Consider the following 141,218-nt stretch of genomic DNA (forward strand, 5'->3'; position numbering starts at 1 on the left):
ATCAAATTCAAATAATCAAGAGTGCATGGCTGAGATATGGAAAAAAATAATTATGCCTTATATTTTGAGATGGAATAAGTAACGCACAGTTATCCTTCATTTGCGCTTTTCAAATATAAGAGAAAGAGAGGTTTTTTCAGTTGTTTTTAAAGATGGATGGAGTATTCTGATACGGATGCAATGCAGTTTATTTCTGATTTTAAAAATCATTTGAAATTAAAGAAAACCTGGTATAGAAACAAACAAAACTTGTTGGTTCTTCAAATTCGGAATTAATAAATATCACGTTGTATTTGGTTTGGGCTATAGTATTTTATGATTGACAAATTTTGATGTAGGACATTGCTCACTTGACTTTGTGATTTTAGTTCTAGGATAAAAAAAATCAATCTTTGGGAAAAGACATAGTCAAAATGTGTGGTTATTTGCTGCTGGACACAACACGAAAGGTCAAAAATGCCCCTACTTGCCTTATTCTTTCTCTTTCTCTTTCTCCTTATTTTCCCTCTTATGCTGACAACCCCATCCTCGCATGGTCTCTGGTGCACCATCTTGTTGATGTCGTCGGCTTCCTACCCGCACCAACCACTCCACACCGGCAAACTCCACTGAAGCCCCGTCACCCGTGCAGATCTGGAGCTGCCGCCAGGGCACCATCTCCATAGACTACTTTCCGTTGTCGCTGTTGTTCGCCTCTCGTATAGCCGCCACCCCGTTTCTCTCGTGGATTTGGAGGGAGGGTGACAGCTTTTGCTTCCCTCTATGCTCTGCCCGAGGGTGGCCTACCTCAATAATGGCCGCCGAGTCCCCTCATCCACTGCCGATGACTCTGACCACCTTTATGACAATGACCGGTTACATCTCACCAAGCTCTTGCCACCATTGACTCCGCCTTCTTATCTCGGATGAAGGCCATCGAGTGCTTGGCATCTAGCCCTTGTTCCCTCAAGTGTCCACATTGCCAGAAGCCTTCATCTGCACCAAGCCCACTATGAGGCTTCGTCCGTGGTGGGCTGTAAGTAGAAAGGGGAAATAAGAAGGAAGTGCAAGAATATGATACGTGGGTCTATGGGCATTTTTAACCTTTTACACTATTTATCTCTCTTATTCAATTAGAAATTAATATTTTAATATGTGTGATGTTTAACAGCAAATAAACATATTTTCAGAGTGTCTTCCATAAAGATCGACTTTTTATCATGTCCTTGAGCTAAAATCATGAAGCCACAGAGTTCTACGTTAAAAGTTGTCTTTATGATTAATATAATAATTCAATATTTTGAAATAATAAAAATTGTGATGTACTCGATCTAGAGTCTTAACTATAGCATGTTTATAATTTATTAACTCCAAGTTTCAAAAATATTAAATAGTGAGGTATACCTGTGTAACTTATCTAAAGTCTCATACTACGAAAAAACCCTAATATGGGATGCCTTAAAGATATTTTAAAGTTAATTTTAAGATACTTTTAACATAGTTTTCAATATTAACTTTTAAATCACTAAGACATACTCCCTCCATCCATAATATAAAGCGCGCAAGCATTACAAGATTTATCCTTTAAAACATTTAATCAACACTTAGTATATGAAATAAATTTTATTTGTTAAACATTATATTATTGGAATAACATTTAAATTTATTTTCATATGGTTATAATTTTATTGCTACAAACCTTATAGCATATGAGAAATTATAAACTAAAAATTAGTTTTTGAGACCGTACCAACTTTGATCGTACCTTATATAATGGGATATAGTGAGTATATACAAAAGTTTTATTTAAAATTTAATTTTTATTTTCTTATAAACTGTTACGACATATTACTCCCTCCGTCCCAAAATATAAGAGATCTTGGATTGATGAGATATTTTCTAGGATTACGAATCTAGATATTCTGTCCAGATTCATAATATTATAAAGTGTCTCATCTATGTAAAATACTCCATCCATTTCAGGTTATAAGACGTTTTGACTTTGGTCAAAGTAAAACTACTTTAAGTTTAACAAAGTTTATAGACAAATATAGCAATGTCTATAGTACCAAATTAGTTTCATTAAATCAATAATTGAATACATTTTCATAATAAATTTGTCTTGGGTTGAAAATGTTATTATTTTTTCTTCAAACTTAGTTAAATTTAAAGCAGTTTGACTTTGATCAAAGTCAAAACATCTTGTAACCTGAAAGGGAGGGAGTATCGTATACTTACTCCGTTTCTAAATATTTGACACCGTTGACTTTTTAGCACATGTTTGCACATTCGTCTTATTCAAAAACTTTTGTGAAATATATAAAACTATATGTATATATAAGTATATTTAACAATGAATCAAATGATAGGAATATAATTAATAATTACTTAAATTTTTTTAATAAGATGAATGGTCAAACATATTTAAAAAAGTCAACGGCGTCAAATATTTACAAACCGAGAGAGTAATATTTTGGGACCTGAAACCCTCGATTCTCCCGAAAACGCTTTGTGTCAGGCGTCCGATCTGGAGAGAAAAATCGGACGCCCGCACACGGCACACCCACACCACTCTTCTCTCAACCTTCTCTCTTCCCCACCCCCTCTCTCTCTCTCACATGTCACACTCCCCATGTACTTGAGCGAGGCGGAGACGAGGTGGAGCGCGGCGGGCGGGTCGCCGGAGTCGAGGGAGGCAGCCGCGGCGTGGAGGCGGTGGAGGGGAGAGCGGCGCAGGGCCACGCATAGGGAGCCCGGCACCGGGTGCACCGCGATGGCTGCGCGGAGGGGCGAGGCTGAGTTCGCCGACGCGCGGGGTCCTCCCGGCGGCGTGGCGGGGAGGAGGATGAGCAGAGCGAGCACCGCCGCCGCGGAGGCTACGGGGAGGAGGCGGTGCCGGCGGAGTTCCTAGCCGTCGTGGTTACCGTGGCCGTGGCCGAGGGAGGCGGAGTTCCTAGTCGTCGTGGTGGCCGTGGCCGTGGCCATGGCCGCCGCCGCCCTTCCTCCCCCGCCTCCTCCATGTTAGGAAACGATAAGCGAACAAACGATAAAGAAACAATAGATCAATCACAGAAGATACGAGATTTAACGTGGAAAACCCTCTCAAAGTAGGAGAGAAAAAACCACGGGCGCCAGCCAGCAAAATATCTTCACTATATCTGGGGTGAGGTTACAACGCCGCACGGCGGCTTACAAGAGGTATATATATAGTGGGACCCTACGCTCCGGCCCAAGCCTCCCGGCGACGGGCCTCCGCTCCACTACGGCAGAAGCTGGCCTTTATTAAGTGCAAATGAATTTGGATCACAACTCAACAAACTCCACCTTGAGACAAATTCCTTCTTGTAGCATGAAACAATCCTTCACCCTGAACACAACAAAGACAAAAACACTTTCGGCGCCAAATAGCCTCTTGGGCTAAACCACTATACCAACTAAGCTTGAGCAAAGCTCAAACTTAGCAACAGGAACAGGCTTTGTCATCATATCAGCAGGATTATCATGAGTACTTATCTTGCATACCTTTAGCTTACCTTGTGCGACTACATCACGAACATAATGGTACTTGATATCAATATGCTTTGTCCTCTCATGAAACATCTGATCTTTAGTGAGACATATAGCACTTTGACTGTCACAAAACAAGTTAATGCAAGAATCAACTCCACAAAGCTCAGCAAACAATCCTTTCAACCAAACTGATTCTTTACATGCTTCAGCAATAGCCATGTATTCTGCTTCAGTGGTAGACTGGGCAACAACAGGCTGCAACGTTGCCTTCCAACTCACAGCACAACTACCAATGGTAAACACATAACCTGTGAGTGACTTTCTCTTATCCAAATCTGCAGCAAAATCTAAATCCACATATCCAACAAGCCCCTTATCAGTCCTGCCAAACTTCAAGCAAGCATCAGCTGTGCCTCTGAGGTACCTAAAAATCCACTGAACAGCTTTCCAGTGTTCTTTACCAGGATTAGCCATGTATCTACTAACCAAACTCATAGCATGAGATAAATCTGGACGGGAGCAAACCATGGCATACATCAAAGAACCAACAGCACTAGAATATGGAACTCTAGACATGTATTCTACATCCTCATCAGTACTAGCACATTGTAAAGCTGATAATTTAAAATGAGGTGCAATAGGAGTACTAACAGGCTTTGCATCATGCATGTTAAAACGCTGAAGAACCTTCTTAATGTAGCTTTGCTGACTAAGAAATAGCAAACCAGCATTTCTGTCTCTAGTGATTTCCATACCTAGAATTTTCTTAGCAGCACCAAGATCCTTCATATCAAACTCACTACTCAACTGTTTCTTCAATGTAGTGATTTGTTCCTTGCTCTTGGCAGCAATCAGCATATCATCAACATACAACAGCAAGTATATAGGTGATCCATTAACAAATTTAATATACACACAGCTATCAAATTCAGACCTCTTAAAGCCATGTGACAACATAAATGAATCAAACCTTTTATACCATTGACGAGGAGACTGTTTAAACCCATACAAAGATCTTTTCGACTTGCAAACATAATCCTCCTTACCAGGTACTATGAACCCTTCTGGCTGGTCCATGTATATCTCCTCCTCAAGCTCTCCATGTAAAAATGTTGTCTTCACATCTAATTGCTCAAGCTCAAGATCATGCATAGCAACAATACTGAAGAATGTGCGAATTGAACTATGCTTTACAACTAGAGAGAACACATCATTATAATCAACACCAGCAATTTGACTGAAACCTTTTGCTACTAACCTTGCCTTAAACCTCGGAGGCTCGCTAGGAGATAAACCCTCCTTTCTCTTGAAGATCCATTTACAACAAACAGGCTTCTTCTGTTTTGGCAAGTGCATAAGCTCCCATGTGCCATTCTTCTTAAGAGACTGCATCTCCTCCTGCATAGCTGAGATCCACTTCTCACGGTCTCCAGAAACAGCAGCTTCAGTGTATGTGGCTGGCTCAAGAGTATTCTACACCTGTTCAGCACAACTAAAAGCATAATAAACCATATCACATTCCTCAATAAGGCAGACTGGAGCTCCACAACTCCTCTTTTTTCTGCGATGTGCAATAGGTTCATCTTGTGGCTGCAAAACAGGAGGTGAGTGCTGAACAGTATCATTAACATCATTACCAACAATTTCAGTTTCCTGATCATCCACATGCTCCACCTGCACGCTAACATATTGCTGCTCCTTATCAGAACCACCTGGTATGATATCTGTGGGCAAGCTGTCATTAAACATAACAGATTTATTAAAAACAACACTCCTGCTCATGAATGTCTTATTAGTTTCAGGATTCCATAACTTATAACCTTTTACTCCTGAACCATAACCAAGAAACAGACATTTAATAGATCTAGGCTCTAATTTTCCATTATCAACATGAGCATAAGCAGTGCATCCAAAAACTCTCAACTGTGAATAATCAGTAAACATACCAGACCATACCTCAATGGGAGTTTTCTTATTAAGTGGGATAGAAGGCGACCTGTTGATCAAGTAGCAGGCGGTGTTAGCAGCCTCTATCCAAAAACGCTTGTTCATGCGAGCGTTGGACAGCATACAACGAGCCTTGGAGATGATGGTTCTGTTCATGCGCTCAGCCACACCATTCTGCTGTGGAGTGTACGGGATGGTGTGATGCCTAACGATGCCTTCCTTCCTGCAGTAATCATCAAAAGCATCCGAACAAAATTCACCACCATTGTCAGTGCGAAGTACTTTTACCTCCTTTTCAGTTTGCCTTTCTATCATGACTTTCCACTCTTTAAAAGTAGCAAATGTATCATCTTTATGTTTCAGGAAATAAGGCCACACTTTTCTAGAGTAATCATCAATAATGGTAAGCATATAACGAGCACCACCAAGAGAGGGCTTACGAGAAGGCCCCCACAAATCAGCATGTACATAATCAAGTATACCTTTGGTGCGATGAACTGAGGTATTGAACTTCACCCTCTTGTGCTTACCAAAAACACAGTGCTCACAAAACTTCATGTTACCCTGAGTGCAGCCATCCAGCAGGTTCCTCTTCATCAATTCTGCCATACCAAGTTCACTCATATGTCCAAGACGCATATGCCACAGGTTAGTCTTACTAGGTTCATCTTTAGAAACAGCAGCAGCGGTAACAGAACCATGTAATGTACTTCCTCTAAGGACATATAAGTTTGTAGAATTCATATCATCAATCACATAAACGAGAGAACCTTTAGATACCTTTACAACTCCACCTGAACCGGAGTATTTGTATCCTTCCGCATCAAGTGTGCTGAGAGAGATGAGATTTCTCGCCATCCCTGGTATGTGTCTCACATCTTTCAGCATGCGTGTCATGCCATCATGTGTCTTGATCTGTACGGAGCCAATGCCCACAATCTCACGTGGATTATCATCTCCCATGCGCACAACATCTCCATTCTGCACAGACTTGTAAGAACTAAACCAATCTCTGTTAATGCAGATATGAAACGAACATGCAGTATCAAGGATCCATTCATCATGACTAGCAACACAACCAGCAAAAACGACAAGACAATCTCCTGAATCAGAGTTTTCAGCACTGGTAACAACAGAGGCCTTACCATCAAATTTCCTTTTCTCCTTATTCTGCAGCTTCCAGCATTCTTCAATGAAATGATTTTTCTTTTTGCAATACTTACAGAACCTTTTACCTCTGGACTTGGAACGGCCTCTACTCTGGCTCTTGTCACGATCATTGCTATCGTTGTAGGTTCTCTGCTCAGATCTGCCTCTGACCTGCAATGCTTCGCCCTTACAGGACGACACATCAGACTGAACCATACCTTTCATCTTCTCCCTGTTTTGGAGCGCCTCATAAACTTCCGCTAGGGTTAGTTCATTACGGCTTAAAAGTATGGTGTCACGAAAATTTGCATATGAACTAGGCAGTGAGCATAACAGTAAAAGACCTAAATCTTCATCATCAAACTGTACCTCCATCGACGCTAGGTCGGCAACGATCTCTTTAAAGACCGATGTGTGGTTCAGCACAGAACCACTCTCCTGCAACTTGTGCGAGAACAACTTCATCTTGATATGCATCTTACTAGTTAGATCTTTAGACATGCAGATCGATTCCAGTTTGAGCCAAAGTTCTGCAGCAGTCTTTTCCTGCAACACTTCTTGCAAAATATCATTAGATAGATGAAGTTGGATCAGCGACAGAGCCTTACGATCTTTCCGCTTCTCCTCAGCGGTCCATTCAGTCGATTTCTTCTTCCCGAAACTTTCCAGCGCCTCATCAAGATCCGAAGTTTGCGCCAGAACAGCCCGCATCTTGACTTGCCACAGCGAGAATCTCGTCTTGTAGTCTAGTAGTGGTAGATCATACTTCATCGATACCATCGTGAAACCCTAATGTGGGAACAAGCTCTGATACCACTTGTTAGGAAACGATAAGCGAAGAAACGATAAAGAAACAATAGATCAATCATAGAAGACACGAGATTTAACGTGGAAAACCCTCCCAAAGTAGGAGAGAAAAAACCACGAGCGCCAGCCAGCAAAATATCTTCACTATATCTGGGGTGAGGTTATAACGCCGCACGGCGGCTTACAAGAGGTATATATATAGTGGAACCCTAAAAGGGATGACGAGCTGGCCTTTATTAAGTACAAATGAATTTGGATCACAACTCAACACTCTAAGCCCTGCTCCCGTTCTTCCTCTCCTCTACACGCTACTCTCCTCCGTTCGCGCCCGCCCCGACGCCTCCTACCCGGAGTGGCCCTGCTCACAGCCGCGTCGAACCGCGGGCCGGCGACCGCCTCGATCTCCCGAATTGAAGGTACGCGCGAAGGTCGCCGGCGACAGCCTCCCCACGACGACAACACGACGAGGCGGCGCGTGTGCATGAACGCATCCAGGTCGGCGTCCCTCTCCGCTCGTCGAGCTGTCCTGTGTGAAGTGATTCGGCCTCTTGCCCGTGAACGACAGCATCAGCACCGGCGCCGCCGCGCTCGACGCTCGTCGAAACATCGACTTCAAGGCGAGTTTAGCTACTAGCACATGTTTTATTGCAGTCTATTATCTATCTTTGTTTCAAATTATTATATTGAAGTGTTTCACTCTTTTTTAGTCGGATGTTGCACACAATGCATACTGTATTTTCTTCGTTGTCGTACACAATAGGATTTTAGTGTTGCAATAAGTTGTTTTTCATGTTGCATCTTTGGTAAAATAAATTTTGTAAAGTGATGAAACATTTTTCATCAAATAATGGAACATCTGAAATATTTTCTTTAAAATATTGTTTACTGATTGATGAAACATCTTAAATATTTTTTTTTTTTTTTGCATGTGGTGAAACACTGTCCGGTATTTGGACTGGGATCGGACGTCCGATCCCTAGTCCTCTCCGATTCTCCCAATCTCCCCCTCTCGTCTGCCTCAACCTCAAGCCAATCGCGCTCACGCTGGGAGCAGACCGGTCGCCGGTGGCGGTATCAGGGAGTAACGTGTTCCGACGAGGGGCGGCTAGCCGGCTATACTGGTAAGCCCCAATCTATAGCCTTAGGGCAGCCACTGAGCCACCCGGGCGGCGGTGAATTTCCCTTTGCTTTTTATGTATTTCTGCAATTGACGGTGCGCTGCTACAGTTTCCTCTCGAAATCTCGATCCATCCGTATGAAGCAGGGAGCATAACGAGCCCTGCCGGCGGGGGGCGAACGACATCGAGGGACGCTTAGCCGCTCGGAGGGCGGTGGATTTTGTTCTCTGGTAGGTATCGTCAGTTCGTCACTATCTCTGAAGCGGTGATACTGTGTACGAATAGATTGTGTTCGATCAGCATGTCAACGTGGTCGGGTGCTGCATCAATGCCTCTCCGTTCAGCAGCGGGAGTGTTCAGTGCTGCCGACAACAGATTGAAGGAGATTGATACCTTGGTAGGGGAGATCCAGATGGATTTTCGGAGCTTACATACGCCTAACTGTGTGTTCAATGGGGAAGAAATAGAGGATGACGACGATGTCGTTGATCCAGAATACCTCGAGATTATGACACTCGCCGGGCAGATCAGATGTGGAGTTCGGGAACTTCAGACTGCTCTAGACCGTAAGCGTATCTACGATAGCAGCTACGGTGATGAGGACAGATCAATGGAGGAAACTCAGGGGCAAGCATGTTGGTTCCCTTCTGCCTCGCAGCTGGAGCTTGTCATTCACTCACTAGATGCTCAGTTGAGGCACTGCCTCCTCTGCCTTGCAATGTTCCCGGCTGATGAGCTCATCAAGAAGAAGATGCTCATCCACTACTGGATTGGCGAGGGGATCGTCCAGTCCGTTACTGCTGGGAAGGACTGCTTTACGGATCTCCTCTCCAGAGGCCTGATACAGCCTGCTTGCCAGCGACAACACTGCAGCAAGGTGCACTACTGCAAGATTCCCCCCATTGTTAGCAACTTTCTTGTTAAGACGGCACATCGCATGGGGTTCTATCAGTTTGATGGTGAAGGCAAACCTATGGAGGATTTTGACAGCGAGAGGTCCCGCCGTGCATGTCTCTGGGAAAGGCAGATCGGTGGAAGAGGCGATGATGTCAATGAACTCTATGGGCCGTCTAGCTGCAAGGATCTGCTCACACTTTACAACTTCAACCGGCAGTATGTCAACATGGATAAGACTTGGTTGTCTAAACAAGCAGAGATGAGCACTCTCCAGCTCGGGCAGTGGAAGCCGTCATGGAGACACCGCATTGAAATTGTGAGCCCCGAGACCCTGGAGGCGGCAACCATGTGCGAGAGCCTAAAGTACCTCAGCCTCCGAGGCATCTCTCTCATTGAGTATATCCCAGACTCTATCGGCAATCTCCAGAATCTCGTGGTGATGGACCTCAGTGCGTGCCACAACTTGGAGAAGTTGTCAGATTCTATCGGCTCACTTCGCAAGCTGCAGTTTTTGGATGTTTCGGAGTGCTATCTCCTGGATGAAATGCCTGAAGGGATAGGAAGCCTGGAGGAACTCCAGGTTCTGAAGGGTTTTCTTGTGGGTGGCGCCACCAGCAAAAGTAACCCATGTCGTCTAGCAGATCTAGCTAGCTTGCCCAAGCTGAGGAAGCTGAGCATTAGCACTGGGCGGCGAGCATTAGTGGTACAGGAAGATGAGCTGAACAAATTGCAAGGGTGCACAGCCCTTGAGTCCTTGACTATAACATGGGGAGCAGCAGCAGCTGCACAAGGGCCGAAGCGTCAACTGATATCTGGTGTTGAAGGAAGCATCAAAGGAACCTCCATGGGATCAGAGCTGTTGCTTCCTCCAAGACTTGAGAAGCTGGACCTGCGGCGCACCCCCATGGAGAACTTGATGCATTTGCTTCATCCAGGAAATGCTGAGAACTTGAAGAGACTGTATATTCGAGGAGGGAAGCTGAAGAGCTTTGGTGATGTGGAAGGTTGGAATGTCGAGACGCTTCGTGTGAGGTTCCTGAAAGTCTTGGAGTGTGATTGGGAGCGACTCAGAGCTTCATTTGGCAAGCTACGTTTTCTGGAGATGCGTGAATGTCCCAATCTAACTTCATGGGAATGCGACGGCGAAGGTGTTTGGAGGGAGGACGATGACAATGGTACCACGCATGTAGGTTGCTTCGACAAATAGCTAGCTAGATTATAGGCAGATAATGGAGGACGAAGCAATTCGGTGCTGTTCGACATGTGCCGGCGCTCGGCTGGCAGAGCAGCTGCAGTAGCTTGAATGGCGGAAGCGGTGGCGGCTGGTCGGGGTGTGGGGTGTTGATGCTGTGCTACGCCGCCGGCAAGTGCAGGGGCAACTTCCACGCCAAGCAGCTGAGCCAGCGCGGCGAGCTGCTCACCGTGGTGTGGCTGCTCGTGGCGCACTTCGGCATGGGTAACCAGTACAGAGTTGAGGCCGGCCACGCCCGCGCCAAGCTCATCACCGAGAACTAGCCTCCTATTGCCGCCGGCACATAACAGCTGAGCATTTCAGAATTCAGATCAGTTCAGACTAAGTTTTTAAAAAATCTCTTTTGTTACTGAAGTTAAAAAGCTTTAGGTTTTGACTTGACTATTGAAGATTTATAACTGTTTAACACTCTTGCGGAGATAAATCCGCGTCAATATGTAAAGATAGCTTTCTTAGTGCCTTTCATAATAGTGATCAAGCTACTTTCTGTAATACAGTTTTCAGTATGTGCAAGCTGTTTTCTGTGGTGCAATTTCCTCTGTTACTGTTAGTCCAAGTCCATATCAGCAAAATGAATAACAAAGAAGCAGATGTTAGCATCATCTCCCATTGACTTTGACTTGTCTGAAGTTTTCGTCTTCTTTAATAAATCTCATACTAATAAGTCATTGTTCATACAGAGTACTACACAAGTACCAAATTTCTTGTGACGACTGAAGACTGTCTCCCAGCTTCTTCAGGAACTGAAGTGTACGACCGGCAGAAATGTTGGACTTGTACATTGGCATTTCGAAGCTATTTGCAATGAAAGTTCATGGCAGTCCATTGTAATCAGGAGAACTGATCGTGGTGTTAGTCGCGTTGAAGTCGATGTAGAAACAGCAACCACTAACTTCTGTTTTGTTCTTTGGCATTTTGCTTCGTACATGGCATTGAATTGCTGAGATATAACTACAGAAGAGAGAGAGCTTAGTACTAATCATCAATGGCTTGCTTCCTTCTGAAACAAAAATTATTGGAGTCTGATGTAAGCCTTTCAAACAGGTTCTTTGTTTTTTGGTCTGTTTGCTGAGGGGACCAAGTTTATTGTTTGCAATCAATTAAAAGACCTCCTCCTTATAATTGTGAATCGAATTTGTTTCAAATGAAATGAGTGTTTCTCTAGTACAGAATTCTGCTGCTACACTAATTCTCCTTCTAATCCCTTTAAACATACTCATCTTTGTAGCTGATTTTGTTTCCATTTGAACGAAATGGCAAGAGATTTCAAGTTTCACCATAGAACACACTAAAAAAAAATAGGAGTATTAAGGAAGTTAACAAGAAATCTTGCCTGATACCAAAACACAACTCCATTCCATCTGTTACTCTCTCTCGGAAATAGATTTAGTTTACACTTTTGATGAACGAATTAAGTTAACAATTAACAAGCAAAACCTAATTCTCAAACTGCACACTGAATTTTGTGCCAAAGATTTAAACTCATTTACCTTTTGCAATTGCAAGAAGAGATCATCTTAATTTGTTTCTCTCTGCAATTTTTTTTTGTTTGCTTTTTGTTCAGAAGAAAGCTCTGCTTCCGTAGAACACCCTTGCACCATCCTTCTTGGGCTGCAGCTTCACCTCTGCCTCCGGCTTCTCCTCCTTCTGGACGACGACGCCATTGTCGCCGTCGAGCTCCATCGGCAGCTTCATCTTGGACAGCGATTCGGTGAACTGCTGCATGCTCTTCATGTACATCTCCATGATCTGCCGCTGCATCGCGCTCTGCTCCGCCTCCATGTCGATATCGCGCAGGGGCGGCGAGTCGAACACGTCTTCCGCGGCGCCCTTCTCCTTGTCCGACGACGACGGCTTGCCGCCGTTGGACGTCGGCGTGTCCGGCGAGCGGCACGACATCGGCGCGGTGGCGGCGTCGTCGGCGTCGGGCCGCGCCTTGCGCGTCACCGCCCTGTTGTCGTCGCTGACGGCGGTGGTCGTCGACGTCGAGGCGTTCTTGCTCCCGTCGTCCGAGGACGCCGGCTTCTCCTCGCGCGGGCTCGTGGCCATCTCGCAGTCGTCGTCGTCCATGGCCTGCGCGTCGGCGAGGTGCAAGAACGGCAGGTACTGCACGGCCATGTCGTCGTTTTCTTTCACCGCGTTAAGGTCAGGGAACTCGATCCTCGCGTAGTCCACCGGTGGCGCTGGCTCGAGGATCACCACCTCCGACGTGATCGACGGCTCGGCGGCGGCGCGCTCCGGCGGCGGGCACGCGTCGCCGGGTGGTCCGGAGTGGAGGGCGAGCGAGAGCCGTATGGTCCCCGCCGGCGAGTGGAAGAGGTCGGTGGACGACAGCGAGAAGTCCTGCGCGAGCCGCGCGCCGTCGGCGGCCGCGACGGCGGCGAGCGGCACGAGCGCGAAGCCGAGGAGCTGGTCGTCGAGCAGCCGCCTGGCGCAGCTCCGCATCCATATCTCGCACTTGAGCACGTCGGTGCCGAGGCGCGCCCGCCTGACGCGCAGCGGCGGGAGGCGCTCGTCGAAGCGCGGGTTGGCGCCGCCGCCCGCCGCGACGCGCGTGTCGAGCGCCGGCGCGTCGTCCGGGCTGGACGTGAGCGCGAGCCTGGCGTACACGTCCTGCGCCGCGTAGATGCAGATGTTGTGGATGCCGCGCGCGCCGTGCACGTAGATGTCCAAGAAGCAGGCGTCCTCCTCTTCCTCCTCCTCGCCTTCTCCCCCATGATCCAGCTCGTACACAAACCTCGCCGACTCCATCATCGATCACCACTACCTTCCAACAAAATCCAACAGTTTCAGACTCTTCACGTACAAATCCTGACAAATTCAGACAAAAACAAACTTGATATATGGAACTTTGACAGGATGTCAAGCAAGAAGAGAGGAGGAAACCATGGCTTCAAGCACTTACAGTTAGTTACAACATGAGAACATGAACAGCAGCAGTAACCTCGAGAAGACGCGAGATGGAGACATTTGTAGCTACGCACGCGAGAAGGGCATGGTTGGTTACACTTGCAAGAGGGAAAGTTAAGCTATGCGTCCGGTTTTTCCCAAACGACACCTGATTGCCTTGCTTCCACACATGGTGTATGTACATGTACTACACGCCTAATTGCCATTGTCTCTCAGCTGTCCACCGGCCGCAGACAAGCAAAATCCAACCGTAACCGTAACCGCTACTTGTCTAACTACTGTCTGCTGCTGCTAGTGTATTGCTGAATCTTGCATCAGCTGCAGACTTCCAAAAGTCAGGCTATGTCAATTGTCAAGTGAGATAATCCTCTGTATGTGTGTGTGTGATAGTGAGGACTGAGGAGGATTGCTTGGCTTTGGCTGCAGTGACACTGTGAAAAAGGATGGCCAACTACCCCCTCCCTTGCAAAGCTAGTAGTGCACAACCATCATATATTTTTCAGATATCTATCTAGCATTCTAGTAGCTCACCACAGCACCATCCACCACTACGTGTTCTTTTTTCTTCATCTTGCTTCTTGTCCACACTCTTGCATCGCAATTCCTTCCTCTCCCGGATCGATTACGATTAGATTATTTGTTGTGCGTCGGTCTCGCTGTCATGTAGTTGTTGTGGTTGCTTGTCTTGGACAAATACGTGATTGGAGCAGAGCGGAAAAGAATAGTTGTGTCCCTTTTCTGATGCGAGCTAGGTTTGACAATAACGTTTTCTCTCTGAAGGATTCGGAGCAATCGGCGCTGTGCAGTTTGGCAGCTGGATGAACCTGACGCTGCTGGATGATCTGGTCCCGTTTTGGTGGACACTGTTCTTGACTGAAGATGCATGTCTGATTTGGTCTTGCGTTTAAAAAAATTAACAATGTCTGTTTTGGTGTTGCGTTTATAGTATTAACTATTACTGGTTTGTGGTGTTAGGGTAGGTCTGGTTCTCTACCCTAATCTTTGTAGTGCCAAATTCTTGGCAGGTTTTAGTATCATCAATTCGTTGGTAGGGTGAAGTTATATTACACATGTTTGGATTTCTACCAATATAAAACTAAATTCAGAAGATATGAAAATGAAAGTTGTAGATTACTGTCAAATTGATCATAGGCATTATCTATGATTAAAATTTAATCCAAACATTTACTATTGCTATTCAAGCTACCAATAATTTAGTAGGCATATTTTAGTTCCATTTGTTCTGTTAACTGCAACGACTAGTCAGAGCACCTTTCTGAAGATGACAATCCCAATGGTAATTTCCATAGGCCGAATCATTCGGAAAATCTTGTTGCCATATATATTCACGATCTTGTAAATATCGTCACATAAGACGAAATGGTTGAAGGGAAGAGGAATATTGCTGCTGCGCGAAGTAACAAGGTGGACGCCAGCCAGCCGAGAGAAAGCAGAGCATAGCACAAAAGCAACTTTCTTTGAAATGATGACTAATTACCTCAGAATTCTCAACTCCGAATTGTGTGTGTATAAATCTTCACTGGTTTACCAACATTTTGCCTTCTAGAAGCGAAGCTCCATCAACCTGTGGTTTGCCAGTTGCCATGTCATTGTTGATTTCAGGTGTCAGAGTGTCCATAACTAGATCCACTCAAAATGCAGAAGAGTCCAGAGCCTGAAGGAACTCCTGCGACGTATGTGTGCTGCAGTACCATACAGAGCTCGTCTACGCGCCGTATATATCATGCATAATCTTGACTCTGAGAACACAAAACAATGGTTGAGTTGTAGAATACTGCTCCTTTGTCTGAACTCGGTTTCAGAGTCTGGCCGGCAGAAGAGAGAAATTGCACTTGGCAAAACAAGTGGCTCAGTTTTTCAGCAAGCAAGTGGATTGAGCCAGGTGCCGGAGAAATGGGGCCTTTTGTCAACTGAATTGGTTGGAAAACACTGACTCTAGACAGTGAAAGGCACCAATTCGAACTTAATTGATCGATGAGCACCAACCACCGACGATCGAGCGGGTCTTGCAAAACAAAAGATAATACATATCTTCAGAACATCATCGTCAGTTTCTTTTTCCTTTCAGAAAGGTAAGAGAGGTTGTCTAATATATTAATTGAGAAGAAATAATCATCAGCAATAATGTCTTGTATTTTGGTCATCTTCTCTGCCTGAAAATCTGATCTCAGAACCCTTCCTAGAATTTGCCGTTTCAGAGGCCAAAATTTTGATATATTGTATTCATACAGTACCAGGAGTTGCTCTACTGCTTACTGTATTAGACCATAACTCATGCTATTTAGGAGAATTTGGAAACTATAGCATTTGGAGTATTTACTGAGGTGAATAATTTGGTGACGTTTTAGTGCTTTTTACTCCACTCCTTTTCCAGAAAGTGATTGCAATGAAAGGCCTTTCTTTTCTTGAACGACTACCAATAGCTCCTGCTGCCATCGACCTTGTTTTTTATTAGACAGGTCAGTGGGAAAAAAAATGGTTTAAAGCGCTGATTAAACCAATTTTCCGTGAATCACAGGAGTGAAATAACGAGGATCTACACGTCACAAGCCAAAAACAACGGCTTGCAGCCAAGAAGTATTATATCATATGGTACTTGTTAGACGAATAGAGTATCAGAGGAATATATTTTTGGTGAAATTATATAGACCAGGAAGTATATTTTGTCCTTAGATCCTACCATGACTATTGCAGTGGTTGGGGTGGTTCAAATGTATGTTTTTCTTTTCTTTAGATGGAACAAACGTAGTACTAACGAGCAAAATAAATATCAATTGGATAGCCTATCAGCACGTGTTATTTATGATAATTCATAAGCATAATTAGTACCAAATATTGACAGTCGGGATAGGGAAGCAGGAAGCTGTACCTGTAGGCCCAAATGTCCAATAGATGAGTCAGCCATTTTCCATGGTGTGTGTGGTCTCCCATTTTGTGATTTTTGTGAAGTGGAGATAGTGGCAGGGATCATGATACGTCGACGCAAAGTTGCAAACACCTTTTGCTGTCCATGCAACAAAAAACAAGTGGCACTACCTCCGGACATCATGCGGCAAAGTTGGCTGGTAATCTGTAGTACGTGCCTGCCACGCTTGTCCACACCACGGCGTGTTTCTGCAAGTCCAAGAGAGGTTGACAAAGCAAACTGAAGGGTCACACAGCAAGCATATATTCACATATACCAGGTACAGAGTTTGGTTGGATTAGGTCTGGATCAACTTTTGTCCACCTCCTTAAACGGGAGCTCAGGGGATCCTTTTTATAGCTCAATAGTCCTTCCAGAAACCCAACAAATTTAGTACTCTCAAAATTTGTATTTTTCCTTTTGACAAAGGTCTCCAGCTTATATTGAAAACTTGGCCTTTGCTTTGCTTGATGCTAAAATTTTGGCAAGATTCATTTCACATTGAGTTAGTTCATCTCGTTCACGCTTCACACTGACTTATGCAATGTGCTAGAGGCCTAGGGCAAAAGGTATAGAATCCCAACCTAACTATTATCACCTAAAAGATTAAGAGTACATTATATACACTAATTTTTTCTCAACCAGTATTAGCAAATGCATAGAAGCCGTGCAGATGACCCGATATGTTAATGCCAGTGTACGCCAAAACGCAATAATATCCACATTAGCACAGAACCACGGAGGCGTCCGACTGTAACATCGCACCTCTTGCACCTATATGTCTCATCTTAACAGTTATTTTTGGAAGAAATGCTTCTTTCTCACCTGATGCATTATTTGGATGCATGCACGCGCGCTGCTTAGTGCAAAAGCTTCTTCTCCTCGGTTCAGAATATGGACACCCATTTATCAACAATAAAACATCAGTGTGAGGCATATGCCTGTCAATCTGTCATCCATTCCTGATCAACCTAACAAGCAACACAAACAAGTCATACAAAACCAAAATAGTTCTGATAAGTCCATATGAAAAAGATTGGATATCTTACGCTTGATGCAAAACCATATGAAGATATGCCATCAAAGAATGTGAAGAAAAACAACCAACGGATACAAACACATAAACAACAGAGAAGAGATGCAGTTAGAGAAAACTTTGAAATTCTGAATTAGCTCGTTGCATTCAGACATCCTTAATTAGATGTTAATTCATGGGAATTCCAATTTCACAAATTTGAGTGACAATACTAAACGAAGAGAACGAGATAACAGGGAAAATATTCACCTGGCTACAGTATGATATGATTGATACCAAGTGGTCTTGATGTATCATTGTGGTTACAGTACAGGGGAACGGGTAAAATATAAATCTTTATTAATATATTTTGTATAGATGTGACCAAAACATTAAACCTTCAAATGAACAGGGGAAACAATTCCACAAGCGTTTATTACAATTTTCGGTTTTTCCACGACACATTGCTTGATTGAAAGTAAAATACCATCAAATAGGCTGTAATATGTAATATCCAAGGAGCCATGCTTCAGAAATGCAGATTAACAAGATTATGTATCACTTCACTGGTTCAATCTTTCTTTTGGAGCCTGAGTGTGAAAGCCTGAAGGGATAAGAGAACTTGCTTGATCCGTTCTCTGATTTGCGCATCAATCAAATTACCATCACTGTCAAACTTTGGAGGCTGCTCAAATGCTTTTACGGCTAGTTCTGGCTTGTTGATGAAGTGAAGATCTAAAAATACCCCGACCTGACGAAGATGGTACTGTGATCTACCCCCTCCAAAGCCACCTCCTGCACTGACAATTGCAGCAGGTTTGTCTGCCCAGCAATTTTGCCCTCTAGAAGCCCAATCAAGTGCATTCTTCAGTGGGGCTACAATTGATACGTGAAGCATATGAGGCGCAAACACATAGATGAGCATCAGAAATACAATATAGCAGGCATGCAGTCCATCCTTTAGGGAATCACTGAATCTTTGGACAAGTTTCTGAGATTTCACTTAATCTGCAGGCTAGTTTCTACAAGTTGTCTAGTGTTGTCTAGTAACTGGAATTTCCAGGGTAGTTATCCATGCCTCTTGTTTTGCTTTAGATATCAACATATCTATTAATCATACAAGGGTGTTACACGATTTAATCATTTTTCTTAATGGTAAGAACACTGAGCATGGTATTGTAGTATATTATGTATATAATCTTATCTGTCAACCAGTAAGTGATAAAATTGTTGCGTATGATATCTTTCAAATTTAAATTGTATGTCCCAAACACAAGTTGAAGAGTGAATTGCTCAATTGGGTTACTCAGATTCAGAATTGCAAGATGGTGCACAGCATAGCATGTATTAAATTGCAGCCAAATGGTAAACTAAATAACTACTAAATGAAAAGAGGCGTGCAGTGAATTTACAGGCCAGCAAAAAAAAATTAAAACAAAGTATATGCTGAAATCAGTATGCCAATCAGAATGCAACCAGAAATGTGAGAGATGTAGGCTATAATCCAAACAAATTGGCTATTGAATTGCTAGAGTACATGAATTGGACTGTAAAGTGTAAACTAATTATACATTTTTGGGAATAGTTTGGCAGGATAGCAGCATAGGTCAAATGCTGAAGCTATGCTACTAGATGCCAGCCTTGACTGAGCTATAGGGTTGTGCGACCCCTAATAAAATACATATAGGTCTAAACAAGTATAGAAACCATGATTTCGTTGGAAGGTATATTTATTTTTACAAGGTAAAGAGCTGGATATTTGGTGGAATGAAAAGGGGCATCAGTTAGCTTGACTGGTACTCCCTCCGGTTTCATTTTAATTGACGTTTTGGACAATGACACGGTCTACAAGATACATCTTTGATCTTATTTTTCTATTATAATATATATAATAAATAAATGCATGTTTACTTTTATTATAATACTTTAAAAGACAAATCTATATATGTTGTTCTAGTTCCTTTAAACTAAATATTATTAAAGTTATTGATGGTCAGAGTTATAAAAGTTTGACCTCAACCTTGTCCAAAACGTCAATTAATATGAAACCGGAGGGAGTAGTTATTAGCACAATAATTCAGTCAAGCACAATAATTCAATTTGAGCTTAAAGAGTAAGTAAAGAATATTGAGGTATTCCTTTCTACTTTATACATAACATTTTGTAAGGAAGGAATAAAGGAAACTGACTTTCTACTTTTTCTAAATCAGTGTTGGAATTCCTTTATCACTTTCCCTACAATACACTTCAGGGCCCTGTAATGTTTCCAACAGAACTATGCGCAACTCTCAACAGGGAACCCACTCATGCATCATGACAACGAGATGGTAACCAGCTCCATTATCTGCGGATCACGAGAATGAAAAGGGACCCCCAAACAAATCGTGCACCATGACATTGATATCCAAATGGAAACGAACCTAATAGCTCAGGACAGTTATCACTTGATGAACTCTGATCTAAAATTGTAGTCTGAACGAACCGAACAGATCACTGAATTGGTACGCACTACAAGCATGCGGATTCCCCCAAATTTATCTGGTCGTATCACCCCTTTATCCATGGCAATTCGTGTGGAAAATAGGCCAGCAATCGCGAATTCGGGCGAGATATTTGGCAACAAATCACATATGGAGGCAGCAGTAGGCACGTACTTGCGATGGAGTAGTTGTACTCGGGGGATCCGAAGAGGAAGCAGTCGGCCTGGCGGACCTTGTCGCGGAAGGCCTCGACGGCGGGAGGGAATCCGCCATCGGCGGTCTCGAGGTCGGTGTTGAGCAGCGGCAGGCCGGAGATGTCGACGTGGTCGACGCGCAGGCCCGGGATGGACTCCTCGCACACCCCCGCGGCTGATCGATCAGCGCCGCCACCGGAGAAGAAGGCGTCAGGTTAACTGATTAAGCCCAAAACTCGCGGGGATGTGGGGGACCAGGGCGAGGGAGCGAAGGGAAGGGAATGGCGTGTGTGTACCGGCGCGGAGGAGGCCGCCGTTGTAGGAGGCCTTGCGGAGGGAGCCGCAGATGGCGGCGACGCGGATGACGGGCCTCGCCGCCGCGGCCTCCATGGTGGTGGTGGTGGTGGTCGTCGTCGTCTTCTCCCTCGGCGGCTCAGGCTGCTGAGTAGGTGACGCGCGCTTGCCAACTGCCAAGTGCCCCCAACTCAGCGGAGATGGAAAGCGAATAAATAGATTTGCCCAGAGTAGGAGGGAAAAGAGGAATAATTAATTCTGAGTTGGTCGCGTGTAGCGAGTGACAAATATAATTTTTAAGAGAAAAGAAAAGGTTTAAAATCGGAGCTCATGGAAAAAGAGGTCGTCGGAGTCGGACCCATCGGCGGCTAACGTTTTTCTTTATCTCTTTCTCTTTCTTTATTACTCCCTCCGTCTCTAAATGATTTTTTTTAAAACATGTTTAATCATTTATCTTATTAAAAAATTTTGTTAATATTATTCAAAAAATTTAGTAGTATTATATTTAACAATGAATCAAATGATAGTAACAGAATTAATAATTACTTAAATCTTTTAAATATGACGAATGGTCAAATATGTTTAAAAATATTAACGGCATCAAATATTTAACGACGGAGGGAGTATTATCGTACCGCTCCATCTTTTTCCACAGCGTCCGTCACCATTATTGGTTAGTGTGGACTAATCACCATTATTGGTTAGTGCAGGACTAATTTTCTCTGCTCTCCGTTTGTTATCATTTTCGTCTTCGCGTGACTATGAACAGAATTTGTCAGTTGAATGAAACAGCATCAAAACAAAATTCATTTTTAGCAAGATATGTGATGAAGTTCTACAGTAGTTCTGATTATTTGCATGTTTTGTACTGTACCTAGATGGCTTTTTTTTGGAACATGTACCTAGATGGCTAGATTGAAATTATTTCTGTATGCGCGAGCAGACAAAACCCGGCAAACTGAGATGTTGCATTGGGTTTGGACCGATTTTTTTATCATTTTAACTTTTTAGGAAATTATTTTTTAAATAAACCTTGCTAAAAACTTCAAACAGAAAAACCTTAACCTTATCAACATCAATGTTGATGCTAAGACCAAACATCTAAGCACCACGTACATTGGCATCGAAAAACTTATCGAGGTGATACAAATTCTAGGTCAGCAGGGGTCACCGCCAATCGTGAGAGAGGTCGGTACTCTTGGGCTAGAGATATCTCAGGCCCAGTCACCGAAGGAAGTTGGCCGGCCCAACAGGTAAAGGAATCGAAATGGTAACAAATCGCTCTTGGGCTTCGCCGACGAGTTCCCGGCGGCCGGCGCGGAGGATGATGCACAGAGCCAGCGTACAGTGGCCGAACTCGGGACTTGCAAGCCTGGAGAGAGACATTAATGCCCTTTTTAGTTTTCAAAACAAAACTTTTCATGCTATCACATCGAATCTTTAGACACATGCATATATTATTAAATATAGACAAAGAAAACCAATTACACAGATTGTCTAATTGCGTCATAATTTCACAATGTTATGCTACAGTAAATATTTGCTAATAACAGATTATTTAGGTTTAATAAATTCGTCTCGCAGTTTTCTAACGGAATCTGTAATTTATTTTGTTATTAGATTACGTTTAATACTTTTTCAGCTTTTTCAATGTGAAGGCCACGAGGAAGGCTAGCTCCTCAGCTTTTTCAGTCCTGCTCATCTGCTCTGATCTTCTCCACTCCTCCCCATCTGCACACTGCACACCATCTTGGCTCTTGCTATGCGGAGCACTACTCTCTCTTTCAAGCCATTTCACTGCCTTTTGACCATTGATCGAGTTTCGCTGGTGGCGCAGGCAGGAGGAGATACTAGTACTAGCATCCAATGAGGAGCGGCCACATGCATACCTGTATCTGCGACCACGCGTGGAAGCTGCCCTTCTGCTTTGCTGCTAGCTGCTGCCCCATTGAAGGAAAGTGAAGCACCAGTCTGTTGCATTCACGGCTTTAGATTCGTTTTGATTCTTTTTGGACGGGTGTGTTTGAATAGTCGACGCCTCTCAACGGGCTGCTGCCTTGTGGCCTGATGCATCACGGCTTTGGCTGTGTTTAGTTCTACTTTAAAATTAAAAATTTAAAAAAATTAGAACAATATGACATAAAAGTTGAAAATTATATATGTAGGAAAGTTCGATGTGACAGAAAAGTTGAAAGTTTAAAGAAAAAAGTTGAAATCTAAATAAACCCTTTATGCAAAGAGTATTGTATAACTCATATAAAATTAGATACATTCGGGGCTGGTTAGATCATCTAGCAAGTTTGTTTACTCTGTCATATCGAATGTTTGAACACATACGTAAAGTATTAAATATAGAAAAAACACTAATTACACAGATTGCGTGTAAATTGCAAGACAAATCTTTTAAGCCTAATTGCTGCATGATTTGACAATTGTTATTAGACTACGTTTAATACTTTAAATGTGTTTATGTATATCCGACGTAACAAACGGCAAAAAAATTTTACCCCTAGATCTAAACACAGCCATAACCATGGATCAATAAAACAACATGTTTATATGCATTTGTAGCCGTTTACAACCGTTAGTTAAATTGAGTGAGACGGTTGGATCTTATACATAGCAATTTACTTATACAAACGCGCGCGGTCAATCTGTATCCTGAAGCGCATGGCGGAACGGCTTGCCGGACCCCCGGAGGAAAGGCTTTGCGCTCGCGAGGCGATTTCTGGGGAGAAACCGCAGCGACCACCAGTTTTCGCCGTTGCAAATGATCCTACAACTACAAGGCTACAACCGCACGCCAAACTGGGAGTAACTGCATTTTTGACCACACCAAAACTGCAATCACCTCACTCATCCAGTCATCCCGCCTCTCACTTCCATGTCGGCCAAAGGTTTTCCCGGTACCACTAGTCAGCGTGTGACCGAGCAGCTTGACCAGCGCGAGTGATACAGTACCTGGCTTTGACGTGAGACGGGAGGCACGGGGCCCACAGGCCCAACCCAACGCATCCGATTGAACGTTTCTGAACGCCTCGGTCACCGCGGATGATCGATGCGCGGCCCCGGCCAAGCTGCCATGCAGCGCTGCGTCTATTTCAAGCTCACCGGCTACTGCTCGTAGAGCCAAGAACCGGAGCTATTTTAACTATTCATACCACTGTAGCAGCGGAAAGCCGGACTAGATATATAAACCTTGTGGCGATCCGATCGTGTTCGTCCATGGCCGACGAGGGGTCGTCGCGCGCCGAGCTGATCGAGGCTTCGCCGGCGCCGGCGCTGGACCTTCCGTCGCCGCCGCGGAAGCCGCGGGGCCGGCCGCTGGGGTCCAAGAACAAGCCCAAGCCGCCGGTGGTCGTGACGCGGGAGAGCGAGGCGGCGATGCGGCCCGTCGTGCTGGAGCTCGGCGCCGGCTGCGAGGTGGCCGCCGCGGTGGCCGCGTTCGCGCGGCGCCGACGCGTCGGCGTGTCCGTGCTCTGCGGCCGCGGCACCGTCGCCGCCGTCACGCTCCGGCTCCCGACCTCGCCGCCCGCCGCGGTGAAGCTGCACGGGCGGTTCGAGGTGCTGTCCCTGTCCGGGACGGTGCTGCCGTCCGCGGCCGGAGAGGGGGCCGCGCCGCCGCCGCCGTTCTCGGTGTCTCTAGCTGGGGCGGGCGGGCAGGTGATCGGCGGCACGCTCGCCGGGGAGATGACGACGGCGGACGGGTTGGTGGTGGTGGCCGCCACGTTCGGGAGCGCCGAGGTGCACCGGTTGCCCGCTGATGAGGACGACGAGGCCACCGGCAGCCGCGGCGGTGAGGAGCGGAGGCATCCACAGCAGCAGCCGCCGCAGACGGTGGCGGCCACGAGCGCCGTCGACGTGGGGCTGCTTGGGTACGGCGGCGGTGTGGGGGTTGCCGGCGGTGCGAGTGGCGGGCAGGTGGGCCGCCACCAGCAGCAGCAGCAGCAGGCCGAGATGGTCTTGTGGGCCCAGTCGCCAGGCTCAGTCGGCCCGGCCCATCCTGCCACGAGTCGTTACTAGCCACTAGCCAGCACGGTAGTTTAACGTTTCTTTCTCCCGGCATGGTGATGGCGTCATGATGCCACCCTACCATCGTACATTACGTACTGGGGTATTTCACGTCTACTACTTCTACATGGGATGGTTGTGCTTGGTATAAATTGGCTCCAAACTTCACGGCAGTTATTTTAGGATGTATTCTGTGGTTAATTATGTTGCTTTTTGAGTTTGAGAGATTGAGAGTTTACCATGCAGGAAACGACTAGCCAAGCAGAGAATGTGCTCCCTCGGTTCTTTCCAACTTCCCCACATCTGCTGTGCTGTGCATATTGTGGTAAGTAGGGGGTAGGCAAAGCCACAACTACTAGAGAGTAGAGGTATCACTCACCGAAACAGGCTTCTTTGTTATCGATGGCGAAAATAGAAGATTGATACTCCTACGTTGATGTTGTCGGGAAGGCGCGAGAAATTGTGGAGTTTCCGATGCAGTCCATGCAAGCCTAAAGTTGACCCCTCAAAAGGCAGGTTGTCTTTTCATTGCATATGCAGTGTGATTATGTAAACAGTAAACTCAACCGCTCCGTTTATTACTCCTCAGAGCATCTCCAACAGGCTCTCTAAATATCTATTTGGCTAACTCTCTATCTAATTTGACAAGTCAGACAAGTTGTTTACTCCATCAGCCTCTCCATTTATCCTCTCTATTCTGAGCGTATGACAGTGGGACCCACATGTCAGTCTCTGCAACCCTTTCTTCTTCCTCATTCTTCTCCCCCCTTTTCCCCAAGCCCCCCCCCCCCACCGGCGCCACCGCCCCATCTCCCCATCCGGCATCCGCCCATCCCTATCCGCCGCCGCCGCCGCCCCATCCCCATCTGTCGCCGTCGCTCGGGGCAAGCTTGGGTGGACGTGGGGCGGCCAACCGGGTGGACGTCGCCTTCTGCGGCGGCACGCGCGCGGGGGGTGGACACGAGGAGGAAGAGGTCGTGATGGGGTCGGCGGCAAGGGCGGTGATGGTGGCGGTGAACGCGGACCCCCGTCAGGGGCCCCAAGCTCGGGTGGGCGCGGGGCGGATCTGGCGACGGTGCCGACGACGGTGGCATCCGGCAACGACGACCTCGGAGACGACGGTAGCGGACGGCGACCTTGGCAGCTATAGCGGATCCGATGACGGTGGCGACGGTGGCTGGCGACGGAGCCGACGACGGCTGGCGACGACGGCGGCGCCCGGCAACGACGACCTCGGCAGCAGCGGTGTATGGCAATGGCGTCTCGATGACGACGGTAGCGGACAGAGAAAGGGGTGAGGGGTGCCTGTCGACATAGGGCCCACGATTGGCTAGACTATTTTGGCCGGCTAAATTTGGTCAGCGAGATGGCTTGGCCATCCAGATAGCCAGGCTGTTGGAGTGCGAAATTGAGTATTAACTTAGAGAGTGGGATAAGAATACTGTTGGAGATGCTCTTATAAGTGAGTATGACTACTTATATAAGTGAGTATGATATTTCCATTTTTAAGAACTAGTAGTTAACTATATTATTGTCTTCGCTCTTAGTGCAGAGATACAAGTCATAAAGTATCCAAGTATATCTATAACAAAGGCCGAGTTTAGTTCCAAAATTTTTCTTCAAACTTCCAACTTTTCCATCACATCAAAACTTTCCTACACATATAAATTTTCAACTTTTTCATCACATCGTTCCAATTTCAACTAAACTTCCAATTTTGGCGTGAACTAAACACATTTGGGTGTGTTTAGTTAACTTCAAACTTCCAAAAATTATATCACATCAGATATTTGGACACATGTATAGAGCATTAAATATGGACGGAAAAAAAACTAATTGCACAATTTGCATGTAAATTGTGAGACGAATCTTTTGAGCCTAATTACGCCATGATTTGACAATGTGATGCTACAGTAAACATTCGTCTCGCACTTTACAGGCGGAATCTGTAATTTGTTTTGTTATTAGTCTACGTTTAATACTTGAAATGTCTGTCCGTATACGTCAAAAAAACTTTGGAGGAGGAACTAAACACGACCAAAGATAAAAATTTCTTGTGTACCCTGAAACTTTATCCAACCCTTTCTATGTGTTTAAATTTTTCTCATTCTATTGTATACCCTCGAATTTTAGTTTGGAATTCTTTCACACTCTTCTTATTAGTTGGCCATTAAATTTCTATCATAAGGTATATTTTGCCCTTGGTATGAAGGTAAATTATGGAGGTATATTGTTGGATGGTAGAAATTTGTTATACAAGTCTATTATATCTATGAGTTTGTTATGCGATATATTGTTTACCATACAATTTATCTGTACATATGACATAAAAAATATATTAATTTTATAGTTATTAAATTTGTCGTATAAAACAAATATATTGTACTTCTATAAAAAAAATAAGCTACACATACAATTTTTAATAATTAAAAATATTATTTTTATGTCATGTCTAAAAATAAATTTTATAGTAAATAATATATCGCATTTCAAACTCATAAATATAAAAGTCTCATAAAACAAATTTCTATACTCCATAAATTTATATGTTTCATACTATACGGAAAATAGACTTTTTTTCATAAGAATCTTACGGTGAACTAATGGTCAACTAATAGAAGAAGGGATATAAAAGTGACCGAAACTAAAATTCGGGGATATACAAGTGAATGAGTAAAATTCAGTAGAATATAAGAGATTGGTCACAGTTTTAAGAGTACACAAAAAAATTTATCAATAACAAACCATGACTACTGCTCCCTCCCTCTTGAAATAAGTTCTTTTTTCACCCTTCTTAATGCAATTATTCATTTTTTTTCTATTTTGAACGTATATATTCTCTATTATCACAAAGTACTCCATATAGTAGTACAATGGTTACTAAAAACTAAATTTATTTTGGAACAAAGATTACTCTCGAATGGAGGGTGTAGTGTGCTAGCAAGTGTAGTGACCAGATCACTGGAAAGGCAGTTGAGTCTGAAGGAGCGAGAGGTCCAGGTTTACAGCGGCCGCACCACCCTCGTGCTACTCGTTCAGCTTTATTTCCTGCTGCTTGCCTGTGACTGCGTACAGGCACAGAGACTGCAGCGAAAAGGGTGAAGCAATATTGGATTGTTCCCCCGACCAGAAGGCCGCGCATGCTAAGCACTGTCGCCGCGGGCGTCGCACTGTCGCAGGCAATGTCGTACATACTTGTACGTGGTTGTGGAGGACGAAGCGGGGGTAATCGATCGATCTCGCCGGCTGGATTGCTTTGCTGCCCAAAGCGATCTCTGCAACTGCAATGCGCTGCGTGTCTGTCCTACATGGCTACATGCACCGATGCTGTGGCTACATTTCCCTTCCTTTTTGCGAGGTTATATGATCAGAGTCGTGACTCGTGAGTAGGGCCGGGACGATGTCATCCGTGGGCCGACATATCTAATGGGTTGGGCTGAGTGGTCGACAAGGCCGAAAGATCGGTGAGAAGCTGACACGATAGAAAGGCTTTCCACATGTTTCAGCCCATAAGATTGCTCGTATCACAAGGATAAGTAGCTTTTTGATGATTATACGAAAGATAAAGTACACCGAAAATCCCTCAACTTGTCATCTTGTCTTCGAGTTATAAAATCATCCTTAAACCATAAAAACGAATATAACGCATGTAAAATAGAATACAACGTATCCCTAAACTTAGAAAACCAATGCAAACTATGTCCCTCAACAGTTTTGATTTCTGTTATGTATGACGTGGCAGATGACTTAGTGTAGAACCCACGTGAGCCCCAGACGCGAGCCTTTTCTTCCCCTTCCTTCACCACCTCTCTTTCTCTATCTCCTCTCCACGAGCGGCGGGGAGCAGCTGGGCACGGGCGGCGGGAGGAGCGGCGCGCGGGCGGCGAGCTGTGCGGGAGTAGCTCACGCGCTCCTCCCGCGACGTCGTCGTCATCGACTACTCCATCGCGGCCGTCTCCCCGGGTGGCATGTTCATCCAGGTCGAGTACGATGACGACTCAACCGGCGCCGTGGACATGCGTCGCCTCGCCGGTGACAACGACGTACGAGCACCACGTGCACGCGGAGGCCTTCAAGCGGCTTATAAGATTGCTCATATCACAAGGATAAGTAGCTTTTTGATGATTATACGAAACACAAGAAGGAAAAAAACGACAAGTACAAAGGTCAGGTTAGCGTGGGCCTTGGATTATGACGCTCAATTATTCCGTGGCCACTAAGCTAAGCAACTCTGTCAGGTTGAAAAGAGCAGAGGCCAACAACAAAAAGCAAGGAAACGGTAGTGTACGTGTGTGGTGGCGCATGTCTTCCAACTGCAGCCGTGAACAATTCCAAAGTTCCAAACAAATTCAAAGTTCGCAACGACCAGTGGAATGGCTTGGGCCATACTTTTCCCGGTAAGCGTAGCATGTGGTTCCATGATTCTGTCCACTGGGGAAAAAGATAATTCCTTCGCCTCCATCGATTTGCCTACATAAGCACGAAGGCTCTGATTAAGCTACCAATCACGCACTAAACCGATCCCAAGAAAATGGAAGGCTCGACGTCACCGAAGGCGTTGAGAGTTGCGGCGATCTCCGGCTCGCTGCGGAGGGGCTCCGCCAACACCGGCCTCATCCGCGCCGGTACGTACGTACATCGATCGTCTCTCCTGCAGCTCAGGCTGATCGATCCGTTTCGTTTTTTCGTTTCGTCTCATGTGTGGCTGCTCTGATTCTGACTGAACTGCAGCCAAGGAGATATGCGAGGAGTCCATCCCGGGGATGGTTATTGACCACGTCGACATCCCCGACCTGCCGCTGCTCAACACCGACATGGAGGTTGACGACGGCTTCCCGCCGGCCGTCGAGGCGTTCCGGGCCAGTGTCCGCGCTGCCGACTGCTTCCTCTTCGCCTCTCCCGAGTACAACTACTCCATCTCAGGTACGTGCTCTGGTGCTCATGACCTCATGTCAACTCTCCTGTGACGGAAGAGGATCCTCTGATGTACTTCCCCCTGACGTAGCCACTAACAGGTGGGGCCGTGAGCTGTGAGGCCCACATGTCAGTCACCACTCTCTTTTGACTTCATGTCAGAGGATCCCAATCCTCCGGTGACATATGCCATTCAGGCACAAAGCAATTGGCTTGCCAGGTCGTTGATTGATTATGAAGTTCTTTACTGCTCGTGGAGAATGAGTGAATAGAGAACCAAAATTGAAAAACAAAGTAAATTTAGGTTCTTTTTTGTTTGGGCAATTTAGTTTTGTGATGGCTATGGGTCCAGTAAGGAGGCATGGGCCCACTAGTCAGCGAGAGAAATGTTACTTTTTTTCCAATTAGACCCGTCATGTTTTTATTCTGTCAGAAAAAAAAATGCGTGAGATATTTTTCAGGTGAGCCCTCTGTGTCTACAACTGTTTGATGTACGCATATCCTGTGCAGGTCCTCTGAAGAACGCGTTGGACTGGGGATCAAGGCCGCCCAACTGCTGGGCTGACAGAGCCGCCGCCATCGTGAGCGCGTCCGGAGGCTCCGGTGGCAGCCGATCAATGTACCACATCAGGCAAGTCGGGGTTTTCTTGGACATCCATTTCATCAACAAGCCTGAAGTGTTCATCAAAGCACATCAGCCTCCGAAAAAATTCGACAGCGATGGCAATTTGATTGATCCGGAGATTAAAGAAGAGCTCAAGGATATGCTCCTGTCACTGCAAGCTTTCGCCCTGAGGCTCCAGGGCAAACCTGCAAACTCTAAACATGCAGCTTAAGCGGGTTTTCAGAAAAAAAAACTGGATGAATAGAACTCATTGGATTCTAGGACAACTTATCTTAACGCCGAACAATTGTGTAGCCGTGATTTGAACGGTAGCTTAAATAAATCTTTTGGTTGTGTAACTTGTTCATCTTGATGGAATTACCAAACCACACTTTCCTTTTCTGTTCACAGAATGCATTCGATACCATGCTTTCTACTACTGCATATTTTTAGTTCAGATAGAAGCCTTGCAATTGTTGATTTCACTTGTCATGACTTTGTGCTATCTCTTCGCGGTTTCTGTCATAAGAGCAAGACTAGCTAGCTCTGAGACTCTGAAAGGATTGTTCAGATTAACTATATTCGAAACACAGCTACAAATTAACATACAGTACACGTATTTCGGATATCTGTACCAGCTGACTGCTGTGCATGCTCTGTTCTGTTCTGAGTTCTGATGATCATATATAAACTGGGTTTCACAAGGGACCACAGGTTAGATCTGGAACGATTTTCACATTGAGCTAAACGCCTAAATATATATCGGCGATGAGCTCCGGCCGGCAGCCTTGCGGTCCAGCAGCATGGGTACCAACATGCATGATGTTTCAACAATTCGGTTACCAAGAGGAGGAGGAGGACCTAGCTTGTGGTCCTTGGTCATGTCGATCCGTTCATGTGTAGTTCTTCGTTATCTCATGTTGTCCACTGATTGAATCTATCTAGTACGTACTGTTGTAGTACAGAATGTGATTCTGCCCAATCTTGTTTATTGGACCCTGCCATTCTGTACGAACTTCAACTTGTGTGCTGATTTTTTTTTTTTTACTGCATACTTCATTTCATCCCCAGAACACCAGTATGGCAGTATAGTAGCACTACAATGACGAGTTGACGACTACTCATAGTGGTATAGCACATAATGTGATTATATCCGACAAAAATATAATGCTGAATTTTACCTCATCCCTCCACGCCGGACAGTCATTCATTGTCTCCTTATGGATCTACCCCAATCAAGCACGAGTTCATTGGTACTGAATTAATTCTCATCAGTCATCAGTGCATCATTGTTCATGCCTGTCGACTAGAATCGTCTCAATTTGGCTTTCTCCATGCATGGCCTGTGCTATTGCTACACTATATGCACACCAACTTTCACTAATTCTTCTTCATGGTGCTATTTGTTTTCATTCAACACATTTGGGTCGGATTGATCACGGATGGTCCTCGAACACTGACGAGTCATAATCGAGATACCCCGCTGTATAAGAAGTTCAATCTTGATTATATTCTTGTGTCCTCATGGCGCACAAAAGCCTTACACGTCTACATATGTGAAATTCTTTTTACATAATGGATATTAAACCCGGACTTTGCTATAATTGAAGCTACAACCATTTATTACAAAATTAATGGCACGAAACCTAAACATAGATATACCAGCATACATATTATGGCCGTTAATCATGATGTCAACTTCTGACAAACACATCAATTTTTTTTTCTGGAAGAACTTTGTGATCGATCATTTTCACGAACACGCGACGATTAGGAACGGGATGAAAGCTAGCATATATAAAGTTTTTCTGGCCTTACATATAGCGTTTTAACGTTTACAGGGACATATATAAGTCGGTTGAGATGGGCAAAAAACAGGATACATGAGGACCAATATGGAGAGGACAAAAACAAAGCAAAGGCCTAGCTATAGCTAGTTACCCAGGCCGAACTACACCTGCATGCCGGCATGCAACACACACAGTACATGCATGGCTAACGACAAATCCACCGTCGTCGCACTACTTCTTCTTCCCTGTCTCCTCCGACGACGCCACGGGCCGGCCGCCGCCTGTAGTGGCGGACGACGGCGGCAGCTTCTTGCCATTGTTCCCAGCTTCCTGGGATTTGGCATCATCGGTAGTATTGCGGCGCCGGCCGGGCTGACCACCGCCGCCGTCGACGTGCGCCGCCGTGCCCTTGGCCGCCGCCGCTGGCTCGTCGTCCATGTCGACGTTGAAGTCGAGGGGGAGCGAGCGGGATGGCTGTCGCCGATGACGAGACATTGCCTCTCGCCTACCTAGCGCTGCCACTAACTTGGTTGCAAGCTAGACCGTCCAAGGCCAGATATGTGGAGTACCTGCAGGTAGTCGTGAGTGAAGAACTGAAGAAGGGGGGGTCTCGGCCTTTATAGACGGAAGAAGCTGGGGCGCAGTGCTCAAGGAGGTTGGAGCCTTGGAGGTGTACTTCTACAACAAAACCATGTGTGGTTTTGATGAATAAAACACGTCACTGTGCTGCTTGGGACCGTACCTGCGATGTGCCACGTATAATCAACGGTCCAGATTGTTACTTTAATTTGTATCTATGTATGGGTGTATCTTTGTCTGTATATATATTTATTTGTATCTATCAATGCAGCATGTGCCTATATTTGTCTGTCTATTATATATATCTCTATATGTATCATTTTTGTCTATCTATCTATCTATCTATCTATATCTATCTATATATTTATATCTGTAGCGATATCTTAATATCTACTATATATTTATCTCTATGTATCTATATCTGTATATGTATCATGCTATCAATAACTCTTTGATTTCAAATATAAGTCAAATTGAGAAATATCTCATACTATCATTCATTTATTATTACTATATATTGGAAAGAGATAATCTATTTATAAGGACTAGCATTTATTAGTGAAGGCGAATATAAAACATATAATTTAAATCCGAATTACTTCAAACCTACTCACAATTGGGAAAGGTTTTTTAAAAACTAAACGACATTCGGAGGGCACATTTCAAAAAAGATCAATCAAAGAGAAGTGTCTAGTTTTGATCATTCATTAAGAGCTCCTTTGAAATACAGGGTTGTCAAAACATATGAATACGAAAAAGCAAGAATATAATTGCCATGCTCATGGAACTCCCATGAAATTTTGAAAAATAAGGAAGTTTTAAAACCACCGTTTGATCGTCAAATATGAAAAACGCAGAAACTCAGACATAAAAGACGTAAGAATATCAACATGAGGTGTGATCTTATACTTATTTTCCTTCAAAATTCGTATAGAATAGCCCATTTAGTAGGTATTACCAAAGAGACTGAAGTGTTTCAAAGGGTTCCGCTTGATTGTTTCCCGAAGGATGTAAATCCTCTAGAATTTTATGTCTCTCTCTCTCTTCTTTTTTCAAATGGGGCCTAAAGTATGACCGAGTTATAATAATCCGTCATAACACAAATCCATGAGAAAACCCATTGGTCAAGAAAGTCAGCACCACAAATGGAAATGGTATACTAGAGCAGCATCAATCTGAAAAAAGAGAGAAGGTGAATCGAGTAGTGATGTGCAGTGTAGGACAGTTTGTTGTTTGTCCTAAACAGTGAACATCTTGCATTGTTCGCTTATGGGGTAGGGCCATCAGGTTATTAGCCGTACCGGCCCATATGTAATGATGCTCGTACACAAACATCAGGCTCAATCATTCACGCACATGCAGCGTGATGTTCTGAAAGCTATTGCAGCGTATATGGACAATGCCCAACTGAATTTCAAAATCCCGGAGGTAATTCCATCGTAGTAGTAGGACTACGGAGTACCACTTCCCACACGCACGAGCTGAGCAGCTTTGCAGCAGAACTGGTGCATCAATAATATACACAATTAATTGACTGAAAATCTCAGCAACACCGATTCAAACAACCCCTAAGTTAGTGAGACCACTGTCACCTGTGGCAGACGTAGCTTGGATGCACGCATGCAATTATTGGGGGCACCATCGAAGGGAGAAATAAGCTCGAGTTGAACGTTTTTGCCTTCCATTTCTTTACTAATTTCCCTAGATTCTCGTTCAGCAAGAAATGTACAAACAGAGTTGTGTTGATTCTCTTTCATGGCAACGCGAGACAAAAGCAGTCAGTCAGTCAGGCAGAGGCCGGTTTAATTAGTCTTATAAGATTGGTGAACATGGTGGATGCCCCAGCGCGAGACGCCAAAGAAGCAATAGCAACGTAAGCGTCCACTGCCTAGACAAGACGCATAGCGACGATCATGACAAGCATGTGCACGGTCTTGTGCTACTCCTTGCATCGTGTCATCGACCGTCGATCCGTCTCTGCCGCATCCCGCTGCACAAGTGTTTGCAAGGGAGGCTTCGATCTGATGTGCGCACGCGAGGGAGGGATATGCGACGCAATAATTTGGTGCGACATGCGGCGTGGAGGCTTCAGCGGATGCAGGGGCATTTTCCCCTCGGGCCTCGGGCGCCGGGCGGAACGGCAGCGCACGCAGCGGCAGGACGCACGCAGCGCAGCGAGCGCCGTGTCCAGTGTTTCGCGTGTAGTAGTAGACGGCCCCCCGTGCGTGCTGGGCTGGCTGGCGTTCGTGGGCGTGTGGGGGAAAGGGGGGCGGCTTCTGGTACGTTACGTACTTGGCGCACGAGCTGCTCTGCCTCTGCTGCCGCGCAGCGATAGATGGTCGCATGCATGGCGGGGTGCTGTGATTTTGTGAAGCTGCCGCATTGGGACGGCAGATGCACGTTGCCTTCCCAAACCAACCCATGGTGTACTGGTGTATGATTGATGCACGCGCGTGGCCCAACTACACGTACGTACGGTCGGGTCGGGTCGGGTCGGCCAATCAAGTGTATCGGACAATACGTACGCCGTCTTAAGGGCATGTTTAGTTCGCGAAACGAAAATTTTTGGGTATCACATCGGACGTTTGACCGAATATCGGAATGGGTTTTCAGACACAAATGAAAAAACTAATTTCATAACTCGCCTGGAAACCGCGAGAAATCTTTTGAGCCTAATTAATCCGCCATTAGCAAATGTAGATTACTGTAACACTTATGGCTAATCATAGACTAATTAGGCTCAAAAGATTCGTCTCGCGATTTCCTCCCTAACTATGCAATTAGTTTTTCTTTTAATCTTATATTTAATGCTCCATGCATGTGTCCAAAAATTCGATGTGATGTTTTTTAAAAAAAACTTTTTGGGAACTAAACGGGGTCTAAGTTGAGCCATGTTCTGTGTTTCTCTCTCTGTGTTCTTTCCCCTGTTTTCCTTTGACTCCAAGGAGTATAATCGAGAATGATACTCGTCGGGCGTCCGGCGCGGGGGAGCCGGATCAGGCGCTCCCCCTGCGTGCCCCTCCTCCCACGTGCATATCTACTAGGCCCACTCACTTCTTCCTCTTCTTTTTTCAAAAAAAATATTTCACCCAGTGTACTTACAATGTTTCACTATTTATATATCTAATGTTGCAGTGAATTAAAATACTCTTTTGCAACAAAAAAACCCACATATTTTGGAAACTCTCTATTAAGGGAATTTGGTTTATTATTTGTTCCATAAAAAATGTTTCACCTAGTGTACTCACAATGTTTCACTATGTATAGATTTAATGTTGCAGTGAACGAAACATTCCATTGCAACAAAAAAACCCACATTTTTTGGAAACCCCTATTAAGGGAATTTGGTTTATTTTTTGTTCCATCGAAAAATGTTTCACCTAGTGTACTAACAATGTTTCACTGTGTACAAATCTAATGTTGCAGTGAACTGAAACATTATTTCGCTATTTGCTGAAACCTTGTTTTTATATAAGGTGAAACAACACCCAATTTAAACGAGTGAAACATTTTCGCTCTACTTAGTGAAACAATTCCGATATACCTGGTGGAACATCGTGTAATATTTAAAAATAATTCAATAATAAGCTAAAATTTCTTTTCGTCGGAATATATCCATGTGTGGTCTTGTTTTGAAGATTTAATTGCAATGAATTTAATGGTGTAATCGGATCATGATTTAGATAAGTAATTTAAGAAAAAATTCGGTTTAAAATAGTTTTGCACATAAATCGGACGCTGACGTCAGCGCCCGATTTTCCCTCACCCACGATCGGACGCCCGATTTGTAGGGTGATCCGAGTATAATTGGAACGGTAGTCAATCGTTTTGAAGGGGATATGGTCTTAAACCGAGTCGGTTTGATTCGGAGCAGACGAGAGAAGTCGCAAATTTGAACAAACTTTTCACTCCGCACAATACACGACGTCGCTTCCGATCATGATGAAAATTCCACAATCTTTAATCTACTGTCGTCAGCCGACATGTCATCGGCTGGTAGACCAACACCCAATTGACTACACTATGGTCAAAAGCCTCAAAAGGAGGTCCAATTCAACACGATGGGCCAGGCCGCCTATACATACACATGGGCTTTCACTTCGACGGGCCGTCGTCCAGCAAAGAGATAATGGGCCGACGAGTAGGTCGGTGGGCGCCGCCGATGACGACGCGTCACGACCGAATAACCGGGCGGCATCTCTCGCGCAGATCCCCACGCTTTTTCTCCGGCCGCGAACCCCTCGCCTCCTTCGCGAAGGGCCCCCCTTCCTCCTCTCCTCTCACCACACACCACCCGAAAAACACCGGAGGAATATTCCCCACCTCGCCTCTCTCCAGCCACCGACATGGCCGCCGCCGCCGCCGCCGCCGCTTCCGCCTCCTCCTCGTCGTCGTCCTCCTCCTCGGCCGAATCCGTCCCCCTCCCCACCACGACTCTCCCCATCGACAAGGTGGGCGCAAGCTGGATCTCGATCTGTTTGTTGTTGGTGAAAGGGGGGGGGGGGGGTTAATCTTTGGTTGGTTCTTGTTGTTGTGTTGGTGTGTTGGTGTTAGGCGGCGGCTGTAGGCGGCGGTGGCGACCGGGCGGTGGATTGCGGGGTGTGCGCGATTTGCCTGGATAAGATCGCCCTGCAGGAGACGGCCCTCGTCAAGGGATGCGACCACGCCTACTGGTTCGTTCTCTACAATTTTCCCCTGCGATATGAATTGCTGCTAGGCTTCAGCACTGGATCCTCCGATTTCTTTGGTGGATTGTTGTTGCGATTTTTGCCTCTATAGAATATTATTGGATAGAACTGGTTAATAATTTGGATGAGACCCTTTTAGATTTGATGGTGTTTGCGATGCCTCAATTAGCCTGTATTTCTCATTCAACTGTATAATTTATACTAGCATATTAGCTGTAGCATATGCGAGCTACCCATGACACTGATATTAACATGACGCCTTAAAGCTTTGTTGGATTGATTCCAAATCAAATGCCAGACTTCCGTTGTTGGGAATGTAATTTAACATGTTATCTACCATACTAGCCATGTGCGGTCGGTTGGCTTCTCCTTGTCAAACTACTAGCTACATATTGAATGGTGGTTCCTAACAAATCCTATGTGCCTGGTCTGATGACTTGGTCTTGTATTACGCCCTAGATGAGTGTTTGACCTCATATGTGAATTGATAACTTGCTTATGTGTATGTGAGTCACAGCTAATGCTGAAGAACCTAACTTCTGTTAGCATTCTTTCTCACGGATCATTTTCTGTTCTCAGTTGTCAACTATTGTAATGTATTTTAAACTGATATTGGGCATATTTATCTATCATCTGCTGAAAATTGTTTTGCAATAGACCTGTTGCTAATTCTCTTCCAACTACACTTTGTGGAAACAGTGTGACGTGCATTCTGAGGTGGGCGTCCTACAAACAGACGCCTCAATGCCCACAGTGCAAACATCCGTTTGATTTCCTCAGCGTGCACCGCTCTCTCGATGGCTGGTAACCCCTTGTTTCTCCATTATGGGGGAGGGCATACTTGTTTCAGGTAGACTGTAAACTTGATGCTAGTTTCTTTTCTCCAGTATTCATGACTACATGTTCGAGGAAAGCGTTTGCCTTCTCCTGAGGGCCACTTGGTTTGAACCTCTGATCGTAGAGGCTCACGAAGAGGCTCTGGATGAAGAAGAGTTATACCACATCTATCAATATGATGATGGCGTTGAAGATGACCTTGACGAGGAAGCTTATTACATGAGCAGGTCTCCGAGCATTCGAATTGGCAACAGGAGGTGGGGTGACAATGGATATGTCAGAGGAGGCAGGAAAGAGGCAAGGCCAGTGAGTCGCCAGTCCTTGAATGACACTGATGCTGGTCCATCCAGGACTCCCAAGAAGAAAGATGTATCAGCATCGGGATCAGGTTCTGTGTCTAAGGAAGTTGCAGGAAGACGAGCAAAACGAGCTCTGAAGCGTGAAGCTGCTGATAAGGCAGCTGCAGAAAAGCACTTGAAGCACCTCCAGAGGTTGGGCCTCAGGAAGGCACCCGAAGCAACAGCTGAAGCAACTCCAGAGGTTGAACCTCAGCTGAACGAGTGATTTTCACCAACTTCTGTAGATAATGGTGCTGTGAAGAAAACTGCAGCCCTTGGGTCACCCGAATAATCTTCCATTGTGAAGGACTGGAGCGTGGCCTTGTATCGTTGGCAAACTTGCCGATTTGTACAGTACTTTAGTTTCACAAATTACTCGTAGCATTGAACTGCACATCAGTCTGCACCAGATGCGGCGATGCAATGCGGTTTACCTCAATCTGATAATACTTTCAGTTACCGGGATTCCTCTGCATGATGCAGAGGACCCTGAACTAGGAGAATGTCAGTTGCTAGCTCTGCTAGTATTCTGTGCTGCAATGTATCAGTTTAGATAGAATGTTGCATGTGACTATCCTCCGATAAATGAAATGAGGAAACTGGTCTTCTTGCATGTATTGTGTGACTATCAGTTCAATGAATCTTCTAACCAGCGTTATCTATCCATCAGATATTCAGATGGTTGAAAATGAAAGTTGTTGGCGAGCGGTATACGCAGTTGCAGTTGATGGCGTGATGCAACACAGAAAAAGTGTGCACAACTTATTTGGCCGCACGCGTTGATCGCCAATCCGCAGCGAACAGTCGCAGAGCGCCGGTGAACCACCGCCGCCGGTTCACTTTGACCCTTTGAGAGCAGGTACAACAGCAGACTGTATGTATGATAGGTGGGGCTATATATTAATAGTATAGTAAGGAACTATTGTATGAATTGACTATTAGATTAGTTATAGATAAATTGGAGCTAGTAGTGGGCTATACTATTAAATTTGCTCTGATACGCGTCTGCAAACTGTATAGGTGTGGAGTTTAGCGCAGCCCACGGGCCTGTTGAGGCCTTGACGGGCTTCACTCAGTAGCAGCTATCGGCCCAGCCCAGAGAATGCACTGCTTGTGGATGGACTTGGGCCCAGTTTGGTAGAGCCCTTGGGTCACCCGAATAATCTTTCTATAAAGGTCTAATTTCGCCAAAAAAAACTAAAATACTAATCAGCATTGTTTAGGTAATTTATTCAAACAATATTTGTTAATTTTATAATATTTAATTCATTCCATCCACAGCACTGCATCGTCGTACAGTAACACACCTTTAGCTATGCTCACCATTTTACATTACTGAAAAATGATTCAGGCATAAGCATCCGTCTCCCTGCTAATCTTAAAACATTAGTGACCATTTTCTGATTAATGTTTTCCCAGCGAAAAAAATCATTTTATTCCGGCGACTCCATATCTTTGAGTATGTGTCGGCGCATATTGGAAGGTGCACACGTTTCATATTCGTGCATGGTGTTGTGCTCGCTTGCGTCCACAAAAAAGACTTAATTTCTCTCATTTCACCTTTTTTTTTACGGAGTAGTTCAGGAAGTTTATTTTTACCACAAGCAGTAACGGATGTGCGAAACATACTGCTACCTACTCACTCCGTACCAATAAAAATGAATATAGGGCTTGTGTGGTTTGTAGCCAATTTTTACCTTACCATAATATTGGTAGTATCAAAACATTGGCAGCTTTTAGCACTAGCAAATTGGTTAGTGTTCAATCTAAGCTGTTATGGGTAAAATTTGATAGCAAACTAAACATACACTTGCTACCAAACCAAACAAACCTCTAGGACTGGATGTAACATATTCTATTACAACGAATCTGGACAGAGGTATGTCCAGATTCGTAGTACTAGGTTGTGTCACATTTAATACTATATTAGTTTTTCATGGGAAGAAGGGATTACCTACCAAGGCATCAAATGTCAAATTCCATCTGCTACTGTCATTGTTTCAATTCGAAATGACGAAATTGTGAGCCGTAGTAAACTATTCCAAATTTCCAATCGATCGACAGCCGAAGCTGTATATGACGCCGGGCACAGTCCCGGGATGAGGTGTTGGGTGCTTGACGCAAACGCAACAAGCCAACAAGCCGGGCCAGCCAGAGCCAGCCAGCCCCCTACCTCGGAGAGCACAATCCAATCCAGGCGAGGGGGGCGCGTCTCCGTGTCTCCAGGCCACCGCGCCGCGCGCTTGCTTACTTGTGCTCTATTTAATTCTCGCTAAAGATTTTACGCCCTATCATATCAAACGTTTACACCTATATAAAGTACTAAATATAGACTTAAAAAATAATTTATTATACAGAATGCAACTAATTTGCGAGACAAATATTTTATAAGCCTAATTGTTCCATGATTTGACAATATGGTGCTAAGTAAACATTTGCTAATGATGGATTAATTAGGCTTAATAAATTCGTCTCGCTGTTTACCGACGGATTCTGTAATTTGTAATTAGTTTTTTTAATAGTGCATAAACACCTCATATACGACACACTCTATATAATACCCTACGTGAACACGTTAAAACTTTAATCGTCATGGTCTTGGCCATGTCAACTCCATCAATTCAATGCCATCGTGCGACGCCACGGTCCCAAATTAATCCACCTCGATCTACTATCGTCGTGCATGCCAGCCAGCCACAGCCCACGGCCGCGAATTCTCCACCACTGTTCCGGATTTTTCGTAGGATCGGCACACACGTACGCACCCTATCGATCCTGTGCATTGATAGCAGTTTGCACACACAGACATCACACAGTGGTGGGGGTACTGCGACGAACATGGGGGTGGCATGCAAAAGGCGAGAGACGAGACCCATGTCCTGTGCCTCGAGCAATCACGCAACTTTGCCGTGCAAAAGCCTTTGTCCCCTACGGACTACTGAGCTTCCATGGCACATGCTATAGGCTCGTCCTAGCTTGCATCGTTGCATGACATCGGACGGGTTGATTCTAGTACCAAACTACCAATGACGATCTAGGCACTTCAAGACTGTTTCGCGAAGATTAGGCAGAAATATGAAACTAAATAAGAGATTGTCACGATTGATTTGAAATAGAAAATATGTACACAAATTAAATTACAGATGAATATGATGGGCTATGATAATAGTGTACTCCCTCCGTTAAAAAAAAAACAACCTAGATATGAACATTCCTATTACAACAAATCTAGACAACCATCTATCCAGAATAATCGTACTAGAATGAATCATATATCCTCCTGCATGCCATTTTTTTAAGATAGAGAGAGTAGGTAATAAAATAGCGATATTTTGAGATAGAATTAGAAGTAACTATTTTGAAACGGAGGAACTACACTCATACTCCCTTCGTCCCATCCTAGGACTAGAATATGGACATGCACTTTCAAGCGCAGCGTTTACCTGACAAGCCTTTTATTCGTTTGTTTTTTACACATTGATAGGGCTCCTACAGAATGCAAAATTTCAAAAAAGGGAAGATAAATAATGAATACTTCATGAAATGAGTCCACGTGATTTTGCAACAAAATATTATTTGCTAGCACCATAGAAAATGTATAAGAATTGTGAGTCACTACCTCATCCTTAGCAAGCAAATGTTAGGGCTCTTCTGGTTGGTGCAAGTGAAAAAGGAAGCTACATAATAATAGTAGTAGGTTAATTTCTAGGCCTATTTCTTATTCCGTTGACAGAAGCTAGCTGGGAGCTTTATGTCAAATTTGTACTTGACTGATAATGAAGAATCTTTTGCATAGCGCAATTTGTTGTTGACTTGTTTTGATTAGATTTTCTGGAGTTGATTTATTTTTTCTTGAGTTCTCTCTAGGTATGCATATGATTTCATTGGTATTGTGGCAATAGGTTTGGTACCCATAGGTATATTAGACTTGGTAACCCGGTGTTAGCTTAGGTACTAATTTGTTGATACATATTGGTACGAGACCTTGTACTAATCAATAGATATCAGACTTAGTATCCAGTACCAAATCAAGTATTAGACTTGATACATCGGTACCAGTTGTCGCCGCATAAAGTATCCTAGTGCTCGATCTAGATCAGACTTACTTGTATCATATACGATACCTGGGTTTCAGGTTTCGTGTAGACCTCATGATGTCGTCATCATATATAAGTATCACAATGATCTAACGGACCCCGTCCTCTAGTCCACCTCAATTCGAATGATTATATAGCAGTCATTCATTTGTTCCAAATGACCATGTAGAAATACATTTCCAATGGATTCTAATCCTTCATAATTCCTTTGTTCCAACGTGTCGACTATCTACTGCAAAACACATGACAAATACTTGTACGGTATAGAAAACGCACATTTTTTGTTCACTCGTCATATGAACTTTACAATGCAGTCACACTTTCAATTTCCTTGGATGCAGATATATTCTCAACTGTAATATGATTTCCTGTTTTGTAGGCATGTTCACATTGAAAAAAAAATAGTAAATTTCAAGTTAGAACATTGCTTGTCCATTTATAAGTCCTGACCATTAATTTATTATAAAAACAGTATTTCTAATACTCTTATAAAATCAATATTGTGATTATAAATATAGTTGTACAAGTTTATACACTAAAGAAATTTCTAAGTTAACTAATTATTCATCAGATATTATATGTTTTAACATTTTAAAATCAAAATACTCCTTATGAAAGTAAGAGGGTAGTATTCATCACTTGTTAGAAGTGAAAAAAAAGTTGAAATGAAATTGACGCAAAATAAACTTTCGAAAGTAATCTTGAACTGCTGACGGTAAAAATAACAAAAAATGGGAGAAGTGCCCAATTACTACTCAACCAATGCATCCAAGTTATCAGTACCATGATCAGATGCATTCCAACTGTATTTACGATTAGTACCCAGCTTTTCAAATACGCCCTCAAAATTTTAGGTTTAGCAAGACACTGAAAATTCTTAAAACCATAACCAATCCTAAGCCAATAATGACGATTCTAAGGTCGACAACGATGACAGCTAGTACACAGAGCCAAGAGCGGTTGCGATCCACGGAGCAGCATACCACACTTGATCCATAACTATGCATTGCGCCAACCTTTATGGCTACACTAGAAGAGAACATCAACAATCTCAAATCTTCCTTTTCGTAGAAGATCATAACATTAACAATCTCGATGTTCCATTTCAAACAAGATAATGTTCAAGTTAAGTTACATTGCGTTCATATTCAATACAATTTGATGTTAAGTTATGATTAGTCCCAGTTTAATTTTTCGAACAAAAACCAATCACTCCTCAAAATGGTAAGTACCAAAATAAACAACACAAATGCGCAGATATTGGGGGATATGTTAAAACAAACATAGAAATAGAAAAATACAGCACTTTAACAGAAAATGCAAGTATGTAATACATGATGGCCAAAGACACGAATAATCGTTTGAATACAAGGCAGGAAAAAAGGAAGAAATTAGAGGAGATAAAAAAGCAAAAAAAAAAGTTTCCATGAGATTCGGTATGCTGCCTTTCTCCAAAATGGTGTTGTCTTGTGCCACTCCATAATGATTTCATATTATTGTTGGAGTTCCAATCTCTTTTTTTCAGATGACCAAATAGGAAATTTTGTATAGAACTTGAATCCAACTTCCCTTATTTTTTTTCTACAAATCAAGTTCCAAAATGGAAGAAGGGAACCTTGCCATGATTCAAACTTTTTTCTTCAAACTTCCAACTTTTTTGTTTGGACACATGAATGAAGCATTAATTATAGATGAAAAAAACAATTGCACAGTTTGCATGTAAATCACAAGAAGAATCTTATAACAATGTAATGCTACAGTAACATTTGCTAATGATGGACGTCTCACAGTTTACAGGCGGAATCTATAATTTGTTTTGTTATTAATCTACATTTGATACTTCAAATGTGTGTTCATATATGTAAAAAATAATTAGCACAAAACTAAACACGGCCATAACACTTTTTTTTTGGTTCGCCAATTTATACCGTCACTTCGAACTCAGAAATCAGAACCCGATTGCAGGTTGCAGCACCAGGAGCAAAGTGACTGCAACACAGCATAAGAAGTCGCAAGAAAATAAAAGTGACGGTAAAATCAACAAGACAAGCAGCCCCGGCCACAAGCAAAGGTACTATTGTCATCCCAGCGTTTCCGAAAAATCCTTGGATGCAAACACAAAATCAGCTCGTGCGTACGATCACATCAGACAGTATCTCCGACATGCACTCATGCACGCACAGCTCTACCAGTAGTTGTACTAACTTTACATTTAAGAGCAAGAAAAATGGCGGCTCGTCATGATGCCAGCAAGGAAATGTAATGTAACTGGAGTACGGTATTAGAACACAAACAGTACCATTAAACATTAATGAGGAAAGAGTAGAATTAGAGCTCATTTGGCTTCAGCTAAGGAAGCGTAGAATTAGAGCTCGAAGAAAATTCCACTTTACTGGCCAGTATAGGAGTTAAGTTTCAGACCTCTAACACCACTTAGATAATACTATGTCCAAAATGCAAAAAAATACAAATCGTAGGAGGGTATGCACATGCCCGTCGAAATGATTTGGTACTAAATTGACATTGACATGACTAGCATCGGTCTTGGTACAGATAATTCATGACAAAAACTGATAGATATAGATTTGAGTGATCTGACGGAACAAAAGACTTAAAAAAAATCCCCCACAAGCTTCCGTGTACTCCTACGAAACAAACCAAATTTCCCATATCAAGCAAAACAAGCCTTCGCGTGCTGGCAAGCATTCCAATATTTATGAAGGTACTCCTACATGGAGTCACTATGTAAAAAAAAACAAATCCAATGTGTCACATCTAAATTAGGTTGAATGTGTCGAGGGTGTACATCTATCAAAACACAAAGCTTAAACTCCACACCATCTAAAGAACACCCATACCCATTTGAAAACAATATGTGCACCAAGTAATTCAGTGCCAGTACCGAACATTTGTGCACCAAGTAATAAAAGAAAAGTTCAACACACAATACCATCAGCAGATTGAGCAATGAATATTGTCGAATTTTGACCAAACAATACAAGTTAATAGCCAAGATATCCCGCAAGAAAAAAGTCTCCAAAGGTGTGGGTGATCTCACAATACCAGTTACAGGAAACACGGCATAGAAACTGCCAGATCCTCAACAAGAATAATCAGATCTAAAGTATCAGATTACCTTAAAAAAAGGACAAAAGCAAATTATCAAGTAAAGATAACATGCTTGAGCCATCTGTGGGCTGCTCAGAAAACAGAATCCGCATATTCAAGACCAAAAATACAAGATTAACAAAACTACTCATTCAAGAAAACCGATTACGCTACCAACGCAAAAGTGCAATGTGCAGCTAGCAATGTTATGGAAAGAATTGTGCTCTAACAAATCATGGGTACAATCAAAAGAAAATTACTACTATACATATCTACATTCCTTTCATTGGATTTCCATTTAATTGAAGATGCAATTATGCAAACCCTGCATCATCCACCACTCCGTAAAGAGGACCATAAACACTTGCAAACAAACATATGCAAAATTATAATTACAGAAGAAAATAACCGCTACAATACGCATAACACAAAATAAAACTGATAAAAACATAAACTCAAGCGCCTAGTTGTGACAACTATCACAAGAATCCACAAATTCATCACCATTTTCCCACTCGCAACAAATAGCATACCAATACAAAAATGCCAAGCATTCAGTCGAAGTCATTAACAGACCTTGGTTGACGAACAAAAGCCAAGTCACAGACAAGTGTTCATAACTTGCTTGTTTTCAAAGGGAAACAAAGGCCATCAACACGGCATTATAAAAATATTAATCAACAAGTCATATATAGTTCCAAAAGAAACTTCAGATTATAGTAATGAGCATTATAAAGACTGAAACAACCTTGCGTATATAAGGGATACAACTATTGTTACTGTGTGCCGCAAAACTACACTTTAATGATATATTTGGTCAAACTACACTTGGCATTATTGTTCCAAAAAGCCAAGCAAATTTTAGGTCTACATTAGACCATTACTCACCCTAAGTTGGTTCTTAAAAGTTTCTTGCTGTAGAACTGTGATAAGCAATGTTAACAAAACAATAGCAGTTATTCTGAAACCAATTGTTAAGACATTAGAATCCCTGAAAGTATAAATACCTTACTAGTTATAATTTCACTTCTGATAGTGTAAAAAATTGTAACTGATACAAGAATCACCTGACAGAAGAATTGTTCAAACGTAGCTACTGGAAAACAAATGTGCTGAAACGAAATCTTGAAGTCAAAGGGATAATAATCATCAGAAAAGACAAGAAGCAGATGTCCACATTACATGGTACACCGAATTTATTAACGAGAGAAGTAGAAGTTTGAGGGCTAAAATAAACCACGTGACGAGGTAGATGCATAACCACATCCCAAGAAAAACGGATGCACTAATTAACGGCGGCAACAAGGTTGCACAGCAAGTACTGTCATATGTAAATGGATAAACCAAAAGAAACTATGCATGCATGTCAGTAAGAATCTACTTCTTGTACAGTTCTCATCAATATGCATGAATCCTAACAGTCTGTCAGTATTTGCAACAGTTAAGAAACACCAATAGTGAAACGTCCTATATTGACAGATCAACTATGCCGCGTTAAAAAGACATATAGCCGTTATTTAATAGAGATAAGCCCACCAGCAACAGCAAACTTTTTGTTGATGAATTAAGGGATAACATAATAATTCCTAGAAACAATATGAAACTGATAGCAAAATTTGTCGAGCTAGAGCCTATGAATACATTCGGATGCATCAAATAAAGAAGCAATATGAACAGTAAACATGTCCCCAAATGTTTAGGGCAGTCGACAAGGCGAAATGGAGAAAACGCCTAGATTATATATATACATGAGATAACAACAATTTGATGATGACAAGATAGCGCCCAACCACATCAATGCAAAGAAAATTAAAAGTTATTCACAACTCATGACTGCCTAGACGAGCTATGTGCAGTTAACTTGTCACAGCGTAGTACTCCAACTAAGCAGGCCGACCAAAATTTTCACTAGGACAAAGCAAATGAAAATACAGTACAGCGTACAGCAATCCAAGACAAGGGAGTAAAGGAACCAAAAAAACACCCGTAAACAAAAAAGCATGTGTCTTTGAGCAACCAGTGCATGGCTATGCTTTTACCACACCTTTCTTTCTTCTCACATCTTGTCATCCTCGATGGGATCCGGCACAAGGAATAAATATGGGAACTCGCCCAAAAAAAATGAAGTGAAGGGAGCAGGAAACCACCATGATCCTGCCTCCCCTTCCCGTCTACATGTCAAAAGAAGAAGAGGCAGCAACAATCTCGTTAACATAGTTTAACAGCAATAAGATGCCTATAATATGGGCAGGAATGCTCTAATCACATGCATTGCACATTGTCGTCACGGATACAAGTTCCGATGCATGCAGAAGATGCTCTCTCTAGTGAGCACAAAGCCAAGCCAAGAACCCACGCCTCCCTCACCAACCCATAGAAAAAGAAGCGATAAGAGTAAAACAAAGACAACGAGGGTGCAGTGCGGACAAACAATTCATCGGAGGCCAAATTAAGCACGCAAAAGAGTGAAGGCCAAGCAAGAGTCAAACTTTTCAGCTCGAAATACTTCACCCACACAACAGTATTTCTATCACGAGCTCGAACAGTGCACGCCTCTACCTGCTGCTCCAGTATATCAGTATAATAGCTTGCACCCCTGAGCAAATCCCCATATAAGGAAAAACACCAGGCATCGGGAACAAGAACCGAAAGGCAATTATAATACTTTCTTATGCTTACTGATTTAATCTTGCATTATCTTCTTTGGAATTCTTCCTAACAATTATTAATCTCTACTCCAATGGAAAGAGAAAAAATGAAAAAAGAACAGCTACTGCTAAGGTAGTAGTACAAGCTAACAACAATTCTCCGATGTTATTATACTACAACAACGATAACACTAACACCACCGAAGATATGAGTAGTAGAACAAACAGCATGCGTTGATGCCCCTTCGTGGTGGTACGGGGCAAGAACGACGAGAGAAAAAGAATGGCAGTAATTGGTGTAATAACCTTACTCTTCTATAAGAAGCTCAGTTCATGGTGTTACCATAGCTCGATCCGCCGAGAATGTGCGGGCCTCCGCCGCTGCCGCCGCCGCCGCCGTACAAGTCCGAGTGCACCATGGAGGAGCCGCCTTCTCTCATGGCATTGCCGGAAATGGAGGCCCCGCCGAGGTGGAGCTCGGAGATGTTGGGCACGCCGCCGGCCGTCGAGTCGTCATTGCTCGTGGCGGCGAGGCCGCGGCCGTCGTCGACTCCCTGGTCGTACAGGAACCCCTTGAACACGTGCCCGTTGATGGTCACCGTCGCCTGGTACGCGTACTCGTCCTCGCCGTCGTCGATGGACGTCACGCGCACGCACCTGAACACCGCCGGCGCGCGCACCTGCCTTGGCAAGCTCTCCCTAAACGACGCGTCTGCAACAATGGCACAAGCTTACTGCTAATCAATTGAGCATGTCGAATTGCGCGTACTACGTGTGCTGGTATCAATGGCGGGTTTACCTTGATGGCTGGAGGTGGTGTCGAAGCTGCGGGGCGTGGTGGCGTTGGAGGTGGAGGTGTGCGACGTCGTGGTTTGGGAGGTGAGAAGGCGGGGCTTCTTGGAGGCGGCCGCGGCGGAGGCGGTTGCCGGGGAAGACGAGGCGGAGCCGGTGAGCTGCTGGCGCTCGCGGCGGCGAGCGGCGGGCACCCAGGTGCTCTTGACGTGGGTGGAGCAATCGAAGCCGCGGCTCTTGCAGCACGTGCGGCAGCGCTGGTGGCCGCAGTCCTTCTTCGCTTGGTTGCCGCAGTCCTGGCACGTCGCCGCGCCGCCGGAGCCGGACGATCCGCCGCCGGTGTCGAGCATCGGGAGGGGCTTCTTGAGGTAGGGGAAGGCGCTGGAGCTAGGGTTAGGGTTACCACCCGCCGCCGATGACGGCAGCTGCGGCGGCGGCTGCCAAAATTGGATCGCGCTGCCCGACGCCGCCGACTTATCCGGATCAAGCACGCAGGGGCCGGCGGAGAGCAGCGGGAAGATAGGATCGGCGGCCGCCGCCGCCGCGGCGGCGGCAGCGGCGGCGGCCTCGTGGTGGTGGTGGTGGTGATGTGTGTGGTGGAAGGAGGCGGCGGGGGTGACGACGACCATCCCGACGTCGGCCATGCCGTAGTTCAGCGCGGCCTGGCGCGAGGAGGAGGCCGGGCCCCATAGGCCGGCGGCCAGCGAGGCGCCGGAGGGGGCCGCGGCCGCGGCGGTGGCATTGAAGCCGAGGGAGAGGTCGTCGCCTCGGCCGGCGGCCGCCGCCGCCGCGGAGGAGGCGACCCAGTCCGCGAAGGCGCCGGTGTCGGATGGGAAGCGCCGTCCCGAAGCCACACTTATATCCGCGGATTTCGCAGCTGCAAATGATAAAAATACGGCTTAATTTCCGCACTTAGAGCCTAGATTTCTTTCCTTAAAGAGCTACTAGTAGCAGTAGGCTCTCTCTCTCTCTCTCTCCTCTTCACCTTCTTCCCTATCTCTCTCTCTCAAGCAGCAGCAGCCGCCATGAGAGACCCAGAGAGAAAAAACAAAACAAAAACAAACCAAAAACTAAAGGAAAGAAAGGAAGAAAAGAGAAGAAAAGGAGAGGAGAAGAGAAGAGAAGGAAGAATAAAAATCTCCACTAAATTAACAACAACAAATACTCACGCAGCTGAGGCCTCCTCAAGTAAAGGCTGAGAAGTCTCCTCGATCTCCCGTAAGTGCACTAGACTGGCCTGTCTCTATCTCCGTCTACGATAGCTGCTCGCTGCAGCTAGCTGCGGCTGCTACGACTCCAGCTCGTCCGCTATCTCCAAGAAGAGCCTATAGTACTACTACTACTACTACCACCAGCAATCAAGTGAAGGTGGGGAACTCTTCTCCTTTTTCCTTTTCTTTTTGTCACTTGGCTGCTGCTGCTGCTGCACATTTGAGAGGGATTTGTGTGCAGTGTAGTAGGGGAGGAGGAAGCTAGCTAGTGTAGTAGTAGTACATGGAAGAAGGGTCACTCTCACTCTCGCTCCAATAGAGGAGAGGAGAGGAGAGAAGAGAGGAGGCAATGAAAGAGGAGACGAGGGAGGAGGAGATGAGGAATTTAAGTGGGTGGCTTGGGGTGGAGGGCCACGACTCTGAAATTCCTCTGGGAGATCGTCTCGATCACTCCCTATCGATGATCTATCTACTTCTATCTTTGGCGGTGGGATGGCCTTTTTATTGCCTGCCTTTGGCGCCGCTGCTCTTCTTTTTTGCATTGCACTCCTCATATGCCTCACAAAACGCACACATATACTACGAGAGTGTAGCAATAGTACACATGCCGCGCACCGCACAAACCGAAAACACCGGCCCTCGCTTTCTCTGCAGCAGCGCAGCCTGCCTGATGACGAGCTTCTTCTGCAGCAGCACTTCTGCTCCTGCCGTTGCTGCTGCGGCTCTGCGTTAAAAGCTACCCCAGCGAGGCGTGGATCTAGATTCTACTCTGGTGGCTACCAACATCGGTATCAATGTAAAACTCGCGCATCCCCACGCGCACAAATGACAAAACCTCCCTATTCCCATTGGCTTTCCATAGCCCTTCTCTTCTCCTCTCAGATCAGAGATGCTCCGTTCCAACTTTACAGCTCTCTCCTCTCATCACAAACAAGTGTTTACGCAATTTATGTGATTTTCATATTTCACGTGCAAATCATAAATCAATCTTTTGAAACCTATTGTTTTATTCCATCTACTCCTCTGTCTCAAACCCATATGTTAAATTCATCGCATACATTAAATCTAACCCGTTCGAGATGAATCGCATATGGGTTAGACTTATTTTGGAACAGGTGGAGTATGTTGTAACATTATTTTTTTTAATGCTCCGATTAACTCGGCGCTGCAATTAAAGATCAGGAAGGACATTTCCAACGTCTTCTTTTTACTTTATGCCACTCTCCTGGATAGCGCACGCTCAAATACCACTCTCTCGACAAACTTTCATTATTTACCATCCAAGCTAGCCCACTAAATTGTTTTCATTGTGCTGTTTTTTTTTTGCTTGCCAACACAACCAACTGACGTGACAACAGGTTGAAATAACCTTGTTGCCCCTATTCTCTCTTCTCCCTCGAGAGCCCCATTGTAGCCACGCTAAAGGCGCGGTGACGAGAACCTCATCCGACTATGCTTCTAGTATTATTTTTTAAAAACATATTGTAAATCTAATATAATATGTATTATTACTATGCTTTTAGTATTGTCCATTCGCAAGGATTTATTTGATACCTCTAGTATTATGTCATGTTGTCACTAGACAATCACCGCCTTCGAACCACTCTCATCTTCTTCCTCCGCCACAGCAAACACCTCACTCTACTGGAGCCACCACTGCCACCAACCATCACCCCCTAACCACTTTTCCCTTGCTTCCCGCCCCACTGTTTTCTCCGAACGCACGACATTGGTCGTCTCCACTACCCCATCGCCGTCCACCACACATGCAAAGCGTTTGCACCCTTAGTCCCTCCCTCTAACCCCTATCCCACTCTCTAGTCGGGGATGGAAGGGATGACTAGGTGATACACTAATATTTGGTGGGAGATCTAAAGTTAGAAATTTCTATGTTCTTACCCAAGAAAATCATTCCAATGTTAGCTTTTACCAAACACCTGCAACCAGTGATGGACAAGTTGCAATCAAGGTTAGCGGGATGGAAAGGGAAGTTAATCCAGCAATCAGGGCGGAAGACGCTAGTCACGTATGTTCTCAGCTCCATACCAACCTACTTCCTTACCGCCTTAAAGCCGCCTAAACAGTTCCTCACAGACATGGACAAGATTAGGAAGAAATTCCTCTGGGCCGGCGATCAAGAGATTAGCGGGGGGAAGTGCAAAGTGAATTGGAAAAAAGTATGCTCCCCAATAAAGATGGGAGGACTAGGCGTGTTGGACCTTGATAAATTCGCGAGAGCTTTAAGACTCCGTTGGCTATGGTTTGAGTGGGAGTGCCCTGACAAACCTTGGGTTGGGACAACACCCCCCTGCGATGAGTTAGATGAGCAAATCTTCGCAGCCGCAACAAAGGTAACAATCGGTAATGGGCGGAAGGCAAAATTTTGGACATCCAACTGGATTGGACACCAGCCGCTGAAATACCTAGCGCCAGCGCTTTTCAACCACTCTAAAGGAAAGCAACGCTTGGTTCAGGATGCGTTAACCAATGACAAATGGATTGAGGATATTAGGCATGAGCTGTCCATGCCACTGATCCGAGAATTCTTCGCAGTGTTCCGCCTTATCTGGGATAATGAGACAAACCTGGAGGAAGTAGTTGAAGACACCATCACCTGGAGATGGACAAATACCGGTAAATACACAGCAAAATCGGCTTATTTAGCCCAATTCGCCGGTAGAGAAGACTCAAGGGCCGCCACCTTGATTTGGAAGACATGGGCGCCATCCAAATGCAAAAACTTTGCATGGCTTGTCCTACAAAACAGGATATGGACATCCGACCGCTTGCAACTCCGACAATGGCCCAATAACTACTTTTGCCAACTCTGCTACAGGAACTTGGAGACGGTGCAACATTTATTCAAGGATTGTCCATTCACGCAAGAAATTTGGGACAAAATAATGGCTAGGATGAACCACAACCAACCCTTCCCGATGCACAATCCGGACGAGAGCCTAGTTGACTGGTGGGAATCAAGAACAAAGCAACAAAGCAAATGTCAAAGTAAGGGGATGCAGTCACTGCACATGCTCTTGAGTTGGGAAATCTGGTGCGAGAGGAACAGGCGAGTTTTCAAAGATAAAGAACTTCAAATCCCTCAACTAACGGCAAGAATAATGGACGAAATACATACATGGTCGGCATGTGGGGCAAAAAAATCTTGCGAGAATAGTGCCTTAACCTCTCATCCTTTATTGTAATTTTCCTTTTTTTTCTGCTCTCCTCCCCCTGTCTTTCCCCTTGTCACCATTGGTGGCATTTGTACAGTGCTTATCTTCTGAAATATAAAACTAGCTAAGCTGGCTAAGGTTTCAAAAAAAAAAACTTTTACCAAGGGAACTCTTTGGATTATTACCAGAATGTTGACACGCCACCAGCAGTAACCATGATTAATGAGAACCATCTCTTCGAAACAAGTTTTAAGGTACTACTTTATCGATAGACCATAAATTGTTTGACTAAAAATCTAAAATAATAAAAAGAGGCATGTTGCATTTGAATATGTTTTGAGCTTATTCTAGGCGTCCAACGCTTATGCGGTTCATTTGAGAACAGACCATCTATAGTGTTATATTCTAATTTTAAGTGGCTGACATATGGACCGTATATTCAACAGGTCCACATGTCATACACCTGCGTCAAAGGACTCATCTTGTGCATTCTCCATCTGGAACATCCTCCTCGCCGTCTCCGGGCTCCGGCCATTGCTCCATTGGGTAGGACGGGAGGAGTAGCAGCAGTAACGCACTGTGTATCTCCCCTCTCTGCTCTTCAGCAGCAGCAGCATGATCTATGATTGGGGCAGGCACGAATGACTCTTTTCACTTCACTGCCTGCGCCGTGGGCTCTCCTTCGCCCTCGTTTTGTTTCATCCGATGGGATCTCCAGTTTCCTGTGTCAGCTCAGTAGTCAGGAAGGTGCTTCATTAGAGAAGGAATTAATTAATCATGTTGATTGCCAACATGAAATTGGTAGTGTAGAAAACATAAGTAGGATACGTGAAGGTTTGTATGCGTACTACTCCATCCTTAAAAAAAAACCTGCCTTGTACTGAGATTTAACATCCTAACACAGTGAATTAGAGTTTAGACGTAGCGTATGTTTAGATTCATTATTATATCCTAATACGATGTTTTTTTTTAAGATGGGGATGTATGTATGTGTGGAGAGAGGGGAATAGATACTTCCGGTTGTTGTCATGGCAATCATTGTAGAGATCTATGGACGTCAATGAATAATTGAAGTCCCTCACGGCTGGATGACCAAAGGTGCGTTCAAGCATGAAACATGCCTGCATCCATGCCAGTTATAAGTAGACGTGCAGTACAGCAACGTCCAAATCCAAGCAATCTTTCGATATCTAGTCATAGATTCAGCTTCGTACACGGCATCTCTAGCGGTCCCCCAGTGGAAGGCTAATCCGACACCTTAAACACAGAAACGTTCACATGAACAGCAGAGAAGAAACACGAGTCCAAAAGTCCAAACCGGCCAAGCCACCACTGGAGCGAAGCTGTAGCGTGCGCCGCAAATGGGAAAATTAGGCCGCAAAGCGATCGATCGATGGATCACATGACATGCGATGCGTTGCCCCCACACACACCACACGGGGGCCCGGCTTTGCTCGGCACAGGACGGACACATCACCGATCCGTCGATCAAAGCGCCGCACGGCGCGCAACACCGCCGCTCTTTTCCTAGCTCCCCTTTTGCTTTCCTCCCCAAAGTAAAAAAGAAAAAAAAACGTACGCCACAAATGGAAGTAGAAACAGTTGCACACAAAAAGGTTACGCTTAGCTGCTTGCGTAATCTCACACGCTAATCTATCTGGTTTAGTACTCGTAGCACGCCAAACCAAACTGTGCCTGCGACGAGCAAAAAGTAGGCAAAGCAAAGCCAACTCTGGGCCACGACCACGATGGATACGTGACGACAAACCGGCGATGATGGGGTCGGGTCGTCCGAGCTGGGGTCCCAAACGTACGTGAACGAGCGACGCAAAGAGAGCTTTTCGATCGATGCATCCATCGGTGAACTCCTCGATCGCTCGCTCTCGCATGACCTGCCCCCAGCTAGCGTCAGCTTTTGTTGCTTGCGATGCGAGCGATGGATCGAGCAAAACAAGGTAAACGTGCCGGTTTCCTCCTTCCCGTGATGATGGATGATGACCCCGATTATTGGTGAGAGCGTCGGCAGCTTTGCGGCCGGAGTCACCGGACGACATTTATTCCGTTCCGCTACACCAACACGTGAAACGGCTTCTATCGGGTAGTACGTCCGATCTAAACTGAATTGTCACAAACCACCTTTTTTTTTCTCCGTTCGGTTTATTTAATCCTTAGATAAGAAGTAGACACGCTGTCATGCACATTCGTGAATACAGAATGCCTACCATTTAACGTGAAGTCTCATGATACGGATGTTACAAAAAAATTTAACCGAAACTGTCGCATGTAAATTACCGGAAATATTTTTTTAATATTTATTATAATCAAGAATTAATGTCGTGTGTAGAAACTAATAATTGAATTTTGGTACCCTAAGAGGGTATCGATTGCCCGTCAATACACCAATTAGTTTATGTATTAATTCGATAGAATCAAGCGCATAGTGTAGTGTGTTGCATGTATTTGGCTTCAAATGCATGGTTACTGTATCATTTTTTTTTCAAGCATTAAGTTTGTACCGAAGTGTTGTCCGTGCATAGATAGTTATTTCTCATGGTGATAAAGCTAAATAAAGATCATTTTTACTGCTGACCTGTAAATGTCTTATAGGTGTATCTAATATATAAGCACATCTTAGGCTTTTATAGGAAAGTGACACGACAGTTAAAAGGAAAACACACACATCAAAGTGGTTTGTTCTCTAATCACCAAGACACACGAAAAGGTAAGAAGCAAGAGAGCAGAACCGGTGAGATAAGAGCAAGTTTAAGAGCAGGTACAATAGCGGGCTATAAGTCAGCTGCAAATATATTTTAAGAAGATAAATCAGAGAGAAGGGCAGCGGGCTACAGATATGTAGCCAGCTGTAGCACGGACTCCAAGACACAGTGTGTGTATGACATGTGGGACCAGATATTAATAGTGTGGTATGTAACTATTGTATGAATGAGCTATTAGATTGACTATAGATAAATTGGAGCTAGTAGTTGGCTATACTATTGAACTTGCTCTAATAGTATAGCCCACTACTAGCTCCAATTTATCTATAGTCAATCTAATAGCTAATTCATACAATAGTTGCTTACTATACTATTAATATATGGTCCCACCTGTCATACACACATCTTGTTTTGGAGTCCGCGCTGCAGCTAGCTACAGATTTGTAGCCCGCTGCTCTTCTCTCTCATCATTTATCTCATTAAAATATGTTTACAGCTGGCTAATAGCTTGCTATTGTACTTGCTCTAAGGCGGCTCAGCGAAGATGAGGTCCTGTGGCAACAATGGTGGGACAACCAGTGGCGGATCCAGAAAATCGATTCGTTGGTGTCATAACGTGTCTATCGGTGTCATAGTATGCTAATTATGTTTAGATCATAGTGTTATAACATATGGATAAACAGTTTTGCTATAGGTTTTGCCGAAAGTCGTCGGTGTCGCCTGACACCGGGTCTAGTCCTGTAGATCCACTGGTGGAGAAACCATCTTTGGTCAGTCAGCCGAAATCCACAATAGTCCTGGTTCCACTAAAAACCGGGACTAAAGATGGGCTGGTGGCTACAGCGAGCATATTTGATCTTTAGTCCCGGTTAGTAACATCTTTAGTCCCGGTTCTAAACCTGTCAGGCCTTGTCAGGCCCCCCGGGATCTTTACTCCCGGTTGGTGTTACCAACCGGGATTAAAGATCCTATCTTTACTCCCGGTTGATGTTATCAACCGGGACTAAAGAACTAAAAGATGTTTAGTCCGGGACTAAAATTCAACGCTTTAATATATAATCCTTCTTCCCTATCCTCTCCTCCACAACCGCCTCGCACTTATCCTCTCAGATCGATCTCCCTCTCCTCCCTCTCAGATCGATCTCCCTCTTCTCCTCTCCTCCTCCCCCTCCGCCTCTCCCCTTCCTCCTTCCATCCCCGGCCCTCTCCTCCCGTCCTCCCTTCCCATCCGCTCAGATCGATCTCCCTCTCCTTCTCTCCCTCAGATCGATCTCCCTCCTCCTCCCCCTCCGCCTCCTCCCCTTCCCCTCCCATCCCCGGCCCTCTCCTCCCCCTCCTCCCTTCACACGCAGCAGGCGGCCGGCTAGGCCGCGCACGGGCCCAGTGGCGAGCGGCGGCAGGCGGCGGCCGCTGCCGGCATCTTTTTTGTTTTTTACAATTTGTGATTCACTAAGATGTATAATTTTGTGATTTGTTGCATGATCTGAGATGTATAATCTGTGATGTATTTGGTTTGTGTGTAATTTTTTAAGATTTGTGATGTATTTGATTTGTGTGTATAAGTAACTTAAGATTTGTGATGTGAATGTTTCGGGATGTTACTTTGATTTGATGTTTGATTTGGATATGTATCCCACTTGATTTGGGGATATGTATCCCACTTAATTTGGGAGAAAATACAGGATTAAACTCTAGCTAAAAAATAATGAGAAAAAAAGAGACCTAATGGGACTGCCGCTACCCTCTCTTTAGTCCCGGTTATTTCAACCGGGACTAAAGATAGGCATCTTTAGTCCCGGATTCATAGTCCCGGTTGAAAAACCGGGACTAAGGGGGGTTACCAACCGGGACTATAAATGGTTTCTCCACCAGTGATCCGCCCATGGGGACAACAGCGGACTGGTTTGTTTTTGTGGGGTGATGGTTGTAGTGATATGTGGCGTTGTGCGTCATGATATGTGGTGATGACGGCATAACAACGATCACTTTTTAACAATATAAGGTAGTGTTTGGGAAGGAGGGACTAAACTACCTAAGTTACGGTAGCTCGATCGGTGTGATGCCCTGCAGTGATGACCGTATAATGCCAGTGTCCTCGTTCGTGCATTGAAGATGTAGGTTGTCTGGGCGCGCTTAATTGGTGCTTGGTGATGACAAGGTGGCTGATGGACTAGTCCAATTCCTTTCATATGCTCATCGCAGAATACAGGAGCTTTCTGTGGTGGCTGCAAGGGCAGCGAGGGAGCATGGCGGTGGTTCTTCGTTTTGTCTTGAAGTTTGGAGCAATGAGGAAAAGCTTGAAGCTTACTTTCTCCGTTTTATATTATAAGACTTTCTAGCATTGGCTATATTTATATATATGTTAATAAATTTAGATATATATGTGTGTCTACATTCATTAGCTTCTATGTGAATATGAGCAATGATAGAAAGTTTTATAACCTGAAACGGAGGTAGTAGCTTTTTAGTATTTTTCTTTAATTTGTTTTTTTTCTCAATTATGAGATGAGGAGTGTATACACTAGTATTACTATTGGCTGTATATATTACTTATATACGGATATATTGGCTTATCTGTTATTTGAAAAAAACAGAGGGGGAAGAAAGAATTTTCCTTATTAGTCTGTGCCTGAATCACCTACTGATCGATCTCAACCTCCATGGTGCACTACTGTGCTTGAGCTCGACTTCTGCTCACACCTCCATCGGATCGTGCTTGAGCTCCACCTCCCCCACGACTTGACCTATACCATCATGCTTCATCCTTGAGCTCAATATCCCTTGTGTTGCCCTGAGGCTTCAACTAGACCTCCATCCACGCTGCCCAAACATAGAGAGGAGAGGAGCACACCGGCATGGTACAAGATGAATTGTTGGTACCTTTCCACCATGTTTTCCCTTTTTTTTCTAATTGTACGACATCCTTGACAGGTGGGCCATTGATCCATATATAACATTTTGGTAATAAAATCTGATTTTAAGTGAAAATGTTGAACGAAGTTTGGTCCAATGTGTGCAACCATCAACTATGGTAAAAAGATGTAGCCCAATGTGCAACCTATTCATATTTTTATTTGGGTTCTAGAATATTTCTATATGCCCTCCACTTTAGTAGACGGAAAATAGTCAAAAGTAGAACCTAATAAAATTAGGCTGTGTTTAGTTTCACGCCAAAATTAAAAGTTTAAAGAAATTAAAACGATGTGACGGAGTTTTTTTTAGAAAAATTGTAAGTTTGTGTGTGTAGGAAAGTTCGATGTGACGAAAAAGTTAAAAGTTTGAAGAAAAAAGTTGAAATATAAATAGAGCCTTAATTAGCAATCAGTGTGTCCGTTTTTTGTGATCTAGTGCTACTAGTACTGTATACGTAAAGTAGTAAATATAGACATTAAAAATACTTTGTTTGCAGTACATGGAGGAAGCCCTGAGAAATGGTGTTCGTGTACGACGAGGAGGGAGCATCCCGCGGCGAGAGGTAAAAAGCCAAGTGAGATTCTCCGCCAGTTTGCTCCCGTAGCACGATCGGTTAAATAATTGCTAAACTAAACAACCATTTCGTCTTTTCGCTCCGACGTCGGCAATAAACTAAACCGATTGGGCAAATGATGGGCACGCTACTCGGATTAAACTATACGAGCAGCTCCGGGAGATTAGTGCAGCTGGAACCTTAGGTGGCTAGCTAATCATATATTCTCGCGCCATCGCCGTGATTAAACAAACTGTCCGTACCAAAAGGGGCAAGGTTAAGGAAAGCGTCCACGCTGCCATCCACTGCAAAGCTCCACAAAGCAGCTGCGATGCTTGTCCGATCCGTCGTTAAAAAATTGAGTACCAAGGTCTTGTGTTTGTATTCATATAGGAGTATTCAAATCAGTCACTACAGTTCCTTTCCGTAAACCCAAATAAGTATTAATAGTATTTGATTTTTTTTAAAAAAAAGGATTTGAAGGGAAAGACATACCTACAAACATTATTTAATTAAGAAAAAACTGTGAGTGTGTTTGTGATTGAATACAGGACTGGCACGGCAGTTGAAACCATCCACCTCTTGCATCTCATATTTGATTTGCATTTGCTACTACTCCATGTCAAATATATTGTTGAATAGAGGGGAATAACATCTTGGTAGTTTTTTCGGCAACATTTTAATTTGACTCGAGATGCTGAAAAGGAGCCATAAGTCCACTCGGGTGGTATATAAATTACCATGTAAATTGATTTTTTTTAGATAATACCATGTCAATTGATGAAAACGGTAAAAGATATGCACCGTTACATTATGGGTTCATATATGTTGTATGTAAAATACCAAATGTAATTTTGAAAAACTGAAGCAATGGTTGTACACAAAACAGGAAGTACTACACTACTACTTCAATCTCAAAAATACTTCATTTATAGCTATGTATGGATAAATACGACTTTATCTATGCGCATACTTAGAAATGAATTTTTGTTAGACAGAGGTGGTACCAGCCTACCAGGAAAAGAAATTAAGTAAGAACTATAGTGTATATAATTAAAATTATACTATTTTAAATTTGTAGCTCCGTGTAAAGTTGTGGAGAAAACAACAATTTTCTAATTTTGTTGTCCGCTTGCGGACGGGTAGTTTGAGAGGGAATTTATCGATTTATTGGCTGTTGGATGGTGCCAAGATTTGTGCTTGACGGAGGAGACAGGAAATCGTGAATGTGGGAGAATCAATCCTGTGATCTAGAGGATACGCGTGTACACACTCCCTTTGCAGTACAAGTTTTGTTTAGTTACATATGATTTACACTGAACTTATATTATAATTACATGTTAGTATTAACAAATTAAAGTGAATATACATTCGATAAATTTTGGGATAAAGTTTAATCTTTTTTAAAAACATAATCTAGTATTTCAGCAAGGAATAAATCGTTACAAACACCACCCCCCATTTTTTTTTTGGTCAAACTCGGGGCGAATGCGGTGGTAGCGGCATTACCATACAAAAGGAAATTATTGGAGCGGTACGGGTAAGCAAGGCAGTAGTAAGGCCTGGACAGGATGGGACCGCGTGTGTTTTGGATGTTAGTGGCGTGTGATTACTGCCTCGATCGGCCTGCGCGCTCTGCCAGCTGCATGCCCTCTCCCTGCCTAATAACGGCCTCATCGATCAGCTCCCAAAACAGTAGTCGATCCGGCCGGCCAGCCGGACCGGAGTTGGAGTCCCGGCGAATCGAACGCCGGCGCCGCGCCATGAACAGCAGCATGCATGCCATTGTAGGGCACACAGGTCACAGTGTAGGGCGAACACGTTGCCATATACTGTAGGACGAAACCAACTGTTTGACGCTGGATCAGTAAGCCTGGGTATAGCCTACTAGTATTAGCGTGGCTGTCTATACACAATGAGGAAAGCGGCGTTGGTGGCAGCAAACGTAGTACGCTGCAGCAGTAGATGCTTGCTACAGGAGCATAATATGATCGACGGGTCTGATCCATGTAGTAGGACACATGGCTAGAGCCCCCGTACTTGCAGTGAGCTCTTTCGATTTTACTGCCATTTACTAGTAGTAGGGGAGCGTGAAGGTTGCTCGATGCATTTATTCCGGACGACGGGATAACTCGATGGATCGCTGCACCGTGTACACAAGCAAATTAACGCGCCGATTATTGCGCGTCGCGTGCCTCGGCTGCGTTTGCGTCGATCGCGTTGCGGTAAAGCGGATGGCGCGCCAATTATTGGAGATCTTCGATCGGCTGCACTGCACACAGCACAGTCCGTACGTGCAGTGCAGTGCAGGGGCCCCCCACCACCAACCTCCGTGAATTTAGCCCGGCTTGTCGCGCTCCACCTTCATCTCAACGACTTCCTCTCCCTCCAATCTTCCATCGCTCGCTTTAACTCATCTGACGTCTCGTGACACGTACTGCTAATGCGCTGCTCACTCCATTGGGCATTGGGTGTTTTGGGTTCTTCTTCCAAACCCCGCGATTCCATCCGGGGTGCACTGCTAGCCGGGCGTCGCGAATTGCGATGGAATTCTAGAGCACCGTGCCGATCCATTGTGATGAGCCGCGTCTGACTCCGTGGTCCTTTGCCAGTTGCCAGCGACGCTGTCACAGTCAGACATGCACACACACACACTCTCTCTCTTTCATAATCCCGGTGCACAATTTATTGCATGCACCGTGGTTGACATACCAATACCAAGTTGGACTTTGGGGGGCTCAAGATCAGCGCCGTGTACTTGGTGGTAGTATTGTCCAGCACCACACTTCACATACTGGAGGAGAGAGTCTTCTTGCCATCGTATACCCTTCTTTTAACCAAAGTTAATTTCATTCTTTCTCACACACAGCTGGGTCCTAGTGCACGGCTTGTCCCGTCTCACTCCTCGCAAAAGCGGCTGCCTGCCTGCCTGCCTGCACACGCGGTGCGGCAATTTGTGTGCACAACCGGTGAGCTTGGGGCTAATTTTGACGGCGCGTGCGCAGGGAGAGAATTGCTTTGTCGAGAAGGCAAATGGACTATCGATCGTAACACAGGCTTTCCTTTCCGAACCGCCTCCCACTGACGACGCAGCCGGCATCATATCGGGGGCCTTTTACTGTATCGAGTTGACACTGTACGCGTTGCTCTTTTCCTTTTCTTTTTGTCTCTCTGCCAATGTGTGGTTCATGATGGCGAGCTAACTGCAACCTTTTCTTTGTGTGGTTCGAACCATGGAGTACATCGGTTAAAGGAGAAATTGCCCTTGCGTTATACTCCAGTACTCCAATGTTGTACTAGTAGAATTATATATGGTCGCAAAATTCCAAGAACACGCGCCATTAACATTTGCAAATGTATCATCATTAACAACTCGATTCTCAATCTTTGCCAAGTACTCATTTTTCAATAGATGACGTCGTTAACTTTTGAACATATGTTTGACCATTTATCTTATTCAAAAAAATTTAAATCATGCTTAAACTACTTTGTGTGATAAAACAACTCGCAACAAAATAAATTATAATTACGTAAATTTTTTGAATAAGAGGAATAGTCAGACGTGTGACAAAAATCAACGACATCATCTATTAAAAAGAGATGTTAATGGCGCCGTAGGTATGTACTAGTACAATTAAGGCTTCATCTGGAGTGGCTTCTTGTCAATTGGCATAGACTTTTAGCGGTACAAAAACCAGATGAGGCATTACTAAATGTACATAGTAATTAACTAAATATATTAAGTATCATAAACATAGAAAATAAATTTGTTTGTATTTTTTTAAAAAAACTCCTATATAGAAAATACAACCTCCATCCAAAAATAATTTTATTTTCACCCATCCCACACATGCCAATACAAAAGCAAAAAGACTAACCATTTCATAAATTAATCCCAATACTATTGGTCCCTCAATTTATCTAGTTTTGATGTATTTGTCTCCTATTTTCACAAATTCGATCCAATGGAATGATTACTTAAAAATAATCTTAATTTGGAATAAACAAGAGGGGGAGAGATGATCTTATTTTAGTACCGATGTTTTTTTAAAAAAACAAAACACACGGTTTAACCGTTTGAGAAAAAAAAGTGCATGCATGATAAACGAGAGAGTAGCCAATCCCGAATTGTGGGGCAACAAGATTAAGTTCTACTCCTATATCTCGAATTTTCTTGAAGATATTTCTAATTGACTAAGTAAGAAAATTATAAGGAGTAGCTTAATTATTTCTAGCAGTAGGTGTTTGCCTTTCGGACAGCATACTGAAATACTGTCGCGATGTGGCGATGCAATGACAACAGATTTATTTTTAAAAAATAACCCATGATTTAAGTATTTTTAACCTCCTTTTTTTTAAAAAGATTAAGATAAAAAGTCAAGGATATATATGACTACCTCTCCATAACTATTGCATGGAATATATTTTTTCAAGCCGATATATCCGTGCATTTGAATTGGATGCATCCTGTCAATATATAGTAAAAATCACTGTACTAAAGACTGTATAATCTTCTGACATTTGCATTACTGTAATAGCTTGTATATAAAAATTAACAGTCAATATAGGAGTAGAAAAAACAAGATTAACGGGTGGAAACACATAATTAAAAACCATTACTGTAGTACTCTGACTAGGTTACAGAATTTGTGAGGATTGTGGGTGAACTTCTGACTACTACTATTGTGCAGGTTAGAAACGACTGGTGAGAGGTTCTGTAGCACTGTATCCACCGGTACCTGTAGTAACTTCAATACAGTACTGTAGTAAAATTTCCAGCCTACTACCAGCCTGCAACGCAGATCACGAGCCCTTTCTGCCCGGTTAATCCCATCATTCCGCTGCTCATTGGTCCCAATTAAAGATCAGAGTCAGGAAAGACAGAGCCCCGATCGATCAGTGTCGGACCCATTAAAACTAGAGTAAAACCCCGTCACGTTCCGTGCTTGTCACGAGCCGCAGGGTAAAAAAAAAAGAACTGGGATCGCTGAGCTGGTTGCGCGCCGCTCGATCGGGCGGTAAACCGCGTACGGATCGGCATAATTAATCGGCAACTTGTTGAGCCATCGCCATTGTTAATGACGTGCTATAGCTAGCTAGCGATCGAGCTACTGTACTCACTGTCACTGAACAACTATTAACGGTGGCGCCTTTTGCACTTGCAGTCGATCACCAGCAATCGCAGGACTAGAACAAGTCTTTCTTCTTTTCCTTTCGTCTCATCGTTTTCGTTTTTGCTGTCCTAATCGAACGGATGCCAGAAATGAATCGCCAGAAATGAACGGATGCCAGAAATGTTTTGGGCGTAGTAAGAAGGATGTTGTACAAGTGTCACAGTCGGAGGAAAGTGGGTTCGAGATGTGTGCGAGCTGCATCGCGTCTCAAGGTCATCGCTGGATGGATGTGGCAGGGGCCTGCCAGCGCGTCGGTCACCTTCTACTTGGGCCGTTTCGGCAAACGACGCAACAGGCTTTAACATCGTACTGGAAATGCATCACAACTCTACCCTAATCATGTTTTAGAATCGGATGCTCTCGACTGAACACATAATACAGTAAGGAAATGGCTATACATACGACCAGTGTGTATAATCCTTATCCGACTAGTTCTCTAGTTGTTACTTGCCTGGTACCACATGGACAGAAATTAGCTTGCATAGAGAAAAATCCCTTGTCCGACTAGTTCTCTAGTTGTTACTTGCCTGGTCCCACATGGACAGAAACTAGCTTGCATGGAGAAAAATTGGACGCACGATTGGTAGATGAGCCATGGTCGGATGCGGGTCGGATGATAGTCGTACGTATAGCAGGACTCATACAGTAAATATGTACCGTATACGTACTTCGTATGCACTGGAATTAACCGTACCGTGGTGCATCAAGGAACCTGTACAATTGCAAATGAATGTTTTGACATTACTTCTACTGCCACGTTAATTGTTTTCTTGCATGGGTAAATATACGGCCAACATTTTGTGTTCAACGGAGGAACAACCTTTAATTATTGCATAAAATAACAAGCTAGCTGATATATCAGCAGCAAACTATCCTACTGTAGCACAGATCAATGCTATACGTTGACTTTTAAATATCATTTGCTTTTGAAAATATATTTTAAAATATATAACACTGCTAACTTTTGATATAATTTTTAATTATTTATTTTATTAAATATAAATATTATTTATTATGTTGCGACTTGTTTTATCATCAAATAAAATTTAGTAATTTTGAATATATACTTTTATATACTATAGTAATTTTTTTAATAAAACGAAGGATTAAACGTCCGTTTCATAACTTTTAAAAAGAATGTAGTATCATACACAGTTACGAAGTAGCGAACCACCAAGTGCGGCAGTTGGCGATCATAGTAGCGGCATCATCAAGGAAGTCGAAAACTGGGAGTAGCGGCGGTGGAAGGGAGCGCCCATCTAACGTGCACGTTATCGTATCTAACTACCGTATTTCGGCTAGGCACAGTAGTATGCATACATTGCACGCGGAGTCGCAGGCAGACGCGCGATGTGGTGGCCCTGCTGGGCACCACACACCCCACCACCGACCGCCACCGGGCACGGGGAAAGAAACTTTCGGCGCGGAACCGCGCGCACTGCTGGCGCTGGCGCGAGGAGGGAGGGAGACGCAGCGCAGGTGCAAGCGCGCAGGCGCAGGTGGAAGTTGGTCGAGCGGCGCGGCGACGACGAGGAGAGGAGGGCTTTGGCGCGGCGGTTCCCGAGGAGAGCGCGCGGCGTGGCGAGAGAGAGACTGTGCGGATGGGCGCCTCGAGCCCCGCGCGGGCAGGAGCTGGAGGGGACCGGGCCAGGCGCATCCGCAGCCGGCGCTGGCCGCCTTTCTTTTCTTTTGTTTTATCTACGCGTCCTGACAACGACCACAATAACTAAACCCTGCCAAAAGCCACCGGACGCGCAGGTCCAACACCACCCCGCCGTGCCCCTGCCTTACCTTATTAAAGCCTGCACTGCACTGCACCAGCCGGCCTCCGGTCCAACCGCAGCCGTCTTATCCGTCGCCTCCCTCAACGCCGACACGTCCCCGCGCCGTCCCCTACTCCACTTGCAAAAACACGCTCTCCTCTCCACTCCTGCTCCTGCCTGCATCGCGGTGCTCGACCCAACTTCACGTGATCATCCATCCCCGGTGTGTCTTTCTCACGCAGAAAAAGCAGCTCTCGACTTGCAAGGTGCGGTGTCTTCTCGAGTCAAACGATCGCTAAAGCGAAAGCCGCCCATGGTGGAAGAAAGCGACGACGATTTACGTGGCACCAGCCAGACAATCGATCCGATCCGATCCGACGCCTCCCCGGCCTTGGGCTTAGCACGCGTCAGCGTGAGGTGACAGAGAGATGCCGAGGCCGTACGCGACGATTTTAAAGCAGGTGCACGGAAAGGCGATCGAATCGAATCGGTGTGTGTGTGTGTGTGTCAGTGACTCAGTGGGGATGCACCGGCCTGGTTGACGGGCTGGGCCTGCAATCCATCACTATGCCGGCCTGCGTGCACCGTACGGTACGGCGAAGCTGGCCCATTGCCCTTCACCATCAAGACCCTGCCTCAGTCGCCTGTCTCCTCTCACGTGCTAAACGGCGCGGCGCGGCGCACCATGGACCAACCCTTCCCCAGTAGGAGTATCATGGGTGCGCTGCCTCATGCCAAGCCTTTGCAGGCACAACCTGTATCAACTGGAATGGATGCGATCGCCGTTTGCTGTACTCCGTGGAGTAGGAGCAAAATCAGTTTCGGTCGATTCAGCACAAAAGGTGGTGTCGGTCACGGACTATGGCGATAAGCCCATGGCGATGTGTATTTCTGGGCCATCAAATCGACCAAAACCCAGCCCAGCAATTTATGGGCCATACCATTCGACCAAACCCAGCCCAGCAATTTCTAGGCCATCCAATCGACCTAAACCAGTTTTGGGCGCATGCCACGGCATCGTTGGGCCCAATTTGTCCGAAGCTGCTATTCTTCTGCCTTTTCTCGCGATTTTAACCCTCGCAAAGCTATATGTCATGCCCCTCTCAAAAAAAAAAAAGCTACTATATCCATGTTTGGCTGTGTTTAGTTCCACGCCAAAATTGAAAGTTTAAAAAAAATTAAAACTATGTGATGGAAAAGTTGGAAGTTTGTGTATAGGAAAGTTCGATGTAACTGAAAAGTTGAAAGTTTGAAGAAAAAAGTTGGAATCTAAACATAGCCTTTATCGAAACAGAAATGCTACGCACCGTATTCTGTGCCCTGCACGTATGCTGGTAAAACCGTGAATAGACACACACACACACACACAGAGAGAGAGGGAGACATGAGGGACGATGCGGTTGGGCGGCTCACACACAAACAAGCGATGGATTCTCTCTCCCTTCTATTTGCCGAGAGGACGGAGGTAGCAGATGACAACCCAACGATAGCGATGCGAGTAGAATGCTAACGGCATAGGGGCAGAAGGCGGAGCAACAAGAAGCGGACAGTGGAGGCCAGTGCATGTAACGACGCGACGAGCACAGGGTGGCAACAAGATGCATATCCATCTAGCTTTCTTCCTCGTGCTGGTACCGACAGGTATCAATATATACCGAAGGTATAAACATAACATATAAAAAATATCACGTGGTACCTCACAGGTATCATCTTGTCCAAACGAGAACCCATGATAATAGCCCCTTATCGACAAAGTTTGGTTTGCCAGTTCCATTGATCTCTGTTGCCATTACCCTTATTCCCCCTTTCCTAAGTTGATCGAGCGATAACTCTTATTCTCTCTTTCCTAAGTGGATCGAGCGGTGATGCATGGCAGACGTTTATCACTCTCCATTCCCAATGAGCTCTATCCGTGCCTGCCCTGATACTGATAGAGCGGGTGACATAGGGAGTTACCGACACAATATTTTCATACCAAATCCCTATAAAGTTGACCTCTCCCTTGAACTTCTGTCATGTGGTGTCCCTGGAAGAAATATAAGTGGAGAATTGGGACCAGGCCGAAGGAGATTGGAGCCTAAAGATGAGAGACTTCAACGGATTCTATGAAATTCTCAGGAAATCCAAAAGAAACAGGAAGAGGAACTACTCTGAGTAGTTGATAAATTTGTAAGATCCTTCACAAGAGTTAGATGTGGAATCCAACAAACAACACGAGTACAGTGTTACCCCTCCAAGTGTTCCAAACCTGTATAATTCTCACTTGTTCATCTGTTTCACTTCGAAGAGGGGCCCAAGCTGTCCATCTGATGCGACTAGCCCCTCAGCTGAACTCAGAGGAGGGGGTCCCATCGGATCTCTGATATCAACGTACACACGCTAACATATACTCCCTCTGTTTTAAAATGTTTGACACCGTTGACTTTTTAGCACATGTTTGACCGTTCGTCTTATTAAAAAAATTTATGAAATATGTAAAACTATATATGTACATGAAAGTATATTTAACAATGAATCAAATGATATGAAAAGAATAAATAATTACTTATTCCCTCCGTTTCATAATGTAAGTCATTCTAGCATTTCCTATATTCATATAGAGGTTAGTGAATCTATATAGATATATATGTCTAGATTCACTAACCTCCATATGAATGTGGGAAATGCTAGAATGACTTACATTATGAAACGGAGGGAGTCTATTTTTTGAATAAGACGAACGGTCAAACACGTATTAAAAATCAACGGTGTCAAATATTTTGAAACGGATGGAGTATTTTTCTTGAAAGATACATAGTTTGCTTTATTTTATCGGTAGGCCCTAAATTTTGCTTCAACATTCGCCACTATGGTCAACAGCTGGTTGCTGGCTAGTTACCTCTCCGCCAAATCCAGTAAGTTGAAAAGACATTGCAAGTAATGTTGTGGCAGATTATATGGATCCATGTGGTCTGACCGAAGAACTGAGCTTTAAGCCTTTAACCAACACGATCGAGCCTTAACATTTCGTTTAGTGGGGTAGGCGATGTGTAGCATCTGCATCGTCTTGGGCGACCAGCTAGCTAGCTGGACTACAGGTCGTTCACTGAGCGGAACCGCGGACAGAAATCACGTAACCAGAAGTGGGAAGAATTTGTGCCTACTTTTACAGTTACTCGGTGTAGTTCAGTTTGTTGATTGTATGTTATTGCTGAAATAAAGTAGGTGCAGAACCGAGAGAAAGAATGCTTTGCCTACTGCTAGCACTGACCAAACCTAAGTTTTACTAAGGTATTTATTCAGTTCGTTGATATGTTATTGCTTAAATAAAGTCGCGTGTTTGTATGCCGAACTCTCTCCTTGGGAGGCTTGGGCTTGTGCTGGCAAAAAGAACACAAAAAAAAAAAAGGAGAACGCCCACCGTGGGGCTCAAACCCACGACCAGGTTAAGAGCCTTGCGCTCTGCCGACTGGGCTAGACGGGCAGCTTGAATTTAATCGGATCGTTTTCATTCTCTAACGAGACAAGGACCAAACAAGCCACATACAGTATCACATATGCTACATAATTGATTTAACCCACACGAAATCACCTATTACAATCCTTATTTACTAACTCAGCGTTTAAAAATAACATACTAGATGAACTGTGGCATGAGCTCATGAATGGTAAGCCAAAAGTCGAACGCCTGACGGCCAAGCTAGTACGTACGTACAATACAATTACGCAATTCGCACAGTGATCGATCAGGCCGTGCAAAGCTCACGGGAGAAGCCGACGCGGCCGTTGGCGACGTCGAACAGCACGCGTTGGTTCTGCTGCTGCATGCTGGCCAGCACATTGAGCGCCGCGTTCACGCCGTCCGAGGGCCCCGCGGCCATCGCCAGGCACGCGACGCCGCCCGACGAGCTGTGGATCATCACGTTCTCCTCCGGCAGCGTCACGGCGACCGCCCCGGCGAACATGAACGTGACGGTAGGCACCGAGACGGTCACGTTGTAGCACGTGTCGAACCCGCCCAGCGGCGGCGCCACCGGCGTGCGCACCCTGCCCCGGAACGCGTCGCGCACGGCGGCGTACACCGGGGCGGCAAGCCGCGTGAACATTGTCCCGGCGTCGATGATGGTGCCGCTGCCCGTGACCGGGTTGAACGCGAGCGCGGATTGCGGGACTTGCACGACCTTGCTGCCGACGCGGATCCCGATCATGTTGACGTAGTAGAGTGAAGGGCGATGAGGGTTGTAGAGCAACGGCGTCGTCTTGATCCTCTTGGGTTGCCCGATGGGGCCGAGCTTTAGTGTGCCGGAGAAGTTAGACGACCTGTAGTTCGGGAGGCAGTAGGAGAACACGGAGCCGTACGTGTCCTTGGTCTGCGACAAGAAGGAGAGCGGCCCGCGGCCGAAGCCGATGAGCCCCTGCGGCGGCACGGAGTTGCCGCTGACGACACGGAGGCACCCGAAGGTGTACGACACGACGACGTTGTTCTCGAGGGCCAGCGAGTCCTGCCCGAGCACGGCCTGGAACGTGGACGCCGCGTAGGTGAGGTTGAACCCGCAGGAGGAGCCGACGCCCGCGGGGCAGGACGGGCTGGGCACCTGCGCGCACTGCGGCGAGCCGCAGGGCACGGTGCGGTACGTGGACGACTGCGTCGGGGAGAAGGACGGCGACGAGGCGGCGCAGCCGGCGCAGGCGCTGCATGGCACCCACGCCGCGTCGTTGCTGGGGTCGATGGCCACGAGGAGCGTCTGCGCCGGCGTGCCGAGGCCCGCGCGGGCGATGTAGTTCGGGATGCTGAGGATCTGACGCCCCGGCGCGATCGGCACGGGTGGGTTTGCCCTGTTCTTGGGTTTGGGCTTGGCTCTGGTCGTCAGAGGCCCCGCCCCCGACGTGAGCATGCTGACGATGCGCGCCGTGTCCGCCGCCGACTGGGCGGCTACGGACGCGGCCCACGCGCTGAGCGGCGCCCCGGCATTGGGCGTCACCGAGTGAGAACGTGCCAGCTGCAGCGTTGAGCTGCTCACTGCCGTTGTAGGAGTCAAGAATATGGACAAGAAGGCTAGGAGTGGTAATGCAAGGAGTGACATGATTGCTTTGCTTCTGGTGTGAGAAATTGAGGGCGTGTCAAGCTAGTGTGATGCGAGGAGCTGGCTTGGAGATGGTGGTGTATATATAGCAGTTCATACGGGAGTTCGTTCCTATGAGACGTGGATGGAATGAGATGATCCGTTCCTACCTATCCAATTTGATCCTTTAACTGTCAATCACAGTTCGTAAAATACTTTGTCACTGGGTGGTTAGAAAGAGAAATATCCACATCAATGTAAAACAGGTATGTTTTGAATATGATGTGCCCTTTTGGTATGCTTCAAGTTACTCCCTTACCATCATACATACACTGGGCAAAGAAAATGAAGCGAGGAGGAAAATTATACATCTGTTGAGATGGATTCTAATCGAGGATATCCACCCGTTTATTACATGTTAACTAAATGAGTATAACAAATTTTAGAAAATGATAAGATAGATTGATATGTTATCCCTTCATAAATATATAAGTTTAAATTCGATTTCCATAAGTTGTAATAAAAACAATAAACTTAAAGTAATTAGAGTTCGATTTCTTATTTTTGTTACAACTTGTAGAAATTAAATTTAAAATTGCATGTCTGGGGTAACATATTGCATAAGTATCTATCTTATCAAAAAAAAATTAACCATTTAACTAGTTGACATGTAATAAATAGTTGGATATTCACCTAGGTGACTTGCTAAAAGTATTTCGCCATCCGTTTTCAATTGCATGTGCTCTAGAGATTAGGCGGAAGAGTTTGTCATGACAACCCGTGAACGATAATAGCTAGCCTAGAACAACAAAAATGGCCACGGCATGTCTGAATTTTAGAACTCATTTTTGAATTAATTTATTGTTTTCATTTGTTTCATTTAGGCTTAGCTTTTGTACAATAAAGGTAGAATTGTAAAAGTTTTATCCTAAAATTATTTTTCGTTTTATTGGGGTAAAACATATTGGCAAGTTGTACAGAGCTTAAAGAAAAGATAATTTTATCATTCTTATGAATATATCAGAAGATATCATATTTTCTAGTGTAATATTTTGTAGATATTAAAAATTTTAGTATAACATCATAGTACCTTCATGTACTTTCTCAAGATCGTAAAATTTCTTTTTTTTTTGGGACCGGTTGAAGGATTGGACCAATCAAATGTTATCAAGATTAAAGGAGGTAACATTTCTCTCAAAAAATAATTTCCAACTTCGCCTACCCAGACTCTGAAGGGAAATTGTTGCGATGCCTGTGGGTCCTTGGTGCATGTAGCCTTTGCATTGCATGCTATCTCGGTCAGCTCTCGAAGTCTCGATCCAGATCGCCTCTTCCAGATCATGTGGCTGCAGCGCAGTTGCCGCGTTTGCGGTGTACGAGTGTGACCTGCACAGACTGTACGTACTCCATGGTGTTGGTGGTTGGTATTGGGATAGTGGGATGATCGATGGGGGTTTGCGGGAGGCAGGAGCTAGTGCCCTAGTGCTGCATGCATGCGACGAGATGAGGAGCTCAAGGCATACTCACTCATCGATCGCGTTTGTGCTTGCTAGCTATGGATGCTGCTGTGTTCTGCTCAGGCAGAGCACATGGACGATCCATGCATTCATGCAATGGGATGTGCACTCCAACGATGACGGAATTATTCCACGCATCGAAGATACTTTGTCGGCGTATGAGTACCGGGCACCGATAGACGTGAGAAATCTATCGTCCGCGATCGACCAGAGTCTCTATGTACAATCGGCGTGTCCGGGTGTGTTCGGGAATCAGGTAAATAAAAAAAATGGTCACGTACGTATACAAGTTGGAACCTACCTAAGAATAACAAACCTACTCCTACTCTTGGCCACTGTACAAAAGGTTCACAAATTATGTGGTGTTCTCGAGCTAAAGAAAAATAGAGATTTGGAGGAAGAGATGTCCCTCCAAATATATTTTTAAGAAGAAATTATAAACATGTTAGAAATTGAATAAAAAATCTTGAAGTTAAAACCATATACCATTTGCCACTGTACTATCAAGTACATCTTAAGAGTTCTCAAGCTAGCTGACAAGTCTAGAGTTTTTGTTGATTCTACCGTCCAACCCTTTATATTGAGCTACAAAATAGGTTTTTACAACCTTTGGTTGCCCCATCTTTGAATATTGTGCACGATCATCAGTATATGAACTAATTAACTCGCCAATTTTACTGTAACAGCAAGACATCCTACGGGGCATCAAACGAGACCTGCTTGAAGTCTAGAACCAGGTAGCCAGACCACCAATAACGAAAGGTAGAGTCAAGAAGCAACCCAGCACAACATATGAATATTCGGTATGGTCGGTTAGGCCGAAGACTGAGTTCGAACTATCGGTTAAACTAACAGTCAATTCGAAAGCCGTTAAGATGGTGAATGATTAGCTTACAATAAATTGAAGAATTAACTGTTCTGAATAAAATACAGATTTATTTGATTTTAGATAAACTTATATAAAAAAAATTGCACGACACATATTATTTTGCATTTTAAAAATATTCCCATCATAAGCTACTAGTCAGTAGCTAAAAAGAACTTTCAGTTGCGAGGTAGGGGTGCAAGTGGATACTACCCGCATAAAAAACCATTTTATCCGTCCCGCTTGCATCCCTACTGCAGGGGAGTACCCACCTTACCCAATACTCTGGTTTTGCTCCTCGTGTAGAGCAGAGTAGTTTTTATTCTGTCAGAAAGAGAATTTATATTGCTAAAATGCCAAGTGCACTGCAATCGATCGATCTGTATACTAAGCCAATAATTAACGTTTCATCAATTTGTACAGTACAGCCCGGCCATGTATATAGATCGATCCATGAGAGATCTCAACTAATTCTAGAACAAAGCACTCCTTGCTGGCTCTGCTACATATATGCAAGCACCATGATTTTTTTTCTTTTTCAGCATATAAAATAAACCTGTATCCTTATTTGCTTCTATTGCTCTTGTTTCTATTTCTATGGTTGCTCGATCGCAGGGGATGTCCTGGTGGTGAGCGATGGCCTCATCTTGACGATCTGCTCGTCGTCGACGCCCATCCTCTTGGCTGACATGCCGGTCTCGAAGAAGCGCTTTACAGCGCCCCGCATGTACGCGATGCCTTCCCTGACGTTCATCCTGTCCCTGATCGTGTCCTGCAGGCTGCTCAGCTGGTGGTCCCCGTTGAGCACCGACGCCAGCTGAACCAGCTCCTGCTGGAACTCACTCAGCTTCGCCTCCTCGTTCGCCTCCGTCAGCCGTATCCTCATCGGCATTGGGAGTTGCTCTGCATTTTGCATCAAGGATAAAAAGGCAGTGCCAAGTGAACAACTTCTGAAGACTATTACTACATTACATACATTCGCAGTACGCAACTGAACATGGCCGTCTTACCTGGGCAATCCGTCCTTGGCTCAGTTCTGCCTTGCACGACACTCTCAAACGTTCCAGCCCAGGCGTCCCTTTTAGTCAGGAAATCCTGTGGCAGATCGAAGAGTTTCTTCACGGTCGCGGGGATGGACGAGTGCTCGTACTCCGACGTCGCGGTTGGGCTCCCGTTTGGCCCATGAACAACTGAAAAATATCAACACAACAATTGTCAGTTCAAAACACACTAATTAAGCAGGCACGCAGTCAAAGCTTAGTTAGGCACAGTAACAGCAAAAATAGTCGTTACTACTCATCACTGACCTGTACCCTTGTTGATCCAGGGGGAGATGACGATGGCTGGGACACGGACGCCGAGGCGATCAAAGGCGAAGTTATACGGCGGCGGGCCGACGATGCCGTCGGGGCTGGGGACGCCGGTGACGGGGGTGGGGACATGGTCGTAGAAGCCGCCGTGCTCGTCGTAGGTGACGACCATGAGCGTCTGGTTCCACTGCGGGCTGGCGCGGAGCGTCTCGTACACCTCCTTGACGAGCATCTGGCCCTGGAAGACGTCGTGCGACGGGTGGTCGTCGTTGGCCGGGTGGGACTTGGAGTCCATGTAGTGCTGCTCCACCACGGCGTAGTTTGGGAGGGAGCCGCGGGCGGCGTGGTCGCGGAACGCGCCGTGGAACGGGTGGAACTTGGTCAGGTACTTGAGCTTCCGCAGGTTGCGGTAGAAGAGCACCGCCGGCACGTCCTGGTAGTAGACCCCGAACGACAGCCCGGCGTCGTGCACGTTGTCGAAGATTGTACGCTGCGGGTAGCCCTTCGCCAGCAGCCTGCACGACCAAAAACACACACGCCAACCAAGTTTTTATTAGTTTGATCGATCATCAAAAACTGAAGTGCCCGAATTGGGCCGAATCCATGTACCGGCCCAAACTGTTCTTTCTTCTCTTAAGTTCGTAGCCCATTAGGCACTACTAATTCGTAGCCCAGTTCTTAATTTATTTTTTTTTCTTGACACGGCATGAACTCGGTGGAATCCAGGAATCTTCTCGGTTTCTTACGACTCACCAGACCCCACGCACCGACACAAGTCGTGGTTGGCGCTGTCACCGCAATACATTACTGTACCATTCACTTGTTTTTTTAAGGGTTTCCGATCATGGGCCAGCAGGCCAGGTGTGTGTCTTGCCTCCTGACACGTATTTCTGATCCGATCCGGTGCTTGTCACTAAAATCTATTTCACTGTCAGGTGGGGCCATTCAAACTGTACCCATGGTTAGTAGCGAGACGATGAGCAGTGTCAGTCAGCCATGGATCGAAAGGGGACCACCATTCTCTCGACGTTGCGTGCCTCCTTTCCCTCGACTGCTTTCACATGGACGGTGGATCCAGCCATCGATGTCTTAGTGACTAATTTAATCCATGTTCACCGTAATGCGTTAACCTGATCGATGGTCTGGAGCACGCGACAGCAAAAGCGAAGGGCAAAAGCAGGGAATTAATCAACAACGCACGGCCCATAAGAAAATTAACTAATCAAAGGCTGCCCGCGACATATATACCCCGATTTGAAATCCGTGCTAGTGCTATTGTTTTTTTTAACTTAGTACCGTAGTACTCCTGTCTAATGACAAGTGGATGGCATAATGAGTTTCTTTTCCAAACAAATCCTGGTGCTGATAGTGGCATAATTGGCATCGTTCTATCTTGATGATGCCGACAGGAGACTAATCGATGTTAGTGCTCTTGCAGTTGCAGGGCATGTGATGCTCCTTTTCAATGTTGTCAATATCCCGATTCGTATCCTAGTATCTTACGATACTACAATCCTATACCAAGCCGAAACGATATCGATCCCACCTAGTATCTTAATTTTCATAGTATCTCGATCCTACTATTCATTACTACACGATCCTACGAAATCTTAGGTGGTATCCCGATTCTACGATCCCTACGATACTACAAAATATTATTTTAAATAACATGGTTTAAAAATAATGTACCTAAATATGCTCAAATTTATATAAAAATCAGTTAAATATATCAAAACCAACGTGGTTTCTCTTGATAAATGTCTCTATTTGCATGATATATATCATTACTATATTTTTTTATACAGAATGGCTATATATATTTAATATAAATATTAATTAAACTTAAAAAAGAAAATCTTATAGTATCCCGATCATACGATACGATATTACTTTGAGCAAAACGATACTAACTAGTATCCCGATCCTGACAAACTTGCTCCTTTTGATGAATCGTTCGGCTAACCCAAGTTGATTAGGTCACCTCGGGCATCAAATGGATTCATTGTCATATTGAAAAAATGATTTGGCCATTTGGGCGCCATCATCTTTGTGCATGGCAGGTGCAAGCTAGAACGTTGAGCGACCACAAGAATTTAAACTTTACTATGGTATTGGTAGGTCGGCTTTCTGCCTAGTACAATCTTTCTCTTTCAGATTTTGTACAGGGAAGCACAAAGCACCGCCCAAAAATGGTACATACAGTGACTGCTCTGTGTGACTCTGATATCCTAGTGTACTTTTGAATGGAAAGGAACAAGACAGAGAGAACTCTAGCAATGTTTCTACTGTACGTCAGCAGAAGAAGCTAGCTTGTGCTTGCAGCAGAGAATCCCCTTAATTGCGTGTAGAGGCGCAGGCGTAAAATCGCCACGTGACTTTGAAAAAAAAAAGGGTGCAATTTGACCGCTAGTTGACAACTGATACCTGAACTTAGTGAGTACTTCAGATACTACCCGCAGTATATATATTTCAAAATTCAGATACTACCCACAGTATATTGTACGTACAACCGCAGTTCAGATTCTACAAGGTTAATTATGCTAGCAGAACTATCAGTACTATGGCTAAAAGGAAAAATAACTATCACCACTATCCAAAATTGAACAGATTAAGCAAAAGATGGCATCTGTTTGGTTCAAAATGCAACTCTTTTAACTACTACGGCCGCATTTAGTTTGTGCGTATCCTAGTGTGCAAGTGCAACAACAGCTCATCTCGAGTCTGAACACCATTGATCCATCATCAATAATTTTGGCCACCAAACCCAGCAGATTGAAATAACTATACTACGATGGTTGGAATTCGATCACGTACGTCCACACGCAAACGATATATCGATCGAATCAGAACGCATTTGTCGCGGCCAGCCCAAAGATAGATATCGAATCATCAAAAGCGATATCACGCGGAAATAGTAGGAGAAGGTTAATAATAATGCACGTACTCTGGGTTGTTGCTGGTGGCGCCGCCGGATGTGGCGGAGTGCACGAACAGTCGGTTGGGCTGCGTCGACGACGGCACGGACGCGAACCACCGGTCGAACACCGCGAACTCCCCGACGAGCTCCCGGTACACGGCGACGCTGTCCGGCGAGAAGCCGTTCATGACGGCCGCCGTCATGTTGTCCCCCAGCGACCGCGCCTGCTGCACGAAGCCGTCCATCCTCGCCGGCCCCGACGCGTCGTCCGACCCGAATATCTGCTGCCGGATCTCCTGGAACGAGTGGCCCGGGTCTGGGTCCACGTACTCGGCGCCCTCGCCGAAGTAGACGCGCCCCGACGACGGGTCGCTGGCGTTCGTCGGGTTCCACTCGCCGCCGGTCACGCCGTCGATCTCCGGGTTCAGCCGCTTCATCCACCCCAGCATGTGGTCGAACGACCGGTTCTCCATCACCACCACCACCACCGTCTTTATCGGGCTCGCCGCCGCCTGGGTCGCCACCGCGAGTAGCAGCAGCACGGCGGCCGCCACGGGGCCGGGTCGCCGGCGGCGAACCGCCATTGATTCGATGATTGCGAGCTTCCTCCTCTCTCGTAGTGGGAGTGAGGTGGTGTGTGGGGAGGGGAGCTCGTGATGGACCCCTCCGCGTTGGTGGCGTGGCTTGGCATTTTATTGGGCGCAGGTTGTCTTGCCGTGGACCGCCGTAGACTGTGTCCACCATGCGTCCACTTGTGATTGAAATTTTTAGAATCAATTCCTCCTTATCTGATCACAGGACAGCCTTGAGGAAATTAAATGTTTGCAGCCATGCAGGATATCGCCTCATTTATATAGTTTCGCACAAATTAAAAGGTATACATTTATTGTTGAAGCACATTTATAGTTGCTACAATAATAAGATCATAATTAGTAAAACATTTATTCTCTTTGGAACGAAACCTTACGCATATTTGTAGTTACGAGCATGTACCAAGTTATGCAAAAACCGTTGAAAATCTCTTTTCACAAAAGCAGATGTTTCAGTCCGACTCGTGATCACAAACACAAACCTTAGTCATTCTGAAAAAGGAAAATTGATAATTAACGGTTTTAAATGGTCTTTTGTGAAACCGAATGTTTAGATCTAGCTGGAGATCACAAACCACTCGTTAAACCTTGTTCAAAGCCAACAAAAAAAAGAACTACTTTTTTATATAAAAGTTTGATTGAATTTCATTAGTAATTGGTTTTTTTAAATGGGTTTCGTGAAAACCCTGAGGTTTACAGCAAGCTCGAGATCACAAACCACTCGGTAAACCTTCATTCAGATTCAAAAAATTCTGACATAATTTACTTTTTTTAAAAACTGATCGAATTTCATGGGGAATCAACTGTTTTGAAATCGTTTTCGTGAAAACCATAGGTACAACCGTTTCCAAGGGCGTTCAGTTTTGTAAACCCTGTCACATGCTGTCATGCAGTATTTGTGTTGATATGGCCATGAAGTTTTGTGCGATCTTGATTTTAGATAGAACATTGTTTCAATAATCTCCTTATCTATCGGCCATTATTGTTCAGCAAGCGGCGAGGGCGGTGAGAATGCAGGAAGAAACAGAGGGTGATGGATGTGGTGGTGCATGGACAATGTCCAGAACGATAATATATAGTGCTCGGAAACGAGCGAACGCAGTTGGATCTTGGACGTATCGGCCGTTTTCATTGATTTTGCAGCTGACAGTTGTTCAGTATTTAAACGTGCGTGCGACTTAATGACATTAGTAATGGAGATTAAGAAATTCCTCACAATCTGTCCCCAAATTTATTTGCATCATTGCATGCGAACAATTTACATGAGCATGTAAATCAGGCAACACTCTGGAGTAGATTGGACTTGTTTGGGGAGGCATCGATGCGATAAAACACAAGCGCCGCATGACACCGCACGCGGAATGGGCCAACACGGACGGAGATACGCTCTACGCATGCGGCAGCAACTGCGGGCCTGTTTTGTAGACAAACCACAGTTTTAATAGACCGTGTTTAGTTCTTGTCATAAGTCAATTTTGTCTAACTCTTAACCACCTGGCCCACATGTCATACACTCTATTTTCTTGCCAAACATTGGCTAAGCTTAGTTTGTTATTTTATTTGCCACAAAAGTATGACAAAACTAAACTTAACTATCTTAGTTAAAAATGTGTGGCAATATTAGTCCCCAGCCAAGCATCTTCTTGATGGCCGGCTGCCCTATCCCGACATGCCATGAAGTTTTGTGCGATCTTGATTTAAAATAGAATATTTAGAGCAAGTTTAATAGTATAGCCAACTACTAGCTTCAATTTACTTATAGCCAATATAATAGCTCATTCATACAACAGTTACATAACTGGTCCCACCTGTCATATACACACTATGTCTTAAAGTCCGTGCTACAACTGGTTACAAATCTATAGCCCGCTGTTCTTCTCTCTCCTTATTTATCTTTTTAAAATATGTTTATAGCTGGCTTATAGCATTATAGCCTGCTATTGCACATGCTCTTATCGACCATTGTTCGGCAAGCGGCGCGGGCGGTGGGAACTGAGAACGCAGGAAGAAAGGCGATGGACGAGGTGGCGCATGGACGACGTCCAGAGACCAGAATGAGTTGGTCACGTTTGTAGGTGGTCTGTTCCTTGGGACTAGCAAGTGGGAACATGTGTGCGGTGCGGTGTGCCGCTTTCGTCAGAGTCAGGTACCCGCTGCCTGCCGAACAAACAGGCAGCCACCCGTGCGTGCTGCTGATGCATGCATGCTTCCTTGTGATAGATCCGAAAGTATTTGATGGCCATGCTAAACCGGGCACTTTTCTTCAAACCCACTGTTTTACAGCAACGGGTCAGTACTAGTAAAAGGGAAATAATTAGGTTCCAGCTGTAGATTATGAAATGGGATCAAGGTAAATCAAGGAACTATATGAGTTTACGATGTAATATTCTCTTCGTCCCCGTTTTCTTGTCACTGTGACCAAAAATGTTTTAACATTGATTATTAGTATTTTTAAAAATCAATTCATAATTAAAGCTGAAATAGGTAGTTTTGTTTTTTTTTAAAAAACAATTTACAACTAACTTGAAATCCATAGTTTGGTGATAAATTTGGTGCTAGATCTAAAACCTATAATTTTATTATAATTTAGTCAAAGTATGTACTACTGGTTTTATAAACTTTATTTAAAAATAAACTATTTTCTCTACAACGGTAAAGGAGCAGCATAGGCATCCACATACTGCAGTTCAATTCACAACCACTCCCAATTTTTTTTTAAAAACACCACATAAGAAAAAAAAAACGCATGTAACAATACATCTTCTAGATTAGTATATTGCAAAGTACAGGTATAGAGGCCCTGAGGAGGAAAAAGGTCATCTTGGGTCCACTTCCCAGATTAGTAGATGAGTCGGTTCACTGAAAATGGGATTGATTGATCGCGAAAGAGCCTGTAGGCTAGTGGATACAAGAGTCTCAGTAGCACCTGAGATCCTGGATTCGTTCCAGGATTTAACGGCGTTGTGCTTTCAGTGGTAGGCGACGTACCCGTCGACAGCGAGACGCCTGTGATAACTTTGTCAATCTTTCTAGAATTTGCCGGTCCAGTCTTCGAAGATGCTCATAGGGGTAGGTTTGCGTGCGTGTGTTCATAGGGGTGAGTGCGCGTGCGTTGTGAGTGTTTGCATTGTACTGTGTAATTCTTAAAAAAAAAAGAAAATGGGATTGATCATATGAGCGCGAGAGATAGATAATTGTGCTTGGATTCGTTGCGTGCGCGTTAATCCGCTGTTTGACTGAATATAGGCCGGCCGGTCGTCGTCATCCCATATCCTTCCCGTTGTTGTTGTTGTTGTTTTTTCGGCCCCCATAGCTGTCAGCAGAAACGGTACGTACGTCCGTGCACGACCCATCCGTGTGAGCTGTGCCGTGCACGGCTGCTGGGTTTGATTGCTTTGGCATGTTTAATTATTAATAAGTTATTAGAAGAAGAAGAAAAATAATTAAACAGTGACGTCAAGCCGTCAGCACTGCAGGTGCGTGCTTTTGATCCGTTGCTGCTTCAATTGTCCATTGAGGTATGGGCATCGCAGAGTGTTGGGTCGTTACCATCCGACCGGGAGTGCCGACTTGTAGTGAAGTGGGAGTAAACCTGGGAAACAAAAAGAAGTAGGAGTAAAACCTTTGGTACACACCGAGCAATATTCCTTTCTGTGGGAGTGTACGTCCGGGAGCAGCACAGGATGGCCGGATTGTCATGTTTGTATAATGGAAATTGCTATGCGTCCCACTCATAGTACAACTTACATCTGACTAGTGTATATGTAGGCATAGATGCTGCTTGTTTGGGTACACATGATAAGAAATAAGCTCACTAATGTATATGTACGCATAGATGCTGCTTGTCTGAGTACACATGATAAAAAATAAGCTCAGTGATTGGACACGAGTTGGATGGCTCGGCCGTATGTATAGCAGGAATGAGTGCAATAAAATATGTAGCTTTCACATTGCTCCAGTCGGTCTACGCCATCACGAAAGCAGACCAAGTTCGACCCAACAATCTATTTCCCCCGTTACTTGTAGATCCGCAGAGCATGTACTCCTAATTAAAGAACTCTTTACTAATTTTTAGTCCTAGCTGCAATAGTCGATCGGTGTTTCTCCCTGTCGAAGTTTGTACATAGCATGATAGTACTCGTGCATAGTAATATAGACAAATACATATTCAAATTCATTGTACTAATAAATATTATATTTTATTATGGATTAATTTTTTATGGGACGGAGGGATTACCTATACTACAGTACAGGTAACGTGGGCCGTTCTCCAAAACATGCAGCAACGGGAAACGATCAACCATCGATATGATTCCTGGCCAAAAAGAATCATCATCGGTATGCATGATTGCGCATTTGCGCTATCGCTCTCAGCAGCACACTCCCGAAGCCGCGAACCAATTAAGCCGCCACTGCACAAGCATCAGCGCGTTCCGATCGTTGTCAATTTACTGCATATACACACACCATATATCTTTGCATAAAAGGCGGAAGGCAAAAGCAAAGCGAGATATGGTAGCCATTTTATCGTGTGGGCCACGGTATTATATACAAGACGATTGTTCCTCTAGTTGGTGGCATGTCATTGTCACCCTTGAATCCTCGCTTTCCGTTCGTTTTCGGCGATCATCGTGGACTCGTGGTGGACGGATGCCCGCGTTCTTGCGAATAGTACCACTCCAGGCAACCGGCCCATCACGATAATCAGAATTCTGTTTCGGCCTAGCAGTACGTTGGTGAGAAGGAATCCCGTCCCGGCCCAACGAAATCCTCCAAAGCAAGACACGCTGCTTCCGGCCCAGTAGGGGACCAAGGCGTGGCATCGTAATTCAGTTTTGTCCATGGGCCGTTGAGTCAAGCTTCGATGGCCCAGATCGTCTGTGAACGAGTGGCGGAGAGCTGGTGCTGGGCTTATTTTCGTCAGGAATAAGTTCACCAGAGGTCCCTTAACCACGATACGAGAAATGTGTACCCCTAAACTCACACAAACCGTGTACTCAAGATCCTATGGCAATATATATGGGTGGTTTCGCTAATGTGGCATCCTAATACCACGTGCAAAAGTGCCTGTGCGTTGCAACGGGAAGAAAGGACGAGAAAATTGAATTAAAACATATTAAATACTAATTAATTGAAATACAACGTCTGATCTGATCAGTTCTACTCGACCAGATTTATAGTGTCGCTGAACGAGTAATCCTAAATGTACATGAAACCTGTGGAGGAACATGAATAATTAATTTGTGTTGTCTCAATTAATTACATAGTTAAACAGAAATAATTCCTGAATTACATCACTGTTGGCGTAAATAATTAAGAAACATAAACATAAATGAAATTTATACGAATTTATAATCTAACGTTAGTTGGAAAATAAATCCATATCATGAGAAAAATCTAGCCAAATTTTTAGTTTGTTCAATTTAGCTAGAAATTAATAAGCAGTCATAAAAATGGTACTAATGCTATTTCTAAAAAATAGAAAGATGCTTAAAATTACTGTGAGAGAGGAAATACTGATTTTAATCTAGCCCAAACTCGGGGCCTTCTTCTATGATAGATACGTGCGGCCCATTTGGCGGCCCAATAGTCCGTCGGCCCGACACGGGAGAAGCCGGAGCCTTATATTTATAGGAGGGGTGGTCTTACTTCTTTATAGCTCTTGCCATGTTCAATTAGACTTAAAAATCAACTAGAACTCGAGAAATCTTAATATCAAACAAGAAAACACGATAAATAACTAAATGGACTCGAACTCTATGCTTAAAGTCTGACCGCCCGAGCACCTGCGGTTTGACCACATGTCATTGTTCGGTGGCCACACAATGGCGGTCGGACCGTCCTTTATGGGAAAGACTCGGTAGTTTTCGAATTTGGCAATAACTTGCTATATATATATATATATATATATATATATATATATATATATATATATATATAGGACACTCATATGGAGCACCATGGTGCCCGGGCACCATGGTATCAAATGCACAAAATCACTCAAATTTTTCAAAATTTTCAAATTGTGAGTATATACCTAGTTATAATAATTCGATTTATACCTATACCTATCAACAAAACAACTCAAATTTAACTTTATTTCACAATCCATGATTACATACCTAACTAATTATATGTATGGATGCTATATACCTAGAATTAAAATCTAACAAAAACAAGTTCAAATTCAGTTCAAACTTGCTTTGAACTAGTTAGTAAAGTGGTTAATGTTAATACCTAAGTAATTGAAAAAGATTCATACTCATTTGAATTGGGTATATACTCAATTTCAACAATGGTGCCCGGGCACCATGGAGCACCAAACAAATTTACTATATATATATATATATATATATATATATATATATATATATATATATATATATATATATATATATATATATATATATATATATATTCAAATTTACAAATCATCTTCCTTAATAAATCCATGAAGCATTTACAGATCCATCAACAAATGAAATGAATTTACTATGTATAAATCCCATTATTAACAAATGAAATGAATGATGTATAAACACCTAAACCAATCAAGTGAACTGAGCATGATTTACAGCACCTATGTGTATATACACGACACGCTGCAAGAACACTACTTGTACTGCAGATCGATGGATGCGCGCGCTCTGATGGAGCTAGCGGAGGGATCAGCAGATAGCAGCTGGTTTAGGCGTTCATCATGATCTTGAACTCGTCGAAGCTGAGGACGCCGTCGCCGTTGAGATCGAACCTGCAGATCATGGCGCGGCAGTCGTCGATGTCCTGGTCGGAGCCCAGCCGGCGCAGCATCCGCCTGAGGCTCGTCGGCGTGATGCACCCTTCCCCTTCCATCTCGTACATGCCGAACGCCTCCCGGAGGCCGGTGCCCCGCCGCTCGTCTTCCTCCTCCACCTCCGCCGCCTGCACCAGCCGCACGAACTCCGCCTCGCACAGCAGCCCGTCGCCGTCCGCGTCCACCGACGCCACCAGCTGCCCCGCCTCCTCGTCCGACACCTCCTCCCCGAGCGTCGTCTTCATGCACAGCCGCAGCTCCGCCGCGGAGATCCTGCCGTCGCCGTCGTGGTCGAACGTCGCGAACAACGCACTGGACTCGCACGGCGATGCTGCTGATGCAACAACCATTGTCGATCGATATATCGAACTGATCGATCTGGTTCTGATCCTTAAGCGGATGAATTCTGCTTGCCTTCTTTGCTAGAATAATGGAGCACTACTTGCACGGACGTTGCTTGCGAATTGTGGTGAACGAGCCATTGCGTGCATATATATGCGGCCATCCACGCGGGAAAGAGTTAAATTTCGAAGCTTCACGGCAAGGCGAGAGAGATGCGGTCGTCGTCGTCGTCGCCATAGCCGCCCGCGTGCATATGCCGCGTTTTTTAGTCCACACCGGTGCCCCAGATCTAGAAAAAAAAAAAGGAGGGTCGCGAGTCGCGACGACTTGAATTGTGAACAGGAGTAGTTTGGAGGCATGGCAATTAGGCCTGGTTTAGGCAGTACGATTTACGTGGCGTGTGCGCGCGTACGTCCGGGATGACGGCGCGGTCAGTGGGCGACGTTGGTGCTTCCGTGGAGGCTAAAAACTAGCTAGAGGCAGGAAGAGACGGGGAAATTGTCGTGTGGTAAGGGAGAAATTCGTTTTTGTTGGCGTGTTGGGTCCGACTTGGCGTTGGCCAAGTGTTGATGGGTCACTGTCTAAGGTGCTCGCTCGTCCGATTGGCTGAGAAGCTTCTGCCGCGCGGAGCGAAGATATTTACACGTGGACGTCATTTGGGTCGCTGTAGCTGAATAGTGTAGTACTACCTCTGTTTTAAATTAGTAGACGCTTTAACTTTTTTATTGTAGTGTTGATCATTCGTCTTATTTGAAAAATTAGTGCAAATATAAAAACAGAGAAGTCATACTTAAAGTACTTTTGATAATAAAGCAAATCTAAAAAAAATAATAATTTCATAATTTTTTAAATAAGACGAAAGATCAAAATTGACAAACAAAAACTTAAAGTGACAAAAATTCTGGGACGGAGGTAGTACTTAGTACTCATCCGCAGTAGTTTTATTTGAGTGAGTACAATAAGACGATATTAGCGGACTGTATAAGTTGTCACATTTTATTTGTACTTATGTAAAAAAAAGAAAAACGAACTACAGATTTATAACCAGCTGCAGCACAAGCTCCCATAAACTATATGATAACGATGAGTAAATTATGTATTAATTAATAATGGAATGTATATCTACAATTAACTATTGTATGAGTGAGTTTTTAGGTTTGCCTATAAATGATATTTTAATTTTTTGAGCCAGTAGTTGATTATATCAAATAAACTTGCTTTAAAAGGTTTTAGTTGACGCATGCGATTCTGAAGGGGGGAAAAAGGCACTAGCGATATTTTATCTAGCCTTTGGCGATTGTATTTTCTTGCAAAACTGGACATTCTGAATTAGTCACGAGGGGTATTTTTTATGCTGGTTACTGAGTTTCCGTCAAAAGAGAAGAAAATAAAATATTGTAGCTTCATGAAGGAAATTTGCATGGGACCATGTTGGGCTTGTTCAATTTGTTCCCGAAATTAATCTTAGTAAAAATTGCCAATATCATTTTTAGCACGTTTTGACATTATCAAATTATTTTGATAATGTTAGATGTATTTAGTTTGGAGCTTTCTAAATTTTGGTAGTATTTTTATGAGAAAAATCTACAATCTACGCAATACAAAGATAAGGTCATGTTTAGTACTATGTTATTCTACCAAAATTTGATAGTATTGAAATTGACAATAAAGTTTACAGGCCCTTATAACCGGTGTTGTCCCTTGCTAGGCTACCCTTTTATTTCAGAGCAACGGATGAGACATCATTCATGCTTACAACAATTCGAGTATCCCTATCCGAACCTGAAAAGGACTAGTCGCAACTCTGCAGCATCCAACATAAACTGGATCAGAGTTTTCACAGCCGCATACGCATATTACGCGGCCGGTGATGGTTTACGCGGCGACTGGGCCGGCGAGGTAAACAGTGTAGACGTCAGCACGCGTATATGAGAGGTGGGGGAAGCGTGAGGGAAGAGGAAGAGGCGGCGGCGATGACGCGTGGCGCTGCTGGGCGTTGTGCCTGGTCAGGTCTGTGTCCCTTTCCGAAACAGAGTACAAAAACTTCACCATTGTACAAAAACGTCGTAGAAGAAGAAGAGAACTAGTGCCGGTGAGAGAGACGCGAGCATGACGAAGGCGTCTCGGCCGCGTGCGCGTGCCTATGGGCACGCGATCAACCCTCCAAAGGCTCCGAGTGGCCGCCGACCCGCCGTCGCCGCCGCTAAGAAAAGCAGAACTTCCGTTTTTCATACCTCTCCTCAACTCATCATACGATCAATTTGTTGGCGATCTCGCTCTCCGACCCACGCAAACCCAATCGAGGCAGCTGCATGGTCGCGGGGCGCAACAGGCGACGGAGCTCCTGTTCAACGCCACCGCGTCAGCCGCCCTCAATGTCTCGTGCTCGCGGCCGTCCGGGCCCAGACCACCGCATCCTATAAGGCCATAAGGCCCGAGGCCCAATGGCCCGACCATTTGGCCCAGCCCAAACACGGCACGGCATGATCCGATTGGGACCGTGCCCGGGCCGGTCCGACCTGATAGCTGGGCCGTGCCTTGGCACGGTGGGCCGGCCCGATCCAATGAGGAGGGAAGGAAAAAAGTTTAGGATCAAAAATTAGACTTAATGCAGCCATATAATTCACGGCCCAAGAGAGAAGGGATGCAAAATAGACTTATTACAATCATTAAGACATGGCCCAAAGAAATGAGGGATGAAAATTAGACTTTTTTATAAAGAAGCACGATGGGCTGTCGTGCCTTCGGGCCAGCCTAGCACGGCCCGAGTTGTATTGGGCCGATGCTTCAGCACGTGGGCCGGTACGGCATGGCCCGGTGTGTTGGTCGGGCCATGCTGGCCTGAGCACGGCCGTGCATGGGCCGTGCCGTCCAGATGGCCATCCGCATCCATCGCACTCTATGCATCCGAAATTACAATTCTACCCTTATACCGTCAAAAGTCAGTAATGAGGCATCCTAACTATTAGATTACTGTAATGACGGCTAGGATATGGTATCGTCTCTACCCAAGAAATTTCAAAACCTTTGCAAATTGTTTAAGATGTTTGAAATTTACAACTATCTGTGTTCAAGTTTGAATTTACAGCTGTTCACACGATCGTAATGAACAGATATATGTTTTTTTAGGGAGTGAACGCATATCTGTTCAATCTATATATTCCGCAAAAGGAACGATAGATAGTGGGAATGAACGAACGTTAACATATCGAGTAATTTTATCATTTTTAAGAAGATATTTAGAGGTATTAAATTTTATAATAAAAATATTGATACTAAAAACATTAGCGTAAAATTTAGGTATTTACACATAAGTGCTATGGCATCTTGATCAAAAAACATTAGCGTAAAATTTAGGTATTTACACATAAGTGCTATGGCATCTTGATCACCTAGCTAGATGCATGCATGTTGTTTAAACAATTATATAAAAAAAATATAAAATTTGATAAAATATATTATGATAATATAATACCCTATACGAACACACAAGTCTAAATTCGATGCCACATGGAAACTAAAATAACAAAAAAAAAGTTATACATGTATTATTCACTTCCTGATTTTATTATTTTTTAGTGGATAATAAAGTCTACATCGTTGTAGATAAAATATAGTCTTGAATGATATCTATAGATTTATATCATCCCAACCAATTGATGTTATTAAATTTTTTATAACTATTTAATTCACATGAGAATGACGGATACCATAGCACCTAACCTGAGTGTACAAATTCCCTGTCTACCTGAAGGTAACTATAAAATTCCTCATATTACATAGGAGTATACAATAAGATTAGCAACAACGATGATGGCCGGCCGGCACCATCTCATTCCATCAGGCCATCATCATAGTCTTGAACTCGTCGAAGGTGAGCACCCCGTCTCCGTTCATGTCGAACCTGCAGATCATGGCCTGGCACTCTGCAACGTCCAGGTGCGTGCCCAGCTTGCTCAGCATCAGCTTCAGGCTCAGCGGCGTGATGCATCCTCTCCCTTCCATCTCGTACATCGCAAACGCCTCCCTTAGGCACCTGCACGTCTCGTCGTCGTCGTCTTCTTCCTCATCACCATCCGCCTCCATTTCTGTCACCAGCCTCACGAACTCCTCTTCGTCCAGCAACCCGTCGCCGTCGGTGTCCGCCAACGCCATGAGCGCCTGCACCTCCTCGTCCGGCATGTCCTCGCCGAGGGACGCCTTCACGCAGAGCCGCAGCTCGGTGGCGGAGATCTTGCCGTCGCCGTCCTGGTCGAACGATCCAAAGACGCGCCTGAACTCGTCGGAGGCAACCATGTTCGCCTTTCACTTAACTAGATCAAATTATCAAATTAGGATTGATTATTGAGACTTGACACTTGGGTTTGTTAGCTAGGAAGGTTGGTGTTTGAGAGTTCATCTTAAGCTCTGGTATTTATTGTTGAACATCTAGGCAATGAGGAATGAGCACACTAGGAATGCTATCAGGTCAAGTTCAGCAATCAGATTAAACAATGGGAATTACAATAGCAAGTAAACCCTTTTGCGTCAAAAAAAAAAGTAAGCTTTCTTTGACTTGGAGAGATGACAGCACTTTTAAATAATTGTACATGATTTACCCAAAACAAAAAAAAATGCAGATGAATGTTGAACAGAGTTCTGTCCTATCTTTGTCAAAAAAAATAAAACAAAACAGCATGCAGTCATATAATATCCCTTCCAGTAGGCCTTCCAACGAAATGATCCACTGCAAGAACTTTCATACATAGTGACACATGTACATACCGTGGATTCGAACATTCTCTACCTACTTCCATAAAAGTTGGATTCCACACATGATCGATAAGACCAAGCATAATGGAACAAACTAACGAAAATGACCTCGTCAATGCGGCCGGCTGATGCTATTACTCACCACACGTCAAACTCTTGGGACATTACAATATACAAGTAATAATTTAGTATCAACAGCAAGCCAGAAACTGATCACACGCGACGAGGTCCTTTTCCCTTTCTCTTGGAATTGGCTGGCGTTGCTCGTATAAACTATTGCTACTAATCGTTCAAGGAAGCCTCCTATTAATTGACACTATCGATTGACTAATTCCGTCAGTCTTCAGTAACCAACCATGCCTAGCTTGAACTGATCAACAAATCATGCTGAAATCTTGTATATATAAACACAACTAGTTAAGCACGAGAGGTATTGCATTGCAGCATCTCCTTCCAATATTCAGAGGCTACGTGTGTCGAGTACATTGCAGTTCTGAACATTTTAGGTTGCAACTGGAGAAGATGGTGGCCGCGACAGCCGAGTTCAGGCGAGTGTTCTCCGCGTTCGACCGCGACGCCGACGGCAAGATCTCGGCGGCGGAGCTGCGGCTCTGCATGAAGGCCGCGCTCGGCGAGGACATGTCCGCCGAGGAGGCCGAGGCGCTCGTCTCGTCGGCGGACACCGACGACGACGGGCTGCTCGACGAGGAGGAGTTCACGAAGCTGGCGGTGCAGCTTGAGATGGGAGACGAGGAGGAGAGGTGCAGGGGACTAATGGAGGCGTTCCGGATGTACGAGATGGAAGGGGAGGGGCGCATCACTCCGGCGAGCTTGAAACGGATGCTGAGCAAGCTCGGATCGCATCAGGGCATCGAGGAGTGCCAAACAATGATCTGCAGGTTTGACCTCGATGGAGATGGAGTCATCAGCTTTGAGGAGTTCAAGATCATGATGGATGCATAGCAGATCGATGATATGATGTACCGCTTGTTAATTAGTTCAATGTATGATCATTGTATGATTATATTTCCATCTGTTCATTCGTTCATGAATTTAGTATCCCTAGCTTCTCACTAGTAACATGTTTTTACAGTCACTAGTACTGTTATTGAGTAATATTACCTCCGCTCCTAAAATATAACAACTTTTGGCTATGTATCTGGATACATAGTTGTCCAGATTCATAGCTAAAAATGCTTATATTTTGAGAGGGAGTGAGTAATTGAACACGAATAAAGTATGTCCTAACAAAAAGAAAGGAAAACATGAAAAAAAACCGTATAAACAAAATGTTGTGCACACATACAGTTTTTTTTTTTTTAAAAAAAGTTCTGTTATGAAATGGCTTTCATTTCCAGGTTCCGCAGAATATCGTGTAAGATAAACAAGGTTACCAGCCGGATTCCATGTCTGTCCTTTGGGCTGTGTTTTTGCTTCCCTTGTGAGTTGTGACCTTGCTCCATGTAGAGGCCATGCCATTGTCATTGTCCTCCAACACAAGGAACAATGGAACATGGCTATCCGCCACATATATAAGCCAGACAGGCCAGAAGATCAAAGAGATCATGGCCGGACCAAAACATGGTTGTGATGCCAAGAAACTTAACGAGTAAGTTTGGTGATCGAACTGCATGCATACGGTCGATCGATCTCAACTAAAACTCTGGTTAATTTCTGAGCTTCAGGGTCCTTATTTGGTGGTACATTCATTCGACATATATGAATTCATGATGCTACAAAATGCATGCTGTTTTTCTGCAGAATGCTTAGGGAGGAACGGGGACAGTTGCGGTACAAGATAGTACTCCGTCCTTCCCTAAATGTTTGACGCGATTGACTTTTTTAAACATGTTTGACCATTCGTCTTATTCAAAAAAATTTGTGAAATATGTAAAACTATATGTATACACAAAAGTATATTTAATAATAAATCAAATGATAGAAACAAATTAATAATTATTTAATTTTTTTAATAAAACGAATGATCAAACATGTTTTAAAAAGTGAACGGCATCAAACGAGAGTAGTACCAAGGCGAAGAAGAGAAGGGCCTGCTTCAGTGCAGGGGCAGGTGAAGGTGAAGGGGTGGGAGATCGTGATCAGGGGCGAGATCACCTCGGACGACATGGCGGCGGCCATGGGGTTGGTCGTGGGTTCTCCGTTCTGCGCGCTCGCCGCGAAGAGGGTGATCTTGCCCGGCCTCGGCTGCCTTTCCGACGATGCCGTGATGGCCGCTGCCACCTCCGCCTCCGTCGCTTCTCACTACTTCATGTCTTCAAGACGAAGCAGCACTGCAGCAGCTAGCTTAACTCAATAATAACTGCATTAGCAAACTTGTTCAAAACACTAGTACTGTATATGATGTATGATATATCCAACTTTTATTCCGTAGAAGTAAAAAAAAAAAAGAGAGAATGCTACACACTGTTAATTTGGGTGCTTCCATATGCTTCCACTTGAAGATATTACTGATCCTTGATGCCATTTTGGTACGAGTCATGTACTCATGTATGCTTTTAGCATTTATACTGTTATGGTCTTTATCACTGAAGGATTGTTTTGATCTATCAGATTACGGTTGCATTCAGAAGTGACAGATCGAGTGTCAAATTAGAACACTTAATGCTCATATGCGCCAGCAAGACTCTGCTGCCGAATGCTCAATCTTTTTCACACAATGAATGTTCAATGTTGTAACCTCAATTTATTCAGGTTAGACTTCATCCGTGCTTTCCAATTATTTTAAACATGTTCCCTTACTTCATTTGATTCCTTGATTGCTGCTGTAGGAAAAATTGTTGCAGCAAGACGTGCATGAAGATGAATCAAGGCTCAACTATGAAAATTCAGTCCGGTAAGAAGAGTGTCCCCCACTCAAACAAAAGCACTGGTTTTCCAAACTGGCCAGGTTTGTCCTGACCTTTTTATCTTATGCCTTGTTTAGTTGGGAAAATTTTTTGGGTTTGGTTATCACATCGGATATACGGACACATATTTAAAGTATTAAACGTAATCTAATCTCTACTATTATAAAAATTAAAGATGTTTTTGTCAGTACTTTGGTAAGTCATCCGTGTGTGAGTTGGTTTTTAAGTTCAATCGCTTTTGGAAATACATATTGTATTTAAGTCGGTAGCCATGTCCTAACAAAAAACAGAGGAAAACATGCATTAAATAAAACCAGACAACCCAAATGAACTGTAATGTTTACAACTATCCAATGAGCGTATGGAATCAACAGGCATAATATTAGTCCACATTGTTGCTTGTGTCCAAAGTTTGTGCATACAAATTTTAGTTCCTTTTGTTAGGAAATGTCTTTGATTTCCATGTAAGAGAATATCGTGTAAGCTAAACAAGGTTACCGGCCGGATTCCTGTCCTTATGTACCTTTTTGATTGCCTTCTGACCTTACTCCCAGTAGAGGCAATGCCATTGTCATTGTCCTACACAAGGAACATGGCTATGCGCCACATATAAATGTACAGTCTCTCCAGCTCTCTCCTAGTGTCAGGACAGAAGGCCCCATCACCATCTGTGCATTTTGTCCACAACCACGAGAATGGAAGGAGATAATCCTGAGGCGAGGAAAGGTATGAATATGGTGAGCTATTTTTGGGTGATGATGGGTGGCTTGTTTTCTTTGTCAAATCGTTTTCACTGTCGATCACGTAATCATGTCTCCTGTGGAACTATGCTAACTGAAGAGACTTGCAGCTTTTCGGTTGCCATTGCATTTCGAGTTTTTTTTGTCGGGATGACCGAAGGAGGTCATCCATTGCTGCTGACAGCTGCATTTCGAGTTTTATGAGATATATAACTTTTAGAGTAAAGTCCATCACCGGTCTCTAAACTTGTACCGCTGTATCATCCCGGTCCCTAAACTCGCAAATTGACTGTTCAGGTCCTCTTCGACTGTGTTATCCCGGTCCCTAAACTTGCAGATCACTCGTTTAGGTCCTCCAAATTATTCAGTTGTGTCACCCCGGTCCCTAAAATTGGATTTGAATATCATCTGAGTCAAATAGGATGGTTTAAAGACTTTATATTTAGAAATAATTCATAACTTTTTCATGTGAACTCTAATGAAGACAAAATTTATATCAAACTTGTAGCCCTCGACGCGATCTACAATTTGTAGTTAATTTTTTTTTATTTTAAGTCATTTTTTCCCAAAATGTAATTTTAAAATTAACATTTCAAAATCTATAAAAATGCAATAATATTTTGGGACCCTAAACAGTTTTAATTCAAAAACTTTTCAACTACAAAGTTGTAGGTCGCGTCGAGGGCTACAATTTTGATATAATATTTGTCTTCATTAGAGTTCATATGAAAAAGTTATGAATTATTTTTTGATATAAAGTTTTTAGACCGTCCTGTTTAGGGAACGGGTGACATAGCTGAACAAGTTGGAGGATCTAAACGAGTGATTTGTAAGTTTAGGGACCGCGATAACACAGTTGAACAAGTTTGAGGATCTGAATGGTCGATTTGCGAGTTTAGGGACCGGGATAACACAACGGTACAAGTTTAGGGACCGGTGATGGACTTTACTCTAACTTTTAAAATTGAAGTAATGAGATTTTCAATCTAAAAGATGAAGACCGGATTCAGACTGCCCTGGAGAGCGAGAAGGATCAGAGTCCTCATCAGGCTGTCGTGAAGAGCGAGAAGGATCAGAGCCAGGCTGCTATGAAGAGTGAGAAGGCTGATACGGAGAAACTCATTCAGTTCATGGAAGCAAATTATGAGAAGTATGTTGCTAATGTAGATTCCTTCGAAGATTTCTACCATGCCATCGTTGAGCTTATCGAGTAAGTTCGGTGACCACCTGCAGTCTCAGAAAAAGAAAAGAAAAATACGTGTACATTCAGTTCAGCTGCACTCACATTGTTAACAAATTTTGTCATCTTCAGAAAGTTTTGCGAGGAGCGCGGCCAGGTGCAGTACAAGATACCGTCGAAAAAAGCCCTGAAGGAAGCGTATGAGGTGAGCAATATTGCTAGAGCATCATCACACAATTACTCTATCCGTTCTAATAAAAACGAATCTAAGTACACACTATAGTATTATAAATCTAGATAAGTATATATTCAGATTCGTTTACATCCAATAATAAATTAGTTTTTTATAAGACCGAGAAAGTAGTGGGTGGAGTGAGTCCAGCTGAGGTGGGTGGTTGTTGTGCGTGCAGAAGCATCACACGGAGCAGGGACAGTTGAAGAGGGAGGAGTTCATCAAGATCGGCAAGGAGGTGATCAGGCGGGACAGCTTCACCCTGGGCAAGGCGACCATGGACTTCATCATGTACCTGTTCGGCGCCCCGCTGTGCGCGCTCGCCGCCAAGAGGATCCTCCCCGGCCTCCGCTGGATCTCCGACGACGTCGCCATCCCTCTCGCCACCTCCGCCTCCGTCGCCTACCTCATCAGGACCAAGCAACTCTGATCAGCCTCCGCGTGTGCGTGTAAATCATGCAGCTCAGAGTCACATCCCCCCAAGTGTTGAAAAGAGAATCGTATTTTAGGAGTAAATAAAAACAAGATAGATAAAGGCAAACACAAGAGGCTGGAGAATCCAAAGTCGCCATCGAGCTAGGGGAGAGAGAGGCGTGGCGTGTGGTGTAGCGAGAGAGGAAGAGGCACGCCTCTCGATAAGCCGAGGCTCGCGGGTAGCGACGAGGTTGGGGCGGCGGCCTGCCGCCGTCCGTCCGATTTGGCGTCTTCCGCTGCTGCCCTCACCGATGACCTCACTCCTCAGTAATGGCCGAGGTCAACACGATGATGAACGGCCGCGGCTGCTGCCCTGTAGATCATCGGGCCCACATGTCATACAGCTGAGCGGCGCACGTGGCGTAAGCGGTGAAACAAGGGACCCACACAGGTGGTGGTGGGGTAGAGCCCACAGTAGGGCTCGCCGGTGTCGTGTAGTGTGCCCCTTTTCGATCGAAAGATGCTCTGCTCCTTTTGGACCACTCTGGAGTTGATCTTCTCGCCGTCGTCGATCATGAGTTGGTACCGGAATCGTACCGTAGACCCCGGCTCAATCATGAAGGCGGGCCGATGGGAGCCATTTTTTTTCATGCACCTGTGGCCGCATCACAATCATCATTGACACAACCGAAAACGCCACTGAATACGGTACGAGCAAAACACAACTTGTCGCCATTCAGGCTGTGTTTTTCACGCTAGAATTGGAAGTTTGGTTGAAATTGGAACAATGGGATGAAAAAGTTAGAAGTTTATATGTGTAGAAAAGTTTTGATGTGATGTAAAAGTTAAAAGTTTGAAGAAAAAGTTTAGAACTAAACAAGGCCTCAATCAACTACTCCCTCTGTTCCATAATATAAGGGATTTTAACTTTTTATTTGCACTGTTTGACCATTCGTATTATTCAAAATTTTTTGAAATTATTATTTATTTTATTTATGACTTACTTTATTATCCAAATTACTTTAAGCATAATTTTCGTTTTTTATATTTGCACAATTTTTTTTAATAAGACGAGTGATTAAACAGTATAAGTAAAAACTCAAAATCTCTTGTATAATGAGACGAAGGGAGTACTTCTTCGCTCCGTCGTTCATAATATTCGTTTTTTCAACACACGCAAAAACATTTTGCACAATGAAAATGCATTTTTCCTAACCTTTTAATATCCTAAACAAGATTTAGGAGCCGAGAGAAGTACGGAGTAGAAATACTACCTGTCACTGCTAAGTGAGCAAGTGTTAACATCACAATGATCTTTGATGGCACGACTCCTACCTACGCTGGTTTAATTAATTCATAGCTAGCTCGCCATGGTGGCCCCGCCCCTGCATCCGCGCGGCGCAGCCACCCGACCCGAGCAGAGCGAGCAACAAAAAGCAAAGCAAAACAACACAACCACGAGTCCACGAATCTTCCTCCCTCCACTCCACCACCAACGCGGGCACGCAGCGCATTGCTCCGACTTCTCTCCTACTACTATAAACAAGCAGCAGCAATTCGGCCGCCGCCACGCTCCAATCCATCGCAGAATCGATTTCGGTCCATCCATGGCGTCGTCGACGACGACGGCGCCCCCCGTCTCGTGCCGCCCCTCCACGGCGCGGGGGCGGCTGCTCCGCCTCCTCCCCGCGAACGGGCCGGCGGCGGCGATGGAGCTCCTCCCTACCGTGAGGCGGAGGGAGGCGGTGCGGGCGGCGCACGTGCGGCGGATCGAGGCGGCGGCGTGGTTGGGGGCGAGGAGGGCGACCCGGAGGGAGGATGCGGCGGCGAGGTGCGCGGCGGCCGGGGAGGTGGTGGGGAGCGCCGCTGGGGTCGGGAGGAGCGCCGGGATGGAGGTGGCAATCGCCACCGCGGCGGTCGTGGCCATGGGTACGGGGAACCGCGTCCTCTACAAGCTCGCCCTCGTGCCGCTCCGCGACTACCCCTTCTTCCTCGCCCAGCTCGCCACGTTCGGGTACGTACGTGTGCCCATCCTCCTCTTCTCCTCCCTTCGCGCCGCCCCCGGCCATTGATTGATCCGAGATGCTTTCGCTTTGTGCGTTGCTGTCGCGGTGTCTGATCGAATCGAGCAAAGTCCAAAGTGCATTTCAACTTCGAACAGTCGGGATTCATTCTGCGTGAATCATTTCACTCTACAGCCTTTGCGATGGGTGCCTGGTGTTGGGGGTCCACTTGTCTGGGAGAATAACTGGACGAGATTTTTTGCTTGTTAATATCTCAATTCCTGTACGGCTATGCGCTTTTTTTCTGGTGGGTGGTCGAGCTCGTGAGCTGGCCTTCCAGGTACTCGAAAATCCACCCGATTTCAGGATTCCTATTCGCTGCTTGATCACGTCAACTGGTTTTTTAAACAAGTTGAGCATGTGAATTGTTGTTGCGAACCCATTACAATTACAATTGTTGTTGTCATACTCCTAAACTATAATATAAACTAGTAGTACTAAGCACTAAGCAACAACATTAATCGGTCGCAGATAGCACGTGCCTTTGTGACAATGCAGAAGAACTTGAAATTGTAGTAGTACGTGTATGTCCCCCCAAAAAATCCCAATCCTGGGATGTATCTAGACAATGCGTATGTCTAGATACGTCCCCAGTATTGGACCATTTTTTGGGGCGGAGGGAGTACATGTGTGCGGGGCGCTTGCTTACTGTTTATTTTACTTTTTGTTACTAAGGGCCCCTTTGAATCGTAGGGTAGAAAAAACGGAGGAATAGGAAAAACACATGATTCTGACAGGAATTGAAGTGTAAAACAGAGGATTGCAAAACACAGGAAAAACACAGGAATGATCGTTTGATTGGAGCGCAGGAAAAACACAGGAATCGGATGAGAGAGATAAACTCAAAGGAAATTTTCCAAGAGGTTGGAGCTCTTGCTAAATTTCCTCCAAAATCCACATGCAATGTGCTATTCCATAGGAATTTCATAGGATTTGGAAAGCTTCAATCCTTTGAATCAAAGGGCCAAATAGGAAAATTTCCTATAGGATTTAAATCCTATGAAATTCCTACATAAATCCTTTTATTCAAAGGGGCCCTAAATTTTTGTGCTGGGTTACACCCGCCGCCGCCTGTCGGTGTGCTGCTGCAGTGTCATGTCAACTTGTTGGTTTCTGTTACCACAGATTGTGATGGATATATGCCTCGTTTGGTTGGATACGGCACTTTGTCAATTTTTTTTGTTTGATGCCACAAATTTGTTGACCTTAGTATGGCAAGTTTTGGTGAGAGTTTATGACTAAGACGAGCTAGAAATTGTGGTATGACACGAGTGTGATAATAAACCATATGGAGCTAAAGGCTATCCTACTCACGTACGCACACAAAAAAAAATGTTTTTATCATAAATTTTCTTTTAGAACAGATCCACCTGGTTTAATTGTTATGACTTAATGTGTCGTTGTTTCACTATATTTCTGATCGAGTTCATGCACGATGTCCTAACATTTGGCGACTTGCACACCTTGCAAACTGTTGTTTTCTGCAACATCTTTTATCGGGGGAAAAATGTCGGACATAGACAGTGGATGGCTGCAGTTTTTCCTTTATCATTATTCATAAAAAATTTCCATATTTCTTGAAAGCAGATGGATTTCTATTTATAACTAAGTTCAACAGTTCTGAAAGCCTGTAATTCAGGAGTTATAGAAACATTGGCTGTTATTTTTGTATGAAGCCAAAACTCTTTTTCATGTCTAAACTAATCAGTTCTTATATTTAATATGCTCAATCTTATTCAGTATCATGGATAAATAAGTACTTAGGTTCATCTCCGACCTCTGTTGAGTGAATAAGTACTTAGTTTCAACATTTTCCCCTTAGATCCCACTAGAACAAACGAACCAGTTTGATTTTTAAAGAAATAAAGTTGGGCTGCTTTATGCCTTATTTAAATGATTTGCGCAACCATCATATTTAGCCAATTTATGATGTGTTTGATGGGTAAAGTCGTATAATCCACAGATATATTTCGAAATGCTATTTCTTTTTTTTTTCGCTGGCCAGTGGAAGGATGCCGGCTGATTTTATTAGCAAGGGAGAAAAGCCACATTATAGAAATGCTATTTCTTAATTGAAGCTTGAAAACATGAGGTTTACTCTTTTGGCATAACAATAATGTGATGTGGATCTTTCAATTTTGACAGCTATGTGGTTGTCTATTTCTCGATCCTGTATCTTCGCCATCAAGCTGGCATTGTCACTGATGAGATGCTGTCTCTACCACAAAAACCTTTTCTGGCTGTAGGCCTCTTGGAGGCTTTATCAGCAGCATCAGGGATGGCTGCTGGAGGTAATTTCCTTTTTACCAAATACAACTTCCTTTGACTTGCTAAACATTGAATCAAGCATCCATATGCCAATGACAGTTATTTTCTGCTATTATTTTCTCTTCAAGCCCATCTTTCATACCGTGCCTGGGAAAATCATTTTAGTTGCTTTTTGATTCATAACTATACAACATGTTTCTGGTTCATTGATGGGTTTTAGTTCATAGTTCATTATTGAAGTAAAATGTGCTTGTTATGTGATACATGAAGCTTTCACTATGTGCTAACTGTTTGCTTTTTGTTGGAGTAGCCGTTCTTTCTGGGGCTTCGATACCAATACTGTCACAGGTTGAGAACTATCTGTGTTATATCATTATCTTCATTTTATGACATGTAAGCACATTTCTATAATTCGTTTACTACTTTCCTGCAGACGTATCTTGTTTGGCAGCTTCTTTTATCTGCTATTTTTTTGAAGAGGCGCTATAGAATAAATGAGATAACTGGATGCTTTCTTGTGACGGTTGGTGTAATAATAACTGTAGCAAGGTAAAGCTCTTCCCTGATTAAGCGATAATCTCAATGTTGGTTTCTGAGTAGTAAGTACCAGATTTTATCTGCAGCCGTATGCCACAGTGCGACTCTTTTCCTGTTTTTGTACAAGTCTTTCTCGCACTAATCCTCGGATTATTATTATGATTGAGTCCAGAAGACAAGAAGCTTGAGTGTTGGGATATTAACATGCAAAATAAACAACAATGTAATCTTTTTTCATCTAAAAAGGGAAATTTTGTTTGTACTTCAGAGCATGTGGAATGTGGTTGTGTGCTCCAGAAATCCTCAATAAGTATTATCATGTGTGCGTGGGAATTGCTGCATTGGAAAGTAACTCTCATGACAGTTTGAAATGATACATGTGTGGATTCCAAGCATGGAAATCTAGTGAAGTAGTTCCTGTTTTGCATTATTGATACATATTTAAGCATGGCATCATTTTTTTATAAAGCCTTACTTTCTTTGCCATGAACTGGTGGCGGATGATGCCATACGAAATTAAGGTGTTCTTTTATGAGGAAACTTAGTCAAGCTGTATGACCTTCTGTTGATTGATTTATTTGTTAGATAATTGTTGATTGACATACTTACTGTGTTGATATGATCACAAATTAACATAAATATTGCTTTGCCATATATAGTGGATCTAGTGCTGGTGCTTCATTAAAAGGTACTGGAATTTTGTGGCCACTGCTCATGATAATATCGTTCTTTCTCCAAGCCGCTGATACAGTATTGAAGGTAGAGAATCTACATTAATCAAGCAATCAACCATTTTATGTTCTTTAGCAATGAATTCAACCTGATACAATAAAAGCCTAATTGTTTCAGGAGATAATATTTCTGAATGCTGCCAAGAAATTGAAGGTACTGGTTTCTTCCCATGGTTACTCATTCTGCACCATATTTTTTTTGAACATGAGTACATGACAATTTATAGTTATCTAGTGTGATAAATGAAAGCCACGACTCCTTTATTAGTTCTTGTCAGATGCTCTTCTTATCTTAATGCTCTTGTTTTGTTTCTAGGGTGGCTCGGTTGATCTTTTTGTCGTCAACTCATATGGCTCTGCTTATCAAGTATGTTCCTGTTGCATACTAATTTACATGAACTATAAATAAACACCATCAATTATAATGAGTAAATGTACCATTTCAGGCTCTTTTCATGTGTCTCTTGTTGCCATTCTTGTCAAAGTTATGGGGAGTGCCATTCCATCAACTACCAACATACATCAGAGATGGCACCGCCTGCTTTCTGAACATGGGATCACTATCTTCTGGTAATCGTTAAAGTTTGCAACAATTTATGACTGTATCCCCCAATTACTTGGTTCCTTATGTGATAGGACCTAGGGACTTAAATACAGATCTGGATAAACCACTGCTATTAAATAAGAAGTAAATCATGATGATTAACCTCACCAAATTTGTTTAAGAACATATGAACATTTGACCTGTTTTTATGAGTATGCTTATGCTTTATAATTGTTCTTTAATAAAATAAAAAAAATGTAATCATACTGCACAAGCATCTTACTTTTTGTCAAACCATTTAAATTGTACAGGCTGTGAAGGGGCACCACTATTACCACTACTATTTGTGTTGGTTAATATGGGCTTCAATATATCACTTCTACACTTACTAAAGATTTCTTCAGCAGTTGTATCTTCTCTGGCCTCTACATTTTCAGGTTCGCATATTTTCTTTGTGTGCGCCACCTTGTCTCCACCAATTAAGCAAACTTTTAATTTAATTCGTCCTGCACGTTTTGAAGAAATGTGGTGGTTTTAGTTTTTCACATACATATTTCACCATATCTGGTATGTTTTAAGGAGTATTAGAAACTATTGTACACATTACAGAGTGTTATCCAAAGCTTTGAACTGGAAAGCCTTATTATGGCCATACCATACATAAGGTGGGATAATGTATTTACATGTTGCCAGTTACCAATTCCGAACCGACTGTCCAATTTCAGTAACATGCAGCATTCCGTGCTTCTGTGCTCTTCAAGAATTAGATCGCACAGATTCTAAAGTAATATGTTTAGTAGTCGAGCAAATGAGTACTTGTTAGTTACCAATGATACCTTTCATGCTACATGCGTTGCTGCGTTCAGTATGCACCTTGATATGTGTTTATGTTTTAATTTTCTTTTACGCAAGTGTTTATGTTTAAATGAAAACCAATGGTCTGAAAATCTCCATTTCTGAATCAACCATCACCTGAAAAATAATCAATTAATTTGTGTCTTTTCTGTTGCTCCTAATATAAAGAATGAATCTGAAAAAGAAAGACATAGCTACAGGTCGATAAATCATATTGTTTGTCAGGAATGAGGATTTGTGGTGATTTTTTTCTGAGACGAAGAGGTTGTGCTTAGTGATTTTTCAGACTGATGATGATTCAGTTGTAGTCCAGTCTAGTAATTAGAACCAGGGCAAATAAGGATGTTAGTACTCCATATATACCACTTGCTTCTTTCCGTATGGTCGCTCTGTTAACTCCGAAGCTTTTGAGGCGAGGGATTGTTGGTTTTGGAACATGCGCAAAGAGGATGTGCAGATTCTTTGCCAAAATGTTATCAGTAAAAATATTTAGCCTGCCCGTAATGCCTATTAAAGTTACTGAAGAATACTCCCTCCGTTTTTTAAATAGATGGCACTGTTGACTTTTAACATGATATTTAACCATTCGTCCTATTTAAATATATATATATATATATATAATTTATTTTGTTATGAAATGTTTTACTATTAAAGAAACTTTAAATATGAATTATACTTTAGCATATTTACACTAATTTTTTTGAATAAGACGAATGGTTAAACATTATTTCAAAAGTCAACGGCAGCATCTGTTTAAAAACAGAGGTAGTATTTTCCTACCAGGCTACCACGGGTCCATGCCAATGTATGTTCAACCATCATATTCACAGTCCTTTTAGAGCATATATAATTATGCCTATGAAGGGAGAAAAGAAACGCACGCTTGGAAGTTAAAGCAATAAAGTAGGTCGCCTTTAGTCCAGCACAAGGTTGGCAGAAATTAAAGTGATGGTTATGTTGGGTGACCATGATCCCACATAACTGAGTTTCACCATGTCAATTCAAAACTAAGTTTACAAGTAAGTGTGTTAGAAGGGAAAACTGACACAAAACTTAGATCTATAACTTTCTTCTATTATTGTCCCATTATCTGCATGCTTTTAATCTGGTTCTTACTTAATGACTACATGAACCTCCAATATCATTTTGGAACTGGCACTCTTCTTGATGGCTAAACTTCCTGTTTTCGTTTGTTAAGTAACACTGTAAGAAGGCTCCATAAATTTGCACATATCCTGGCTGTTTTTCCAACCTGTGTGCTCCCTTATCAGCAAGGATGCCACTTAGGGCTTCTTCAGAACGTAAGGATCGAAAAATGTAGAATAGGAAAAATATAAGAATTGGGTGGCACATTAACTTGAATCCTATGGAATCTAGAAGACAGGAATTGCTCAACCGTGTTGCTTGAATGCTTCAAGGGAAAACAGTATATGAATTTGAACTTTGAAGAGATAATAGCACAAAGGAAATTTTCCAAAAAAAAAAAAGCAGGATAAGGTCATACCATAGGGACTCCAAATGGCTCATTTCTTTGTTTCAATGGATCATTTAGGATTTTTTTTTAAGAATTAGTGTAGTATTTGAGGGCCTGTTTACCCCGGACCAGTTGCCAATTAGGCCCGGTTCTTTTCTCCAACAAAAGTTGGATAAACTTTTAGATACTCGTGGCACGCTTTTCAAACTGCTAAACAGTGTGTTTCATGCGAAAACTTCCTATATGAAAGTTGTTCTAAAATATCATATTAATCCATTTTTCAAGTTTGTAATAATTAAATCTTAATTAATCACATGTTATTACCACCTCGTTTTACGTGAAACACTTAATCTTTATCTTCATTTTCGGGAGATTCAAACACCACCTTAGTGTTTTTTTAGATAGTGGAATTTATATCCCAGCCTTGACTCAACAGAGTTACTGCCAATTATTAACACCACCTTAGTGTAGCATTGTTATCACTGTTGGGTACTACTGTCTGCTGTTCATGCCACTAGTAGCTAGCCATAGCAGACTGGCACAGCTGAATCCTGATGTTGAAGATAATGCATAGCATTATTGATATTGTTGGGTGTCTCCTGTTCATGTCACTAGTAGCCAACTGAGTCCTAAGGTTCAATATAATGCTGAAAGTTCGACGTATTTGAGTCATAATTTGGCAAGTTATAGGATGAGGAAGAGCACAGTTAGCTTTCCTTTTTCTCGTTGTTTGTCGTTGCCATGTACTCCCTCCGTTTCACAATGTAAGTCATTCTAGTATTCTCTATATTCATATATCTATCTAGATTCATTAGCATCAATATGAATGTGAGGAATGCTAGAATGACTTACATTGTGAAACGTTTCACAATGTAAGTCATTCTAGTATTCTCTATATTCATATATCTATCTAGATTCATTAGCATCAATATGAATGTGAGGAATGCTAAAATGACTTACATTGTGAAACGGAGGAAGTACTCCGTACAAGAAGATGCTAAATATTAATAAATGTAAACTGCAGACCTGCAGAGAGAACTATAATCATTTCTGATGCCTAAATTTCTTGGTGCATGCAGTTCCACTGTCCATCTACGCCTTCACCCTACCGTTGCCGTACATCGGTGTGGCGTCTACTCTCCCTCCTGGCTTTGTTGCAGGCGCCATGGTGCTGACCGCCGGCCTACTACTCTACAGCTTTCCACAGGCACAAAAAAATCCTGGAAATCCTTCACCAGCAGGAATTCCTAGCTAACATTCATTTGTTCATTTTTTTTCTTCCCAGTCTTCACAACCATGGTTCATATATATAGGCTTGAGGCATGGTTCATATAGGCTTGAGGTAGAACAGAAGTTCTCCTGAGGAACCGGCCATCTGCCTGCTGTTGCATACTGTATCATATATCACACGAGTAAACTCCTACCCAATAAGTGTGAGGAAATGCCACACGGATAAGGAATAAGACTCAAAAGAAGGTACCTGATCAACCATCAGGCGTTCTTATTCTGATGTTACTGACTGAAGTTGGGGGATGCCAGTACAGTTTCTAGACGGGACAAGAACCAGGGAGAAAAGAAGGAGCATCATCACGACGGGGATGAAGAGCAAGAATGGCGGCGGCGGCGGTAGCGGCGGCAACACCAATGGGAGCCACAGGAGGATCACCGCCGCCGCCGCCATCAACATCATCAGGACGCTCTTGTCCATCTTGGCCTCCCCTGCAGCTGTTGACTGGACTGCCTCCTCCGGCCGGAGGCTCACCGGTTGCTCCACTCTCCGGTGTTCATGTGTGTTTTGTGATGAGGAAGTGTTGTATGGATGTTTCCAGTGAGAAGTTAACACAGGCCAAGCTACTATATATATGGCCAGCAGCCTGTACACTTTGAATCTAGCGGCAAGAGCGAGATGGTATGTTTACCTCTGTGAAAAAGTGTGACCGTCTGTTTTGTTGCTACCTGTTACCGGTATATACTCGTATTAAATATGATACATCTTAGTAGAACGCTGGCATTTACTTCCTGTAGCCGTCGACTTGTGGGTCCCTTCTCTGGGACGTCGAGGATTCAGGTGGTCCCCGGGGGTGCGGCAGGGAGGCCATGACCCCGACAAGCATCGCGTGATGGGGATCTAGAGTGCAAATTGCAATGCCTCCTGGCAATTGGAGAAAACACCGGCAATCCGGTTGCTGGATTTCAGTATGGCTCAACTCAGTATCTGATTGAAAGGTCGACTTGGGTATGAGTTTTTAGACTTGGCAAAAAAACTCGTGTTTTATAATTTAATTCTAGAAGATAGCTTATGCATAGGTGGGTATATTTAATTGTCAAAGCGTGTCAGTGTAATACAATTGTTCAATCTTTGTTTTGATATGTGCTAGGATGCACATACGTGAGTGTTGTATTGGCGTAAAAGTGTACTAGCATGATGCGTGTGTCTCACTTAACACTCGAAAGAATCCGATCAATTTTAGTTCATGTCTCATGCGTATACATAGATCTTTTTTTTTAAAAAAAAAATTATGGCCCTTTCTTTTTCAAGACAAGATTAAGTTCAACATGATTACTAAATAAAACTTTAATTTGCTTGCCAAAGTCTATAGTCAATTGCAAGGAAGTAGATTTTTAGAGCTCCTTTGGATCAAAGGATTTATAGAGGAAACTAGAGGAATTGAATCATAAGAAATTGTTCCTATTGAGGTTATTTGGTTTGTAGGATTAATTCAAACAAACGAATTTCGTAGGATGGGAAAAGTTCCTTTATATTTTGAAGGATTTCTAGCATAAAGTATATTATCATGTTTTCAAGTTCCTTCTAAGAGTTTCAATGCGATTTGTCTACATCTCTTTCTTCTCTCTAACAAGTCATAATATAATATTAATTTTTCTGTGAGCCATCCAAACATCTATTTAGGCTGTGTTTAGATCCAGGGGTGAGAATTTTTGCCATGTTACATCGAAAATACAGACACACATTTGAAGTATTAAATGTAGTCTAATAACAAAACAAATTATAGAATCCGCATGTAAACTGCGAGACGAATTTATTAAGCCTAATTTATCCGTCATTAGCAAATGTTTACTGTATCACCACATTGTCAAATCATGGAGCAATTAGGCTTAAAAGATTTGTCTCGTAATTTACATGTAATTTGTATAATTAGTTTTTTTCTATATTTAATACTTCATGCATGTGTCCAAACATTCAATGTGACAGGGTGAAAAAACTTGCCAGGAAATCTAAACAGGTCCTTAGGGTGTATATGGTTTTCTTTATTGAAGGACTCAACAAAGTCATGACAACATATTCCTACATTTTTATTATTGTTGTGCTTTCAAAAATCTACGTACCAAAGAAACCCTTAATGTTTTTTTAAATAAGGGACGATTCTACTTATGATGAACTCGAGAAAGACCGGGTGTTCAATCTTGTTTAGACTTGAGCTAGTATCCTACTATCCTATGACACACCTACATGGATGTTTGGGGGATGCAAGTTCATCCCCTATTCCCATCTTCTATAGAGAGGTGACAACATATTCCTACATTTTTACTATTGTTGTGCTTTCAAAAATCTACTTACCAAAGAAACCATTAATGTAAGAGACAATTTTACTTATGACGAATCCAGGAAAGACCTGGTGTACAATATTGTTTAGACTTGAGCTAGTATCCTACTCCCTCCGTCCCAAAATATAAGCATTTTTAGCTATGAATCTGGACAGTGTGTCCAGATTCATAGCTAAAAGTTGTTATATTTTGAGACGGAGGTGGTACTAGCCTATGACACCCACATACTATTCCGTCCAAAAAGAATCCAATCCTAGCAACGAATATGTACATGTAGGATTGTTTTTTTTTTTGACGGAGGGGTAGATGTTTGGGGGATGCAAGTTCATCCCCTATTCTCATCTTCTACAGGGAGGGGTCATACCTATAAATTGAAGACCTGATGCTAAAGATATAATGAAGCCTTCTATTTTGAAAACATCAAAGCTGGGAAAAACAAGCTTGTTCAAGCTAGATGCCTAGATTAGTGAAGGAAGGGAAGAGAAACTTTAAATAATGGAATAGAAATGTCCCGAAACCTATTAGAGGCATGCTTAGTGGAACTTCTAATTGCTGCAGCTTCTCCCAGAATTAGAAGCTCCCCCAAACAGTCCACCTTTTGGTCCAGATTCTGAGAAGTTGTAGTTGTAGAATCTAGAAAATGAACTAGAAGCCAGAAGCTGGCTACCAACCGGCTGCTTCTCAGAATCTTAAACCCTCAAACAGACCCTAGAATCTATATATTGGATTGAATCGAAAATTAAAATTTAGGGACCATAATTTATAAAGCCTGTGCGGCCAGGTACCTTACACTTGCCCACGTACGGTCCTGAGGGAGTAAACTTTTATGGGCAACTCCTGTTTGAAAATACATGGAGGGTGAAAAAAATTTGTTAGGGTAACTGCTCGAGATGCTCTGATGCACACCCTATGTTCCAAAAATTTTATTCGTGGTTTTTCTGTTCAATATTTAATCGTCTGTCTTATTTGAATTTTTTTATAATTAATATTTTTATTATTATTAGATGATAAAATATAAATAATACTGTATACATGACTTATTTTCTAATTTTTCATAAATTCTTTGAATAAGACGAACGGTTACGTTGGATATACAAATCCTAAAATAAATTTATTTTGAGAGGGAGAGGGTATAGTGTAGCAATGGTACAAAGGTTCTCTGTGTTGTGTCCCCTCCATTCGAGGGTGTAGGTCCCAGGTCCAGCAGAGGGACAGGGAAAGATGGGGAGGCCAACTTGCTGGGCCTCGCAGCACACATGGGCTGCACCGCCCGGGTTAGAGCGATTGGTCCGCGCCGTGCCCCCCCCCCCCCCCCCTCCTGTCAATCCGCGGATACCCCCCATCAAACCACCGATCGATCAGAGACGGCAGTAAACTCCCTCCGTCCAATTTTAAATGCACTTTTGAGTTTATATGCTCAACGTTTGATCACCCGTTTAATTTAAAATGTTTTTAGATTAATATTTTTATTGTTATTATATGATAGAATATGAATGGCACTTTATGTGTGTCTAAATTTTTTTTAAAAAAAATTAAATAAGACGGACGGTCAAATGTTGGACACAGAAATACATGACTACACTAAAAAGAAACTACTCCATCCGTCCCTAAATATAAGAGATTTTGATTGGATGTGATACATCCTAGTATAACGAATCTAGACAGAAAGATTTCCTCCGTTTCTAAATATAATGGATCCTAATACCACGAATCTACACATAAAGCCTCCCTCCGTCCTTAAATATAAGATATTTTAGTTGGATGGATGTGTTACATCCAACTAATTAAAATCTCTTATATTTAGGAACGGAGGGAGTGTGAGAGTAGCAAGCTGCGAGCAGACACAGTCGACACACCTATCAAATTCGAACAGCAATCTACCTGTGCGAGCAACATACTCGATCGATGGATGGATTGATGATAGCGCATGCAGGCTCGGTCTTTGGTAGCCGGAGAGAGGAGATGATGAGGGGGAGGGAGGGATTCTTCGTTCTCTTTCGGCGTTTTTGGTTTTGGTTCTAGTGTTGGGGGTCACCTCGTACAATAACACAGCAGCAAGTGGGTACTAGCCGCGTCTAGCGCCAATGTCTCCCGTGTCGAACCGAGATTGGCAACAAAGGCTCGGCGTTCAATTGGGAACACGGCATTATTCGTATAGGCACAGTGGGTGGGGAGCTAGCCCCGGCCACTTGGGTTGTACGAGTTCGATGCACCTGCCCCCTGCCGCAAAAGCCCCGCGACACGTCTCAGCAAAAGCAGAGGGCCAAGTTGCCCAAGTTGGGGGCAGCAACTCGATCGGGACTGGCTGAGGAGGACACTGTGCGGCGCTGGCGCGTGACGGCTGGTGTCGCTGGCGACGCGGCAGCGAGCGCGCACGGGCCACCGTCAAGGCCGTACCCGTACGCGCGCGAGGCATACAGATCAGAAGGCTAAAGCTTTTCAGGCGGGTTCAGTTTTCAGTTTCGAGTTTTGATGAGTTGCTCGATCCGTGACACCGGGCCACCGATCGATAAAGCGTGTCGCCTGCGTCTGTGTCCTATCACCTGCGGTTATAATAGGAGTAGGATACACATGCTTAACAGGAGAATTGGTACGTGTGGCATCAATATGCGTTAATCTCTAGCTTAGTGCTAAAATATAACAACTTTTAGCCTTTAAAATTTGTATTAAAATATAACAACTTCTCCACAAATATTCTCTTCTCAATCAATTATAAACTTCTACTCCCTCCTTTTCACAATGTAAGCCATTATAGCATTTTTCACATTCATATTGATGCTGATGAATTTAAACATATATATATATCTATCTAGATTCATTAACATCAATATGAATGTGGGAAATGCTATAATGACTTACATTGTGAAACGGAGGAAGTACCATTCAATTTTCTCACCTACCTCCACTCCTCAACCAATCACAATCTTCTCCACCATTTAATTTTACCTACTTTTTAATAACCGTGTTTAACTCTAAAACTCCTTATATTCTGGGGCGGAGGTAGCATTATATATGGGAAAATATCCAATGAAAACCATCGAAAAAACAAAAACTCGTGAAAATCAAACTTAAAAGTTCTCTAAATTCGTAAATTAACAATGATATAAGTATAGGCATGAAACATATTCACACCAAATCTCGAGTCTGCACTCAACTTCGTTTGAGAGAAACATAAAAGATAAATTTTAGATGAATATTATCATGTCACTATTCATTCAAAATTTGTCTTTACTCCTAAATAAAGTTGAGTTTGAAATTGAGATTTGGTGTGAATGTATTTTACATCTACACCTTATATTTAGTAATTTTTTATGAATTTATAAAACTTTTATGTCTGTTTTTATGGGTGTTTACAATGAAAACCATCAAAGAAGTGAAAACATGTGAAGAACAGACCTAAAAATTATCTCAATTCATAAAACAATTACTCCCTCCGTCTCAAAAAAAAAGACAAACCTTGGTTTCCATGCCCAGCGTTTGACCGTCCGTCTTATTTGAAAAAATTATGAAAAAAATTAAAAAGACAAGTCACGCATAAAATATTAATCATATTTTATCATCTAACAACAATAAAAATACGAATTATAAAAAAATTTCATATAAGACGGACAGTTAAAGTTGGACACGGAAACCCAGGATTTGCCTTTTTTTTTTTGGACGGAGGGAGTACTAGATATAGGTGTGTGTGTATCCATTATATTTGTGGCTATCGACAACACATCATATCTGGTATCAATGATACAAGCGCTTGATCTATATTTCTAATAAACCTAAATACATGTGGACTTGCAAACAACATATATTTGAGCGGAAACACAGCAATTAGCTCTTTTAGGGTTAAAAACACAGCATGAAACCCCTTGATGGACTAGAGCTCATCTTTCACTATCCCTCGTCAAGAGCTCATTTTTCACCGCACCATGCAAATAGGGGCGGATCCAACGTAGGTGCAGGGGGACTCGAGTCCCCTCTACACCCACAAGACCCATAAATACCCCCCAGAGCACCCCCTTCAATTTTCTCACCATGAATAATAAACTAAAGGTCCCTAGATGGCTGGAGGTTGAAGAAACTGTGTAATTGAGTCCCCCAATTTTTTATTCCTGAATCCGCCCCTGCATGCAAACATGAGTTTGATTTTCTAAATTCACTCCATTACTCGATTTTAGCCATTTCCTGGGAATGGTTAATTGCGCTATGAAGTAAAATTACAATAATGTTTACTAGGATTGCAATAACTATTACCTGCATAGGGTGCCAAATATCAAAATCCTAGGAAAGATTATCTAAAAGTACATCATGTAAAAGTTTGTGTTATCATATTGCCACTGTTATAACCCAGCATATTCTTGTAGGGGTACACCAAAGTATGGGAGTAAAGACAACACATCTTTGTTGTAGATAAAGGTAGAGCTCGCTGTAACTGTGCTAACAAAGCATAAAACAGAATTATTTGGACAATGACCATTGGCTGATAATAAGTGTCTCTAAGGGCATGTTCTAAACTTCTAACCAGATGCATGATTGGACAGACTATAGAATATAAATAGAGGAAAATTACTCATACAAGTGAATTAAAGATGATAAGGCTAACAAATTAATAACTTTGGTAAAGTTGTCTAAGCAATGCTGATGCAGAATGTTGTTGGAGAAATCGTACTTCCGATAGGATGACACGAATAATTTATATCTCCGTTAGCTATTTAGAATGCTTTGCGGGTGTGTAGGGACTCTCTACGATCTTCCTCATAAGTGAAGACTGGTTATTTACAACTTGCAAATATAGTTTTTACAACTTATAATCCTTTTGTAATATTCTGTTATTTCTAGTTGATTTAAATGTTGCCTAGCTTAGCTTAATTCAAACATAACAACATTAATATGGATCAAATTATAATAGAAAATTTTAACCTAATTTGAGTGGGTGATTAACCTAGAAGCACATATGTAGGATACATAACACATCTTTATTTCGATATATAGAAATTAAGGTATCATAAAAATACTTGCATAATATATGATAAGCATCAAACAAATTAAGCTAGCAGTCATGTTTCAGATCTAATCATATTTTTCCCTTAACCGCTTCTAATTGTCTACTTTCTTGACTGTATGCCACTCCACCCCCAACGGTTTCTCACACTATTCGTGAGTTAATGTTACTGAGCAAACATCTGAGATACGATGTATATTCTTCGTTTTAAAATAAACAAATCTAATACATTCTATATTAGCTAAGATTGTTTATTTTGGAACGTAGTGGGTAACTAGCCATGCATATTTGTATGATGAAGCATTAAAAATGTCCCAAAACTATCCAGCAGCTAGATAAGGGCTTCAACTTATCAAGAATGATCTAGAAATAAACCTTGTTGTGCTCGCTTCAGTTAGCTGCTTCTTGGGTTACTGAACAGGGAAGAGGGCAAGGGCGAAGAGCAGGAGCAGCATGAACACCGGTATCCAGATGAACAGGGCCGGGGGCGAAGGCGGCAGCGGTGGTAGAACAAGAGGGTAGCAGAGAAGGAAGGCGACCAGTGCAAGCAGCAGCAGCACCATTGCCGTCTCCATCTCAAACGGCGCAGGTGTTGCTCCGGCAATCGATCTATATCCGGGAAGACGAAGCAATTAAGCCACGGATTATATTGCCGGCCGCTTGGTTAGCCGGATATATATGTGCGGCAAAAGCTAAGATTATTTACAACGAAACATGGTACATATATACAGCTAGGTATGGCCGGCCAACATGTAATAGTTATACTCCCTAAAGTACCTGATTGGATATGGATTTGAATATAATTTTGCCTCTACCATGGATCTTGTGGATGTACCTGTGGTGACTGCAGGTGAGTGTGTGAGAGAGCGACCAGATATACTGCATGACTGGCTTAGCTAGCTAGCTAGCATCGTGCCTGCACACACGCTCGTTGGCAGAATCTTTGCAGGTAATGATCTCACATACAATATTTGCAAGATGCATGATAAGGACCACAGTGATCGATCTAATTTGGTCAGCGCGAGCCTTGTTCAAAATTTAAAACTCACGCACTTCTTGTTAATTGATAAGTTTCTCGATCAGACTGCTGTAGTGACTGTTCCTCTAAATTTTCTAGAAGAGTCTATAAATGATTATATTTGTGCAAATTGCAGTTTACTTCAAAATCTTTTGTGCAAATGGGGAAAAAGGTTTGTAGTGTAAGATTTGTGATATTTATACCCTAACAATTCAATTCCAACCCCTTTCATTAGCTGTCCACACTCAGCCCACGAGATGAACAACAAGCTCATCCCAATTCCTAGCTAGTACCTCCCTTTATTTTGCAATTCATGCTAATTTTACTATCTTGTTCACATGTTGGTTGTAGCTTCAATTCACCCGCCGAGTTGTTTTCCTCTATATTTTGTTGTGTAATTGATTTCAATTTGTTTTTCTCTAAATTTTGTTGTGTAATTGATTTCAATTATCCTGTAGGAAAAAAATATATATATTCAATTGCCAGTAGTTTGTTTGTGGTTAATTTGCAAGTCTTTTTCTTCATTAGCAAGAAATCAAAATATCATTGCTACATAAAGCTCCCAACCTATGCTGTACCCAATCTTCCCAAATTCTGAATTCTTTGGTAATATTCACTCGTAATTAAATCAATAGGTCCAACTAACAGAAAAACCTTTTTCTGCTCTATCAATAAAACTTCGCACCATCTTATGCGAGTCGTTCGAAAAAAACTAGCAGAAAAATCATCTCCTACCAAATTTTCTTCTAAAAATAGTTTGATGCCGATCATAACAAATCAAAATATTTTCTATATATTTTATCGTGTATGTGCAAGTCATAGTAAAAATAATGCAATAAAATGGTGTATCGTTTTTTTAACGTATCGATCGGTACCACTATATCTGGGATCGGGAAAGCTATTTTCGAATTCTGAATACCCATCCTACTAGCTAGGGAAGTAGTAGATCCTCTTTAACAAGGCTTCAGATCTAAAATTTCTTAAGCTGTGTTCGGCAGTGGCTGTTCTCATCCTCTTCTTCTCGTTTCCCGCGCGCACGCTTTTTAAACTACTAAACGGTGTATTTTTTTTAAAAAAGTTTATATATGAAAGTTACTTAAAAAATCATATTAATCCATTTTCAAGAAAAAAAAAATTAGCTAATACTTAATTAATCATGAGATAAAAGCTACTCCGTTTTACGTGCCAGGGAGGGAAACCTCACTCCTGAACGCAACCTTAAAGTAGTTGTGTATTCTCAGCTCCACAAATCAATAGATTTATATCTTTAATCATGTTGATTATATTTGATAAATCATTTTGTTCTTATTTTACATAAAATCTAAAATTTTAAACCACTATAATTATTAAACATACAAACTTCAAATCAATATCGTTGTGCCAAACAAGATATAGTACTTATTTTATTAAGCCAAAGTGGTACTCTCTCCGTCCAAAAAAAAACCAACCTAAATGGGAATGCATGTCTAAATTTATTATCTTAGGTGGTGTCCTATCTCCACCACCCAGGTTGATTTTTTGTGGGACGGATGAAGTAGCTCACGCGGTGGAGCTTAATTAGTTTACAGTTATTGTTGTTTTGGATTTATATCCAGATTCATGTCACATCAGGTGTTAGTCTGTATAGTGCCAGATGATCGAATTAAGTCCGTCCGGTCGATGCAACTGGGACGATTTTTAAAGGCATCGATCCGTGTAGCTGCTCAAAGCATGCCATTATTATTATTAAGCAACAGAAAGTATAGGTAAGCTGGTACTGCAAGAACACTTTATTATCAGTGGTACTGAGGGTGCAATGTATCTGGTAACTGATGCGCTAGCCAGTTAGAAGTATTGTTTATTACAACTTACAACTTAATTAGTTCCAATTTGCTTCCGGCTGCTAGCTCCTGTGTCTCTAGCCAGCTTTGCACACATTGACATGAGAATTCCTTCAGTGGATGATCTGCCTAGCTTCTCCCGTTAGCACTCACTTTCTCCGTTCCAAAATATAAGGAATTTTGAATAGATAAAATATTTTCTAATATTATAAATCTGGACAATCTTTCTGTCCAAATTCGTTGTATTAGTAAGTGTCTCGTCAGTCTAAAATCTCTTACAATTTAGAACGGAGGGAGTAGAAGGCTACTAAATTAAGGAAGTACATGTATGTATAGAAGATGCCAAAGATATGGCATTGATCACAAGAGAGGATGATATCGATGCATGGACAGGCGTGTGAAGCCATATATACAACTCTAGATTCATAAATATATCACATCTAATACTAATGATCGATCGGCTATGGCAAAGAGACCGTACCGAGACTCGATTGCTGGATCGATCAGCCGTTCGTTCAATCGAGACGCCCTTGAATTCGCCAGGTTAACAATATGTGCCCTGGTCCCTTCCACCACAGCCAAAGTCGTCTTCATATCGCGCGGGAGAGACTGATCAACGTAGGAAGCATAGCTGACGCGCACTGCAAAGCACCACAAAACAATACATGTATATATATATATGCTGGTACTCTCTCCATTTTAAAATAAATGGCATCGTTTATTTTCCACATAATGTTTAACCATTTATCTTATTAAAAAAATATTATTTTATCATCAAATAAGATATATATAATCTTTAATTTATACTTTTACATATTTATACTAATTTTTTAAATAAGACTAGTGATCAAACGTTGTGCAAAAAAAATCAACGCACGTCATATATATTTATAAAATGAGGTAGTATGTACGTGCGTCGACCTTATATAGCCAAACCAGCCCTTCCGCCTATATATTCATATATCTTTGCGTTGTTCAGAGTCAAATTTAATTGCTCCGTAAATTGTGCTTTCTACAGTTTAATTTGTCTTTGAAATTTTGGACTTTCGATTTTGTGGGGATGTACGTATAGATGCCTGCATGTTTGTTGTAAAAAAATTTCAGAATCTGCGCCCTAATTTTGCTGTAAAAATAATCTGCCTCCAACGGTACGAATGATGCATCCCCTATTGGCAACTGGCAGGACTGTCTCTGCAGAAAGAGTAGCTGTTGGAGTAGCATATATAGGAGTATATTCTTGTGTCCACAAATAACTGTAGAATGCGCCAAATTAACTGGAGGAAGTCCATTTCCGCTCCCAATTGAGCTCCATCCATGAGGCTACTGACTGATTGATCAGGCCGCCCGGGCCCAGGGAAAATATCTTCTCAGGTCCAAACAACAGCTGGTAACTGTACGCAACCTACGCACGGTCCATCGACCCTCCCCTAATTAACAGTGATCGAGATGGCACTTGACTAATTTGACCGGTAATCATATCATCACTAGGTTGTCACTAACAAAAAAAGGGGTGCCATTCCTTGCCTGCCATTCCACTTCTCGTCAAATTAAGCTCTACGAGTAGTAGAGCTCAAAGAGATGTGACACTCTCATATAATAATACGACCCCTCCGTTCTAATATAAGGATATATCATAACCTGCACTAGAATATACACCCCGTCTTAAAAAAAGATAAATTCTATAGATGATATGATAAATACCTATATTGATTTTTCATGAGACGAAGAGAGTACTTATATTGGGACGTAATACTATAATATATTACACCTTGTACTACAAGGATATGACGTATCTTAATATAATAAATATGGATAAACTTATGTCCAGATTTGTATGTTGTATTAGTATATATCATATTCAGTTCACGTTTGGTTTTCGTGGGGTGGAGAGGGAGTAGCTACCTTGTTTATTTTATAATTTGTGGGTAATTTGTCAGTAGCATTTGCTTGTTCATGTGTACTATGTGGCATTGTAAATAAATTAATCACTACTAAACTAATAACAGGACAAACTAATATTTCGGTCCATGCATGCAAAGGTAGATTAGATAGAGTACACAACCATATACGCGCAGGCAGCAGCTAGCAATCCAATCTATTCAAAGTCGCCGATCGATCGTACGTCTGCTACATGCATGCGAATTAAGAGGGGTTCAATGCACCAAAGCTGCCACCCCGTCACTTTCTTTTGCAAGTTGTGAGGCGTAATGCGTGCTTGCCTGCTGGACTACTGGGTGCACTGTGTTTTTATGTTTGTTGGTTAATTACCGAATCAAATAGCTGCACAACTAGCTTAGCTCTAGCTATACTCCCGTAGACAACGATCGATTAGAGCAAATTACCCCCCAGTTGTTTTTTTAAGAAAGCACTGTGAGAGAGTTCCCACTGTAAATATATTACTCCCTCCGGGTTGATAATACTTGTCGTTTTGGACAAGTGCACGGTCTTAAAAAAATAACTTTGACCATTATTTTTTTATTATAATATGTATAAAGTGTTAACAAATATAATATTTTATTAAACTAATTTCTAATACTAATCTATACATGTAGTCACCATATTTGAAAAATAAATATATTAAAAATGATTCATAATTAAAAATTTTAAAGTTTGACCTCATTCTTATCTAAAACGATAAGTATTATTAGTCCGGAGGGAGTAACTTCTAAGAAAATTTACAAACAGTAGAAGAAAAGACAGCTTTACAGAAAATCAATCCATAATTGCACTAAAGTCCTATGCATTTTCTTGGGTGTAGGTAAATGTTGACTCAAATCAGCTTTCAAATTTATCTTCCGTGAAAGGGACCGAAGGCTGAAATCCATTAAAAACTAGATTATTTCGCTCCTACCAAAATATATATTCCATTATCCGGGTGTTGCTAGACGCATGCGTATTAATTAGTACTGCCTCCATATTTCAATGTATGACGCAGTTAACTTTTTGTCCAACGTTTAACCATTCGTCATATTCAAAAAATTTATGTAATTATAATTTATTTTATTATGACTTGATTCGTCATCAAATGTTCTTTAAGCATGACATAAATATTTTCATATTTGCACAAAAATTTTAAATAAAACGAATGGTTAAACGTTGGTCGAAAAGTAAACGGCGTCATACATACGGAGAGAGTATCAAATTAACATTTATATATATGCATGATTAATTGATCTTTTATGGGCTAGCACCGTACACGTAGTGCCGTACTGTTTGTTGGTTCCATAACTCTGCAAGTTGAATTATTGTTATTTGTATATATGTATACTGTTCCATGTACTATACTAATTCTCGCAATTTAATCCAGATACGACGAATCCGACCTAGCTAAGAACAAGTTGGAGAGTAAGGGGTCTTTAAACGAAACCAAGTTGCCAGTGGAAAGGTTGCGTGTATATATATTTGCATATATAACCGCAGCTCAAAGAACAAAACGTGGGACATCTTGAAGAAACTTATTGTCAATGATTTTTAGAACACTATAAGAATCCGTACTTTTTTTGCGGTTATTTCAACCGCAAAAAAAAATACGGATTCTTATAGTGGAAGCACTAGTACAGCTAATTTCATCTAACGACTTTAACCCAGGTCGAAAGACATTAACACAGGCCTCAAACTTGAGGTATAAAATTTGAAGGAAATTAGTACTAGCAATAATTCATTAAGGATAAACAGCAAATTAGCATAGGTCAAACATAGGCCAAAAATGGATTATGGATGTTACCCTATATATGCATAATGCATGCATGGATGCAAATTAAAACTTGCCAATTATGTTCAGATATATAGTGTATGTCTGATCGAGGACACATTAATAGGATCGAGTACGTACTGTTCTTTCTCTTAAATTCTTTCTTTTTATTAAGTTTGTTTCGTGAGAAATGTATAGGACAAAGTCTTGGTAGCCAGGTTCATTGCTTGCAATTCCATCATAAAAGATCAATGCACAAGTGGCCTGTTTTTGGTGAGCTTTCAGCTGACACGAGACACTGATCTAGGTAGCTAGGTCAGAATTGCAGGCAAGAAACAAAGCTAGTAGTGCTGCTGCTGCCTGTCGATTTTATTTCTCGCTATGTACTCTTTCATGATGCATATGGACGGAGAGGACTCTCAACTTGCTCCGGGCATCACCCCTTTTTCGGGGACCGTCCGTCCGTGGTTTGATGCCGGGTGCAGTGAACCAACGGCCGGCTTACTAGAGACGTGGATCCTCTGTAGTACTGCAGTATATTTGCGATAGCACTGCAGTATATTTGCGATAGCGGTGATTGACAGGTGGACCCGGTCCCACATGTCAGCGGCTGCTACTACAAATATAGTACTGTAGACAATTCTCACATGTATGCTTATCAGATATACACCGAACGAGAGCCACCCAATAGATCAGGAGGTGAATTAATAGAGCCACCCAATAGCTGCTCCTGCTCATGCTATTGCTAGCTATTTCCTCCGTGTTTTAAAATATAGTTATTTTCACCATTCAAATTTTATCTCAAAATCACAACGACCCTTCCATATTTGCTTTTTATTTTCACCTATTAACTCAACTCAACCGATCGCAGTAATTTTATGTTTTATTTCATATACTTTATTAATATCCGTGTAAAACTCTAAAAATAGTTACATTTTTTAGGCGAATGAAGTAGCTCGATGTATATTTGTAGTACTTAACTTGCTGTTACTTCCCTGCATGGTTAATTACAAATGGACAAGTAGGTGTAATGCATTATATTTATAGGTACTAGGGTACTATAATATTGTTCATGAATTTTGACTACCAAGTAAATGTTGTTGTTCTAGTTTAATTTACAGGTCTCTAAAGCAAAGCATAATAGTTTAAAAGAAGTACTTATATATATAAGATATGTTTCTAGCTAGCTAGTATTCCCTCCAGTCAAATTTATTCGTAGTTAGGAGAACTATATCAAATATATATATATATATATATATATATATATATATATATATATATATATATATATATATATATATATATATATATATATATATATATATATATATATATATATATATATATATATATATATATATATATATATATATATATATATATATATATATATATATATATGTAACACATTATAGGGAAATCTCAGGCCAAACGAGCATGCAATTCCCTTGTGATTCACTTGTAGATCTGTGCACTGCATGCCTATCTTCTCCTCCAACTTCAGCGAGATCTCAGCTCTTTATCCGGCTCAGTTCGGTGTTCATTCGCCATGTTAGGGTTCTGCAGGGATCGATATGATGATCACCGGCGGGCGGCAGCCGGATAGTGGTAGGGCGACAATGACGGCCGAGGCAACAAGAACCAAGAGCAACTCATACTAGGAGGCAACAACAAGCTAATTAAGGTGCGAATCCAATGTCAGTATTAGCAGCTGCTAGAGGTAGATGAGGAAAGGATAGGAGTACATATATACAGAGCAAAAACGACGTTAATTTTGCTGGTGACCGTGCTGATCGTCTACCAAACACAATCGAAACTTTCTACCATTACAAAATGCATGCACTCACTCGAGATCTGTCAGACATAAGAAGGGCGGGCTAATTAGTGGGACGAATTGAAACGACTGCAACTGCAGGCAAAATTAAAATGGAATGCATGCATGCATGACTGAATAATTAAAATCGACGAACATACAGCAGCGCATGCATACACATGCGTCGATCGATCGATCGATCATTGTCGGAAGAAGAATTGATCCGCAGCTGGCTGCTGTCCGTAGACGACGACGTCGCGGTTGGGGAGGAAAGCGAGGGAAAGGAGCGCCAGCAGCAGCACGACGGGGACGAGCAGCAGCAGCGACGGCGGCGGCGGCAGCGGCGGGAGCAGCAGCGGGAGCAGCAGCAGCAGCACCGCCGCCGCAGCGAGGAGAAGCATCACCATGACCCCTTCCATATCTCTAGCTAGCTAGCTTGCTTAGTATGTCGTCCTGATCCCTATCTAACTAGCAAGCAAGTAGCAACTAGCTCGCTAGCAAGCACAGGTTATGTGAAAGGTGCGCCGTGCCCATGAGAGACGAGACCCAAGAGCTAGCAATCTAATTAACCTTGCAATAGTTATGGCAGCGTACGTGAAATATTATGAGTCCCAGGCCATAATGTTCACGTGCCAAACATGCCATTGATACATACTCCCTCCATTTCAAAATGTTTGACACCGTTGACTTTTTAGCATGTGTTTGACCGTTCGTCTTATTCAAAAAAAATTGTGAAATATATAAAACTATGTGTACATGAAAGTATATTTAATAATGAATCAAATGATATGAAAAGAATAAATAATTACTTAAATTTTTTGAATAAGACAAATGGTCAAACACATACTAAAAAGTCAACGGTGTCAAACATTTTAAAACGGAGGGAATATATAGCGCAGTGTTCTATATATTAACGAAATTACTATACGTCCGACCTATACGTCCGACCCATCCATCCGACTAGTGTATGTGTAAGCATATATGTTGTTTGTCTGGGCCCACATGGTAGTAAATAGGTTCAGTGATTGGTTGCATGACTCGGTCAGACACAGATCGTATGGCTCGGTCGTACGTATAGCAAGATTCATATATTAAACCAAAGCCCAGGTAACATTGTTAGTATTACTGGGGAGGAATAGCGACGTGGCAGTGAACTTAGCTAGTGGGAGTCGTACGTCGTAGGTGGACGACTGTATTCATTCCACCTGTTTTAAATCATGATATGCACAGTATCACACGCACATGGATTTGCTTATAGCGAGATTTTAGTGAAATCAGGATTTGCAAATTAATGTAACTAATTTGTTCATCAATAATCATTCTAAATGTATGACTACTATTAATATATTTTAAATTATTGTGGATTATTTGTTATATGAAAATCGTGCAGTTAGGTTTCTCATTGGAAATACTTCCACAACACACTATAGTTTCATTTCCAATAATAAAAAAACATAATGGTAAAAAAAATGCATCTAAGTAGATTGACCATTAAAAGCTAAAAGTGTATGTAGTAGGGAGATAGTGGCTTGTAAGAACCAAGGGATGGAAAATTCTAAGAAAAAGAGAGATAGGAATTATACATCATGTTTAATTTTCTTGGACCATAATACTATGCTAATAAATTGGAGTACAACATCATCTGCATGCCTTCTCAAGTTGGTTTTAGGCCCCGTTCGAATGGACCAACTCCTTAATCTAACTCCAGAAGTATAATATGGAGTGGAGCTATAGTGAGAACAAAATCTTGCTCTTCCTCTCTAGTTCATTTTCACATAATATTTCAGTCCGCTCCACTCTATTTCTGGGTAGAGCTGAAACCGTTTTGATTTGGCTGCAAATTAGGTTCTCGGGAGAAACGACGTTGGAACTGAAATTCTACCAAACATGCCTTTAATATTTACTAACTCTGCCTAAAAATAATGTATTTATGGCTATGTATTTGAAAAATTAAAGTACTTTATCAAATACATAGTAAAAAATAATTCTTTATTGGGACAAATTGAAAACGTCTCTATTGCTTAAATAAAGCGTCCATCCAACGTTTTTTTGTTGTAGTTAAGGTAGCAATTTTAGAAGAATTAGTACAAGATATGAATAACATAGTATTGATAAAATATATATAGAAGTGTTTAGTGAAACACGTGCCTTACAATAATAATATGTAAAAGACTAGCTATATATAGAGAAATGGGAACGAGGCTGACCTATCCAGGTAGTGAAGTCTACCTATGCTAAAGAGCAAGTTCAATATTTGGTTCGAGTAGCCAGCCTATTTTCAGGAGTGGCTTATTATAGTATTATTAAAAATCATACGAACAAAGAAAGCCTATTTTAGGAGTCCACCATATCAAGGGAAAGGGAGATCAGGCTTGGCCTTCGCTTTGCTTATTCATCTTTCTTTCTTTGCTTTTGAATGACTTGATGGGTCTGGATAATAACAAGAAGAGTCAAGGTAGCGAAAGTAGCTATACTCTAGTAGCTGGCGGGGCTAGTGGTGAAGGAAATCAAATGGCAGAGAAGACACGGATTCAGACTTCTTTTTTCAAATAGCCCTTGGTGGTATGCAGATTCATTGAACGAAGAAGGCAGTCTTGCTTCCTCACGAACAAGATCGGAGCACCCAAGGTTAGGCACTCGATTGGATGTTCCCGTACGTACTCTAGAAGCAAGATCGCGGGACGTCCCTATAACACATCGCTGACGTCCTCAAGGCTTTCGTTGTCGAAGAGTGAAAGATCTCACAAGTCCTCCATACGTCAGTTTCTATTCCAGCCCAGCAACGAAGTGCCCGTCGGTCTGCAACATTCCCTGGTACAATGCTAGGAATATGCAGTCACAGATAAGTCAAGAATAAGTGAGTATGTACGAGTCAACTCATAGGTTTAGTAGGGCTACTAGAAAGAGGAGCTTGGGACAGAGCTATACAGGACTGCTTCTTGCTACTCCAAGAGATAACACCGCTACCAAGCCAAAATGCGTATCCCGATGTCGACTTGCGTTCATCTGGACCCAAAATAACCAATATATATATATATATATATATATATATATATATATATATATATATATATATATATATATATATATAGTGCCCGGGCACCATGGAGCACCAAACAAATTTACTATATATATATATATATATATATATATATATAAGATTGAAATTATGTGACTTAATTTAATTATGGAGACTAAAGAATTAGCAAATTATCACAATAAATGGGGAGAATTGTGTTAAGTATATAAGATAGCATAAACATTTAGTAAACATAAATTAAATGCCCTTGCAGGTCTTAATTATAATTAGGTACTAGGCAACTGATTTAGTTGGATTCAAAAAAATGCATATTTATGTTTACAGTTGAGAAAAAAAACAGGCGTACTGCGTACCACGGTTTAAACGTGTGAGTGCTCTTGGATTCATTGTGGCAGATGCATGCATGGATATAATATCTGAGAAGATTAGATATCTCCATCAAATTAGAGTGCTAGCTAGTAGCGCTTCTAAGGTAAATAACCTAGGTATGCGTGTGTGTTAACACAAGCAAGTTTCATTGTCACGAATGAGAGTTCCCATTTGTGCACACTGCCCGTGGTATTGTCCATACATCTTTGTACGCCTCCGTATACCATATATTTGGTGTTGGAATGTGCAATGAACCTAGCTATCTAACTGAAAAAAGAAAACATCTAGCTTTCTAATGCAACTTGGTACAATGGCACTCCAAAAGTATTCAGAATGTTAATAAACAAATGTTAGCGAGTTCTATGGTATAATAGACTAGGAAAGAAATTAATGGGATCCAGTCAAAGCACACTTATCCATCCAAACGACATAGCACCTGGCTAGAGGAGGAAATTTGGAGCATCCTTTACATATATTTTCACCACCAATTCGTCGATTTACAATTGATTTTGTCCTTGTGCTAGCTCCTAATAACAATTTTAATTCCTTGCATTGGTGACGTGCGTGGTATATATGACGAATATTTAAGCTAGCTCTAGCTCTAGCTAGTAGCTACTACTACTAAGAGAGAATTTCAGAAAGTGAAACACATGCACAAATATATGTGTGCGTGCATTGATGAATGTGCTTGGATTCAGTTGGTGATCAGCTGGCTAGATTCACTTCACCTGATCGATCGATCAGGACATCAGGTGTTCATTTTTCAGGCAGGCAGATCATGGCATTGCCAGCCAGACACGCCCCAAGTGGCATCGGTCGCTTTTGAAAGGACACTATATTATTCCAGGGGGAGCAACTGACGAAACTGAATAATGCAGTACACACTGCTGCCCTTTTTTGTTTTGTTTATCAGTGAGCTAATGCATGCTTGCATCGGTGCATACTATGACTCTCGTCACTCGTGAGAGCTACTCTCCTGGATTTTGAAATGTTTTTGTCATGCTTTTATACTCCCTCCATCCTAAAGTATACTAAAACATTTTAGACAGAAAACTATCCAAATTTAAATTCGTAGTATTAGAATGTTTCTCTTTCACCCAAAAATCTCTTATTCCCTTCGTCTTATTTTAAGTGCAACCATAAGTTTCAGTGTTCAATTTTGACCATACATCTTATTTCTATTTTTTTTTGTAATTAGTATTTTTATTGTTATGAGATGATAAAGCATGAATAGTAATTTATGCGTGGCTTATGTTTTTAATTTTTAAAAAAAATCAAATAAGACGGACAGTTAAAGTTGGGTATGGAAAATCATAGCTCTTAGGACGAAGGGAGTATATTTTAGAACCAAGAGAGTAGTATTATATTTATTCATAAAGTTGTATTACGTGCCTTTACTTTTATCGATCATTTGGAATGGATCTTGCATTGTCATTTCATCAGGATATAGATGCAATGAACCGTCCGCCATTGCAAGCAGGCTATCATAAACCTTGAGCAAGTGGCTGTCCTGAGTTAGCACGTACGTACGCATGCATGATCAGAAAATGTTCATGGATCGAACCCCAGGGACCGTGTTGCTGGCGTATTTTTAACTGCAAATATAGATAAGAATCTTTGAAACCACTTTAGACCTGTCCTGATTATTGATATATCGACAATAGATACATTCCACAACAATCAACAAGAACATTTTGTAGCGCCCGTTCCGTCGTGGCGCCTAGCGGGAAAATTATCTCCTAAAAACCCTAATTGCAAAATTTGTTTCATCGCTTGTCGTCTAGTGTCCGTGCCATCTCAAGATCTCAAATCCCCGATCTATCGTCGAGTTCAATTCCGAATCCAAATCCTTCCAAATCAAATTCCTCCGCAAAAATCTATTTTGCCTCCCCCGGGGTCGATGGGCCGAATTTCTCTCGGCCCATCTTCTCCTCTCCCCCGGCCCTCTCCCCTCCCCCGGCGCGCTCCCTCTCCCCCCTCTCCCTCCGTTCCGCTCCGCCCCGCCCGCGCGCCGCGCGCGCGTGTGCGCGAGCGCCGCGCCGAGCGCCCTCTCCCTTTCCCCTCGCTCTGCCCGCGCGTGCGCAAGCGCCGCGCCGAGCGCCCCCACCCCTCGCTCTCCTTCTCCTCTCCCTGGCGAGCTCCCCGCTCGCGAAGACGGCCCCCGCGCGCCGTCGTTCGCGCGCGCGCGCCCGCGTGGTTGCCGCCCGGCCCCGCTGCCCTGCCGTACCTGCAGCCGCTCGGCCCCGCAGCCAGCGCGCGTGCCCGAGCCGCGCCGCTCCATCCGCCGCGCCCTCCCGTTGTTTCCCGCGCGCGCGTGCCGAGTGGCCGACCGCCTGGTCGCCACCGCCGTCACCCTCTGCCGCGCCAGCCCGTGCCTGTCGCCCGTGTCGTCGCGCCGCTCCAAACCGCCCCGCCGTCATCGCCGTCGTCATCGCCTCGGCCCCGCCACTCCCGCGCTAGCCTCCAAGGGACGGAGGCAGAGCCTCCTCCTCCCTCTGCCGCGACGCCCCCGCTCCCTCCTCCTTTTCCCGAAGAGGCAAGGGGGCAAGCCCCCTTTTCTCTCCCTCTTTTCCCCTTTTTCCCTCCCGCCGGCGTCACCCTCCTCCCTCCTCCCTGTCGCTGCTTTGGCCGCGACCGCCGAGCGCTAGCCCTCTCCTTTGTCCGCCCTAAGTCGGTTCCCAAACCGACATTGCCATCCTATAAACCCGAGCTCCCCCCCTTTCCCTTCCTCTCCCATTCACCTCCGCGCCATTGCTGCCACTCTGTTTCGCCGTCGCCGTTCGTCGTTGCGCGTGTCGGAGGAGCCGGCACGAGCAAGGACGCGGAAGGGGACTTCGGCCGCGCCCTCTCCTTCCTCTTCCCCGGCCCGAGGCCGGAGAGATTACTTCCGCGCCGTCGGCCTCTCGTCACAGCGCCCCGACCCGCACGGTAGTGCCTCTCTCCGTTCTTCCTCCTCGCTCCATCTCCCCCCTTAGTTTTCGGTGGTAGCAAGAGTAGCCTCCCCGTAGCTAGCCGGCGCCGCCCCGACCGATGCCGTCGCTCGCTGTGTGCTCGCCGCCGTCGCCGCCCGAGCTCCGTAGCACCCGCTCGTCGCCAGCCTCGCTCAGCGTAGCTCCGCCCAATCCGACGCTAGCATCGGATTCCCGTGGCCGCGTAGATGCTCTCACCGCCGGGAATCGGCCCCTCGTGACCTCGTCGCCGCTTCCCTCTTCCCTCCCCGCCGGTTGCCGCCGCCGCGATTCGCCGCCGTCAAGCTTCCTCCGGCGAATCCGAGCCGTTGGCTCGTCTCCTCTCGTCTCGTGCAACCACCCGGTGTGCTCGCTTTCGCCGGTATCGCCGTGGTTCGCTCCGCCGCTCGCCGCTGTTGTCCGCCGTCCGTTCCGGCCGGCGTCGTCGTCTACCTCCCGCCGGCCCGCGTGGCAGCCACGTAGGCGCCACGTCGGCGCCAGCTCAGCCGAGGTCGGGACGGGCCGACCCCGGTCAGCCCCTCCCGTGCACGCGTTCCACCGTGAGCCGTGAGGCTGCGCATGGGCCCGCCGCATCCGTTCCTCTGCAGACCGCGCGCGTGCACCGCGTCCCTCCCCCGCCCGCGCGCGTGCGCCGCGTGCTCCCTCCGCACGGTGAGCCGAGCCGCTGACAAGCGGGTCCCACCCAGGACCGCGCACGGTGAGCCCGGTCCACCGGCCCTCTCTCTCCTCCCCTCCCGCGCGCGCACTTGGGCCGCCTTAGGCCGGCCGGCCCATTTAGCTCGGCCGGTCCGCTCCTTTTCCCTTGGGCCGCGCCCTAGCCGCCCGAGGAAAAGTCTATAATCCCTCCCTCTTTCCTTTTCTTTTCTTTTTCTTTTCCAAAAAGGATTTTTTTCCTTTAGACCAAAAATCCAATAATCTTAGAAATTCAATATCTTCCCAACCGTAAATCCGTTTGACTCCGTTCAACTTCCAAAATTCCTCAAATCTCGAGATCTATCTAATGGCACGCTTAGAAGTCATTAATAGGGCTTTATTTTTTCGCCGTTTGTTGAGTTGTCCCGTTTCGCGTGTAGTTTCGGAGCCCGAAGACCCGCAGTGCGAGGATTTCGAGGATCAAGCTCCAGATCTCGAGCAAGGCAAGCCACCTTTGAACATCTTGAGCCTATATTTGAATTTAATTATGTTGCTTGAAAAATTATTATGCATTGATAGGATCGCACTCAATCTGTTTGTCCCGTCTGCAAGGCAGATTGGCGGACCTACCTAATTTGTTGCATTTGATCCTTCCTTGTTAATTGTTATATCATGTCCCCTTGTAACCATCTAGTTGCGTCTCGATATTCGTGCACCCTGCGCGAGTATCGACGGACGCCTTCAAACTTAAAATCTGAATAACAACTTGGGTAAAACTTGGGTTTTACAAAAGACTTGGAAAACCCGACACCTGGGTCGGTGCTTGCGAACTAAATGGATTTTCCAAAACCGCGGACCGGGGAACGTATCGGGTGTACGGTTTCCCGCTCTCGCACTTAAGGACCGATTCCTTGGAATTTCATCCAAACATAAGACAAGTACGACCACATGGGTGGAATGGGACACCCCTGGCTGAGTAACTAGCTTATCAGGGGAGCCTTGATGCCGAGAGACATGTGGATTCGCCGGGGTGGTGTCGGGGAGGACCCCTGGGCTTCCTGGCACAGTATGGTCTGGGACCTAACCTGTTGTTGGTCTTGGACCCCTCTCGTCGGCACATGGTAAACATGTGTCGGCTTTCAAAATGCCTTGTCATGAAAGCTTGGAGGTCTCCCGACGTGGCTGATCCCCACGGGCTGGGAGATCCGGGTTAGTAATGTCGTGTGGGTAAAGTGTACCCCCTCTGCAGAGGTTAACAAACTGTTCGAACAGCCGTGCCCACGGTCATGGGCGGATGTGAGGTGATTCCTAGCGTAGTTTTATTTGACTACTGCTTGTGAAATTGCTGTTGTGGAAAGGGGGTTCGATGTTTGAAAAATCTGCAGCTGAAGGGATCAGCTAGGCCCGGGTGGCCGTTTGAAAGTTGTTGGCCCGGGTGGCCGTTTGAAAGTTGTTGGCCGGGTGCCAACCTTGACCAATTTTAAAGACTGATACATTGCACAAACTCCGACCGGACGAGACGCACTGTCTCATCCGTGTCGTTTGAGAAGCACTCACCTAGTTGTTTTCAGAAAGGAGTTCAAATAAAATCAATTGCAAAAACAACAGCCTTTCCTTGAAGCCTGCATTAAACACTTAATTCCCATGGCTTGCTGAGTACTCCCGTACTCACCCTTGCTCTATATAAATAATCCCCCCCAGTTGCTGAAGAAGATGAAGCGGATCCTGCTGATGAGGAGTTCTTCCAGGAGCAAGCCGGCTACGATGAGTTTTAGGGTTTCGGCCTAGTTCCCAAGTCGCGCCTGTGTTGTTTGGTCCAAGTCCTGGCTTCCGTTTCCCTTTTGTAATGCAGTTATGAGCTTGGGATCTGTCCGCAGCCCAACATGACTGTACCTCTACTCTATAATAAAGAGACCTCTGTTGCTGTGATAATCCGTCTTCCTGTGATACCAGCACTGTTTCCTGGGACTGGTATCGATTAACAGGTTAATTTGGAGCGTCACGGGCTAGTTCCGGTCGGTACTAGTTCGGGACGTGACACATTTATAGTATACTTAACTTATTATGCTTACTGTTTTGTTTTCGTGTGATGGTCCTCTGTTCAACGTCTCATATGAAGATAAGCATTCCTAATCTCTTTTTTCCTGTCCATTGAAATGAGAATCCTAATTACAAGCTACAGATTTTAGCTTGATTTTTGTTAGCACTTTTTTCAAACTACGTGCTAAACGGTATATTTCGTACGGAAATTTTTTATATATAAGTTGCTCTAAAATATTAGATAAATTATATTTTTAGATTTAAAATGACTAAAGCTCAATTAAGTATGTGCTAATGGTTTTCTCGTTTTATATATCTATACTTAATCTTTATCTTCATCACGGTTGAAGAACATTATAGTGAATGCTGTTTTCAAGTTTCAACCAGTTGCCCGCAGCAGCAAGAAGGAGACTATCCATGCGGTGATCTCATCAGTTACGTCGCAATTTATAAGATACGGAGTAATTTATGTTTTATCCATGCAGATGCAGCCAGCAGAGTAGTCCTAGAGTTCACTTGACTGTTCCAGCAGCCTGAGAGCACATGCTCATTGCGTTCGCGAAAAAAGAGCACAGGCTAATAAACGAACGATTAATCTGTATGCGTCGTAATAATCTGACGTGGAAGAGGAAAAAGCAGATGTGAGAGAAGGAAGGAAGCTAGCGCGTCTGCAACCCCTAGGTACGCTGACAACTTGACCCATATCAAAGAGAAAAAGGAGGTATAGTACATACCGACCCCACCAAAAACCAAAAGTATAAAAGTTTTACTTAGGCCTAGTTTAGTTCCTAACTTTTTCTTTAAACTTATAACTTTTTCATCACATTAAAACTTTTCTACACACATAAAATTTTAACTTTTTTCTTTAAACTTTCAATTTTGACGTGAAATTAAACACAGCTTATTGCCTCTGTTGGGCTGTAAATTTTTTACTGTACTGCTGCCAACTACTTCCTCCGTTTCATAATGTAAGACTTTCCACATTCATTTAAATATTAATGAATCTAGATATATGTATGTGTTTAGATTCATTAATATAGATAATGCTAGAAAGTCTTACATTATGAATGAGAGTGAGTAGTGTCTTGTATCTGTAGCCGCGGCAGCACAACAGTTGTATATAGCAGCTGAGCAGACCCATTTATATTACAGTATGTGTATAGAGGATGTCCTTTATGTATTGACTATTACTAGTATTAGTATAAGCAGATGTTATAGTATGCGTATAGAGTCTGGCTTTGTATGCACTGTCGCTGACTATCCTTGCTCTGACTAACACGAGCATAGCAAGAGTTGTCACACGCATTCCAGAATTTTTTTTATTTATACATTTTTTTATTAAAATATTTAAAAAAATAATTTTTGTTTCAAAAATTTACAAATCTAATCGCCTGCCGCACTTTGGAAGGGCGATATTTAAAAATCGCCCTTCTATAGGGCGGCAAGGGACCTAAATGCAAATTTTCCAGCACAACTTGTTAGCTATATGATTTTACAATTTAAAATTATATTATATAAAGTCAGATGAAATAAAACTTTATAACAAAATTGTAGAGCTCAAGGAGATCTACAACTTTGTAGTTAACAACTTTTTCATTTAAGATGTTTTAGATATCCAAACAATATTTTAAAAAATCTCAGATCTACATTTCAAACGACATTGGATGGAGATAAAATTTATATAAAAGTTGTAGATCTTGATGAGATCTATAACTTTGCAGTTTATCACTTTTCCATTTAAAATCATTTGGAGTATCGAATAAGCATTATTAGTTTTTTAAGCAATTAAAACTGGTGGAAAGGGTTTGAACACAAATAAAAATTTTGCATTTAGGTCCCTTGCCGCTCTCTGGAAGGGCGATTTTTAAAAATCGCCCTCCCAAAGGGCGGCGGGCGATTAGATTTGTAAATTTTCGAAACATAAAATTATTTTTGTAAATATTTTAATAAAAAAAAGTATAAATAAAAAAAATTCCGCATTCCAAGGGTTCAAGAGAGATAGGCCGGCCTGGTAAGCTGATAACTAAACCATCCAGCCCAATATTTTGCTGGCTTTGCTGTTGGGCCCAAGTAGATTGCCCAAATCTGTCGTGTGGCCCAACCCAGCGCAGTGAACCTCACACGGCCTAAAAGGCTCCCAATGCGCACGTAGGCCCATCAAGCGTGCGCTGACGACGATGCCACGACGGCGTGTCTACCCCAAAATCCTTGGACCGTCTCGATGTTTTGACGTGGTCAAATCCTAGGAAGCCTCGTGTTTCACAAAACACAAGCCAATCTTTTTCTCGACGTGCCATAATAAGCCTATAAACTTTGTGCATGGGTCAATAATTGACTCTTTCTTGATGATCATGAGCATGAAAGATGATTAGGGCCATGTATGAAAGATTAGTCCATGGTTAATTTTAAAATCTAATGTTTAGTTATGAATTAGTAGGCTAAACATTAGCTTAGGGTGGTATGTTTGGATATATGGACTAATTTAAGGCTAAAAGGTGGAGAGAGTAGAAAGAGAGGAGAGAGAAGCAGAGAGAGAGCTGCTTTTTTATCGTCCCCAGACAAAATTAATCCCATTAGCACCCCCTTGGAGGGGCTAATGTTTTGAGGGGAGCTAATTCACATTAGCTCAAAATTAGCCTATCTGTTTGGATTCTTGAGGGCTAATTTGAGGCTAAAAGGTGAGGGCTAAACATTAGCCCATGGAACCAAACAAGGGCCCTGTTTGGATCCGGAGGCTATTAAATAGCCCTCCGGAATCTTGCTATTTAGGAGTATTAAACGTAGATTACTGACAAAACCCATTCCATAACCCCTAGGCTATTTTGCGAGACAAATCTAATGAGGTATATTAATCCATGATTTGCTACAGTGATGCTACAATAATTAGCCGCTAATCATGGATTAATATACATAATTAGATTCGTCTAGCAAAATAGCCTAGGGGTTATGGAATCGATTTTGTCGTTAATCTACGTTTAATACTTCTAAATAGTAAGATTTCAGAGGGATATTTAATAGCCCAGAGGATCCAAACAAGGCCCAGGCATAGGAGCACTGCACTGCTAAAAAAAATGTATCAACAATGGGATCCGCACCAACTTAATTAGCCTTACATTAGTCATTAGACCCAGAGTAATTGCCCCAAAACACCCCCTAGGCTCTACTTATAGTAGACGTATTTACAAAGGATGAATAAATATAATATCCTAGCTTTCCAAAAAATATATAATACGGAGAACGTCATTATCCAATCTAAAATACGTCACTGCTACAGAAGGAACAGAAAGGTAAACGTGCAAAGGTCTAAGATTAGCGCGTCAGCCGTTTACCCGTGCGTCGACGCCGACGCCGGCGACGAGATGTACGGGTCGGACTGCACCAGCCCGTTCAGGAAGTCGGCGAGCCGGTGCTCTCGCCGCCTCGCGCCGCCGCACTCCAACGCCCGCAGCAGCGACTCCGCCTTCGCCTTCCCCCTCGCGCTCGCCGTGGCGTCCTCCGCGAGCTCCCTCACCGCGTCCTCCGCGCCGCCCACCGCGATCACCTCCGCCACGGCGCGCTCGCCGCCGGCCACGACAAGGTTGAGCAGCGCGGCCGCCGCGTTCTCCCTTGTTCTTGGTGTCGACGCGCCACCTTGCTCGACGAGGTCGACGAGAATGCGCAGCCCGGACATCCTCGTGAACGCGTCCAGGCTCTCCGCGCACCCGGCGACCTGCGCGACGACGGCGGTGGCGTCCTCCATGATGCCGCTCCGGCCGTCCGTCATGATGAGCGCGAAGAGCGCCTGCACGGCGCCGAGGCCGACGAGCGTGGCGCGGTTGGGCGGGTGGAGCGCGACGGCGAAGAGCGCCTTGAGCGCGTCCTTGGTGGCGCGGGTGTTGGGCGCCGCCCGGAGGAGGGAGACGAGCGCGGCGAGCAACGGCCGCCTGGCGCCGACGACGGGGCGGTTGGCCTCGACGCAGAGGAGGCTATACACGGTGGCGGCGGCGTGGTGGGCGGCGCAGTACTCGTCCGCCCGGAGCGCCGCCGTGAGAGCATCCAGCAGCCCGGGGGCGGACATGAGCTGCCCCCGCGCGGAGATGGAGATGTTGAGCAGCGCGGCCGCCGCGTCCTCGGAGGCGGCGGACGGCGCCGTGAGCTGCGCGGCGAGGAACGGCACCGCCCCGGCGTCCGCGAGCGGCGCCCGGATGTCCGGGTCGTCCTTGGTGGCGTGGCGGATCTCGGCGATGGCGACGGCGGTGGCCGCCCCGTCGTGCACCGCGGCGGCACCCCGCAGCCTGCCGACGAGGCTCCTCGCCGCGTGCAGCTTCACCTCCATATCGATCGCTTCTCTCTCTCGGCGAGGCGAGGATGGCGTGCATGCGAAGTGGCGGATTAGGCTCGATCCGTTCCCGGAGTAGTTGGGAAACTTGTGTGCGGCTCCTCTAGTCGGTTGGTTGATGGATCGGACGGCGGCGTGAGTAGGAAGGAAGATGACGCGTGCCTTTCTTTCTTTCTTTACCTGTAACGCTCGTGGTGGTGGGCTTGAACGTTTCTACCGCCAATTATTTACCTTTTCCCGCGCGGTTTGAAACCACGCTACGCTGCTTGCTTTCGTTCTAGTTACGCTGTCGGTTTTAACTTTTGAAGTGCTTCTTTTTTTTAAAAAAAAATGGAGAGCCAATGGCAGACATGCGCATCTTTGATGGGTTTGATCATGATATGTACAGAACAAGTTCAGTTACTATAACCGCTGATTGGTTGACCCTAAGTTGCTTCCATCTCATTTTTGTGACTTAAATCAAACAAGCAAATGGAAAACTACAAGTACCTGGGATTTTTCCAGGATATATTCCTTTGAATACCACTGATTTCGATTGTGGGTGGTTTGGCATTAAACAGAGTAGGACATTTGCATTGCACCACCTACCCATCCAAATCCGACTGTCAACTCGCGCGGCTGCTATCTGACGGGAAAGTCGGAAGGAGTTTAATGGTAAGAGCTGTAAGGATTCAGATTCTTCCTCTTGCTTGTCGGGTGCTTAACACTTGAAAACGACGGAACACCAAAATTAATCATATTCGTAAACAGGAAAGTCGGTAGTAGTGATACTCTACAAATAATAGTATCAGTCAGCGCCGTTTGCTCTCAACTGTAGCGAAGTCAGAGCTTCATTCTATTAGTGGACTCCTTGTACATATATTGAAGGATATATAAGTTAATAAGTATAACATTTGGATATGGACAGGATCAGTTCGTCAGGAGCATATTAGTCGACAGAGTTATTCAGGATACGCATCATTGAAGGATATATAAGTTAATGAGTATAAGATTTGGATATGGACAGGATCAGTTCGTCAAGAGCATATTAGTCGACAGAGTTATTCAGGATACGCATCTGTACTTTCGAATTGCCACGTCCATGTTACTCGACTTAGAAATTCAGAATATGGATGGAGTGAAAATAACAAAATCTCGTCCTAATTTTGCAATGTTTGGAGGTCTCGACAAGGTGATGTCTTTTCTACTGTTATTATACTCCCTATTTCAGTTGCATTGACCAAGAAACTATCTTTGCAGTTTCACGTCGTTCGCTGTGCTGAAAGAGGTAACATCAGGTCTTGCTCACGTTGAAAGCTCAAGTTGATTGCCGTATTCCAAGTTTTTTTTTCTTGGTGATGACGGATAGTCTGACGTGGAGTTTATTTCTGATATTATATACACCTACATCCAACTTTGACGCGTTTAGCAAAGTCGTTGGACTCCATCTAATCTGCTATGATGATGATGCCTTTCAGACTTTAGCTTATGATTCCTTTTGGACTTCTGCTGTTGAGTTTACTGCTTTGCTGTTCGCGAATAATCTCTGGTTTTCGTGAGTTGCTTGATAGGGTGAGCCCTTTATTTTTAGCTTTGCTTCCGAAGAAGTGAAGAGCACATTTGTTGTTGTACACCAAGGTTCAGGCAGAATCCATTCTTCTGTAATTCTTTTCAGTTCTGCATGTCTGCAATCTCTCTCTCTCTCTCTCTTTCTTTCATTTTTCTCTTTTTGAGTGATTCTCCCATCGGATTTACGAAGTTTTTAAAAGGGAGAAGATATACCTACAATTTTTTTCTTACAGAACTCATCTAGTTAAATCAAATCAAAGGTTGATACGGAGTAATATTTGTTTGTAAGGTTTTCTAGCAGGGGTAGGTGTAGGCTGTAGCACTGCTCAATGTAAAAGTGAAACTGGAGTATCCCCGTTCGGCCGTTCCAAACGTAAGTCAGTACTCCATGGCGCATACTCTAGCAGGATAATTGGCCCATTTTAGCTGAGCGGTCACTGGCCATCTCTTACTGGGCTCTCTTTCTGGAGTAGGCCTTACCAACAGTGCTCTCTTTCTGGGCCTCGTAATATTTGATAATGGGCCCATTTTAGCTAAGCGGTCAGTGGCCATCTGCCTATGTGAAATCGCTTTACTGATGATAATAAAGGGGAAAAATTACACCGAAGATCTCTCAACTTGTCGTCGAGTTACACAATCGTCCCCCAACCGTAAAACCAGATGTAACGTATCTCCCAACTTATAAAACCAGTGCAAACTAGATCCCTCGGCGGTTTTGACTCCGGTTTTGTCCGACGTGGCAACTGACTCGGCATGGGATTTACGTGGGACCCACACATCTGCCTCTTCTTCCCCTTCCCCTCTCCACCTCTCTTCCTCTCTCCTCTCCTCTCCTCTCCACGGGCGGCTTGCGGGGGAGTACCTGCGCGTGGGCGGCGCCAGAGCAGCTCCTCTCCCGCTGCCCGCGCCTAGTTGTTCCCCGCGCGCCGCTCCTCCCCTGTCGCCCAACCCAGTTGCTCCCCACCGCCCGCTACCCACACGCATCTAAGGCGTTCTACACACCAAGAACGCCCACACCACCCGCTGCCACCACACAGCTCCTCCCCCGGCCGCCCACGCCTAGTTGCTCTGCGCCGGGAGCCACCCATAGAGAGGGGAGGAGAGAGGGAGGGAGGTGGAGAGGGGAGGGGAAGAAGAGGCGCGACAGGGGAACACAGGGGGAGAGCACGTCGGTGGCGCGAGAGCAGGCTGGGACGAGGCGGGAGAGGAGGAGGCCAGCGGCTGGGGAGGGCCTTGCGATGGCAGCGACGGTGCAGGAGCAGGCGTCGTTGGCAACCACGCAAACCGCCGGCATGTGCAGATTTGCTCGAGGCCGTTGAGTCAGAGCAGCAACTGCATGAACGCCTCGCCGACGGTGCTCCCCCTCACGACTCTGCCTCGACCTCTACCTTCCTCGCCGTCGCCTGCACTACTTCCCCAACGAGGTCACCATCGACGTCGCCCTATCCCCGCCGCCACTGGACGAGGCAAGAGGGTGAGGTCAGAGGAGCAGCGCGTCGGCTCCCCTTCTCCCGCCTCGCCCCGTGTCGCCCCTATCCCGGCCCCTGCCTCGGCTCCCCTTCTCCCGCATTGCCTCTCCCACCACCACCTGTGCCCGCCACCCGCCCATGGAAAGGAGAAGAGAGGAGAGAGGAAGAGATGTGGAGAGGGGAAGGGAGGAAGAGGCTGACATGTGAGTCTCACGTGGGGCCCATGCTGAGTCAACTGCTACATCGAACAGAACCGGAGTTAAAACCGCCGAGGGATCTAGTTTGCACTGGTTTTGTAAGTTGGGAAATACGTTATATCCGGTTTTACGGTTGGGGGACGATTTTGTAACTCGATAACAAGTTGAGAGACGGTGTACTTTTTCCTAATAAAGGCTGGCTCGTCGGGAAAACATGGCGCATTCGCGCGTTGCTTTGCACATCGAAGCAAAGAAGCAACTTCGAGCGACCATATAACTTTGTTGTGTAAACGTGTGCCAAGTGCGTAGCCAACCAGATAGAATAGCATTGACGCCGGTGGTCAAGAATTGGGCGAAGAAAAGTAACCTCCTCAACGTCGCTCGACCAGGCCCGAGTCCAGAAAGACGACAAATTCAGCTGAGGGCCACGTTACCCGAGAGCACCGGCGGCTACGTAGCCTTGACAGGGCAATCAACGTTGTACGGCCTGCTTGTCACCAAGCGATCGATCGATCGAGCCACTTCTAGTTGTGCGTTGCGCCATCAAACTCGCGTGCACAGCTAGCCCCATGCCTCTCATGTCACTCTCATCTCTCGCACGGCACAGCCGCAGTTAGACACACAACCGAGCAAGTAGCTGTCCTGCCTGGCTGCTCCCCACATCGCCCGGTGCTGTTCTGCCATGCCATATCCGGCGTATCGCTGTCAACGCCATCCTCCAGTTCATCTACTCCACATCCCTTCTTCCCCCGCACACTGCCTATGTGTGGCACGCGAAATCGAGCAAATATGTTTGAGTTACCAAAACAAATAAACAAAGGAAATACACTAGCTTGTTTCCTTTTGAGTTCGCGCAATGGGTAATATCTTTTGGTTTGTGCTCATGTCATGTGCTGACTGGAATTATATTTACCCCACACATGTTACAAAATATGTCACTATGAAATATGGGGAAAAAATTGCACAAGTTTAATGAAACATACATAACTATGGAAAAAATGAATTATCAATTTAAATTTGTTGAAAGAACAATCAGGTGAGTTCGATTCTGCTACGTCGGAGATGAGAGCTGTAAAAGTGAAAAAAAAAGGTGCAAAAGAAACCGCATGTGATAAACTGGATTGCGCGGGAAAAAAGACGACCGAACAAGAAACGTTAGTTCTTTACGTATTCAATCTCAACCGTCAATATATTATGTGCAATTATCGTTTCCTACTAATTACTATAGATATCAAGTCTAGCTTATTTATTAGTATCCACTACTTGCAGTTATTGCTAATTGTTTGTACTGATTTATCTTGATTGTTTCATGTTCCGACAATAACGCGCAGGGTGTTATCTAGTATCACATATATTCCATTCTAGTTGTTTCATATGCAAGTTACGATAAATGTTAATTATCTGGTATCATATATGTTCTCCCCTTCCCTGCTAGAAATATAACAGAAAATTAATATCAATGAAAGTTAAAGATATGTAGCAAAACAAAAATTGTATTCCAAGAAATAAATTTAATGCCTTAATAGTTACCAATATCCAGAGAGTAGTAGTTATATCCTAACTTGGCACCTCGCCCTTAAAAAGCTACCAACTGGTATACGTTTCGAGTCCAACTGTATGCGCTGCAGAGCCAGACGGCTATCCTTACAGCACCATGGCCAATCTCCGGCCGTCGCCTTAGCAATCGCCTAAACAACTGGTTGCAATGGAGCACTTGTCACGTACGTCTATCCGCTCGAGAAACCGATGGATTCATCCATGGCTGCTTCTGCCGCTGCTATCCGATAATCCGTCTACGGCGCTGGGTGCAACGAGCGTACGCGCAGGGCGCGCGCGTGCAGCCTGGTGAGCGTGTGTCGGAACCTGGAGAGGTCGAGGGTGACGTTCTGGCCGCCGAGGTAGACGCGGGCGACGAAGCCCCACCCCTTGTCGCGCTTGGCGGCCTCCGGGTCGGACACCACCACGTCGCGGAGGCCGTACTTGCGGCTCAGCGAGCTCTCGTGCCCCTCCGCGTCGTACTGCTCGTAGTGCAGCCCCATCCGCGCGGACGCCTCCGCGTAGCACCCGCGCGCGATCGGCGCCACGCCCAGCGGCGCGATCTGCACCAGCGCCGCGCCGGGGCGCAGGAACAGGAGCTTGGTCAGGTCGGCGCCGTGCACCCCCACCAGCACGTCGCACGCGCTCACCGACGCGTACGACGCCGGGAGCGGCAGCCCGTTCGCCGTCTCCAGGATGTCCACGTCGAACCCCACCGACCTCGCGAGCCGCGCCACCGCCGCCTGGTTCTCGATCACCCGCGTCCCCCTGCGCGACACGATCCCGAGCCGTGGCCGCCGTGGCGCCGGCTGAGTAACGTCGTCGACGACGACGGTGTCTCCTGCGGTCTCGTACACGCCGGCGAGGAGATCGTGGAAGTCGACGATGGTCTTGTTGTCGCGGAGCCTCGCCGGGTCGACGGAGAGGATGCCGTGGAAGCGTGTGCCGACGATGGCGCCGGGGAAGCAGTGCGTCCGCTTGTCGTGGAGGAGGTCGACGACGTGGTAGTCCGAGAGGCCGGAGATGATCTCGCCGTACGTGCCCGCCCACCACGGGTTGTACGAGAGGACGCCGAGCACGACGCGGCGGCGGAGGTGTTGCACCGTCAGCCACGCCGGCACGAACCCGTCGCTGAACGCGTGGAAGAGGTTGCCGGTGTAGCCCCCCGCCGTCATGACGAGGAGCGGCGCGTCGTGCCGGACGTCGCACCGGTGGCCGGGCTCCTCCTCCGGCGGGGCCATCCGGAGCCGCACCTCCTCTACCCTGCTCATGATGAGCGCCTCCCACTTGCGCGTGTACGGACGTATCCTCTCCTCCACGGTGGCGTTCGCCGCCGGCGGCTGCTTCGGGAACAGCAGGAGCGACAGGGACGACGGGTCCGTCCGCACGTCGCCGGCCATGAAGCAGACGTCGGTGTTGAAATCCGAGCGGTCGCAGCAGATGGTGTCGCCGGCGAGCGACGAGCACGGCGAGCGCAGCTGGTTGTCAAGAACCACCACTTCGCCAGCATTATGATCTCCCACGACGCGGGCGGGCGAGGTGGTGACGTTGGGCGGCGGCTGGGGGAAGAAGTCGAGGCCATAGGTGGGCGTGAGCACGATGAACCGCGGGGCGTAGAGGAGCACGCAGAGGACGACGGAGAGGACGAAGAAGAACTGGACGAACCCCGGCCACTTCTTGCCGCCGCCGTCCTCCACGCCGCCGCCGCCGAGGTCGGGGAGTTTGGAGGCCATGTCTCGCGTTGGCGAGATGGACGGACTTGGCGTGTGGGGGAAA

At 44.0% G+C, this 141,218-nt stretch overlaps 16 protein-coding genes and 1 long non-coding RNA gene across 22 annotated transcripts in view; 7 read left to right on the plus strand and 10 right to left on the minus strand.

Moving 5' to 3' along the window:
* Positions 1–8,370: 8,370 nt before the first annotated feature.
* On the plus strand, positions 8,371–11,151 carry LOC4325754 (disease resistance RPP13-like protein 4). The gene is made up of 2 exons (XM_015759025.3): positions 8,371–8,513; positions 8,620–11,151. Exon 2 carries the CDS (start codon positions 8,812–8,814, stop codon positions 10,612–10,614), a length of 1,803 nt encoding a protein of 600 aa, XP_015614511.1. The 5' UTR covers positions 8,371–8,513; positions 8,620–8,811; the 3' UTR covers positions 10,615–11,151.
* An 84-nt stretch (positions 11,152–11,235) lies between these two features.
* LOC4325399 (uncharacterized) lies at positions 11,236–13,600 on the minus strand. 4 transcript variants are annotated; one of them, XR_010738819.1, is made up of 3 exons: positions 13,565–13,600; positions 12,150–13,422; positions 11,236–11,610 (listed from the first exon to the last, which is right to left on the minus strand). XR_010738819.1 is itself a non-coding variant. In XM_015759037.3 (2 exons), exon 2 carries the CDS (start codon positions 13,411–13,413, stop codon positions 12,220–12,222), a length of 1,194 nt encoding a protein of 397 aa, XP_015614523.1. In that variant the 5' UTR covers positions 13,414–13,422; positions 13,565–13,600; the 3' UTR covers positions 11,994–12,219. The 4 variants fall into 4 exon arrangements, 2 of the variants coding, with proteins under 2 accessions (XP_015614523.1, XP_066162900.1); XR_001540751.3 differs by having other exon boundaries at positions 12,150–13,470; XM_015759037.3 differs by lacking the exon at positions 11,236–11,610 and having other exon boundaries at positions 11,994–13,422.
* Positions 13,601–14,876: 1,276 nt separating this feature from the next.
* Positions 14,877–17,466, minus strand: LOC136354930 (uncharacterized). The gene is made up of 3 exons (XR_010738820.1): positions 17,321–17,466; positions 16,460–16,704; positions 14,877–15,595 (listed from the first exon to the last, which is right to left on the minus strand). It is a non-coding gene; the product is annotated as an uncharacterized lncRNA (long non-coding RNA).
* Positions 17,467–17,846: 380 nt separating this feature from the next.
* On the minus strand, positions 17,847–20,705 carry LOC4325400 (probable NADPH:quinone oxidoreductase 1). Its single transcript, NM_001401829.1, has 3 exons — positions 20,481–20,705; positions 20,165–20,359; positions 17,847–18,386 (listed from the first exon to the last, which is right to left on the minus strand). Exons 1-3 carry the CDS (start codon positions 20,572–20,574, stop codon positions 18,082–18,084), a joined length of 594 nt encoding a protein of 197 aa, NP_001388758.1. The 5' UTR covers positions 20,575–20,705; the 3' UTR covers positions 17,847–18,081.
* Positions 20,706–23,609: 2,904 nt separating this feature from the next.
* On the plus strand, positions 23,610–25,995 carry LOC9270289 (AT-hook motif nuclear-localized protein 28). The gene has a single exon (XM_015784848.3). It carries the CDS (start codon positions 23,704–23,706, stop codon positions 24,499–24,501), a length of 798 nt encoding a protein of 265 aa, XP_015640334.3. The 5' UTR covers positions 23,610–23,703; the 3' UTR covers positions 24,502–25,995.
* Positions 25,996–28,992: 2,997 nt separating this feature from the next.
* Positions 28,993–30,415, plus strand: LOC4325401 (probable NADPH:quinone oxidoreductase 2). The gene is made up of 3 exons (NM_001401830.1): positions 28,993–29,114; positions 29,221–29,412; positions 29,914–30,415. Exons 1-3 carry the CDS (start codon positions 29,021–29,023, stop codon positions 30,237–30,239), a joined length of 612 nt encoding a protein of 203 aa, NP_001388759.1. The 5' UTR covers positions 28,993–29,020; the 3' UTR covers positions 30,240–30,415.
* A 6,176-nt stretch (positions 30,416–36,591) lies between these two features.
* Positions 36,592–38,852, plus strand: LOC9270336 (uncharacterized). Its single transcript, XM_015765636.3, has 4 exons — positions 36,592–36,827; positions 36,931–37,049; positions 37,764–37,868; positions 37,952–38,852. The coding sequence occupies exons 1-4, from the start codon at positions 36,723–36,725 to the stop codon at positions 38,463–38,465; spliced, it is 843 nt and encodes a 280-aa protein (XP_015621122.1). The 5' UTR covers positions 36,592–36,722; the 3' UTR covers positions 38,466–38,852.
* A 9,243-nt stretch (positions 38,853–48,095) lies between these two features.
* LOC4325404 (protein LATERAL ROOT PRIMORDIUM 1) lies at positions 48,096–49,715 on the minus strand. Its single transcript, XM_015766564.3, has 2 exons — positions 48,892–49,715; positions 48,096–48,804 (listed from the first exon to the last, which is right to left on the minus strand). Exons 1-2 carry the CDS (start codon positions 49,526–49,528, stop codon positions 48,419–48,421), a joined length of 1,023 nt encoding a protein of 340 aa, XP_015622050.1. The 5' UTR covers positions 49,529–49,715; the 3' UTR covers positions 48,096–48,418.
* Positions 49,716–69,854: 20,139 nt separating this feature from the next.
* Positions 69,855–71,520, minus strand: LOC4325406 (aspartyl protease AED3). The gene has a single exon (XM_015788522.3). The coding sequence runs from the start codon at positions 71,449–71,451 to the stop codon at positions 70,114–70,116; it is 1,338 nt and encodes a 445-aa protein (XP_015644008.1). The 5' UTR covers positions 71,452–71,520; the 3' UTR covers positions 69,855–70,113.
* Positions 71,521–74,173: 2,653 nt separating this feature from the next.
* On the minus strand, positions 74,174–78,702 carry LOC4325407 (non-specific phospholipase C2). The gene is made up of 4 exons (XM_015767942.3): positions 78,067–78,702; positions 75,120–75,637; positions 74,823–75,002; positions 74,174–74,715 (listed from the first exon to the last, which is right to left on the minus strand). The coding sequence occupies exons 1-4, from the start codon at positions 78,621–78,623 to the stop codon at positions 74,408–74,410; spliced, it is 1,563 nt and encodes a 520-aa protein (XP_015623428.1). The 5' UTR covers positions 78,624–78,702; the 3' UTR covers positions 74,174–74,407.
* Positions 78,703–85,042: 6,340 nt separating this feature from the next.
* Positions 85,043–85,888, minus strand: LOC4325408 (probable calcium-binding protein CML31). Its single transcript, NM_001401831.1, has one exon. It carries the CDS (start codon positions 85,770–85,772, stop codon positions 85,317–85,319), a length of 456 nt encoding a protein of 151 aa, NP_001388760.1. The 5' UTR covers positions 85,773–85,888; the 3' UTR covers positions 85,043–85,316.
* A 3,535-nt stretch (positions 85,889–89,423) lies between these two features.
* LOC107277511 (putative calcium-binding protein CML23) lies at positions 89,424–94,725 on the minus strand. Its single transcript, XM_015790742.3, has 2 exons — positions 92,632–94,725; positions 89,424–90,077 (listed from the first exon to the last, which is right to left on the minus strand). Exon 2 carries the CDS (start codon positions 90,058–90,060, stop codon positions 89,605–89,607), a length of 456 nt encoding a protein of 151 aa, XP_015646228.1. The 5' UTR covers positions 90,061–90,077; positions 92,632–94,725; the 3' UTR covers positions 89,424–89,604.
* LOC107277351 (putative calcium-binding protein CML19) lies at positions 90,378–91,575 on the plus strand. Its single transcript, XM_015790493.3, has one exon. The coding sequence runs from the start codon at positions 91,039–91,041 to the stop codon at positions 91,477–91,479; it is 441 nt and encodes a 146-aa protein (XP_015645979.1). The 5' UTR covers positions 90,378–91,038; the 3' UTR covers positions 91,480–91,575.
* On the plus strand, positions 93,991–96,076 carry LOC107276077 (uncharacterized). 2 transcript variants are annotated; one of them, XM_015788152.3, is made up of 4 exons: positions 93,991–94,109; positions 95,117–95,333; positions 95,436–95,508; positions 95,714–96,076. In XM_015788152.3, the coding sequence occupies exons 1-4, from the start codon at positions 94,079–94,081 to the stop codon at positions 95,963–95,965; spliced, it is 573 nt and encodes a 190-aa protein (XP_015643638.1). In that variant the 5' UTR covers positions 93,991–94,078; the 3' UTR covers positions 95,966–96,076. The 2 variants fall into 2 exon arrangements, with proteins under 2 accessions (XP_015643638.1, XP_025878271.1); XM_026022486.2 differs by having other exon boundaries at positions 94,024–94,109; positions 95,123–95,333.
* Positions 96,077–97,408: 1,332 nt separating this feature from the next.
* LOC4325409 (protein CLT1, chloroplastic) lies at positions 97,409–106,896 on the plus strand. 2 transcript variants are annotated; one of them, XR_001542483.3, is made up of 11 exons: positions 97,409–97,963; positions 100,158–100,303; positions 100,591–100,628; positions 100,714–100,829; positions 101,477–101,576; positions 101,667–101,702; positions 101,865–101,915; positions 101,995–102,118; positions 102,404–102,529; positions 105,501–106,330; positions 106,447–106,896. XR_001542483.3 is itself a non-coding variant. In XM_015766014.3 (10 exons), exons 1-10 carry the CDS (start codon positions 97,557–97,559, stop codon positions 105,674–105,676), a joined length of 1,320 nt encoding a protein of 439 aa, XP_015621500.1. In that variant the 5' UTR covers positions 97,409–97,556; the 3' UTR covers positions 105,677–106,424. The 2 variants fall into 2 exon arrangements, 1 of the variants encoding a protein (XP_015621500.1); XM_015766014.3 differs by lacking the exon at positions 106,447–106,896 and having other exon boundaries at positions 105,501–106,424.
* A 26,541-nt stretch (positions 106,897–133,437) lies between these two features.
* LOC9271788 (U-box domain-containing protein 14) lies at positions 133,438–134,769 on the minus strand. Its single transcript, XM_015777038.3, has one exon. It carries the CDS (start codon positions 134,687–134,689, stop codon positions 133,700–133,702), a length of 990 nt encoding a protein of 329 aa, XP_015632524.1. The 5' UTR covers positions 134,690–134,769; the 3' UTR covers positions 133,438–133,699.
* Positions 134,770–139,381: 4,612 nt separating this feature from the next.
* LOC4325410 (xylan glycosyltransferase MUCI21) overlaps positions 139,382–141,218 on the minus strand; it is a 1,872-nt gene continuing 35 nt past the window's right edge. The window contains exon 1 of the mRNA XM_015765813.3: positions 139,382–141,218. This exon is cut by the window's right edge and continues 35 nt beyond it. Within this exon, the coding sequence (XP_015621299.1) occupies positions 139,700–141,175 (1,476 nt within the window). The 5' untranslated portion in view covers positions 141,176–141,218 and the 3' untranslated portion in view covers positions 139,382–139,699.

This window comes from Oryza sativa, chromosome 1 (assembly GCF_034140825.1).
Source record: "Oryza sativa Japonica Group chromosome 1, ASM3414082v1".
NCBI lineage: Eukaryota > Viridiplantae > Streptophyta > Magnoliopsida > Poales > Poaceae > Oryza > Oryza sativa.

Bases quoted from the DNA above. Each gene is read 5' to 3' on its own strand.
- LOC4325754 (XM_015759025.3), top strand. From the start codon at position 8,812: ATGTCAACGTGGTCGGGTGCTGCATCAATGCCTCTCCGTTCAGCAGCG.
- LOC4325399 (XM_015759037.3), bottom strand. From the start codon at position 13,413: ATGATGGAGTCGGCGAGGTTTGTGTACGAGCTGGATCATGGGGGAGAA.
- LOC4325400 (NM_001401829.1), bottom strand. From the start codon at position 20,574: ATGGAGGCCGCGGCGGCGAGGCCCGTCATCCGCGTCGCCGCCATCTGC. The intron at 20,360-20,480 runs GTACACACACGC...CTGATCGATCAG, and splicing joins CGGCGGCCTCCTCCGCGCCG to CCGCGGGGGTGTGCGAGGAG. The intron at 18,387-20,164 runs GTACGTGCCTAC...TATCAATTGTAG, and splicing joins GTACAACTACTCCATCGCAA to CCCCACTGAAGAATGCACTT.
- LOC9270289 (XM_015784848.3), top strand. From the start codon at position 23,704: ATGGCCGACGAGGGGTCGTCGCGCGCCGAGCTGATCGAGGCTTCGCCG.
- LOC4325401 (NM_001401830.1), top strand. From the start codon at position 29,021: ATGGAAGGCTCGACGTCACCGAAGGCGTTGAGAGTTGCGGCGATCTCC. The intron at 29,115-29,220 runs GTACGTACGTAC...ACTGAACTGCAG, and splicing joins CACCGGCCTCATCCGCGCCG to CCAAGGAGATATGCGAGGAG. The intron at 29,413-29,913 runs GTACGTGCTCTG...TATCCTGTGCAG, and splicing joins GTACAACTACTCCATCTCAG to GTCCTCTGAAGAACGCGTTG.
- LOC9270336 (XM_015765636.3), top strand. From the start codon at position 36,723: ATGGCCGCCGCCGCCGCCGCCGCCGCTTCCGCCTCCTCCTCGTCGTCG. The intron at 37,050-37,763 runs GTTCGTTCTCTA...TTGTGGAAACAG, and splicing joins GGATGCGACCACGCCTACTG to TGTGACGTGCATTCTGAGGT. The intron at 37,869-37,951 runs GTAACCCCTTGT...TCTTTTCTCCAG, and splicing joins CACCGCTCTCTCGATGGCTG to TATTCATGACTACATGTTCG.
- LOC4325404 (XM_015766564.3), bottom strand. From the start codon at position 49,528: ATGGCCGACGTCGGGATGGTCGTCGTCACCCCCGCCGCCTCCTTCCAC. The intron at 48,805-48,891 runs GTAAACCCGCCA...CCATTGTTGCAG, and splicing joins CACCACCTCCAGCCATCAAG to ACGCGTCGTTTAGGGAGAGC.
- LOC4325406 (XM_015788522.3), bottom strand. From the start codon at position 71,451: ATGTCACTCCTTGCATTACCACTCCTAGCCTTCTTGTCCATATTCTTG.
- LOC4325407 (XM_015767942.3), bottom strand. From the start codon at position 78,623: ATGGCGGTTCGCCGCCGGCGACCCGGCCCCGTGGCGGCCGCCGTGCTG. The intron at 75,638-78,066 runs GTACGTGCATTA...TTGGTCGTGCAG, and splicing joins GCCACCAGCAACAACCCAGA to GCTGCTGGCGAAGGGCTACC. The intron at 74,716-74,822 runs GTAAGACGGCCA...TGCAAAATGCAG, and splicing joins GCCAAGGACGGATTGCCCAG to AGCAACTCCCAATGCCGATG.
- LOC4325408 (NM_001401831.1), bottom strand. From the start codon at position 85,772: ATGGTTGTTGCATCAGCAGCATCGCCGTGCGAGTCCAGTGCGTTGTTC.
- LOC107277511 (XM_015790742.3), bottom strand. From the start codon at position 90,060: ATGGTTGCCTCCGACGAGTTCAGGCGCGTCTTTGGATCGTTCGACCAG.
- LOC107277351 (XM_015790493.3), top strand. From the start codon at position 91,039: ATGGTGGCCGCGACAGCCGAGTTCAGGCGAGTGTTCTCCGCGTTCGAC.
- LOC107276077 (XM_015788152.3), top strand. From the start codon at position 94,079: ATGGAAGGAGATAATCCTGAGGCGAGGAAAG. The intron at 94,110-95,116 runs GTATGAATATGG...TCAATCTAAAAG, and splicing joins TAATCCTGAGGCGAGGAAAG to ATGAAGACCGGATTCAGACT. The intron at 95,334-95,435 runs GTAAGTTCGGTG...TGTCATCTTCAG, and splicing joins GCCATCGTTGAGCTTATCGA to AAAGTTTTGCGAGGAGCGCG.
- LOC4325409 (XM_015766014.3), top strand. From the start codon at position 97,557: ATGGCGTCGTCGACGACGACGGCGCCCCCCGTCTCGTGCCGCCCCTCC. The intron at 100,629-100,713 runs GTTGAGAACTAT...ACTTTCCTGCAG, and splicing joins CGATACCAATACTGTCACAG to ACGTATCTTGTTTGGCAGCT. The intron at 102,119-102,403 runs GTAATCGTTAAA...TAAATTGTACAG, and splicing joins CATGGGATCACTATCTTCTG to GCTGTGAAGGGGCACCACTA.
- LOC9271788 (XM_015777038.3), bottom strand. From the start codon at position 134,689: ATGGAGGTGAAGCTGCACGCGGCGAGGAGCCTCGTCGGCAGGCTGCGG.